This window comes from Ylistrum balloti, unplaced genomic scaffold (assembly GCF_031769215.1).
Source record: "Ylistrum balloti isolate Yb309-2 unplaced genomic scaffold, AGI_CSIRO_Ybal_v1 Utg369796, whole genome shotgun sequence".
NCBI lineage: Eukaryota > Metazoa > Mollusca > Bivalvia > Pectinida > Pectinidae > Ylistrum > Ylistrum balloti.
Genome location: NW_026781976.1, coordinates 606,267 through 750,445, shown reverse-complemented (window position 1 = coordinate 750,445; position 144,179 = coordinate 606,267). Strand labels below are relative to the sequence as shown.

The following is a 144,179-nucleotide window of genomic DNA, read 5'->3' as shown; positions in this document are numbered from 1 at the left end:
TACATGTAATATTTTTCAGGGTTACTTACCGTCATACATGTAACATCTGTCGGTGTTACTTACCGTCATACATGTTATATTTATCAGGGTTACGTACCGTCATACATGTATCGAATATTTGTCAGCGTTACGTACCGTCATACATGTAATATTTGTCAGGGTTACGTACCTTCATGCATGTAATATTTGTCGGGTTACGTAACGTCATACATGTAATATTTTTCAGGGTTACGTACCGTTATACATGTAACGAACATTTGTCGGAGTTACGTACCGTCATACATGTATCGAACATCTGTCGGGGTTACATACCGTCATACATGTAATATTTGTCAGGGTTACGTACCGTCATACTTGTAACGAATATTTGTCAGGGTTACGTACCGTCAAACATGTAATATTTATCAGGGTTACGTACCGTCATACATGTAATGAATATTTATCAGGGATACGTACCGTCATACATGTAATATTTGTCAGCGTTACGTACCGTCATACATGTAATGAACATTTGTCAAGGTAACGTACCGTCATACATGTAATATTTGTAAGGGTTACGTACCGTAATACATGTAATATTTATCAGGGTTACGTACCGTCATACATGTAACGAATATTTATCAGGGTTACGTACCGTCATACATGTAATGAACATTTGTCAGGGTTCGTATCGTCATACATGTAATATTTGTCAGGGTTACGTACCGTCATACATGTTATATTTGTCAGGGTTACGTACCGTCATACATATAATATTTGTCAGGGTTACGTACCGTCATACATGTAATATTTGCCAGGGTTACGTACCGTCATACATGTAATATTTATGAGGGTTACGTACCGTTATACATGTAATATTTGAGGGTTACGTACCGTCATACATGTAATATTTGTCAGGGTTACGTACCGTCATACATGTAATGAACATTTGTCAGGGTTACGTACCATCATACATGTTATATTTGTCAGGGTTACGTACCGTCATACATGTAACGAACATTTGTCAGGATTAAGTACCGTAATACATGTATCGAACATTTGTCAGGGTTACGTACCGTCATACATGTAATGAACATTTGTCAGGGTTACGTACCGTCATACATACTATATTTGTCAGGGTTACGTACCGTCATACATGTAACTAACATTTGTCAGGATTAAGTGCCGTAATACATGTATCGAACATTTGTCAGGGTTAAGTACCGTCATACTTGTATCGAATATTTGTCAGGATTACGTACCGTCATACATACTATATTTGTCAGGGTTACGTACCGTCATACATGTTATATTTATCAGGGTTACGTACCGCCATACATGTTATACTTGTCAGGGTTACGTACCGCCATACATGTAACGATTATTTGTCAGGTTTTCGCCTCGTAGTATATAGAATTTACACTTCAGATAAAATCGAAAGTAAACAGACTGGTTTTGTTTATCGGAAAACTGCTGCAATCATACGGATAGTGCAATACATATCAAACAAACTGGTTATCTGGAACTGTTAAACGATCGATAAATACGGATAGAACAACAGTGTAGATAAGATAGGATCGTTATTTATGTCACATGTTTGGAAGTAAACTTCAATAACCGACAGGCATGTGACGATTTTGTATAGATACATGAATGCTTTTAACTGCTTTCTTGATATGCAATGTCTCCCTGGCCATATCTACTAAGGTCTGAAACGCGTATGAAAATACGGACAAGATCATTACAATTTTGTTGAAATAAATTTTGTATATAGTATATACCTGTACATAATGGTAGAAATTAAGGTATTTCCGGCATAAGAAGGAGGTGTTTTGTTTACAATGGTGTCTTCCATGATCATCCAAGCAGAAGACAGCAAAAGTCTCTGATAATGGCATTGTCCTAATTATACCGCAGCTTGTTTCACTCTCAAGGTGGAATGACAATTCTACTCGTGAATATATATTTTCAAAATAAGAAGTAAGTTTGTTATGTTGAACGTTTTTGGCAAGCTTTCAAACAAATAATTGTTATTAGTATTCGTTAAAATTTCAACTTGATAAATCGACATACCAGAATATTTAACGTTAACTAATGAGGTGTTTGATTTACAAGTTTACAGATGTACACTTATATAGGAGCAATGATCCTGGTACTCGCGGGAGTCAGACAGACATTGCCATCAGGAGAGAAAAGCAAGCCTCCTGACTACCAAACCGTGGCTAGCATTGGCTGTTCCTGGGCATAACAGACCTTTATACCTCGCCATGCCTTAAGGTGAGAAAACATCATTCTGTAGGATTCTCCGTGTAATTATAGTGATAACACCAGTACACAAGTCATGCATGCGGTCTACAGTGTGTGACACCCCCTTAATCAGTTGACCCTCATTAGTGACGTCATCATTTTGATATCTATAAAATGTGACAAGCCATCAGTCTCAATGAATGGAGGTAACACAACATATCAAATGTCACATATTAGCAATTTAAATTATGTAAGGATATTAGATTAGATATGTCAGATTGATTGTTCCTCATGACTGAAGACGATAGTGTAGTGCTTTCAAAACATATGTCCTGCCTATGGCTAATATAGAACATGCGTTTTCCATCCTCATGCTGTGAAACCAAACTAGAAACATACGCCCATCAAGGCACAATTAACAATGAAAAACCCGTAGAGAGACGGCGATATCTATAGTCAATGAGTATTGACGTCATTTGACATTATGTATTTACGTCATGTGACGGTGTATACATGGTTCTGGTGTCATGTGACGCTATATACATAGTACCGACGTCATGTGACGGAATATTGAGGGTACCAACCTCATGTGACGGTATATACAGAGTACCGACGTCATGTGACACTATATACAGGATACCAACGTAATTTGGCGGTTAAATCAAGCAACTGACATCATGTGACGGTATATAAAGTGTACCAACGTCATGTGGCGGTAGATACAGAGTATTGACGTCATGTGGCGGTATATAAAGTGTACCAACGTCATGTGGCGGTATATACAACGTACTGACGTCAAGTTGCAGCAGCTGTATCTAGGACACCAATGTCACGTGACTTTGTATTTTGTACAGATGGAAACATTAAAGCTGTTGGACTGATATTCTACTTCACTTACACACATACACATTGACTACATTAATACGGTGATAAACACGTCTGTATGTAATTTTTTTGGATGAATCATCTCATTGAAAGTCAAATCATAAACATATACTTCCCGGTAAAAGCTCAACTATGTACAGAAAAAAATCCGGATTTGACACCGATTTCAGAAAATACTTTCTACATCAAGCCAATCATAGCTTGACACAACTCACAGCTCACAGAACTGAATCTGTCGCCAACTATCTGACTATTGACCTAGCGTGCGGACATTAGTGACATGTGACATCACCATTTTCGTTTAGGAATAATGATACAGCGAGAGCTGTAAGAATATAAGCTGTATTCGCTTTCTGTGAGAAAAGATAATTGTGGGTTTAAATCTGTTGACTTTTGATCTTAAGCAAAAAATGGTTATGCATATTATAAGGACGCCCTTATACCTGTAGATATTAACATGTAAATTATTCCTATTAGAGATAGTACAGGCAATTTATCACTAAATATAAACAAACCATTTCATGTAGTCGTTATATATAATATGTAAAACGCGTGATGACTCGAAATTATATCAACCCGTCATAGTATATAATAATTTACATGCGCAAGGAAGTAAGGAGTGCCTGTTACGGTGTTTATAACACAGGCAGGCGGGTAGGGTTATACGATCCAAGTACACATCCTAACAATGGGTCAAGTATGGATATGATAATACGAATATGGGCAAAGTTATTCCGGAGGTTTAGAGGCCGAAGAGTCGTAAAGACTTTTCCATTCAATCTATGGTAAATCACCAGTTAAACTTCACGCACTTCAGTCCGAATTGTAGTCCTGATATTACTGATGTTGACGACGAAAATGAGGCCAATGAAAACATAAACATGGCGAGCTTGCTCATTCCATACCAATCAGGAGTACCAAGCAGGTTAGCTGAGAAGTCCTTGTGTTCCTTCAAGGAATTTTGCAAGGTTTATCTGCTTTGAACAAAAAGCTAAATATAACGTAAATGTGAGATATTTAGGTCTCTGCTAGCAGAGTGTAAACATATCATTTAATTAATTAGGTCGTGAAATATTGTAACGAATTAAATAGTGGTTATTTCAGAAAGAATATGAGGGTTAAGATTAAATCGAGATCCGGTATTCCTTATTTGGATGTAACTACCGGATCCCAGGAAGAATTGTCAGTGTATTCATCAGACACGTAGAGAGAGGGTTCCTTAAGGTTAGACCACGGGACATAGGGATTTGTCACAAAGCTGAGGTACTTCTTAGCGCAGGTATAATGTGATATTGAAAAGGCGTGGAATACGTGCTCATTTAAGGAAGTAGAATGAACCGTTTACAAAGCAGGACTTGTACCAGGTAATAGTGACAGGTGACATTATATTAATGAATTATGGATGAAACATTTAACATAGCTTTCTGACTGATCATCAGAGCTTATCTTGACAGAAATACGTTATCAGTATACTTTACTTCTGAGCCCCACCCCCTTCAGTTACCACGCCCCCTAATTTATCGACCAGCTGTGTACAATACAACTATTCAATATTTCCTTTGGCGTAATTTTTAACGTTGCGAGTAAAAATGACAAGTTATGATTGATATTTAATTGTGAAATCACCTATCGAATGGCATAGACGAATGCATGTTAACTATCAATTTACTGCGACCTGGAGGGTTATCGATCAACGAGCAAGTTAATACATCAATATATCGTGACAAAAACTTCCGTAAAAGTATACCCAACAACAGCTTTCGTAAAAAGTATCTGCTACAAAATCCTACTGTAAAAGTAGATACAAAACATTTGCAAGGCGTTCAATAAATGTGTATCCAAATAAATCACACGAGACGTTAGACAGCTCCGCTCTTTAACGGCGTGGACACAGTGGAGGACAGATACACTATTGACGGCGTGGACACGGTGGAGGACAGAAACACCAATGACGAAATGGAGACTACGGAGAAAGCGGAGGACAGTTACACCGATGGCGATGACGACATGGAGACGGCGGAGACTGCGGAGGGCAGAAACTGCAATGACAGCGTGTTGACGGCGGAGGACAGATATACATACCAATGACAGCGTGGAGACGGCGGAGACAACGGAGGACAGTTACAGAAATGGCGGCGTGTTGACGGTCGAGGACAGAAACACCAATGACGGCGTGGTGATGGTTGAGGACAGAATACCAATGACGGCGTGGTGACGGTCGAGGACAGAAACACCAATGACGGCGTGATGACGGTCGAGGACAGAAACACCAATGACGGCGTGGTGACGGTCGAGGACAGAAACACCAATGACGTTGTGGTGATGGTTGAGGACAGAAACACCAATGACGGCGTGGTGATGGTTGAGGACAGAAACATCAATGGCGGCGTGTTGACGGTTGAGGACAGATACACCAATGACGTTGTGGTGATGATTGAGGACAGAAACACCAATGACGGCGTGGTGATGGTTGAGGACAGAAACATCAATGGCGGCGTGTTGACGGTTGAGGACAGATACACTAATGACGTTGTGGTGATGATTAAGGACAGAAACAGCAATGACGGCGTGGTGATGGTTGAGGACAGATACGCCAATGACGGCGTGGAGACGGCGGTGGACAGATATACCAATGGCGGCGCGGTGATGGTTGAGGACAGAAATATCAATGACGGTGTGGTGATGGTTGAGGACAGATACACCAATGACGGCGTGGAGACGGCGGAGGACAGATACACCAATGGTGGCGTGGTGATGATTGAGGACAGAAACATCAATGGCGGCGTGTTGACGGTTGAGAACAGAAACATCAAGGGCGGCGTGTTGACGGTTGAGGACAGAAACGTCAATGGCGGCGTGTTGACGGTTGAGGACAGAAACGTCAATGGCGGCGTGGTGATGGTTGAGGACAGAAACACAAATGACGGCGTGGTGACGGTTGAGGACAGAAACACCAATGACGGCGTGGTGACGGTCGAGGACAGAAACACCAATGACGGCGTGGTGATGGTTGAGGACAGAAACACCAATGACGGCGTGGTGATGGTTGAGGACAGATACGCCAATGACGGCGTGGAGACGGTTGAGAACAGAAACACCAATGACGGCGTGGTGACGGTCGAGGACAGAAACACCAATGACGGCGTGGTGATGATTAAGGACAGAAACAGCAATGACGGCGTGGTGATGGTTGAAGACAGAAACATCAATGGCGGCGTGGTGATGGTTGAGGACAGAAACACCAATGGCGGCGTGGTGATGATTGAGGACAGGAACATCAATGGCGGCGTGTTGACGGTTGAGGACAGATACACCAATGACGTTGTGGTGATGATTGAGGACAGAAACACCAATGACGGCGTGGTGATGGTTGAGGACAGAAACATCAATGGCGGCGTGTTGACGGTTGAGGACAGAAACATCAAGGGCGGCGTGTTGACGGTCGAGGACAGATACACCAATGACGTTGTGGTGATGATTAAGGACAGAAACAGCAATGACACGGCGTGGTGATGGTTGAGGATAGATACGCCAATGACGGCGTGGAGACGGTTGAAGACAGAAACACCAATGACGGCGTGGTGACGGTCGAGGATAGAAACACCAATGACGGCGTGGTGACAGTCGAGGACAGAAACATCAATGGCGGCGTGTTGACGGTTGAGGACAGAAACGTCAATGGCTGCGTGGTGATGGTTGAGGACAGAAACACCAATGACGGCGTGGTGACGGTTGAGGACAGAAACACCAATGACGGCGTGGTGACGGTCGAGGACAGAAACATCAATGGCGGCGTGTTGACGGTTGAGGACAGATACACCAATGGCGGCGCGGTGATGGTTGAGGACAGAAATATCAATGACGGTGTGGTGATGGTTGAGGACAGATACACCAATGACGGCGTGGAGACGGCGGAGGACAGATACACCAATGGTGGCGTGGTGATGATTGAGGACAGAAACATCAATGGCGGCGTGTTGACGGTTGAGAACAGAAACATCAAGGGCGGCGTGTTGACGGTTGAGGACAGAAACGTCAATGGCGGCGTGTTGACGGTTGAGGACAGAAACGTCAATGGCGGCGTGGTGATGGTTGAGGACAGAAACACAAATGACGGCGTGGTGACGGTTGAGGACAGAAACACCAATGACGGCGTGGTGACGGTCGAGGACAGAAACACCAATGACGGCGTGGTGACGGTCGAGGACAGAAACACCAATGACGGCGTGGTGATGGTTGAGGACAGATACGCCAATGACGGCGTGGAGACGGTTGAGAACAGAAACACCAATGACGGCGTGGTGACGGTCGAGGACAGAAACACCAATGACGGCGTGGTGATGATTAAGGACAGAAACAGCAATGACGGCGTGGTGATGGTTGAAGACAGAAACATCAATGGCGGCGTGGTGATGGTTGAGGACAGAAACACCAATGGCGGCGTGGTGATGATTGAGGACAGGAACATCAATGGCGGCGTGTTGACGGTTGAGGACAGATACACCAATGACGTTGTGGTGATGATTGAGGACAGAAACACCAATGACGGCGTGGTGATGGTTGAGGACAGAAACATCAATGGCGGCGTGTTGACGGTTGAGGACAGATACACTAATGACATTGTGGTGATGATTAAGGACAGAAACAGCAATGACGGCGTGGTGATGGTTGAGGACAGATACGCCAATGACGGCGTGGAGACGGCGGTGGACAGATATACCAATGGCGGCGCGGTGATGGTTGAGGACAGAAATATCAATGACGGTGTGGTGATGGTTGAGGACAGATACACCAATGACGGCGTGGAGACGGCGGAGGACAGATACACCAATGGTGGCGTGGTGATGATTGAGGACAGAAACATCAATGGCGGCGTGTTGACGGTTGAGAACAGAAACATCAAGGGCGGCGTGTTGACGGTTGAGGACAGAAACGTCAATGGCGGCGTGTTGACGGTTGAGGACAGAAACGTCAATGGCGGCGTGGTGATGGTTGAGGACAGAAACACAAATGACGGCGTGGTGACGGTTGAGGACAGAAACACCAATGACGGCGTGGTGACGGTCGAGGACAGAAACACCAATGACGGCGTGGTGACGGTCGAGGACAGAAACACCAATGACGGCGTGGTGATGGTTGAGGACAGATACGCCAATGACAGCGTGGAGACGGTTGAGAACAGAAACACCAATGACGGCGTGGTGACGGTCGAGGACAGAAACACCAATGACGGCGTGGTGATGATTAAGGACAGAAACAGCAATGACGGCGTGGTGATGGTTGAAGACAGAAACATCAATGGCGGCGTGGTGATGGTTGAGGACAGAAACACCAATGGCGGCGTGGTGATGATTGAGGACAGGAACATCAATGGCGGCGTGTTGACGGTTGGGGACAGAAATATCAATGACGATGTGGTGACGGTCGAGGACAGAAACATCAATGGCGGCTTGTTGACGGTTGAGGACAGAAACATCAATGGCGGCGTGTTGACGGTTGAGGACAGATACACCAATGACGTTGTGGTGATGATTAAGGACAGAAACACCAATGACGGCGTGGTGATGATTGAGGACAGATACGCCAATGACGGCGTGGAGACGGTTGAGAACAGAAACACCAATGACGGCGTGGTGACGGTCGAGGACAGAAACACCAATGACGGCGTGGTGATGATTAAGGACAGAAACACCAATGACGGCGTGGTGATGGTTGAGGACAGATACGCCAATGACGGCGTGGAGATGGTTGAGGACAGAAACATCAATGACGGCGTGGTGACGGTCGAGGACAAAAACATCAATGGCGGCGTGTTGACGGTTGAGGACAGAAACATCAAGGGCGGCGTGTTGACGGTCGAGGACAGATACACCAATGACGTTGTGGTGATGATTAAGGACAGAAACAGCAATGACGGCGTGGTGATGGTTGAGGATAGATACGCCAATGACGGCGTGGAGACGGTTGAAGACAGAAACACCAATGACGGCGTGGTGACGGTCGAGGATAGAAACACCAATGACGGCGTGGTGACAGTCGAGGACAGAAACATCAATGGCGGCGTGTTGACGGTTGAGGACAGAAACGTCAATGGCTGCGTGGTGATGGTTGAGGACAGAAACACCAATGACGGCGTGGTGACGGTTGAGGACAGAAACACCAATGACGGCGTGGTGACGGTCGAGGACAGAAACATCAATGGCGGCGTGTTGACGGTTGAGGACAGATACACCAATGGCGGCGTGGTGATGATTAACGACAGAAACAGCAATGACGGCGTGGTGATAGTTGAAGACAGAAACATCAATGGCGGCGTGGTGATGATTGTGGACAGATACACCAATGGCGGTGTGGAGAAGGCGGAGGACAGAAACACCAATGACGGTGTGGTGATGGTTGAGGACAGAAACATCAATGGCGGCGTGGTGATGATTGAGGACAGAAACATCAATGGCGGCGTGTTGACGGTTGGGGACAGAAATATCAATGACGATGTGGTGATGGTTCAGGACAGATACACCAATGGCGGCGTGGAGACGGCGGAGGACAGATACACCAATGACGTTGTGGTGATGGTTGAGGACAGAAACACCAATGACGGCGTGGTGACGGTTGAGGACAGATATACCAGTGACGTTGTGGTGATGATTGAGGACAGTAACAGCAATGACGGCGTGGTGATGGTTGAGGTCAGATACACCAATGATGGCGTGGATACGGCGGAGGACAGATATACCAATGGCGGCGTGGTGATGGTTGAGGACAGAAATATCAATGACGGTGTGGTGATGGTTGAAGACAGAAACATAAATGGCGGCGTGGTGATGATTGAGGACAGATACACCAATGGTGGCGTGGTGATGATTAAGGACAGGAACATCAATGGCGGCGTGTTGACGGTTGGGGACAGAAATATCAATGACGATGTGGTGATGGTTGAGGACAGAAACATCAATGGCGGCGTGTTGACGGCGGAGGACAGATACACCAATGACGGCGTGGTGATGATTGAGAACAGAAACATCAATGGCGGCGTGGAGACGGCGGAGGACAGATACACCAATGACGGCGTGGTGATGATTGAGGACAGAAACATCAATGGCGGCGTGGAGACGGCGGAGGACAGATACACCAATGGCAGCGTGGAGACGGCGGACGACAGATACACCAATGACGGTGTGGTGATGGTTGAGGACAGAAACAACAATGATCTAATTACATGAGATGACTTTTGAATAAACTATGAACAGGTGATCGTTAGAGGCGGCAGCTATGGGTTTTAAACCTTGATTGGATGTTTTCTGCAAATAAGAATAATCATGTGATATTGTGGTGCTCTGAACCAATCAACGGGTAACTGATCACAAAGCTGAGATTAGGTAAACCAATATTGTCGAGATCAGAGGTTCTCTACACTTCGAAGAAATTTCAGACGTTTGTAAATTTGTTTTTTATCGTTTAAAGGGATAATTGTAAATGGATAATTATGACGCCTCGAAATACGATAAAGAGAAATAAGCATCCCCGGCTCTTCGAGGGAAATAAATAACAGAAAATGTGTGTAGAAACACTGAAGAACATGGAATACATTTAGAAAGTCTCGTGTAACAACTGTTAGTATCCTATAACAAAAGAAGATTGTGTCGGCAGGAGACTAGTCTCACTCCAGTGTAACTGTGTCACGGGCAGGGCGTGTCTCTAAATGCCGCCGGCCTCGCGAGTAACGAGGAAGCTGTACCGATAGGCATCATCGTACGCCGCTGGCTATTCTGTCGACACACCTCGATCATTTACGCAGCTAAAGCTAGAATGCGCGCATTTAAGGGTCGTACCCTCAAGTGTATACAAGCTGTTTCTGGTACATCGATAACAAACTTTGTTACTCAGGTTATCGCCCACAACCATATCTTTACACGCGAAACAGTAAAGCTACATAAACATGTAAACAGCAATGTTATATCTTTACACGCGATACAGTAAAGCTACATAAACATGTAATCAGCAATGTTATATCTTTACACGCAATACAGTAAAGCTACATAAACATGTAAACAGCAATGTTATATCTTTACACGCGATACAGTAAAGCTACATAAACATGTAAACAGCAATGTTATATCTTTACACGCGATACAGTAAAGCTACATAAACATGTAAACAGCAATGTTATATCTTTACACGCGATACAGTAAAGCTACATAAACATGTAAACAGCAATGTTATATCTTTACACGCGATAAAGTAAACCTACATAAACATGTACACAGCAATGTTATATCTTTACACGCGATACAGTAAAGCTACATAAACATGTAATCAGCAATGTTATATCTTTACACGCGATATAGTAAAGCTACATAAACATGTACACAGCAATGTTATATCTTTACACGCGATACAGTAAAGCTACATAAACATGTAAACAGAAATGTTATATCTTTACACGCGATAAAGTAAAGCTACATAAACATGTAATCAGCATTGTTATATCTTTACACGCGATAAAGTAAAGCTACATAAACATGTACACAGCAATGTTATATCTTTACACGCGATAAAGTAAAGCTACATAAACATGTAAACAGCAATGTTATATCTTTACACGCAATACAGTAAAGCTACATAAACATGTAAACAGCAATGTTATATCTTTACACGCGATACAGTAAAGCTACATAAACATGTAAACAGCAATGTTATATCTTTACACGCGATACAGTAAAGCTACATAAACATGTAAACAGCAATGTTATATCTTTACACGCGATACAGTAAAGCTACATAAACATGTAAACAGCAATGTTATATCTTTACACGCGATAAAGTAAAGCTACATAAACATGTACACAGCAATGTTATATCTTTACACGCGATACAGTAAAGCTACATAAACATGTAATCAGCAATGTTATATCTTTACACGCGATATAGTAAAGCTACATAAACATGTACACAGCAATGTTATATCTTTACACGCGATACAGTAAAGCTACATAAACATGTAAACAGTAATGTTATATCTTTACACGCGATAAAGTAAAGCTACATAAACATGTAATCAGCAATGTTATATCTTTACACGCGATAAAGTAAAGCTACATAAACATGTACACAGCAATGTTATATCTTTACACGCGATAAAGTAAAGCTACATAAACATGTAAACAGCAATGTTATATCTTTACACGCGATACAGTAAAGCTACATAAACATGTAAACAGCAATGTTATATCTTTACACGCGATAAAGTAAAGCTACATAAACATGTAAACAGTAATGTTATATCTTTACACGCGATACAGTAAAGCTACATAAACATGTAATCAGCAATGTTATATCTTTACACGCGATACAGTAAAGCTACATAAACATGTAATCAGCAATGTTATATCTTTACACGCGATAAAGTAAAGCTACATAAACATGTACACAGCAATGTTATATCTTTACACGCGATACAGTAAAGCTACATAAACATGTAATCAGCAATGTTATATCTTTACACGCGATAAAGTAAAGCTACATAAACATGTAAACAGCAATGTTATATCTTTACACGCGATACAGTAAAGCTACATAAACATGTAATCAGCAATGTTATATCTTTACACGCGATACAGTAAAGCTACATAAACATGTAAACAGCAATGTTATATCTTTACACGCGATAAAGTAAAGCTACATAAACATGTAATCAGCAATGTTATATCTTTACACGCGATAAAGTAAAGCTACATAAACATGTAAACAGCAATGTTATATCTTTACACGCGATACAGTAAAGCTACATAAACATGTAATCAGCAATGTTATATCTTTACACGCGAAACAGTAAAGCTACATAAACATGTACACAGCAATGTTATATCTTTACACGCGATACAGTAAAGCTACATAAACATGTAATCAGCAATGTTATATCTTTACACGCGATAAAGTAAAGCTACATAAACATGTAATCAGCAATGTTATATCTTTACACGCGATAAAGTAAAGCTACATAAACATGTAATCAGCAATGTTATATCTTTACACGCGAAACAGTAAAGCTACATAAACATGTAAACAGCAATGTTATATCTTTACACGCGATACAGTAAAGCTACATAAACATGTACACAGCAATGTTATATCTTTACACGCGATAAAGTAAAGCTACATAAACATGTACACAGCAATGTTATATCTTTACACGCGATACAGTAAAGCTACATAAACATGTACACAGCAATGTTATATCTTTACACGCGATACAGTAAAGCTACATAAACATGTACACAGCAATGTTATATCTTTACACGCGAAACAGCAAAGCTACATAAACATGTAATCAGCAATGTTATATCTTTACACGCGATAAAGTAAAGCTACATAAACATGTACACAGCAATGTTATATCTTTACACGCGAAACAGCAAAGCTACATAAACATGTAATCAGCAATGTTATATCTTTACACGCGATAAAGTAAAGCTACATAAACATGTACACAGCAATGTTATATCTTTACACGCGATACAGTAAAGCTACATAAACATGTACACAGCAATGTTATATCTTTACACGCGATACAGTAAAGCTACATAAACATGTACACAGCAATGTTATATCTTTACACGCGATAAAGTAAAGCTACATAAACATGTAATCAGCAATGTTATATCTTTACACGCGAAACAGTAAAGCTACATAAACATGTACACAGCAATGTTATATCTTTACACGCGATAAAGTAAAGCTACATAAACATGTACACAGCAATGTTATATCTTTACACGCGATACAGTAAAGCTACATAAACATGTAATCAGCAATGTTATATCTTTACACGCGATAAAGTAAAGCTACATAAACATGTAAACAGCAATGTTATATCTTTACACGCGATACAGTAAAGCTACATAAACATGTAATCAGCAATGTTATATCTTTACACGCGATACAGTAAAGCTACATAAACATGTAAACAGCAATGTTATATCTTTACACGCGATAAAGTAAAGCTACATAAACATGTAATCAGCAATGTTATATCTTTACACGCGATAATGTAAAGCTACATAAACATGTACACAGCAATGTTATATCTTTACACGCGATACAGTAAAGCTACATAAACATGTAATCAGCAATGTTATATCTTTACACGCGAAACAGTAAAGCTACATAAACATGTACACAGCAATGTTATATCTTTACACGCGATACAGTAAAGCTACATAAACATGTACACAGCAATGTTATATCTTTACACGCGATACAGTAAAGCTACATAAACATGTAAACAGTAATGTTATATCTTTACACGCGATAAAGTAAAGCTACATAAACATGTAATCAGCAATGTTATATCTTTACACGCGATAAAGTAAAGCTACATAAACATGTACACAGCAATGTTATATCTTTACACGCGATACAGTAAAGCTACATAAACATGTACACAGCAATGTTATATCTTTACACGCGATAAAGTAAAGCTACATAAACATGTACACAGCAATGTTATATCTTTACACGCGATAAAGTAAAGCTACATAAACATGTAAACAGTAATGTTATATCTTTACACGCGATACAGTAAAGCTACATAAACATGTAATCAGCAATGTTATATCTTTACACGCGATACAGTAAAGCTACATAAACATGTAATCAGCAATGTTATATCTTTACACGCGATAAAGTAAAGCTACATAAACATGTACACAGCAATGTTATATCTTTACACGCGAAACAGTAAAGCTACATAAACATGTAAACAGCAATGTTATATCTTTACACGCGATACAGTAAAGCTACATAAACATGTAAACAGCAATGTTATATCTTTACACGCGAAACAGCAAAGTCACATAAACATAACCTTGTAGAAAGTAAAGTTATATCATTACTAGCGAAACAGCAAATCTACATACACATAAATATCTTTACACGTGACATAGCAAAGCTACCCATGTATAAACAAAGTTTGTTAACAATGTTATCACTAGCAACTATTTTTATAATATTTATACACTTGTAAAAATTAAGTTATATCTTTACACCTGATATAAGATGTAAAAGAACAGAAATATCTGCACATGTAGCATAGTAAAGCTACACACGTCTACACGTGTAAATGTAAAGCTTAATCTGCACACCTGACACTGAAAAGCTATAAATGTTTACATGTGTTTTATCTGTATACGTGAAACAGTAAAGCTACCTATGTATGTTGATTTTAAAGTAAATATATATTTTTTCACATGATATAATAAAGTTAGGTATCTATACACGTGTAAGATAAAGTTTTATCTAAACACGTGTATGATAAAGTTATATCTAAACACGTGTAAGATAAAGTTTTATCTAAACACGTGTATGATAAAGTTATATCTTACCATGTGGTAGATTAACGTTACATATGTAGACACATGTTATACCTGTACTCGCAACATAGTAAAGCTACATATGTATTGTGCACGTGAGAAAAGTGAAGTTATAGCTATACAGGTGCTGTAGTAAAGCTGTGCATGTACACACCTGTAAAAGTAATGTCATACCTGTGCTGTGCAAGTGATATAGTAAAGCTTCAAATGTATACACGTGTAAAAGTAAAGTTATACATATATATACGTGATCGAGTAAAGCTACAAATGTTTACACGTGTAAAAGGCAAGTTATATATATATACGTGAACGAGTAAAGCTACAAAAAGTATACACGTGTAAAAGTAAAGTTATATATATATACGTGATTGAGTAAAGCTACAAATGTATACAAGTTTAAAAGTAAAGTTTTATATAAGTGATTGAGTAAAGCTACAAATGTATACACGTGTAAAAGGCAAGTTATATATAAGTGATCGAGTAAAGCTACAAATGTATACACGTGTAAAAGTAAAATTATATATATATACGTGATCGAGTAAAGCTACAAATGTTTACACGTGTAAAAGTAAAGTTTTATATAAGTGATCGAGTAAAGCAACGAATGAATACACGTGTAAAAGTGTACAATTAATATTGTAAAATTACCTGTGTATGCACATGGTTAAGAATTTATGTCTATACACGTAACAGAGTAAAGCTGTACATGCATTCACGTGTGAAATTCAAGCCATAAATTAAAAAATTACCTCAGCTGGTACATTTTAAATTTAGAAATATTTTTATCCACTTATCTATATTTTTAAACATATATATATTGGTGACAGACTCGTTCTTTCTATTTCAAAGCGGACGGACCTCTCTATAGTGATTCTCTGATATCACTCTATCAGTGACATCAAGATCCCCATAGAAGTGAGTTTGTTATATTCAGTCCCGATTCTAAAGTTATGTAATAGTCAATTACAGACATATATGAGCAACACCGAATCAACTAGGTGTGTACAGATCCAAAATAAAGTTATAATGTACAAACAATATTAAAACCACATATGTATACTAGCAATACTAAGTAGAGTTACATATATAAAAGTAGATTTCCTTAACGTACATCTATTTGAACACGTGCAATGTACAAAATTAAACTATCTACATAATTTGGAGACTGGAACCAGGATTAAAATGTACCCTTGTTTCTGTTATATTTTATCTTATAACTTAAAAAAAATCAAACGCGCGTATTTTACATGTACACATGGTGAAATCACAGCACAGGGGAAATAACTCCCGTTAGTTTGACATTTGGTTTGACTGCCGGATTTTTTTTTTTTTTTTCTTGTAGCTCAATAAAAAAAATTATAAAGAAAACTAAAAATGTACCGAAGTGTTTTACGGAATCATAATTCAAAAACAAATTCGACGAAGCTATAATAAAATATGAAGAAAAGAGATTTACATGGACACTCCTGAAAAAGTACAAGGAGAGTAAGACCAGGTGTTCCGGTAGAGCGGCTTCTTCATCTACGATACCCGCCATGTAGATATTGATCATTCAAAGTAAGTAGTGTTATGTTCACTAATGAGAACACAGTAAGCAACAACGGAATCATCTGATATGCGACCAACAATAAAATGCATCAAGCTTCATGTCATTAAGACAAAATATTTCTCGATGAGATCACTATGACGACCTAAAAACTTCCTCATAATCTTCATCAACCTGAAACTCACAGGACCCTGTACTGTGAGTGTGTCAGTTGCCAACATCTTGCACAAAAATCGTGATACTGGGAACAAATCATAATACCGATTAAACTGCAACATGGAAACAACATAGGTTGGTGCTGTTGTGTCCTTGGTTTCCAATTATGGTTGGGATATATACGCTATCTAAATCATCATCAATACCTGAAAGTGAAATCGAGGGACACCACAAGGTTTTTGTGGTCTGAATTTCTTAGCTATGTGATAAATTCGGCTTCGTATATATAAACCAACAGAGGGGCACAGTTAGGTTCCATACATGTAGGTATGGCAATATTCTGTTGGAAGATCTTACCACCAAACTCAAAGAAGATATTGTCAACCAGGAATTATAGTATGTAAATAGCTGAAATAACCCAGTAGTAGTAACCTTTTCAAACGAATCTGTTCTAAACTGCTCTATTCGGAAGACAACGGGAAATGCTGTGGTAATAAAAAGCCTCGTATTTATTTATTTAGCAGGTTTTACGCCCACTATTACGGCCTTTCAGCGGACGAGGCCTCATATTTTGCGGATAACAGGGAATGCTGATGATAGAAAAATTTCGACTCTATGCTTGAGTTGTTCAGCAGAAAAAAAACTTGTTTTGTGCAATTAACTCAATGGGATAAATACTTTAGAATACAAAATCACATGTGATAAAACTTGTAAAGCAATTTTTTGATATACCAGTGGTATTCAACTTCAGGTTTCAATATTTCTAAAACATAACCCTGAAATATATATGCTAATATTTGTCTGTGTTTAGGTTTCAATCCTATGTCTTCGCCGAGGTGCGAGTGTGGAGTATAAATGCACGTGCACACATCCGTTTCGCGCCATCTTCATAAAAACGACGAGAAATTTGGTGTAGTCGGTTGTAATTCTCTTGTAATTCAAACGCGAAGAAATGGCGGACTCCGATTCATCACCGAAGAAAGTCGTCAAACCAAAGGCGCCATCCCAACACCCAACCTTTCTATCTATGGCCGTGGAAGCCGTGACGACCCTAAAAGACGCCAAGGGCGTTTCTGTTCCCGCCATTCGTAACTTTATCACGGAGAAATACAGAACTGTGGACCTGGGAACCTTGCGTTTCCGATTGAAACAAGCACTTACCAAGGCACTGGAAAAAGAGACTTTAGTGAAAACAAAGGCAACAACAGAGAAACCCCTGTTAATGAGTAGGTTTAAACTCAACAAAGAGAAACTGCTTGCTTTGGAGAAAGCCAAAGCTAAAAAAGAGAAAGCGAAGGAGAAGACCGAAAAATCAACGAAGAAAGCCACAACAAAGAAGACAAAATCTACAGAGAGTCCAAAAAAGAAAACAAAAACGACAAAGGCGAATGTTTCTCCAAAGAAAGCTGTTAAGGTCAAGAAAGTCCCAAAGACTCCAGAGAAAAAGGTCAAACCAAAGGCAAAGGCTGTCGTAAAATCTGCAGTAAAAAAGGTATGTAGGTCCCGTCTTCAGTTGTAACCGCCGACAATTAAAATCCGCGGGTAACTAAAATTAAGCATTATCGCAGACTCTAATTTCGGCCGGTTGGTGACCGAATGGAGCCTGCCATTGTTGGCGAGATTTAGTGATCTAGATTGGACCAATATACGTCAGTCCCATACCAAAGTGACACGAATTGTTTCCATATGAATGAAGTATAGTGATATGGAAATTTTTACTTAAAAAACCAACATAATACCATTTCAATAAGGAAGCAACTATTTCATAATTTGTGAAAGTGGATCTCCTGAAAAAATTTTTGAAGGCCAAAAATGACAGTTTTTCAGTAAAATTAGGGAAGCAATCAATTGAATTCCTCGTTAATAGATAATCTTTTGATTGCCAAATACAAGATGGTCGTCCTTTGGCCATGTTGGGTTTTTTTTCTGATTAATCCCAAAATCAGGACAAATGGGAACCCTACAAAGAAACGTGAAAGATATAACTGACACTAATTTTTAACATTAAAGAGGACTGCCTATCGGCAAATTCGTACTCCTAATCATGACTAAATAAAATATGTACAACTAGGGATCAAGAGTTTGCATAGGAAATTTAAGATCCAATCAACTTTTTGGGCATATCATGGGCAAAAAGAAACAACTTGTGCATATAACGACTCTTTATACTTATTAAAATATGTATCCATCCATATGTTGAAAGCTTTCTCATTGGTCAATCTATGCTAATCAATTATAGATTAGAGGCAAAGTACAGAAGTTACAATGGAAGGGAAACAACCCATTTCAACACTATCTTCTCAACCTCAAAGGGAGATAATCTTGATATTTGTACCAAAAAAATCATTGTTCATTTCAAAATATTTTTTTCAGTTACTATGGTGGCTAATAGTTGTGAATTCTTATTTCACCTGTTGTATATGTATTTTAAAAGTGTAAAATGAAAACAATAACTTTATATTCTCTTACTATATTCCAAGAAATTGATACTTTCATTGTTGAAATCCAAAATGTTGGTCTGTCAGCCATTTTGTTTTTCTGATCAGTCGCAAAATTTAAAGGGCAAAACTAGGGACGAAGGGGCTCCTACATATGAATTTGAATGATCTATTCAGTACCTCAAGGAATAGTGTAACAAGAATTGCTTACGGACACAACTCTTCCAAAAGTTGCTTATTCTACATGCTGATTAAGAAGTGTAGTGAAAATGCCTTAAACTTTGAAAGAAATTTGATAAATGAAATCTTCAGACAATACTAAAAACAAATGGCAGCAACCCTACTAAAAAGTCCATTCATCAGTAAATCTTTGCAGATATTTCAATATTAGTGTTGGAAACGGGATTTCATGTCTTATGCACATATTTTGATGATTTCAGGCCATAAAAACACCAAAGAAAACTACAAAGAAATCTGCCAGTGGAAAAGTGAAAGGCAAATAGACATCACCGGAGAACATATTGGACTGTGATAGTGGCAAACTGACATTGATAAAATTTAACTGTTCATGGCATGGATAACATTTTTTAACAATTTAAATTTTAGCGCTATAAAAGATGTGCTGTTTTGTGAAAATCTGATAATACCTAACTTTTTAATAAAATGTTTTTAACAGGAGATTGTTGTTCGTGAAGTCTGTTAAAACCACTACACTGGAATCAAAATTTTTGCCTTCCAATAGTTTGAATCTTTGCATTGTATTTAATGTCTAGGTGGCATATTTAAGAATAAAAGGTTTTTTCTTTGAAGGAGCTGTAAAAATTTCAAGCGCCATACAAGTGTTTTTGGAAGGGCAAATGGCAACCATTCTAATCCAAGCATTTGGATTTGTTCAGACTGGGCACTTGGCTAGAAATTTGACACTAGTTAGCCTACCACTGGTCCAGGACATAGGATTGAAACTAACGAGAAATCTCTTTTAATGATGGCAAAATGACCGTTGGTGTACTTCAATATTCCTAACTTGTATGTCTGCTACATAGTTGTCTCAGCTGCAAGACAGAAGCAATGCTACATGCACCTGAAGCAAAACAGTGTTGGGTGTGTATACTGCAGGCCCTGTATAGGTAGGCAGACATTGCTATATATACATGTCCATTTCACATACAGGAGGAAAAATATTGTCAAACTGAATACCTAGAAATGTCAATGACTTCTATTGTAAAAGCAAAATTTCGTGTTATGATAAAGCTTGCTAAGTTTGAGAGGAACGCCAGTCAAGAGTGCTGAAAAGAACAAACTCAAAATCCAAGATGGCAGTCTGTCAATGCATAAAAATGAACAAATTTAAATCTGAAAAATGATGTAATTGTTAATTTCTCCGAGAGAAAAAAATGAAAATTGTTTTAAGGACAGACAAATGAAGGTTTAATTGAACAGCTCCCCCTTCTGATCACATAGACTTAAAATAACCTTCACAAATCAAATCCAAAATGCCATCCATGAAAATAGTCTACCACATTTAAAAGGAATAAATAGAAAAAGGTCTCTTCTGTATAATGAAAATAAATCTTTAAGAAAAAACCTACAAGCTGCTTAAATTCAGGAAGTAAATCTTTAGGATAAAAATGGTGGGACAGATGAATGGACAAGACGATATAAGACATCCTGTCAAAATTCTTGATTGGTACGTAAATATCAAAGTGTTTACTGCAGGATGTTTGCATCACATTGTCTTTCTTTTTAAAATGGGGCAAAGCCACAATTGGCCAGGTTGCAGGATGAGTGCGAAGTTATATATCATGTTCAAATGTTCAATGTTCAAAATAAGGCAATTTAAACTTCACAATCTCCTTGTAGGTTAGAAACATGCACACAAATTGTAAAATACAACAAAGACATCGACAATCAGCTAGGTGTTTTATTTTGTTTGTCTCTGAGTTGTCTATACAACTTAATTGCCTTGTTTCGTTCACTGTCCATAGTGTGTTGCTGTGAAAGGGACATTTGTTTTCGTTTTAGTGTCTGACCAACTTCACGTGATGACAGTATGCTTCTTCCCAAGCCCTCTCTTGCATTGCCAGCAATAATCTCCTTCAGAAGTAGAGATTTCTTACCAGGCTAGAACATAAAGTAACATGACTTTACAAATGACATACTGTTCATTTAAAGACAATACTATTTATACATATATGAAACATGATTTGGGTAACAAATAAGATGCATGTACACCCACAGGGTTTACCTGTGGGACAGTGATTTAAAAAGTCTGGGAGGATAAAACAAATTTGGGAGGACGGACAAGTATGATTTCTGTATGCTTGAGTTTTGAAAAATATCATTTGATCTTTCAATGACACATGACAATATCACATTTCAAATGTAACAATTTACTTTTCATCATTTTCCATATATCCTTAAATGCACAAACAATCATCAAATTGTAACTGAAACAGATTCTTTCCTCTCCCAAAAGCTTTATGCACAAAATTTATGTCTTCCAATCTACAAATTTTCCTAGCACTTTTTGGTGAAAGAGATGAAAATTACCAACCCTAGGAATAGCATCCTTGGACCCAGGTGCTTTTTTTGGTTTAATCTTCAAGGTGGGTGGTGCCATAGCAACCTCTCCAAATCGTACTTTATCTGTAAATAACACAAACAAATTGACAGGGTTATTGTACATGGTTACATTTAATGGATACAATAAGGTGATACATTTGGGGGACAATCCCTCCCTTTACCCCAAATAATATGAACAATAAAAGAAATGAAGTGTTGTACATTAAATCAATCTGACAATTTACAATATTACTATGCATTGCACAGAATTAGAGAACAACTTCATCCAAGACTTAACGACAAATAGTAGAAGGTTACAGGTCAGCCATTTCCCTCTCAATCAGTATCAAAACTGAAAAATGCACAACTAAGTTCCACCAGGAACCTACAATCAATCACTACTTCTGTATTATCATAAATAACTTTGTTAGAGTCTAATAAAGACTACCTCCTTCCATACTTTTATACAACCATCCAAACCCTGGACCACAGAAAAGTAACATGTTTGAGAAAGATCCATCAAGCACTGCTTAAGAAATGGAGATATTAAACAAAATTTACTAGCAAATGAATGCATGATGAACCGAGAACTAAGAGCACAGCCCAACCAGTAGAGAGAAGGAGGAGGTCTTTATATACCATACAAATAATTACCATTGAGATATGAGAAATCCCCTTTTTTCTCCATCTGGTGTTCCAGTTTCTTTTCTTTCTTATGAGTTTTCTTTTCCTTCAGTCTCCTGAAATGAAAACAGCACAACTATTTTCCAATTTACCTTTCTCACCACATTAGAATGAAAGAGGAATGAAATTCATGATATTGATAAAGCAAAGGAATACACATCCATAAGAATAGCCTGTAATTCAAACTTTTGGGGTTGCTTATCCTCCTAGGTCCTACAAATTAAATCAAGAAAAGGAATACACATCCATAAGAATAGCCTGTATTTCAAAATTTGGGGGTTGCTTATCCTCCTAGGTCCTACAAATTAAATCTGATTCAGATTTTATTTATCTGTTTGACATACTAATGTATTTCTTAAGAGGTCATTATACAAAAATGGGTTTTTCCATTTTTTTCTGTACAGAGCATGACTTACATTTTTTTAGCACTATTCATCTTTTTCTTCTTTTTCGTTATGTTTCCATTCTCAAGTTCTTCAAAGTCGACCTGAAACACATCACAATATTTATTTTCTCAAGTTCTTCAAAGTCGACCTGAAACACATCACAATATTAATTTTCTCAAAATCCTAAAAGTTTACCTAAAACACAGCACAATATTAATTTTCTAAAGATCCTCAAAGTTTACTCAAATCAATGCAAGGTATTTATTTTTTATCCTCAAAGTCGACCTGAAACATAGCACAATACTAGCATTCTATCCTCAATGTCGATCTAAAACTTTACATGATATTAATTTCCTATCCTCAAAGTTGACCTAAATCATTTCCACTGTGCTTTGGATAATTTCTTTTTGTTTTGTTGAAATCTTAATGTTCTGATTACTGATGTTATATGACCAATTCATTGTTAATGCAATGTAATGGAGAGGAGTGGAGGGGAAGGGAAAGGGGGAAAAAGATTCAAAATGGGGAAAAAAATAATAAATAATGAAAATGGTTGATACTAAGATCTTTCTAGGGTTTACCTGATATTTGTCTGACAACTGTGATGTCAAAATAACTGCCTTTGTTTCTCTATCAACTCTTGCCATGAACTTTCCCTCACTTTCATTTCTATGTTGAATAAATCTTGGTGCTGGCATCATAGGCTTTGTCATGCCTTTTTCTGCATGGTCGTCATCTGAAATAAAATGGAATGTTAGAAAAAGTCATAAAGAATGTCTCACACATTAAGTCTCTTCAATAACCAATCAGTCACCAGGTACAACATCGAAATTTAAAAATTGCATTGGTGAATGCAACTTTATATATCTACCACATGAAAAGACAACGTGACATGCTTAGCTAAGGAGTTTGCATGTTAATGGAAATCTATATGTTCAACAACATATACTTATATATGTTGTTCTCTCTAATAATGGAAGGTCTATGGAGGATTCTGAAAGTGCTACTTGCTATTAATGGTAGTTCTAAATACAGGACATAGTAAAAAAGATCTGATTATTGACAGGTGGTACATTCTACGTACATATATTACACAACAGAACAGTAAAATCAATGAGAGAGATCCCAGAGTGATCTTGATGCCCACCATTGTTTGAGCTGTATTTGACTGTAAAATCTTAAATGATTTCCCTTCCTTTTTTTTGCCATTCATTATATAAAATTTGAAAATTCTTTGAAGAAATTGGGATAATAATCTTTAATGTCAAATTAAAAATGACATGACAATCAGTGCCATTTTTTTTCTGATCAATCCTGAAATTTAAAGGGCACAACTAAGGACCAAGGGAAACCTATAAATGAGATCTGATAATAAGAGACCCAAGAGCCTGAACCATCCTTCGAGTCACAATACTTCTTGTAACATTTCATAGAAATGATTTTGTTTAAAAAAGTAAGAGAACTTTAACTACATTGTATACATAATGCAAATGTCTTTGAAGTTTCAATCAATTGGACCCATTTTTGGCCCTGCCTATCAGTCCCTGGGGGTCAGCTGTGGTCAGTATGTGAATCTCATCAAACTGTCAGCTTATAATAATAATTCAAACTAATTTGAACTATTTCTACAAGAAAATAAACAAATTATGCTCAAAAATGTAATTTTCCTATGTTAACTGTAGTAAATTTTACCCCTCCTCAGGGAAAAAATGTGAAGCCCTGGGAACATGAAATTTACAATTTTGGTAAAGCACCATAAGAAATGTCCATATCTAGATGCTGAGGAGAAGATTTTCAAAACTTCAGTCAATTTGACTCATTTTTGGCCTCGCTCCTCAGTCCCTGGGGTTAGCTGAGGTCAATATGTGCATCTCATCAAACTGTCCTCTTAAACTTATAATTCTAACCATATCTGAACTATTTCCAATGGTAATGAACAAATAGTTTTTAAAAATGTAACATTCCTACCCGGTATATAAACAATTGTAAACTTTACCCCCTTCTCAGTGGGAAATATGAGACCCTGGGATCATGAAGTTTATAATACTGGTAAATCATCTGAAAGCCTTTCCAGTAATAAAGAGTATTTGATTCTACACTACCTGGGATTTGAGAAGATGTTTGAAGTTTCAATAAATTTGACCATTTTTGGCCCTGCTCCTCAGGCCCCTGGGGGTTAGGGACCACATCATTTAAAATTTTGGTGTGCCTTTAGCTATCAAAGGCTTTTGTAAAATTTCATTGAAATCTGTTCATGAGTTTTCAAGAAGAAGTCTAAAATGTTAAGTTTACAATGCACAATGCATGACACTGGACAAAAGGGGATTGCAATAGGTCACCATGAGACTTTGTCTCAGATGACCTAAAATCCATCCAGTCCTTCCCAAGAAAGAGTGATAACAATTTTCATAATCAAAATATAAGATCTTTCAGCTACTTTGTTTTCCAGATCAGCCCCAAAATCAAACAGGTACAATGGGGGACAAAAAAGAAAGCTGTATATAAAATTTGGGAAAAATCTATCAAATTTATGACTGTCAAAAAATTGTATGGTAGCCTATGGGTCATCTTCGTTTTTTACCAAATCAGTCTGAAAATGGCCTAAGGACAATTTGACTGACCACTAACCACGGAGGGAGGGCTTTTTGAACAGCCTGCCACCTAATGATGGTGGGCTAAAAATGCATTACTTTTCTGTTTTTTAAACCTATTTCTTCGGTTCACTTTCTTCTCTGGAAAACTTCCTTTATGATCTATGAAATATTGTAGCTTCCTCGGTATTTCTTGTTCCTCTTCATTTTTAGGAGGCTTGTTTGCCGTTTTGTCTTGCCTAAAGCTGAAATAAATTAAAATGGCATAATATACATGTGCTAAAGGCAGTAAAACAAATAATTTAGCTGTTTGCATCTCCTACATATGAGACTGCAGATAGGCTTTGAAATTCTGACAGTAAACAGCTGCAGATAAACTGAGATACACATGCATACCTTATAAAAAGTAAAGACATCACTGTATAATATATTTGTAGATATATCACAGATTTCGATATTTAAAAATATCAGTTATTTTACATAGACCTCTTTCAAATGCACATCATGTATACAATTTGGAAATTATGTGATTGGAGCTCTGTAATTAAAAAACAGTTCTTTGTTTTTCCAGTGTTTGTCTAATTCATTTTTAAATTTGTTAATATTACTTGCTGAAATTACATGTTCAGGTAATTTATTCCAAATGGTTACCGATCTTAATTGAAAAAAAGTTTTTCCTTAGCATGGTTGAAGAACTCTTTGGATATATTGTTCTTGAGTTAACTCGAGGACTATGTCGTTGAGCAGCGTTATCCCATAACATTACTGAACTGCAGCATTCCTGATTGTATACTTCGTTAATAGTTTTGTAAAGTTCTATCAAATCTCCTCTTACTCTTCTGAAGGCTAATGTTGGTAGATTTAGTTTCTCCAGTATCTGGCTGTAGCTGAGGTTACTCATGCCTGGGAGGTTCTCAGTTGCCCTTCTTTGTATTCCCTCTGTCTTATTGGTGTGCTTTATTTGATATGGTGCCCATACGGGGCTCGCATAATCTATTTGTGAGGCATTGGCATAAAGGAATAAAAGACCTATGATCCATAAACTGGAAAGTTCTCCTAAGAAAAACAAACATGGAGCTAGCATTTTAAACTTTATCACTTATGTGATTATCAAAGGATAAATAGGTATCAATTATAACACTAATATCTTTCCCCTGGGTTACTGTCTGTGTGTCCAATTGAGGTGACATGTTGAGCAGAAGGTTTCCTGTCCTTGAGCAGTCTCATTACCCAATCTCATGTGTTTGCATTTGTCCAGGTACATTTCAAGGAGCCATGTGTGTAATATACTTATTAGGTGGTTGTGTGAAACAGTATCAAACGCCTTTTTGTATCCATATATATATACACAATCAATATACTGCCCTTTATCTAAAACCTCTGTCTATCTAATATTCTAAAGGTTGCAAGGGTGTTGATTTCCCATATAAGAAGCTATACTGCATGGTTGAAAAATAATTGTTGTTTTTCATGAACTTGTAGATGTGTTTTCTTATATCTGTTGCAGGATTTTGCTTATGACCAATGTTAAGCTAACAAGACAGCAGTTTCCAGTAGTTCTGAATCAATCTCTTCTTTTACAGTCTAGTCTGTCATTTCTTCATTAACCTCTTTTCGATACAAGCAAGGTGTGACTTCCTCCTCCCCTTCCTTCACAAAAACATTACTGAAAAACTTACAAAGTACATCTGCTTTATCTTTATCAACTGTGGTTTTTGGTGAATTTTCATCTTCTGGGTTTGAGTAGAGATCTCCAGTATTTGCTGTTGTTGTTGATTTTGATTTTATATAGTTCCAGATTGCTTTAGGGTCTGTTTTGGCTTTTTTAGCAATATTACATTAATACTGTTTCCTGAGTTTACGAGTAAGTTTCCTTACTTTATTTCTGAACTTATTATTCTCATTCCTTGTTGCTACATTCTTACTTTTTATTGCCTTCTTAGATAATGAGTGTTTTTTGTATGGCTTTCTTTGTCGTTTCATCCATGGGAAAGCTGTACTTATTGTTTCTTCCTATTGCAAAGATCTTTGTTGGCACATGATTTTCTACTTCTTTTAGTATACGCCTGAAGTTGATCCAGATGTACATGCTGTTCGGTGAATATGATGAGATATTGAAATACCTGCACCGTTTTTGAGTTTGCATACTAATGTGGTGAAGCTGACAGACAACAAGAATATACATAATATCGTGGTGTGATTGTGGGTTTTCTATATCCACTGTAAGACGATCCTAAATCGGCGGGGGTTGGAGGGAGAATGATCTGGTTTTAGTTAACAATTAAAATTGTAGGGATTTGTCAAATACGTTACCTCTTTCTGTCACCTTCAAGTGACGGGTCGAACGGTAACACCTTCTTATGTTTTCTGCTTTTCTGTGGTTTACCAATTTTACCCATGTTTACCCTAAAGGCGAATTAAAACATAGCCGTGCACGTTGTTTATAAATATTTTCCCACTTCCTGTGAATTACGTACCAGCACAATAATGATGACGTAGTTCACACTTCCTGTTTTGCTCAAGAGCATTTCCAGTGAATAACATATGCAAGTACTCGGAAACAGAAATGATGTAAAGCTTTTTAGTGGTGAGTTTTTCACTAATTGGATAACATACAGTTGTACATGTACACTATGTTTGTACATAAATATATGATCAACATGTACGTAATACTTTACTTTAGTGCAAACTTTTCTGTAGAAACAAACTCCGAATGATACCAGTTGTCGAATACTAATACCAATCACATTAATACATTTAGTCCTATGAGTTCGAACAATCTCAACTCCTGAACATGATAAACAGCGCAAACAAACGAGCTGTGAACGAACATTCAAACAGTTTAAACATAGGCAGTCCTCACTAAGCACAGCAGTAATTGATAGTGGTGTAATGATAGGTCGACATCGATGCGATAGCTTTGCTCTTGATAGCAATAAGTTGATAGTAAAATTTCAAGTTAGTAGCTATCGCGATGGTTTGTTCAACTATTCATTGTCAACAATCGTTTCGATAACTAAACAGAAACGATACTTGAAAGCAAGATTTTCACGGAGTTACTGCCAAAAGGCTGCAAGCCTTCATTTATTTATGAACACGTCATTGGGACCTCAATCCGATTAGCACTAAAAACAGGAACAGCACAATCACCAATTTAGAATGGAAACAGAATTTTAATCACAAGTTGTTACATTGATGATCTTCAATAAGTGGTACATCAAATTAAATCTACAAACTACATTTCCATCAAAACATATCAGAGCATACATGAATTTCTGAATTCAAATGCTTGAAAAGAGGCAATAAAAATACACAAAACTGTATGAAATATATTTATTTAACAGGTTTTACATCCACTATTGTGGCCTTTTGGCCTTTCATTGGACAAATAAAATATGATGAATCTTCTTGGCCCTCTCTGTGTTACATGAGTGGGTAGATGGGGAAAAGCAAAGAAACAGCACATGTGGATGTTTGTCACAAAATGAGCTGACACAACACAGGAAAGAAACCCAGACATGTCTGGTCATTGATGACCACTAATGTAAAAATAATGACCAACAAGTATAGCACTCCCCAAACAAACACACCCACCATTGACTGTTGATATAGATATAGGAAGACAAGCAGACTTTGGCTGTGAACAAATATTTTGAGACACAAAATTGTTTACTCTTTAACCCACCATCATCAGATGATTTTGGTGTGGTTGGAATACAAATTGGCCAATAGACAGCCATCTTGGATTCATTAATTAAGTTTGTTATCAGTTTTTCTTGAAAGTCCTGGATCTCTCTCAAATTTCATATGTATGTTTCCCTTGGTCCCTTATTGTGTCTATTTGATTCTGGGACATATCAGAAAAACAAAATGACTGGCAGGTGGACATCTTGGATTTTTACATTGAAAGATTGTTATGGCTATTTAGTGAGAAGAAGTACTGGATGTATCTTTCTTAAATTTCATATGTAGGGTTCCTCTCAGTCCCTCATTTTGCCTATTTGATTTTCGGACTGATGAAAAAAAACCAAATGGCTGACAGGCGGCAATCTTGGATTTTGCCTAATAAAGTTTGTTATTGACATTTTCTATGGGACCTTTTATTTGTCAATATTTTCACCTGGAAAATTGTTATATGACTTGTATTTACCTTTTACACAACTTCTCTTGCATTGGTTGAATTCTAGATTGATAGCAATTTATTTCAAATAACTTTAATAATGATATCCTATTTTATATGTCTCATATTTCAGTTTTCATCTTTCAGCATACCATCATCAAGATAGAAGACTTTGCTATAGACAACATGGAAATGAGTCAAGCATCACTTCATACAAGGGAGTAGATGTATAACAGGGGTAAGTAATTGTTTTAATGACCATTAGTTTAGAAATAGAAAAGAAGTATGTAATTATGGAGACTGTTTTGACTGTTGTTTGGCGGGACATATTATACAAATGTACAATGGATTATAAGTATGGTGCATAAAAAAAGGAACCTGGAAGCTGCAATTCAACTTATATTGATTTTTCGCTAAAGCAATGGCCTCAAATACTTTATTACTGAAAGCCCAACTAGCTAAATTCAGTATTGTGCATTAGATTTCATTGTAACTTGGCACAGTGAAAGTATGTTGTATGTCGACATATTTAGGATTGGGATTTTAATTTAAGACATTGTAATTAGAAAAAGAATGGTCATTTGCAGTTTTAAATAACCATTGTTTATATATCAACTGTATCTCTTTCTGAAGGAACTTATCAATATCATTATGATGATTCTATTTTATATTTAAGTCTGCTTTAAATACATGTACATACCAGGTAAGTGCAAATGTCTATGCTAGACTTCAGGTTTTTTCTGGTGTTAGGAAGGCATCTAGAAATGTGTAAACTGATAGAAACTATATTTTCCCCAGGTTTAAGTATGATGTACATTTCATGTATTCTTCTGTTGCCCTAAGATCTATATTTGATATACTTCAGAATAATAAAAAATGATTCAAATCAACATTTGTAGATGTAACACATGTATTAAAAATCTGTCCCTTCTTTATCCAGGTAAGGTGTAGAAGCTATGAATCTTCAAGTACTCAAGAACCCTTCTGGAAGAGCATTACATACTTACCTGAAACATCATTTCAGGCCACTGTATACATCAAATATTGATAAAGCAGTGCATGTTTGTTGTAAGTCTGGTCCAGACTCTTTAGTCTGTCATTCTGTTAAAAAATCTGCTGTTCTGTCATCCATTTGTGGATGTAGTGATAACTTGAAAGGGCAGCATTACAGTACAACCAATGGGATGGGACCACACAGTGAACCTGACGAGGTGGATCCCATACTCAAAACTGCGACCATCTCTGACACAAAACTGTCAAATTTCACAGAGATTGTTCCAGGGAAGGGCCCTCCACCAGAACCTCCCGTCGACTGCTGCATGAGTGGCTGTGCTAACTGTGTGTGGATCACATATGCAGAGGAACTAAAGAATTATTACTGTGATGGAAAAGAAAGGGCACTGCATGAGATTGAACAAATTGACAACCCATCCCTGAAAGCTTTTATCAAATTAGAACTAAGTCTTTTATGACAAACCTTTTAATGATATAGATTTTAAAGTCTACACAGAACATGGAGAATGTGACTGAACACTGGGTGTGAGATCTTCTCTGAACAAAGTACATAATTAGTGGTATTTGCAACAATTTCAATTATCTGTGATAAACATTATTAAGAAAAGATGATAATAACATCTAAACTGGACTACTTAAAGATGATAGCACCTTTATGTCACAGTGACTTGCCTGAGGTCAGAGGTCAGACAAATTTTCATTCGATTTAACCTTTTAAAGGTTGAATGATGGCATTCTGAGGACCCCTGTGCCACCCTGATAAAGTGTACAATGTTGTTTCCTTTCATCCAGAAAAGATACATGATATATCTTAATAAAACATGAATTATATATGTCTGCACTGCCAAAGGACAACCTGCAGGTCAATGTAATTATCTCACTTTCACCTTCAGCTGGAAGTCAAAAAATAAGTTGAAGCGAATTAAAAGACAGTTGTGACAGTCAGTGTAAGCAAATCTCTTGCTTTATCTGTAATGAGCAAGTTTGACCTTTTAGCATTATGAATACATATTACCTAGATACAAAACCATTTTGTGATGGCATGCATGCATTATGTGTTTTATTTAATTTATCTTGTTTGACTTTTATTTAAATGAATTTAAAACAATATTGTTGTGTTTAATGTTTAGTCACTGATATAATGTTTTAATAAGGCTGTTACCTAGTGTAAAGTTCATAGTTTAAAGTTAATGGCATTTTTTCAGTATTTTCAGTTTTAAAAGATATAATTTTTTAATGTAAAGATTTCATTTTAAGTCTGGGGATGTGATCATATTCCTAAATAAAAGATTAAAAGATTTAGGACTACTTCCTAATGTCAAACTTCATGCCAGGGAGTCGTGTTGTGTGTTGCATCTTAAATGTGACAACAAACAATTTTTAAATTCATTTCTTTGTGATATTGTAATAGAAGTTCTTGTAAGAAAACCAGAAGAAGAGGTGAAGAAAATGTTCCAAAATAACCTCTGTGTCCCATTTCTAATCTATGTATATGGTTCATTCTGAGTGTTGATACTACATCTTTTTCAAATAAGGGAACAGGAACACTCTGATCCCAGAAAGCTATGAGAAATAAGTGTCTATGACGATTGTGATGGACATGATCACTTCCTCTTTTAAAATTCATAGAAGAAGGACAACTCTTAGTAGACGATAACAGAGTTATCTCCAATGGAATATTCTTGTGATCACTTTACCTTTGTTTGTTTACTGTTATCAAAATTCAATAAAAATGACAAACTTACTTCAGGTTTTATTTTCTTTTGTTTTGAAAATGCTTTCGGGCAGACATAACATGAAAGAGAATATAATAAGGACGGTTTGTATTAAATATACTTTGTTCTGTGATATAGTATATTCCAGGTAATACTGTTGTAATTTATATTCTATAATATACTATACCTGATGTCTTACACTTGTTGTGTTACACCTGTTTATTACACCTGTTGTATTACACTCGTTGTATAACACCTGTTGTATAACACATGTATAAAACACCTGGTGTATTTCACCTGGTGTATTACACCTGTTGTATTATACCTGTTGTATAACACATGATGTATAACACCTGGTGTATTACACCTGTTGTATTATACCTGTTGTATTACACCTGTTGTATTATACCTGTTGTATTACATCTGTTGTATTATACCTGTTGTATTACACCTGTTGTATTATACCTGTTGTATTACACCTGTTGTATTACACCTGTTGTATAAAACATGTGTATTACACCTGTTGTATTACACCTGTTGTATTATACCTGTTGTATTACACCTGTTCTATTATACCTGTTGTTTTACACCTGTTGTATTATACCTGTTGTATAGTACCTGATGTATTACACCTGTTGTATGACACATAATGTATAACACATGATGTATTACACCTGTTGTATTATACCTGTTGTATAGTACCTGATGTATTACACCTGTTATATTACACCTGTTGTATTATACCTGATGTATTACACCAGTTGTATAATACCTGTTGTGTTACACCTGTTGTATTATATCTGTTTTATTACACCTGTTGTGTTACACCTGATCTATTACACCTGTTGTATTACACCTGTTGTGTTACATCTGTTTTATTACACCTGTTGTATTATACCTGTTGTATTACACATGATGTATTACACGTGATGTATTACACCTGTTGTATTACACCTGTTGTATAAAACCTGTGTATTACACCTGTTGTATTACACCTGTTGTATTATACCTGTTATATTACACCTGTTGTATTATACCTGTTATGTTACACTTGATGTATTACACCTGTTGTGTTACACCTGTTGTGTTACACCTGTTGTATTTTACCTGTTGTATTACACCTGTTGTATAATACCTGTGTATTACACCTGTTGTATAAAACCTGTGTATTACACCTGTTGTATTATACCTGTTGTATTACACCTGTTGTATTATACCTATTGTTTTACACCTGATGTATTATACCTGTTGTATTACACCTGTTGTATGACACATGATGTATGACACATGATGTATTACACCTGTTGTGTTACACCTGTTGTATTACACCTATTGTATTATACCTGTTGTATTACACCTGTTGTATTACACCTGTTGTGTTACACCTGATGTATTACACCTGTTGTATTACACCTGTTGTATTATACCTGTTGTATGACACATGATGTATGACACATGATGTATTACACCTGTTGTATTATACCTGTTGTGTTACACCTGATGTATTACACCTGTTGTATTACACCTGTTGTGTTACACCTGATGTATTACACCTGTTGTATTACACCTGTTGTATTATACCTGTTGTATGACACATGATGTATAACACATGATGTATTACACCTGTTGTGTTACACCTGTTGTATAACACCTGTTGTATAGTACCTGATGTATATGACACCTGTTGTATTACACCAGTTGTATTATACCTGATGTATTATACCTGTTGTATTACACCAGTTATAAAATACCTGTTGTGTTACACCTGTTGTATTACATCTGTTGTATTAAACCTGTTGTGTTACACCTGATCTATAACACCTGTTGTATTACACCTGTTGTATTACACCTGTTGTGTTACATCTGTTTTATTACACCTGTTGTATTATACCTGTTGTATTACACCTGATGTATTACACCTGTTGTGTTACACCTGTTGTATTAAACCTGTTGTGTTACACCTGTTGTATAGTACCTGATGTATTACACCTGTTGTGTTACACCTGTTCTATTACACCTGTTGTATAGTACCTGATGTATTACACCTGTTGTATTATACCTGTTGTGTTACACCTGATGTATTACACCTGTTGTATTATACCTGTTGTATTATACCTGTTGTATTACACCTGTTGTATTACACCTGTTGTATTATACCTGTTGTATTACACCTGTTGTGTTACACCTGTTGTATTATACCTGTTGTGTTACACCTTTTGTGTTACACCTGTTGTATAGTACCTGATGTATTACACCTGTTGTGTTACACCTGTTGTATTACACCTGTTGTATAGTACCTGATGTATTACACCTGTTGTATTATACCTGTTGTGTTACACCTGATGTATTACACCTGTTGTGTTACACCTGTTGTGTTACACCTGTTGTATTATACCTGTTGTATTTTACCTGTTGTATTACACCTGTTGTATAATACCTGTGTATTACACCTGTTGTATTACACCTGTTGTATAAAACATGTGTATTACACCTGATGTATTACACCTGTTGTATGACACATGATGTATAACACATGATGTATTACATCTGTTGTGTTACACCTGTTGTATTACACCTGTTGTATTACACCTGTTGTATGACACATGATGTATAACACATGATGTATTACACCTGTTGTGTTACACCTGTTGTATTACACCTGTTGTATTATACCTGTTGTATAGTACCTGATGTATTACACCTGTTGTATTATACCTGATGTATTATGCCTGTTGTGTTACACCTGTTGTATTATATCTGTTTTATTACACCTGTTGTGTTACACCTGATCTATTACACCTGTTGTATTACACCTGTTGTGTTACATCTGTTTTATTACACCTGTTGTATTATACCTGTTGTGTTACACCTGTTTTGTTACACCTGTTGTATAGTACCTGATGTATTACACCTGTTGTGTTACACCTGTTGTATTACACCTGTTGTATAGTACCTGATGTATTACACCTGTTGTATTATACCTGTTGTGTTACACCTGTTGTATTACACCTGTTGTATAGTACCTGATGTATTACACCTGTTGTATTATACCTGTTGTGTTACACCTGATGTATTACACCTGTTGTGTTACACCTGTTGTATTATACCTGTTGTATTTTACATGTTGTATTACACCTGTTGTATAATACCTGTGTATTACACCTGTTGTATTACACCTGTTGTATAAAACCTGTGTATTACACCTGCTATATTACACATGTTGTATTATACCTGTTGTATTACACCTGTTGTATTATACCTGTTGTGTTACACCTGATGTATTACACCTGTTGTGTTACACCTGTTGTATTATACCTGTTGTATTTTACCTGTTGTATTACACCTGTTGTATAATACCTGTGTATTACACCTGTTGTATTACACCTGTTGTATAAAACCTGTGTATTACACCTGCTGTATTACACATGTTGTATTATACCTGTTGTATTACACCTGTTGTATTATACCTGTTGTATTACATCTGTTGTATTATACCTGTTGTATTACACCTGTTGTATTATACCTGTTGTATTACACCTGTTGTATTACACCTGTTGTATAAAACATGTGTATTACACCTGTTGTATTACACCTGTTGTATTATACCTGTTGTATTACACCTGTTGTATTATACCTGTTGTTTTACACCTGTTGTATTATACCTGTTGTATTACACTTGTTGTATTATACCTGTTGTATTATACCTGTTGTATTACACCTGTTGTATTACACTGGTTGTATAACACCTGATGTATTACACCTGTTGTATTACACCTGTTGTATTACACCTGTTGTATTATACCTGTTGTATCACACCTGTTGTAGAGTACCTGATGTATTACACCTGTTGTGTTACACCTGTTGTATTATACCTGTTGTATTACACCGGTTGTATAACACCTGGTGTATTACATGTTTCTGGGATCTTTTTGTGAAGTTTACAGACTTTTTCCATAAACAACCCCTCCCCTTTCCTTATGGCCCTTCTTACAGAATAATATCATACTTTTACAAGATCCATCAATGTATTGTATTGCATCAATTGATAGAAATGATAATCTGGGTCAGAATCATGAAGTACCACACGTTTAACAATGTCCAGTTTTGAATTGTGTTGTACTATAAAAAAACACCAAATAATTCTGTCTGCAGTCAGTTCTTGTCCTTTCTCTAGTAGACAAGAGAGAAAGAATATATTATATCTGTAGGCCAATCCTGTCCTCTCTATAATAGACAACAGAGAATCTATTATATCTGTAGGCCAATCCTGTCCTCTCCATAATAGACAACAGAGAATCTATTATATCTGTAGGCCAATCCTGTCCTCTCCATAATAGACAACAGAGAATCTGTTATATCTGTAGGCCAATCCTGTCCTCTCCATAATAGACAACAGAGAATCTGTTATATCTGTAGGCCAATCCTGTCCTCTCTATAATAGACAACAGAGAATCTGTTATATCTGTAGGCCAATCCTGTCCTTTCCATAATAGACAACAGAGAATCTGTTATATCTGTAGGCCAATCCTGTCCTCTCCATAATAGACAACAGAGAATCTATTATATCTGTAGGCCAATCCTGTCCTCTCCATAATAGACAACAGAGAATCTATTATATGTGTAGGCCAATCCTGTCCTCTCTATAATAGACAACAGAGAATCTATTATATCTGTAGGCCAATCCTGTCCTCTCTATAATAGACAACAGAGAATCTGTTATATCTGTAGGCCAATCCTGTCCTCTCCATAATAGACAACAGAGAATATATTATATCTGTAGGCCATTCCTGTCCTCTCCATAATAGACAACAGAGAATCTATTATATCTGTAGGCCAATCCTTGCCTCTCCATAATAGACAACAGAGAATATATTATATCTGTAGGCCATTCCTGTCCTCTCCATAATAGACAACAGAGAATCTATTATATGTGTAGGCCAATCCTGTCCTCTCCATAATAGACAACAGAGAATCTATTGTATCTGTAGGCCAATCCTGTCCTCTCCATAATAGACAACAGAGAATCTATTGTATCTGTAGGCCAATCCTGTCCTCTCCATAATAGACAACAGAGAATCTATTATATCTGTAGGCCAATCCTGCCATCTCCATAATAGACAACAGAGAATCTGTTATATATGTAGGCCAATCCTGTCCTCTCCATAATAGACAACAGAGAATCTGTTATATCTGTAGGCCAATCCTGTCCTCTCTATAATAGACAACAGAGAATCTATTATATGTGTAGGCCAATCCTGTCCTCTCCATAATAGACAACAGAGAATCTGTTATATCTGTAGGCCAATCCTGTCCTCTCCATAATAGACAACAGAGAATCTGTTATATCTGTAGGCCAATCCTGTCCTCTCCATAATAGACAACAGAGAATCTGTTATATCTGTAGGCCAATCCTGTCCTCTCCATTATAGACAACAGAGAATATATTATATCTGTAGGCCATTCCTGTCCTCTCCATAATAGACAACAGAGAATCTAATATCTCTGTAGTCCGATTTTGTTTTCTTCATAATAGACAACAGAGAAAACACCTATTATGTTTGTAAGCCAATGTCCTCTTGATAACAAATGCAAATAACAAATTCGTTTTCCGAGTAATCAAGTTTCTTACCGTTTAACGATGTCACACTTTCATCAGATGGTGAGCTGTTCAAATCGCCCTTCTTCCAAGTGGTCTGGACTATGTCCGTTTGTTCACAAACAATTTTTGTCATAGCTACTCTCTTGAGGAGTAATGGTTGATTTTACTTATGTAGGTCCCTAGTTGTGGCCATTAAATTGTGAGACTGACGGGGGAAATAAAATGGCCTATGGTTGAAGGTTGTTTTTGAGAAGAGCTGGAAAGATTTTTCTCAAACTTCATGGGTAGGTTCTCCTTGGTCACCCACTAATTGTGCCAGTTCATTTTTGAGTTTGATTGCAAAAACAAAATGACCGACAGGCCACCGTGAATTTTGGCAGTTGAAGTTTGTTATTCATGTTTCTTACATGAAAGGACTTTTCTGAAACATCACGTTTAGGTTCCCCATGGTCCCTAGTTGTGCCAGTTCGTTTATGATTTTGACGAAGAAAACATTTCTCACGTGGATGTGTAGGTTTTCCTGTATCACTTTTTGTTCCCCGTTCAATTTTGAGTTTGATTGAGAAAACAAAATGGCCGATAGGCAGCCATCTTGGATATTGATGATTTATGTTTGTTATCTCTATCTCTCGTGAAGTACCAGGAAGGATGTTTCTGATACTTGATGTACAGGTCCTGTTTTAAAAGGAACTAACTGTTAGTGCTGAAATCATTATTTCTGCTAGATCGTCTAGCGTTTAAGTAGAATGATTTTCCTAATATCAAGTTTATAGTGATTTAGAAGTAATTTTTCATAAATCTAGTTTTCGAATTTCACAAAAGAAACAAAGCAAGATAACATTTTAAAACGATAATTTAAGAGTAAATCTAACAGATCAGAAAATAATGTCTGTAAATTAAATTGGATAAAAAATACCTTGGGAAATGCACTATCTTTGGCATAGATGTTCGTGGGCAGAGACAACGTGCAAAAAGATGTTCGTGGGCAGAGACAACGTGCAAAGTAATGGATACTCTTACATAAGGTTTAAACAGATCCAAAGATACAGGTTCTTGTCAAATAAGGACATATACAGAATATTGTTTACTTAGATGTATTTATAACTCGTCATTTGACTTAAGTATGATTTGAGCAAGTCATAATCTATATACGTACTGCTTTACGTAACATGTTCGTGTTGAACCGGACACCGTCACCTGCGTAACCACCTCTTTATGTCATCTCATTCTATTCCAAATATGTAGCTATTTTTAAAAAGTGGTATAAAAATCAATTTCATCAAGTAGAATATTTTTGTAGTAGCAATCTTTATTTAGTAACACCAGGTGTCTATATATACCATTCAATACGAAGTCGTTGTGGAGCTATTTCTGTTTTATTTTGGACTATAACTACACGATCGATAGAAAACGTAAATACGTACGTCACGCTCACAATGTGAGGCGCTCCGGTAGTAGTGGAGAAAAAAGGAAGGTGCACGATTCCTTTGTTACATAAGTCACAACGTGTAATGATAACAATAAGGTATACAAGATAAAGGAAATGCATTACACAAAGAGACATATCATGGTTTTGAAACCTAATTTTCTAATTTTAGAGGTAATCAAATTCACATCCCCCACCCTGCTATTTTAGTCACGTCTCTATGCTTTAGCTGACCATTCCATGATTCGACTGTGCCCGTAATTGATTTCACTCCGTCATATCAGATGAGGATTTCCAGATATATACTTAATGTTGTCGTTCATCTGTTGATAATGTCAATATAAACGATGAAATATTTTTTGAATATATACGGACGGAAAAAGAAACTGTGCATTTCGACTGATTGGTTTTTGAATTCACACTCAAAATAATACATATATATTACATTTCTTATCAAATCCTCTTTACGATACATTACCTTCAACATGACCAAGTAAATGGGGAAATCGGTTAATCAGGATGGAAAGTTATAAATGCAGAAATGAAAGTCGATACAAATCCAATTTCACAAGTTTGATACTACATGTATTTATGTCCGTCTTTCGCGATGACTCATGTCAATGATCAAATATCACTTTAATGCTTATATTCAGGCATAAATCGGAATGGACCTGTAAATATTGATAAAGACCTCGAAAGCGATGTATTTCCAAGCCGTTAGACAATTCTATGTGATTTACCTCTGAGTCTTTAGAAAGTCCAAAGTCATGTACTTCCAAGCCGTTAGAAATTCAAAAGTGGCGTAATGCCGAGCCGTTAGAAAGACCAAAGTGATGTACATTCAAGCCTTCGGAAAGACCAAAGTGATGTACTTCCGAGCTGTTGTAAAAGACCAAAGTGATGTACTTCCGAGCTGTTGGAAAAGACCAAAGTGATGTACTTCCGAGCTGTTTGAAAAGACCAAAGGGATGTACTTCCGAGCCGTTCGAAGGTTCAATGCGATGTTATGCCGAACCGTTCGGGGATCCAAAGTGATATACACACAGTATCGTTAACACATAGTATCGTTAAACATCAGTATCACTATACATCAGTATCGTTATACATCAGTATCATTATACATTATTATGCATCATTATACATCATTATACACCAGCATCATTATACATCATTATACATCAGTATCGTTATACATCAGTATCACTATACATCATTATACATCAATATACATCAGTATCGTTATACATCGTTATACATCAGTATCATTATACATCGTTATACATCAGTATCGTTATACATCAGTATCATTATACATCAGTATCATTATACATCAGTATCATTATACATCATTATACATCAGTATCATTATACATCGTTATACATCAGTATCGTTATACATCATTATACATCAGTATCATTATACATCATTATACATAAGTATCATTATACATCAGTATCATTATACATCATTATACATCAGTATCGTTATACATCATTATACATAAGTATCGTTATACATCATTATACATAAGTATCATTATACATCAGTATCATTATACATCAGTATCGTTATACATCAGTATCGTTATACATCATTATACATAAGTATCATTATACATCAGTATCATTATACATCAGTATCATTATACATCAGTATCATTATACATCATACATCAGTATCGTTATACATCATTATACATCAGTATCATTATACATAAGTATCGTTATACATCAGTATCATTATACATCAGTATCATTATACATCAGTATCGTTATACATCAGTATCGTTATACATCAGTATCATTATACATCATTATACATCAGTATCATTATACATCAGTATCATTATACATCAGTATCATTATACATCAGTATCGTTATACATCAGTATCGTTATACATCAGTATCATTATACATCATTATACATCAGTATCGTTATACATCATTATACATAAGTATCATTATACATCAGTATCATTATACATCAATATCAGTATACATCATTTTACATCAGTATCGTTATACATCAGTATCGTTATACATCAGTATCGTTATACATCATTATACATCAGTATCGTTATACATCATTATACATAAGTATCATTATACATCAGTATCATTATACATCAGTATCATTATACATCAGTATCATTATACATCAGTATCGTTATACATCATTATACATAAGTATCATTATACATCAGTACATTATACATCAGTATCATTATACATCAGTATCGTTATACATCAGTATCGTTATACATCAGTATCATTATACATCATTATACATCAGTATCGTTATACATCAGTATCATTATACATCATTATATATCAGTATCGTTATACATCAGTATCATTATACATCAGTATCGTTATACATCGTTATACATCAATATACATCAGTATCGTTATACATCAGTATCATTATACATCAGTATCATTATACATCAGTATCGTTATACATCAGTATCGTTATACATCAGTATCATTATACATAAGTATCATTATACATCAGTATCATTATACATCATTATACATCAGTATCGTTATACATCAGTATCACTATACATCAGTATCGTTATACATCAGTATCATTATACATAAGTATCATTATACATCAGTATCATTATACATCAGTATCATTATACATCAGTATCGTTATACATCAGTATCGTTATACATCAGTATCATTATACATCAGTATCATTCATTATACATCAGTATCATTATACATCAGTATCGTTATACATCATATCATTATACATCACATACATCAGTATCATTATACATCAGTATCGTATCGTTATACATCAGTATCGTTATACATCAGTATCATTATACATCATTATACATCAGTATCATTATACATCAGTATCATTATACATCAGTATCATTATACATCAGTATCGTTATACATCAGTATCATTATCCATCAGTATCATTATACATCATTATCATTATACATCAGTATCGTTATACATCATTATACATCAATATACATCAGTATCGTTATACATCAGTATCATTATACATCAGTATCGTTATACATCAGTATCATTATCCATCAGTATCATTATACATCATTATACATCAATATACATCAGTATCGTTATACATCAGTATCATTATACATCAGTATCGTTATACATCAGTATCATTATCCATCAGTATCATTATACATCATTATACATCAATATACATCAGTATCGTTATACATCAGTATCATTATACATCAGTATCGTTATACATCAGTATCATTATACATTAGTATCATTATACATCAGTATCGTTATACATCAGTATCGTTATACATCATTATCATTATCAGTATCATTATACATCAGTATCATTATCAGTATCATTATACATCATTATCGTTATACATCAGTATCGTTATACATCAGTATCATTATACATCAGTATCATTATCAGTATCATTATACATCAGTATCGTTATACATCGTTATACATCATTATACATCAGTATCATTATACATCAGTATCATTATACATCATTATACATCAGTATCATTATACATCAGTATCATTATACATCAGTATCGTTATACATCAGTATCGTTATACATCAGTATCATTATACATCATTATCATTATACATCAGTATCGTTATACATCATTATACATCAATATACATCAGTATCGTTATACATCAGTATCATTATACATCAGTATCGTTATACATCAGTATCATTATCCATCAGTATCATTATACATCATTATACATCAATATACATCAGTATCGTTATACATCAGTATCATTATACAACAGTATCATTATACATCAGTACCATTATACATTATTATGCATCATTATACATCATTATACACCAGCATCATTATACATCATTATACATAAGTATCGTTATACATCATTATACATAAGTATCATTATACATCAGTATCATTATACATCAGTATCGTTATACATCAGTATCGTTATACATCATTATCATTATCAGTATCATTATACATCAGTATCATTATACATCAGTATCGTTATACATCAGTATCATTATACATCAGTATCATTATCAGTATCATTATACATCAGTATCGTTATACATCGTTATACATCATTATACATCAGTATCATTATACATCAGTATCATTATATACATCAGTATCAGTATACATCATTATACATCAGTATCATATACATCATTATACATCAGTATCATTATACATCATTATCATTATACATCAATATCAGTATACATCATTATACATCATTATACATCAGTATCATTATACATCATTATCATTATACATCAATATCAGTATACATCATTATACATCATTATACATTATCGTTATACATCAGTATCATTATACATCAGTATCATTATACATCATTATCATTATACATCAATATCAGTATACATCATTATACATCATTATACATCAGTATCGTTATACATCAGTATAATTATACATCAGTATCATTATACATCAGTATCGTTATACATCATTATACATCAGTATCATTATACATCATTAAACATCAGTATCAGTATACATCATTATCGTTATACATCAGTATCATTATACATCAGTATCATTATACATCATTATCATTATACATCAATATCAGTATACATCATTATACATCATTATACATCAGTATCATTATACATCATTATCATTATACATCAATATCAGTATACATCATTATACATCATTATCATTATACATCAGTATCGTTATACATCATTATACATCAGTATCATTATACATCATTATACATCAGTATCATTATACATCATTATACATCAGTATCATTATACATCATTAAACATCAGTATCAGTATACATCATTATCGTTATACATCAGTATCATTATACATCAGTATCATTATACATCATTATCATTATACATCAATATCAGTATACATCATTATACATCATTATACATCAGTATCGGTATCATTATACATCAGTATCATTATACATCAGTATTGTTATACATCATTATACATCAGTATCATTATACATCATTATACATCAGTATCATTATATATCATTATACATCAGTATCGTTATAAATCAGTATCATTATACATCAGTATCATTATACATCATTATACATCAGTATTGTTATACATCATTATACATCAGTATCATTATACATCATTATACATCAGTATCATTATATATCATTATACATCATTATCATTATACATCAGTTATACATCGTTATACATCATTATACATCAGTATCATTATACATCAGTATCATTATACATCATTATACATCAGTATTATTATACATCATTATACATCAGTATCAGTATACATCATTATACATCAGTATCATTATACATCAGTATCATTATACATCAGTATCGTTATACATCATTATACATCAGTATCATTATACATCAGTATCGTTATACATCATTATCATTATACATCAATATCAGTATACATCATTATACATCATTATACATCATTATACATCAGTATCATTATACATCAGTATCATTATACATCAGTATCATTATACATCAGTATCGTTATACATCAGTATCATTATACATCAGTATCGTTCTACATCATTATACATCAGTATCATTATACATCAGTATCGTTATACATCAGTATCATTATACATCAGTATCATTATACATCATTATACATCAATATCAGTATACATCATTATACATCATTATACATCAATATACATCAGTATCGTTATACATCAGTATCATTATACATCAGTATCATTATACATCATTATACATCAATATACATCAGTATCGTTATACATCAGTATCATTATACATCATTATACATCAGTATCATTATACATCAGTATCGTTATACATCGTTATACATCATTATACATCAATATCATTATACATAAGTATCATTATACATCAGTATCATTATACATCATTATACATCAGTATCATTATACATCATTATACATCAGTATCAGTATACATCATTATACATCAGTATCATTATACATCAGTATCATTATACATCATTATCATTATACATCAATATCAGTATACATCATTATACATCCGTATCATTATACATCAGTATCATTATACATCATTATACATCAGTATCAGTATACATCATTATACATCAGTATCATTATACATCAGTATCATTATACATCATTATCATTATACATCGATATCAGTATACATCATTATACATCATTATACATCATTATACATCAGTATCGTTATACATCAGTATCATTATACATCAGTATCATTATACATCAGTATCGTTATACATCATTATACATCAGTATCATTATAAATCATTATACATCAGTATCATTATACATCATTATACATCAGTATCATTATAAATCATTATACATCAGTATCATTATACATAAGTATAGTTATACATCAGTATCGTTATACATCATTATCATTATACATCATTATCATTTTAAACATCAATATCAGTTATACATCATTATACATCATTATACATCAGTATCATTATACATCAGTATCATTATACACCATTATCATTATACATCAATATCAGTATACATCATTATACATCATTATCATTATACATCATTATACATCAGTATCATTATACATCAGTATCGTTATACATCAGTATCATTACACATCATTATACATCAATATCAGTATACATCATTATACATCATTATACATCAGTATCATTATACATCAGTATCGTTTCCACAAAGTATCATTCACACACAGTATCGTTATACTCCCGTGTGGTTTATCGTATCATATGATAATTTCATAGCCTCCCGAAATAGCCAGAGATTTCCTTTATTTCACAATGCAGTCCTGACCGTCCCCTTCATGAAGTACTTGATAGTGAAACCAATTTTGTTTAGTCATGACGTTTCAGATAATATCGGAAAGTCATCATTTCCTGAACGTAAAGTAAGACATTGTTTATCGTTGGCCAATGTCATCTTGTTATTAGTCATCGCTGGGAGTCCTATATCATGTAATTTGTCCTAGTCATGCGCTGAGTACGGTTGATTCCTAGAAAGTAAATATACGACGAATCTTAGAATCTATTCTGTCTCAGACCTTTCAATAAATAGTACACAAGCCTTTCCTTGGAATCTGATAGTGTTATTTAAATCACTTAAAGATTGTAAATAGTTGGATAGCCGATAAACACAATCTTTATAACAGTGTAGTAAGAAAAAAACGCTTAACATCATACTAAAATACCATCAAATGTCGTCAAGTGACCTGCCATTATATAGTACCGATTATCAGTAATCTTCAGAGCAACACTGGCTTTACAACCAGTACTTGTACTCCTTTTCTAGAGCCTCATCTCGCAATCTGTGGTCAGCTGTGGTCAACCCCCCCCCCACCCACCCTTCCAACCCCCCTCACGACTTCCGCCCCTCCACCATCTTCCACATCCCTGTGCTGACAATTTGTCACTTTTTCCAAACGATTAATTTCACACTCCGTTATTATATAAAGTTTTACAACTCATTTGTATACAAGTACATATTCTCACGTTGTATATGGGACATCATTAAGGATTTTCCTAAATAAGTGACATCATACACAAACGCACTGAATGAATTTGCGTCTCTGACTGGTAATTATTATAATGTATATTCGCTGTCCTGGCGGGAAATGAAAATAAAAAAAACTAATAAAAAATGGTGAAGATTACTGTACATTAGCATTGCCTGACGGTAACCGGTATCGTCCTGTATCTACATGCTGTATCACACGCCCACGCCAGTGAACATCACCTCATCCTCTAAGGCCAGTAAGATGTAATTTATTTCAATCAGACTAGAATCAGTTAAATGATTTTTTTCTTAACCTACCATGCTATTAGGGTCTGAGATACATCGATCAATGCTGAGCTATGAGCAGATCGGAAATCTTTGAAGTAAAGCTGACCACAAAGGAATTAGCTCAGAATGATTACAGAAAAGGTGTATTCACCTTCTTAAGTTGAGCCAGTGGGTTTTAAACATTATTTTCTTGTGTGACATGTGACTATAGATATTATATAGATGAGATCACTGTACACTGTCTATTAAACAGTATCACGTGTATAATTCTATCGTGGAATTTTCCCGGATTCCGAGATAAAACTTCCTTGTAGTATTCAAGGTGCGGGTGTATCGGAGTATAACATTCATGGAATATAACGAAATTAGACCCGAAATCACAAAATACGTGAAATACTTGCAGTGTCAATATAGGAACAAATGCGAGGCTCATTTGCTGCAGGCATACCTACAAAATGCATGTACCTACCCAAGATTTTCAGAAAATCATTTGGAGATAAAATATCGATGTCAAATATATAAATATAGAAAAAATGAACTTCAAAAGTCATCCAATTAAATTTATTATCTACTATCGTGTCTCTCTCTGAAATGATTAAAGAAACCAGACAGTAAAGATATAGGGCTATACTTATTGACTGACTTCCAACTTCCTCCGAAAACTTGTCACACAGAATACACGAGAATGCTCGATTTCATCAAATATACCTATCACACAGAATACATCATTCTCTATAACATACTATACACCTGTCACAAAGAATACATCATTCTCTATTACATACTACAAACCTGTCACACAGAATACATCATTCTCTATTACATACTACAAACCTGTCACACAGAATACATCATTCTCTATAACATACTACAAACCTGTCACACAGAATACATCATTCTCATATTACATACTACAAACCTGTCACACAGAATACATCATTTCTTATAACATTATACATTTCTGACACGTAGAATGCATCATATCCTATCCCATCATATCTACCTGTCACCATATCCTACACTGTATTACACGATACATACCTTTAAAATAGATTACACCGTATCCTATCCCATCATATCTACCTGTCACCATATCCTACACTGTATTACACGATACATACCTTTAAAATAAATATCCCATCATATCTACCTGTCACCATATCCTACACTGTATTACACGTATCCCATCATATCTACCTGTCACCTACACTGTATTACACGATACATACCTTTAAAATAGATTACACCGTATCCTATCCCATCATATCTACCTGTCACCATATCCTACACTGTATTACACGATACATACCTTTAAAATAGATTACACCGTATCCTATCCCATCATATCTACCTGTCACCATATCCTACACTGTATTACACGATACATACCTTTAAAATAGATTACACCGTATCCTATCCCATCATATCTACCTGTCACCATATCCTACACTGTATTACACGATACATACCTTTAAAATAGATTACACCGTATCCTATCCCATACACGATCCTATCCCATCACACCATATCCTACACTGTATTACACGATACATTCCTTTAAAATAGATTACATCGTATCTTATCCCATCATATCTACCTGTCACCATATCCTACACTGTATTACACGATACATACCTTTGAAATAGATTACACCGTATCCTATCCCATCATATCTACCTGTCACCATATCCTACACTGTATTACACGATACATACCTTTAAAATAGATTACACCGTATCCTATCACCATCATATCTACCTGTCCTGTCACCTACACTGTATTACACGATACATACCTGTATTACACGATACATACCTTTAAAATAGATTACACTGTATTACGTATCCTATCCCATCATATCTACCTGTCACCATATCCTACACTGTATTACACGATACATACCTTTGAAATAGATTACACCGTATCCTATCCCATCATATCTACCTGTCACCATATCCTACAATGTATTACACGATACATACCTTTAAAATAGATTACACCGTATCCTATCCCATCATATCTACCTGTCACCATATCATACACTGCATTACACGATACATTCCTTTAAAATAGAATACGCCATATCCTAGCACAAAAAATGTATATCAAACATAAAAACCATGTCTTGCTTTTACGTACCTACAATTTGAACAAAATACACACATTGCAGTTACAACCAACATTATGTATAAAGTATCTGACAAATTGTTATTTGATGTAAACTTGGAACTGTGCATTTTTGATACTGAAGACGTTTAAGTTGACATCTAGAAGTGATATCTAGAAATTATATTATCGTTCGATTGGTCATTCTATACGTCATCAAAATCTGTGTTGGAACTCCCAACTCTTAAAGTGTATTTTAAATGTGATAACTTAGATGTAAATCAATCCATGATGTAATTTGCAGTATAATTGAAGAACGGTCGAATTTTGGAATCACCCCACCATCTGTGTCATCAGGTATTGCTACAGATGCTGTATATAAGAATGGACTTTGTTTGTGACGTAGATCTACTTGTGGTTTGTATTGCGTCCCAGATTTTTATTGTGACAATGTGTCCTAATCGATCGATAGCTACACGTGTATATGGGGCCAGAACCTTGGCTGTACTTCCTCCTCGTCAGAATAGGTCCAAAGTACGTAGCAGCAGTCCACCAACAACACCACATATTTCTGACTATGTTAGAAAAGACAAACTTTAACTTTCTGAATACAGTTGTGGCCATTCCTTTGTCGGGCTATTTAAACTTAATGGGTTGGGCCTAGACTATGAAGAAATCAAAGGGTGTGAAATGTACTTACATGTATCCATGACATTTACCTTATCAAAACAAAACTCCAGAAAATTGTTTTCTTTTTTTTTTCGAAATGTCAATTTAATTGGTACAAGTACGTAAATTAGTCTTGGAGCACAAACTGTTTTAAAATGTCCATAATAAAATGTTGTACGTTCTAATTATGTACCAGTTCGACAAACTAGTTAATTATAAATATATTATTAATATAGATCTACCTTGTGTAAGTGTATGTATATATATATATATATATATAAATTATCACGAATCATCTTCTTTCGTTTTTGTACTGTTGTGGCGCCTGTGTTTTGGTTCACCTAGTGCACGGTTCCTATTGAGAAATGTATATGCTCACGAGAAAGTACAGTCAGGGTTGGTTGGATTTCTTAGTATCCTATGTCAGATCACACCGTACATTCGGAAGTATTCAATTTTGCTTCAACAGTCAGATTCTAAGTAAGAGACACTAGAAAGCGTGGGTTGTTTGTTACATAAGTCTATCGCTGTGTACCGATTACAGCGCCCCCTGAACGAAACTACGCAATAAATGATTGCCTTTGTTTACCTACGCTAACACAGCGGCCATTGTATATGCTGGTTACTGTCCCCGTAGTGATTCAGTTAGACCCGTGTCCCCAAATAAACTCTCCACTAGCCTATCTGAGTCCACGGGTAGTGTTTACTGGGTACCCATGGGATTGACAAGTCTTTGTGGTGTGATTGTTGTGAAACCCTGCTGCTGATTCATCAGAATATGGCGGGGCCATTCGGTTCGTGCTGAGTCATCACATTGCACTGCGTCACAATATCGAACAGAAACGAAGTCCACAGGCGCAAAATACGCAACGAGCCGAGAACTGCCGAGTCGCATTTTTACTACGTAGAAACAGATCTACAAGTTTTCACACGGACTTCGAATCTAGAAGTTGGAGATTATTTCAGTGAATTATTCTAAGGAATACGTTTAAAACATCTGTGAAGTCTGTTTTGAGATAAATTCAAGAAAATGAGTAAAAAGGTGAGTATGATTCGTATGTCGGTCACCACGCTGTTGTACTACAAGTCCATGGCGTGCTAGCTTTGTTTACGTTTTTGTTGACATTCACAAATCCTGTTTGTATGTTTTAATTGAGCATTTCTGTACCAATTATCTCCACCAATCAGTTATTATTTGATGGTTTTTCATCGATTTGATACCTTATACCCGTATTTCTGGTGTTAGAGGCTTTGTTTACGTGTTGAGAATTTGCTGACCTGAACCCATTGTACAGTAGTTAGTCCACGTGACGCTTTTGTGAGCTTTCTGCGCAGAAAGAGTTTTCTCGAAACAGAATAAAAACGTGGCCATTTTCATAATATTGAACAAATACACACATAAACAACATTATGAATTATTTAATCATAAGAAAATTCATTTGTTCATCTTCCAATTTTTGAGAAAATATTTCGATATGAAGACTATTCTCAAATCCAGTAAGCGTCTATCAAGCATTACCGAATGTTTCCCTCCAAAATCAACTGATATTTTTTGTTTATTAAAAATTTTGAGTTTTTGTTATACTTCCACCAGATTTGTTATACTTTTTAAAATGTGAATTGATAAATTTCCATCACGCTGGCCTGTTAGTGTTACGTAAGATAAAAATATTCATTTGACAATTCCTAAAATGGTAAGCGTTTTAATCATTTTAAAAAATGAAAACGAAAAATTTATCAAGATTGAGATCAATTTTGACTTTTTAAGTGCACAAGTGTGTTTTGTATATATTTGCTATTTTGAGAGAGTGAGATACTGCTATTGTTTCAAAAAATCAATATTTATAATTTGTCACTCAGTGGTATTCAGATGAATTTTATTTCAAACTTTTTTGTTTATTTTTTTTACGATGGAATATTTTTTGGTTACATATGTTGAAATGATATTGGATGAAATCGATTTAAAGAGATGCGTTTAAAAGGAGAAGCTGGAGAAGAAACCTGTTTGATCATCAGTTCCGACACAAAAATCAATCAATATTATGAGCTTTTTTCACTGGCTGGTGTTGTCTTATTCATCTGTATGACTCACACAGCCGTTCCATTTTCGGATTGTATACTGTGGCTGGGCCGAGTCTCCGGGGAAGAGACGTAATACATTATTACAATGTGTGAAGGAATCGGTACACCTCCTGGAGATCGAAAACAATAGCTCTACTGTTGAATTGTCACTGAACAGGTGCTATTTATTCTGAACCTGTTTAACACCATGTTACTGGAATATTCTTAAATAAATAAAATGTAATGATTTCTTCGAAGCTAGCTGAGATTTTTAATCAGATAAATCTAGATAATGAAAATGAAGATAAAAAAATTAAATGAACAAAAAACAAATTAAATTCACAAAGAAAAAAAATACAATGTAGGGGTCTGCCATGCGTTTTGATATAATGATTGTTATTTTCTGCTGCCGAATCTTTCTACAGCATGAAAATACAGCAGTTGTTGAATTATGTTAATTTCTTTGTCTTCCACCAACATGAATAATTATAAAAGATGCAGTTTATCAATCACTCCTGTATCACACACGCTAACGAACTGCTGGAATGTTAGAACGTTTTATTCACAGACAGATATGTCGAGAAATATTTGTACATTGTCCCATGATCAGCAGTATTTTGTACCGATCGATTTTTGAGTGCCGCGTGTATAAATATATCTACCTTGTTTAGCAGATTCCTGTGACATTGCGGAGGTATATAAGAGTGTAAATAACCCTTGCAGATTAAGGTCAACGGTCTGTGTTATGTTGGCATCTCTCCCACGGCGCGAGGAAAACTATGTATCGACAGTATTAAAAATAACATATGAAGCTAGTAGATACAGGTAAACATAAGGTCTAATTATAGACATGATTTAAATGGAACTCGGGTGAACGCAGTGTTTATTGTTGTTATGAAATAATGGTTACCAACCACGCTAGAATCGCAGGAGGGTCGTAGGCAGTGACAACAGGAACACATTCTAGTGAGAAGAACCTGCCCAGTAACGGTTGCTATCATCAGCTGATATTGGGCATCATCCAAAATTACCAAGCACCTGTGTAGTTTAGATCTGCGTATTTGGCAGCCGCACGTATTTACGTCGAGTCAATTCATAAAACTGCGCAATTCGTTCTCAGCCATCATATGTACGTTTCTGATAAATCACTAAATTTGAAATATGAAAATGATATAGACGATTTAAACCGTACGTTTCAATCTTTTTAATATGTGTTTCGTTTGATAGATTGACGTATCTATAAGGACAGGAACTTTGTTTAGACTCTGCGGTAGATAAACACGTCGAGTCGTCGATTTAGTTTTTTGCCCATCTTGCAAAAAAAAAGAGAACATTTAAAATTCAAATGTTTAAAAATTCGAGCATGATCTTGTTTAAGTATGAGAATGTGAATTAAGGGGACGGTGTTTGTGCAATCCTTGTTTGACATGTAAAATAAATCACTTGGAATTCCCGGAATTTGTTTACGTCCTAATGGGCCGATTCTACGTGTTGTTGAGTTACTATTAATAAATCCTGTTATACAATGAAAAGGCAAGGTGAAAGATGAATCACATCAACGCGGTTTTTCCATCAAGCATATCCCAAGAAAAGACGATAAAATACTGCAATTACTACAGATAGGAGATTGCGTCAGTCAGGTGATCTACCATGATGTGATATAACCTGTAACTGTGTATTATATACTGGTTCAGACTCGCTCTGGTCACCAGGAAGTTGACATTTCCTCTGTGCTTGGGCAAGATTAAAATGTTTTACTAACGTTTTAGATATTTATTAAGCTTACCGAATATTTATATTGTACGTGTCATTGTTGATATTTGAAGCACAACAAACGGGTACCCGGAAGTCACGTTTGTTTGAAGTAATACAATAGGATGTGTCTCGTTATACTGCTTATGATTGTGCATTAATTAACGAGGGAACCGAAAATAAGATTGACTGGAGCCCTTTTTCCAAATAAATTAAATAAAAAATATTGTGCTTTTGTTAAGGTAGACTAAGACTAGGTATGAATGTGGCGACACGTGCTCGTTGTCACACTGAGACGTCAAACATTTCTCAGACAAAGAAATAGCAACAACACACGAAAGTAAATAATATATAAACACACAAGCCTTAAAATATTATTTCTTGATTTCATTTTTTGTCACATACCTACCCCTTCGCCGTTCAATATAGCGGAGACAAGGTTCCCATAACGTCATAATGAATCACTGTGACGTCACCAAATAAATTAATTTAGAATTAGAATATTGCCTATTCGAATTCGGTATAATTGTGATAAAATGATACATGATGAACATAATCATAAATGCGAGATTCCATTTTGTATGGGATTTATAAAACGAACCTTCGACTCATTTTTGAACGCTTTAGATAGCATTACGAGCACTCAAATCGGCCTTTCATTCATCCATGAAATGAGTTTAGACTTCCAACATTAGCCTTGGTTATATTTCGCTATTCAATTACTTAACTTTTCATATTTTTCAATTTTAGATTTTCATGTCGCTGGTGAAGTCAGAGAGCGAGCGGGCAAACAGAGTGCCAGTAGTGGTGTCCCATAACTCGCAATTAACCGATGACGAACTGGTGGCCATGACGGTCAAGGAGCTGAATCGAATACTGAAGGGCATGCCTCGAGAGGAGGTAGTGAAGCTCAAACAGCGGAGACGAACACTTAAGAATCGTGGTTACGCCGCAAATTGTCGGGAGAAGAGGTTATCACAGAAAGAAGAACTAGAGTACGAGAAGGACCATCTCCGGGCAGAAGTCCACAGATTGAGGAGGGAAAATGAAGGCGTCAAAACAGAACTTGGGTCACTCAAGGACAAATATGATGCTCTCCAGAGGTTTGCCGAAGCTAACCGCATCAAAGTGTTATCACCCCCGCTCATGTTCAGTCCCCCTCCTCATCACCATCACATGGACTCCATGATGGTGAAGTCAGAACCATCTCAGGCGTAGCTTCTGCTATGTTGAACTTGGTTTTCTGTGTGTACGTAAACGTGTTGGATTTATTTATTTGTAAACCTATGTTTTGAACGTTTGACTTTCTACATTGTGTAGTGATAAATGGTGTCCGTCTGTGTGTATATATGTTATCAGTGGAGATATTCGCTCAGTGTTTGGCAGGACTGGACTGATACACACAGTGTGTTCAATATGCATGTAACATTAGATCGGTAATGCCGAGGTTTAATCCTTTGTCAAGTGTCAGGACAGGAAGTGGACAGTTATCAACACAAACCTTATATTAATCAGAGAAAAAAATTAGTACTCCAATCAGCTGGAAATGTGCACGGGATTAAAGTTTGGGTATTACTGACAAGTCAATGAAATTCTCGTGCATCAGTGGTCTGTTTACTTGGCAAAGGTTTACATTTCTCAAAGTTAACGAAAAAATGATCAGAGATGCTAAAATAAAAGGCGAACGGTGCTGTAGAGTAGAAGATTTTTATACGACATTAACTGGTCATATCATGAAGCAGATTTTATATTTTGATACCTATTGCGTGTTCATCTTTTAACGATGGTTGTGTATTTGAATGTTTTGATGTCGAGGGGCGTGGTCAGACATGGTAAACTTGACCACGCCCATTCGTCAACATTTCTAAAACATCAGACAATGCAGTTCCAGCTGTTTGTATCATATTTCATCTCCATAGGAACACGTTTGTTTGTAAAAAATGTCACCCACATCATTAATGATTAGTGTTGATTTCTTAGGATTTGTAAAATGTCGAGACATGAAAGGGAAATCCAGTCCATTTGTCCACATCGAATGTCTATTTTTATGACAAAATGTATATATGATCATCATTCCATCAAACTGTATTTCCGTAGATATGTATTCTAATATGTCGGCTGTTAATATGATAGGTTCATCATAACACTTTCATTTATAAAACTTGGTAATCGATTGTGTTTTTCTGAAAAAAAAGTTTTGAAACCAAATGCCTGTACAAGTTCGCCAAAAGGTATTTTTTTATTTGAAAATTTTCTCTGGAAACAATTTATTTACATTGGCAACAGTTGATATTTGCCATAGAACACAATACTTTTTTCTCTGGCAGGAAGCTCTGAATAGTTCCATTATCTTACTGTCTTACAATTTGCATATTCTTGCCAAAAACGATTAGTACTTGATGGGATTGACATCTGTCCTCCATACAAAGACATGTATTTTGCATTTTGTTAATATCTGATATCTAGGTCTGAATAACTCTGTTACCTGATGTGTTCTCTTTTAGAATATTACTGAAACTGGGCAGATTCCTGTCATTGTGGGGCGATATTGTATAGAAATTGTGTTAATAACTGCATGGCAAAAATGGGCGTGTCCTCATTGACACACGGGTTTTTACTTTTGCCGGATATGAACATTCCAGTCAAAACAAACGTGTATGTTGTCAGTATTGTTTATCTTATGGAAATAGTGTGAAAATACCTGACAAGAAAGAAAGGTTATAGACAAGCTTGTTTCAAGAGAAGTTGTAGTGAACCTGATAGCCCTGTGTCACCACTATTTCCCATATCTGGTTGTTATATCTGATGCCAAATTTATGTTGATTTTTTCTTGGTTTGGTCACTTCGTTATCGTAATGAATTCATTTCAAGACATATACCCCCTTATCATTCCTGTCCTGTTTCGTTTGCGTGGGTCTTACGACAAAAAGCCTTTGCTACACAATGCGCTGCCTAACAGGATGCCAAAACATGCAACACAAATCGCTAACCAGTGTGAATCATCAGAGCCTGTGTCTGCCACTGCAGGCTGACGGACAGACTGGGATTACCCCGGCACTATGACGATGTTGGAGATTACCAATGACCGTATCACTATCTCTATAGTAGTATTCCTTCGCTGACGACAGGTCCATTTATCTGTTTTCAAACACATTTATTATTGTTTTAAATTACATTTTTTGCCGTCCATTTTTTCATTACTATTTAGTTTATGATACTAACACAATTTAGTTACTAACAAACCCCTCGTTATGTTTCGGGCACAACATTAAATTGCATGTTGGTACAGTTTGAGTTGGAATGGCGACTGTCTGCTGTAAGCCCATTGTTGAGCGTGGTGATATTGATTTTGGCGGTGGATGACGTCAGACTTGTATGACGGATGGGAGTGTACAGTGGTTAAAAGGAGAGAACATCGGAATGTACTACTACATACCATACCTACAAATATTTCACGCATGGTCGCATACATGAATCGTCTGACAGGTAAACTTCTGGGCGTATACACGGAACAGGTCGGTCTACCGATACAGCTGAATCAGCCATTCCAAAATATACATAATACAATCGAGCTTTTGTGACAAATTTGTCCGCTCAGCGAAAAAAAACATAATCTTAACGACGATATGGAAACGGTGACAGATTTAGATGAGAGATGACCTCGGTATGTAAATGTGAAACATCACGTTTTTGTAACGGTGGCATACTGAATGCAGACTTAGGTCTAGTTCATCTAATTGGGAACGAGTAACGAAACAATCGTGTCACCTGTTTATCACTTCATTCGTTTACATAGTGCTCCAATTTACCTAGATTAATTGAAAAGTTATAGACGTCTCAGAAAATATCTTTTTTGAGTACGGCTTTTTGCTAATTTGACTGGTCGAGGCAGATGTTAAATAAAGTACACAAAAGTTACAATGATCGATTTTAGGTTCAGCGAGAAGACCGATAAACTTAGATGACGAGACGAGAGTTATATGGGAAGACAGAAGAGTTAGATGACGAAACAGGATAATTAGATGACGAGACAGGAGAGTTAGATGACGAGACAGAAGAGTTAGATGACGAGACAGGAGAGTTCGATGACGATACAGGATAATTAGATGACGAGACAGGAGAGTTAGATGACGATACAGGATAATTAGATGACGAGACAGGAGAGTTAGATGCAGAGACTGGTGTGTTCGATGATGAGACCTTTGAGTTGGATGACAAGACTGATATGTTCGATGATGAGTTAGATGACAAGACCGTTTGAGTCCGATGACACCGATGTTTGAGGGATACTTTGTTACAGGATTCAGTGTGTTGGCAGACATTCCATTAGATTTTATGATTGTTTTTGACACGTTGATTTTTTCTCTTAAGAATGAATTATACGGGATTGTTTCCAAGAAACTTGTTATTATTTGAGTATAGTGCTTATATTATCGTAGTACATAAGATATATATATATGTATGTAGGCGTGTTTGTTATGTTTATCACGCTGTATATAACGTTCTTGATTTACGGTATCCGAGGACACTTTAGCTTGACCTATCCAGTGTAAGAATGATGTCAGCAGACGAAATCTCGTTCGGGTAATGTTAGTTGGTCTTTGAGTGATAACTGGATATTCCCTTTTACATGTTATTTTGATTTTAATTGTTGTTGATTGTAGAAAGTTCGTACATACAAATTATATACCTTCATCCCACATACCCAGTGAGTACCTTGGACAGGTGTTTGGACTCGTTATATCCTGGTCTTAAACATCTTGCTGTTAATTACACAATTTTTCAACTCTGAGTGATTGTACTTACGAGTCTGATAACTTATTTGTATAAACGTTTCCAAATTTGTTGAAATCCAAACACTTTTCTGGTTGGCCCTTGACTACTAAAATTCTGGCAAAGTTTCGACAAGGAAACCCAGGATTGGTGGGGCATCCAAGCACCGACAAACAAAGTTGTGTCAAGGTACTGATTGATAAACTGAAGTAACTGGTGACGAGTATGTTTATTTATACTCGTGCTGGTGACGAATATATAGATATATATATATACTCGTGCTGGTGACGAGTATATATTTATGTATACTCGTGCTGGTGACGAGTATATATATACTCGTGCTGGTGACGGGTATATATTTATGTATACTCGTGCTGGTGACGGGTATATATTTATTGATATACTTGTGCTGGTGACGAGTATATATTAATTTGACTTGTATGATACAATGTGAAGTGAACGGAGTGAATGGTGCAATAGACTTGTTTGTCGACAGAGTGGTGGTTTTTTCTCGAGGCAGCTCCTGTTTATTATTTTATCATGTTTTGACAGACAAGCTTGATTAGTGCTGTGTATGTTCAGATGATGGTTCGGTACTGTATCATTACAAAATGTTTTTCTTTTGCGTTTTTTTAATTATGTGATATTATTTATATATGTAAATATCCTAGACGTAGATATGTATTTGTCAAAACTTTTCCGTTTTTATAGAGTTTTATGCAAACGTTTCTATTCTGACTCGAATCAACTTAACTCGAACGACTTGTCAGAAAACGTGATCCTTTATTTAGAATTATGAGTAAGTTTAATAACGAGAAACAGAACAAACGAAATGCGTATAGTTACATACAAATACGTTCTATATAGACATTTAAAATTCATAACGTGTTTTTATTTGAAGAGTTAACACGTTCGAGAGAAGGCTGATGAGAGTGTGATAGTATGACAAGGTATACAGGAACTCTGTTAAACTGATCATACGATATCCCCAGGTAAATCAGTAATAACAGGTACACATAAGACTTGTTAGAAGCTAGTTTATAAGCCTTTTGATTCCAATAATAACAGTCGACAGAAGTCATGGGACGTTGAAGTAACGGGTGTATCGACGAAGGCAACAAAACTAGCAATGTTTGTGTTTCCGATTCAACTTCGAGATTCATTTCCACTGGCCTCTTAAAGAGTATTGATGTAAATAAGCTTAGTCTCTCTACCATACTGATTCATCACGTCATTGCGTCTGAGACTCTGGGATCATAGCATGGACGTGCGCGTCCTTTAGGAGAGAATGTAATTTATGTCTGTGTGTAAAAGATATAGAGTCCTCTTCATTTCCACATTATTCATTGTACCATTTTCATTAAATAAAGTTTGAAAACTAATTACAATTCCTGTTTTGTTTCCTGAATGATGATGACTTACGAAGATTGTCATTGATGTCGCACTGACGCGTCGCTCGTCTGTTAAAACTGAAAAACAAGACATACTGTCGAGAATAATCCGGAAAGTACACACGTTCATTTGAAACAATGATTAATCGGTAACTTGATATACATCTACTTAAGTCTATAACAGTTCATCTAATCAGGACACAGACAATATCCAACTATGCCTACCAAACTATAAGTCAACCTACATTGCTGAATTGCCAAAAAAGTCATCTCGGTACAAAGTGTGTCGATGAGATTGATGAGTTTTGACATAATATTCGTGGGACTTTATTTTGACTGATGTATGATATGTAATATTTGTGTGTCTTATTTTGACTGGTGATGATGTATGACATGTAATATTTGTGTGACTTTATTTTGACTGGTGATGATGTATGACATATAATATTTGTGTGACTTTATTTTGACTGGTGATGATGTATGACATGTAATATTTGTGTGACTTTATTTTGACTGGTGATGATGTATGACATGTAATATTTGTGTGACTTTATTTTGACTGGTGATGATGTATATTTGTGTGACATAATATGTATGACATGTAATATTTGTGTGACTTTATTTTGACTGGTGATGATGTATGACATGTAATATTTGTGTGACTTTTATTTTGACTGGTGATGATGTATGACATGTAATATTTGTGTGACTTTATTTTGACTGGTGATGATGAATGACATATAATATTCGTGGGACTTTATTTTGACTGGTGGTGATGTATGACATGTAATATTTGTGTGTGTTTATTTTGACTGGTGATGATGTATGGCCTGTATATTTGTGTGTGTTTATTTTGACTGATGTACTTTATTTTGACTGGTGATGATGTATGACATGTAATATTTGTGTGACTTTATTTTTACTGGTGACGATGTATGACATGTAATATTTGTGTGACGTTATTTTGACTGATGTAGGATATGTAATATTCGTGTGACTTTATTTTGACCGGTGATGATGTATGACATGTAATATTTGTGTGACTTTATTTTGACTGATGTAGGATATGTAATATTTGTGTGACTTTTATTTTGACTGGTGATGATGTATGACATGTAATATTTGTGTGACTTTATTTTGACTGGTGATGATGTATGACATGTAATATTTGTGTGACTTTATTTTGACTGGTGATGATGTATGACATATAATATTTGTGTGTGTTTATTTTGACTGATGTATGATATGTAATATTTGTGTGACGTCATTTTGACTGATGTAGGATATGTAATATTTGTGTGTCTTTATTTTGACTGGTGATGGTGTATGACATATAATATTTGTGTGACTTTATTTTGACTGGTGATGATGTATGACATGTAATATTTGTGTGACTTTATTTTGACTGGTGATGATGTATGACATGTAATATTTGTGTGACTTTATTTTGACTGGTGATGATGTATGACATGTAATATTTGTGTGACTTTATTTTGACTGGTGATGATGTATGACATAATATTCGTGGGATTTTATTTTGACTGGTGATGATGTATGACATGTAATATTTGTGTGACTTTTATTTTGACTGGTGATGATGTATGACATGTAATATTTGTGTGACTTTATTTTGACTGGTGATGATGTATGACATATAATATTCGTGGGACTTTATTTTGACTGGTGGTGATTTATGACATGTAATATTTGTGTGTGTTTATTTTGACTGGTGATGATGTATGGCCTGTATATTTGTGTGACTTTATTTTGACTGGTGATGATGTATGACATGTAATATTTGTGTGACTTTATTTTGACTGGTGACGATGTATGACATGTAATATTTGTGTGACGTTATTTTGACTGATGTAGGATATGTAATATTTGTGTGACTTTATTTTGACCGGTGATGATGTATGACATGTAATATTTGTGTGACTTTATTTTGACTGATGTAGGATATGTAATATTTGTGTGACTTTTATTTTGACTGATGTAGGATATGTAATATTTGTGTGACTTTTATTTTGACTGGTGATGATGTATGACATGTAATATTTGTGTGACTTTATTTTGACTGGTGATGATATATGACATGTAATATTTGTGTGACTTTATTTTGACTGGTGATGATGTATGACATATAATATTTGTGTGTGTTTATTTTGACTGATGTATGATATGTAATATTTGTGTGACGTCATTTTGACTGATGTAGGATATGTAATATTTGTGTGTCTTTATTTTGACTGGTGATGATGTATGACGTGTAATTTTTGTGTGACTTTATTTTGACTGATGTAGGATATGTAATATTTGTGTGTCTTTATTTTGACTGGTGATGATGTATGACATGTAATATTTGTGTGTGTTTATTTTGACTGATGTAGGAAATTTAATATTTGTGTGTCTTTATTTTGACTGATGATGATGTATGACATGTAATATGTGTGTGACTTTATTTTGACTGATGTAGGATATGTAATATTTGTGTGACGTTATTTTGACTGGTGATGATGTATGACATGTAATATTTGTGTGTCTTTATTTTGACTGATAATGATGTATGCCATATAATATTTGTGTGACTTTATTTTGACTGGTGATGATGTATGACATGTAATATTTGTGTGGCTTTATTTTGACTGGTGATGATGTATGACATGTAATATTTGTGTGGCGTTATTTTGACTGATGTATGACATGTAATATTTGTGTGACGTTATTTTGACTGATGTAGGATATGTAATATTTGTGTGACTTTATTTTGACTGGTGATGATGTATGACATGTAATATTTGTGTGTCTTTATTTTGACCGGTGATGATGTATGACATGGAATATTTGTGTGTCTTTATTTTGACTGGTGATGATGTATGACCTGTAATATTCACGTGACTATTTTGACAACAAAAATCACACGCGTTTGAACAGCACATTTTAATACACATTGAAAATTACATAAGGTATAGCCCTGTAATCAGTTACACTGCACACAACTATTTCGCCATTGTAAGACTCGACAGTGATGCTAAGGCCTAAATTCTGAAGCCTCGGCGATTAAAGAGAACCAAAACTGATAGAAAGAAATGTCGTAATCTCGATGGGGAGGCGTGTTAACTCCTTAATTCTATAAATTTTAATTTCTCTTTCGTCTGATAATTTCTGGAGAATATCAAATGTGCATTTTCTAAATAATGCCACTATTCTAATGAGTTCAAGCGTGACATACTGGTTACGTCAAACGTCGGGGACTTAAAAATCATCAACAGTGTCTATCACCTGATATCTCGAATCACACAAGAGAACAAGACCTTTTTAAAATGTAACAAAAATTAGCATAAGATACGGTAGAGCCAAATGGTTAAATAAACTTCATCATATAGCTGTCCTTTTTGGAGTCAGCAGTGATGATGGGGTCTTCAAATTTTAAACTTTGGAGGTGGTTGGAGAAAATTCAAAGCGATCGACAAAAAATAAATAAAAAAAAAAAAACAAGAAAATCGAAGTAATTGACGGTAGAATAATAAATTGATATATGGAATGTTTTGATGGAAACATTTTTTAGGATGGATATCCGATGTTGCTTAAAATCCTCATCCATTCTATACGACGCTGAAGTTTTATCAGTATGATACTTAGAATAGTAACAGAAAGTGATGGCGTCGTTGATGAACTAGTGTCAGCGATAAAAAACTTTTTCAAGACTATCTTTATCTTCTGACACCAATACGAATATGACGTGTTCATATGTATGTATGAATGTGTCAGAAACAGGTTCAGAAACGATGGTACTGGCCTCCTAGGCTTCAAAAATCAGATTCTTGGCAACATTGACGAGGCCAAGAAGGATGAAACAGCTGTTTGACGTAGCTTGATTCACTGTTTAGCTCTACTCTATTTAGTTCTAAATTTGTACTGAAAGTTTCTGTCGACTTATGTTTTTAACTATCCTTTGTAATGTCAAAATGTGTATGACGCCGCTCTGTGAACTAATACAGAATTGATATAGACGATTGCCGATCGCACGTTTCCTTTTATAATAAAATTGAGACTGAGGATAAAAAAGCCTTGTCTTTAGTCTTTAGTCCCTGATGTATTGCACTGCATTCTATGTCCGAATTCTTACTCTGCACAATATACACACATACAAAATGATCATTTTTTGACTGAATACTGTACAACCTATTTATATCTTATCTGTTAAGTCCCAGCTTGACTTAGAACTTCTGTTTGATTCACAGAGATTCGAAAGGACGAAAAAAAAAATAAAAAGTAAAACAAATGAAGCTATTTTATTTATGATCTCGCTTATATTCTTAAAGTGCAATCCCTTACGTTTTTATACAGACCTTTAGTGGCGGCCCATATAGATATTGATAACGAAACCTTAACACGTGTTTACACATGTGTCGTTTTGTTCATTGGCTTGCACTTGTACTCTGAAGTACACAACCCGATTTATGCTGGAACATGTATCATACGTCCCTGGTGTATGTTTGAAATCTGTATGCTGGGCAAACAAGAAAAATAAGGGAAATTCTATATCGATATATCAAATAACATTAGCGATTAAGTCATACTAGTTCAGAGGTGTCCTATAAAAAGACTGAGACCACAGGAGTATTAGGTGTTAGTTTACTGGTATAGTGATACATGGTCAGTAGAATAGTAGGATACAGTAAGTGTATTAGGTTGTTGGAAACTATGGAGAAGTTTAATGGCTGTCAAAGTGATCTTGGTAAGAAATACTCGATGTTTGATGCTCGTCAGTTTGCCTTATAATTTCGGACTTGTTTACCTTGTTCTCATTTGAAAAACGTTACATTACTGACGTGAATTGAACAAGGTTTACATGGCGGGTGTCGTCGATGAAGCAGAAGATGTTTACTCTTTCGGAATACCTGGTCTTATTCACCTCGCACCTTTTCCGGAGTCTCCGTGTAAATGTTTCGTTTGTTCAGATTTTGCTCTTGTTATGTTGTATTTGAGTTTGGATAATTATTATGTTGACATGTTGCTATTTTCTATGTTGTTCTAGGTCAGTAACTACTTACATTATCTACACATACATTTATTCTATTTGTTCAATATAACAAAAAGGATTAGACACAAGTTATCACAACTTAGAAACCCTTTCTCCCAAAAACTACATATCACACAGATCTAATATATCTTCAACAGGATACACTTAAATCAAATTTGATTTGCTACATGTGTATATTTTAGGAGAGAAGAGATGAAAACAGAATAAAAATTGACTAAAGCTCGTACACAAGCAAGGAAGTGTTGACATCAGAACCGATCACGAACTGAAAAATGCTTGCATTTTGCTCATCTAACGGGTTTTCAGAACATTAAATGTGACATTACAATAAAGAGAAATGCTATCATATAAAATGTCACGCTGCCTTTTATATAATATACAAAAAAGTAATGCACAACTCTCATAACAACATTAACATGCTGGATCATTAATAATATTAACTCTGAACAAATCATATTTTAAGCTACTGCAAGCATGTAAAGCGTTCAATTTTCTATTTCCAACGTAATAATGAAGAGGTAATAAATCAGGATTGTATTGAATTATTTAAAGCAATTGATGGATTGCTGTTATCTGACACTGATTTATAAATTATTCCATAATCTAACAAAAATGGCATGAAAGATTCATAAGTGTTGGACAATCGAATATTAAGGACAGAATAATTTTCATTATTTCTAACGTTGTATATATTACATTATGCGACACATGGAGGAAAGAGATTGCGCCTAAATGTGTATGTCTTCAAACAAAATTCAAATTTTCATTTCCAAAAGAAAGATGCATAAGTGGCGCATCGTTGGAAATTGTTATGAACACTATTTCGTTTTTCCATTGTGGATTAAATTTAGTTTGGCAGTCTTTCGCTATTTATTAAGTTTCTGTTAGTCACTATTTTAAGATATTTGAATATCTACACAAGATCATGACAAATACACCAAGGAAGTATCATCAGCAAATGAACGTGAAGTACTGGTTAAATTATCAACAATATCATTTACATATATTAAAAACAGAAGTGACCCCCTACACACTTCCTTGTAGAACATCTGCATTGTAAATTCTTGATCAGAATACACATTATTGACCAGCACTTGTTGTTGCCGTCCTGACATGTGATTTCTCGACTCATTTAAAAAACTACCTCCAATGCCATATGATTCCAATTTGAAGATTAAACCTTTATGTCATACACGGTGAAAGGTTTTCGATATATCACTAAACATTAGATAGATGTGTGTTTATTCTTCAAGGGAACAACATTCACTGTGATCTCAATCAATTGATGCACTGTAGAACGAGGTAACAGAAAACCAGGTTGCTCCCTAATAAAGAGTTATCAAGGAAGTAATTATAGATATACTTAAATACAACTATTTCGAAAAAGCAATAATAATTAGTTGATAATTGACATCACTTACATATAAACCTTAGACAGCATGTATGATATTGTATACATTTTACAATACCGTACACAGATTGCACTTCGTGGATATTTCAAATTATCATCAATATTTTTAAATTCTTGATAAAAATTCTTCTGGAAGAATATTTTGTTTTAGTCAGAGATATCCTGGCTGTAATCGAAGGTATACCACAGTTCATAGATTTTATAGGACACTTTACTGGTTGATGGCTATACGGGAGGTGTGATCTCCATGGGAAAACATGAACTTTCATCGTCTTATATGAACTAAGATATGTTCAAAGTTTATATGCCTTGTGGTTCCGTTATTGTTTACCTTGTGGTCATTTGGGAACGTGACATTACTTACTTGGATTGACCAAGCTTTATATCGCGAGGGGCGTCGATGAAACAGAAGACGCTTTTCCTTCCAGAACACCACGTCTTATTTTTCTTGTTCATTTTTCAGGGTTGTCTTTTATTGTTTCCTTTGTTAAGATCTTATCCTCGTAATTTGCTTGCATTTCCTTATTGTTTTTTAAATAGCTGTTCATGCTGGGTTAATAATTGTGTCGTGCTGTCCTAAATTACCTTCATGTTACACCTGTGTAGTAGTACCACCTGTCGCACGTCTAGCAGATAAATATGGAATATTCTTCACATAGCTCGCACCAACTCACACCAAAGCATTGATACCTAAAAGTGTAGACGACAGGCCGAGCTAATGTGAATTAGGTTCAAACCAGGGAAAAGCTATGTTAAAAAGTATGTAATACACACGAAAACCAAGCGAATTAAAAGAAAAAAAACTAGAACTAAGACAGGAGGGAATATTGGGAACACAAAAAGTCAAGCTTATGGGACTAGGAGCTGTAGGTGAACAAGAGGAAAGTTTAAAAATTTGAAATACACCTGACCCGAAGAGCTCAGATACAGTTGATGTAAGTGTGTGATTGTATGAGAGTATGAAATTATGTAATTGAAAACCTTGAGTTTTTTTTAATATATGTGTGTCATGTTGTACGAAAAAGGCTTTGGATAAAGTGTATAATTTGTGTCAAACCCTGTTGCAACAACAACAAAAAACTGTTTAAATCAAATTAAATCAAGACTTTAGGTGAATTGTGCCAAGTACTACAATTCCCAAATATTAAGTCACTACTGTCGCGTTAGGCATCGAGGTCAAACATAGGATTATCAGTGTTATTGTTCGTGCGCAATACAGGACAGTAACATCAAACCCCAGTACATCTATTTCTAGACCGACAGTATATCATAACTCGGCAACGACACAAAGGAACTGTCTACTGCCAAAACTTTGAACATGTACCGAATATCCAAGGCCAGCACGATCTCTGTGGAACTGGCCATACCACGCGTCACGAGACAAAGGCTTCAGTATACTGTAGTCTAGTTTGGCTACCGGTTCGTGGTCAGGGTATGTACCAAGAAAGGGCAGGATGACAGGAAAGCTTGGCTTCCGGCCGAACGCTGTCTCTTATGTGGCATGTTAAGGTGGGAATATGGTCCATTGAACAGCTTTCTGTTTACAGTGAAACAAAAATACGAAACGTCTGTCAATTACAGGAGACAGCGTACCAAGCAGTTGGAGTGATTTGGTCAGAAACAGTTATACCTAATTCACAAATAATTCGTTCAATATCTGACACCTTTTGATACTGACACTGTCAGCAGCAAACATTCATGAGATATCATTATAAAGAAAAAAAAGTATATATTAATCTAATAGCTTGATACAGCTGTACATCCCACGCTTTGTAAGTGAACTATCTGACCTATGACGGGTCTCTGAGACAATGGCTCTGTGCCCGTAATAGACCACGATACTATCACATATACACGTTTTGTTGTCGGATCTTATTTCTATTTTGATTTAGTCTGTCTTGTCTTTTTAAGCCATACAGGACGAGTGACGACGAATAATAACGTATCTGGGTTATCTAAACTGTGTGCCAGTATGTAACGTGTAGGGGTTCCCATGGGTGCCAGCGCGGACCTTAACAGTGTCATGGTCTAGATTGATATCAACTGATTACCGTAAGAGTCGTGATTAAGATATATAACACAGACCAGTGTCGTAACTGACTCGCTTCTCATAGTCCACAGTATTGGAGACGAATCCGTGTGACAAATAGACTAATATTTCGCCGTTTTCAGATCATGACTTCATCAATTCATTATTGAACAAGAAGAATATTACGTTTAGCTACATATCTAGTGATGTATACCTTACAAATGTTTAACAAGGTAGCTAGTGATGAATACCCTACAAATGTTCAACAAGGTAGCGAGTGATGTATACCTTACAAATGTTTAAAAAGGTAGCTAGTGATGTATACCTTACAAATGTTTAACAAGGTAGCTAGTGATGAATACCTTACAAATGTTTAACAAGGTAGCGAGTGATGTATACCTTACAAATACCTTACAAATGTTAGACAAAGTAGCGAGTTATGAATACCTTACAAATGTTTAACAAGGTAGCGAGTGATGTATACTTTACAAATGTTTAACAAGGTAGCGAGTGATGTATACCTTACAAATGTTTAACAAGGTAGCTAGTGATGAATACCTTACAAATGTTTAACAAGGTAGCGAGTGATGTATACCTTACAAATGTTTAAAAAGGTAGCTAGTGATGTATACCTTACAAATGTTTAACAAGGTAGCTAGTGATGAATACCTTACAAATGTTTAACAAGGTAGCGAGTGATGTATACCTTACAAATGTTTAACAAGGTAGCGAGTGATGTATACCTTACAAATGTTAGACAAGGTAGCGAGTGATGAATACCTTACAAATGTTTAACAAGGTAGCGAGTGGTGAATACCTTACAAATGTTTAACAAGGTAGCGAGTGGTGAATACCTTACAAATGTTTAACAAGGTAGCGAGTGATGAATACCTTACAAATGTTTAACAAGGTAGCGAGTGGTGAATACCTTACAAATGTTTAACAAGGTAGCGAGTGGTGAATACCTTACAAATGTTTAACAAGGTAGCGAGTGATGTATACCTTACATATGTTTAACAAGGTAGCGAGTGATGAATACCATACATATGTTTAGCAAGGTAGCGAGTGATGAATACCATATAAATGTTTAACAAGGTAGCGTTTACCATGGGGCTTGTAATTGATTCGTCAACAGGATGACAGTTATTATATCGAAATTTTTTTCTGCTTATAGTAGTCTTGTGATACTACACTATAGTAATCTAGTAATTGACATGTAAAGCTGAAATTCTATATAAAAAAACCAGTCCTTTAAGGAAGCAGTGTTTGTGAAGTTTGGAATTTCATTATCCCAAGGGAACTCAAGATATTGAGTGGAAACGCATTTTCTATTCATACCTTTGACATTGACCTTTAATATCGAATCGTGTCGGTAGGTAAGCACTGTGTGAATGTTTAATTTATTCGGTCTAAAGGAGTTATAGGACTGTAACCAATATTCTATCATTAGTAACAATGACATTAACCTTTTGATCACACAAGCAATCCCAAGAGGAATTTACAATAAGAAAGCAGTGAGTGAAGTTTGAATTTCAGCGGTCCACATGAATTTAAACAATTGTCTGAAAATTTGACCTTGACCTATAACATTTTGACCCCAAAGCAATCATAAGCATGCGACATTTTGACTTTTTAAAGCATATGGATGAATAACCAATTTTTTAAAAATAAAGTGTTACTAAAACAACAAGAACATACCAACATGTCACGATAGTCATAACCCTAACTCGCTAGAGCCAAATATGAACAAAAGAAGACTCCTGAAAAAATACGTCCTTAAATGAGAACAGGATATACAACAACAGAACCAACAGAAAAAAACTAATGATTAACAAACACGTCCAGCTTCATATCGCATAAAGAAATTAATATTTCTCAATAATTATGACGACTTTCCCATAATTTGCATCAACCTGAATCTTTTGAAACCTTGGGTTACGAGTCTATCCGTCAGCTGACGACTTCTAGCACGAAAATCGTTATAATTGGAGCACGCCTTAAATATTGAAACAACTGCAACAAGTAAACACTATAGGCTGGGGATACAGGAATGCTGCTATCCAAAACTGGAAATTTAACTATAGAGAAATTGAAATTATCACGTTTATCATACATCTTGATGTAAAGCTGTCCATGTTGGTGTAGTTGTAGGAAACGATCGAGAGATGCGACCGAGGTAAAAGAATATGTCGTGTCCTTGGTTTCCAGTTTCTGGTGGATATATACGATGGACGTAGTCAATAAATTTCTTGTTATTTTAAGACAAACTGTCATCAATCTATCTGAAGGTGACATTAAACGACCTTGCAAGATCTTTGTGATCTCTTTTTTGATAAGCTCTTTATTTAGTCTCGTATGAAAAAAAAAATCAGTCAACAGAGGGGCACAGTTGGTTCCTATAGGTAAATGCCAATAGTCTGTTGGAAGATCATACCACCAAACTCGACGAATATGTTATCAACCAAAAACTCAATCATTAAAATAATTCCATGCTCCATTTATTTTTTTCCTTTGATCTGAACGTATTTTTCACGAAGTTTATCGAACAGCTAGACGAGCCAGCAATAACTTTATTTAAATGGATGCTTATGAAGTTTAGGAATCCAGTATAAACGGGGGAGGTCCGTATCTTTACCATTAGTAGACAATCTAAATGACTAAAATACCGAAGTATGATTTGACAATATTTCTTCTTTGGAATTATTGTGTAATGTATAGGTGGGGTTCTCTTCGTTATCAAGCAAGCCTAGCTATTTTTGTTCACACTGTTGGTGCTCGCAATCACTTCACTATTATTTCTCTTACAACTGCTAATTTTATGATTAGTCTGTAATGTCTGCAGACAAGTTATTGAACGACTTATCGGCAGGATTTGTGTGGAATTGTAAAGTGTAGATTCAACATCAGGATCAAGAGAGCCTGTTTTGTTTTCATTTAGATTTCAAACTCAAATTCTTTTCAGAATGATGGGCCAAATGGACTCAACCCAATCAGAAAGATAATCCAACGCAGCATGTTCTCGCTTCACCCATTCCCTGGCATTGTTTTCCTTAAGTATCCTGAAATTCATAAACTAATTACAGGAAGCTGTTTCACGATATCTAGGAACCTATATAAAACGTTCTCGTAGCGTAACAATGCTTAAATCGCCAGTTACTGTAGAACCACTGTTATAAGTACAGGTAGAACAGAAACAAGGTGACAAGGAGAAGTTAACGAAAACATCAGACCTGACACCGAACAAGTGGCAACTATATAGTTATCAAAAATGGTTTGTCCGTTCCGACAGAATGGTCTCCTGGCCAGTGCTACTTTCTCCATAATCATAAAATTAGCAGTTGTAAGAGAAATAATAGTGAAGTGATTGCGAGCACCAACAGTGTGAACAGTTGATAGCACCTTGTGCGGTAAGCTATTAATGGCAAAACCATCTCCCGATTGGGAATCCAAGACGAATATAGAACTTGTGAAACGCTTTATATAGCACTATCTTACCTGCTTTTATTAACAATCGTTATTGTTGATACATGTCACATGTCGAGTAAAATTAGGAGACCTTTAGTTGTAATTAAAGTTTGGGTAAGCTGTACACAGACTCTTTTTCTAGCCAACACATTTCCATGTTTGATTGTTCACCCAAGGTAACATTGTGTTCTCTACAATCACATTGAGACAGATCTACAAATTAAGCCATAATTTACTGGTTAAGGCTGATTCGTTTTTACACCAAAATGGCAAAGTTGCCACTATTATTAAAATACCGGGACTTATCTTTCGGATACAGAAGTCTCCCTTTTTCCGAACAACGTCGGTTTGCTTTTAACAGAAAACGCATATATTATACATTAAGTAATGTATGTTTGTGAAATGCGATTCCTGAAAGGTATAACTGTTTAATTGAATATGACAACCTCGAGTCAGGTTATATTAACACGATACTCTTGAGAGTACTCGAAATGACATAACACAAAACAAAACGATTTCCTTACAACGTTATCAGAATACAAACCATGTTTCTGTGGTGGTGACTTTACGACAAACAACAGTCTTTATGTATTTGTGAATAAGAGATATCCGATTCTAATGTGATACACTTTAAAATACGCTCTCTGATAACTGGCAAATGTTTAATAACACAGACCGAAAATTGTACCGTAAACTATGTATTTTCGTGGTGCTAAATTTTCGTATTTCTCGGATTTTAAAACAAAATGCTATTTCGTGGACACTTTATTTCGTGGAAAATTGTGAATTTATAGAACCTACGTAATCACCGAAAATAAAAACATCACGAAAATGAATGATTTCACAGTATCATATTAGATATTCATCATCTTTAGTCAATGTGTGGTTAGAATTCCTGAACATGGGTGTTATAACGAGAGAGTCACCCATTCTAGACTATTCCTTCTTACTGGCTGTGATTCCATCCATGACGACTTGAACCATACTGTGAAACTGCTCACTACAAGATCTAATTAAAACTATCGATTGTGTTCTTATTGATTAAGATCCTTATGGAAATACACATAAAGTGATTGATGACAACATGACAAATAACATCTCACAATAACATCCACTAGGAAATTAGGATGTATTGCAAAATTTGCCGATAAATCATAAATAAAATAAAACCCTACTGAAATGTTTTATGTTAATTCAGTAAATATTCATGTCACATTGATATGTTAAACTATCCTTTATGTTGATTCATGAAATACTGATGCCACATCAACATGTTCATTAAAATGACACGTCAGACATGAATATAGAATTGGTGAAAGGTTTTTATGTTTAGTTTTTATGTTATATTGTCGTTGTGTGTGTGAAGTAATATGTATAGTTTTATGTTATATTGTCGTTGTGTGTGTGAAGTAATATGTACATGTTTATGTTATATTGTCGTTGTGTGTGTGAAGTAATGTGTACAGTTTTATGTTATATTGACGTTGTGTGTGTGAAGTAATGTGTACAGTTTTATGTTATATTGTCGTTGTGTGTGTGAAGTAATATGTACATGTTTATGTTATATTGTCGTTGTGTGTGTGAAGTAATATGTACATGTTTATGTTATATTGTCGTTGTGTGTGTGAAGTAATATGTACATGTTTATGTTATATTGTCGTTGTGTGTGTGAAGTAATATGTACATGTTTATGTTATATTGTCGTTGTGTGTGTGAAGTAATATGTACATGTTTATGTTATATTGTCGTTGTGTGTGTGAAGTAATATGTACAGTTTTATGTTATATTGTCGTTGTGTGTGTGAAGTAATATGTACAGTTTTATGTTATATTGTCGTTGTGTGTGTGAAGTAATGTGTATAGTTTTATGTTATATTGACGTTGTGTGTGTGAAGTAATATGTACAGTTTTATGTTATATTGTCGTTGTGTGTGTCAAGTAATGTGTATAGTTTTATGTTATATTGTCGTTGTGTGTGTGAAGTAATATGTACATGTTTTATGTTATATTGTCGTTGTGTGTGTGAAGTAATATGTATAGTTTTATGTTATATTGTCGTTGTGTGTGTGAAGTAATGTGTACAGTTTTATGTTATATTGTCGTTGTGTGTGTGAAGTAATATGTACAGTTTTATGTTATATTGTCGTTGTGTGTGTGAAGTAATATGTACATGTTTTATGTTATATTGTCGTTGTGTGTGTGTGAAGTAATATGTACATGTTTTATGTTATATTGTCGTTGTGTGTGTGTGAAGTAATATGTACAGTTTTATGTTATATTGTCGTTGTGTGTGTGAAGTAATATGTACAGTTTTATGTTATATTGTCGTTGTGTGTGTGAAGTAATATGTACATGTTTTATGTTATATTGTCGTTGTATGTGTCAAGTAATATGTATAGTTTTATGTTATATTGTCGTTGTGTGTGTGAAGTATCATATTGAATAAATTATCCTAATAGTTTGTAGATGTATATTACTACCTGGTAAAACAACAGACATTGCACTTTTGATATACATATGTGCTAGTATACTATTAATTTTTATATAATACAACGGTTTGTAGATATAGAACTATTCATCAATATTTCTATCTAATTTTGAGCCGTAGGGCATTTAATATACATGTATTGTTAATTATCATTTGAGCTGTGGGACATTTGACATATCTTTATATATTACTTTGGTTGGTATTACACGAAATGAATGATTACATATTATTTTACGCTGTAGAAGCAGTGTAAAATCACAGGGACTGGTGCCAAAATAAGGCATGAGTCAAAATATATCCAATATTTTCGTCCATCATCAGTGACACAATCGATCAATACCGAACCATTGGCAGTGAATCAACAGTCAGGAATTTTAAATATGCATGTAAAACAGCACAGTAGCCAGAACGAGGCACGATTTCGTCTATCTGTTAAAATAGTTAGAAAATCGAATGCTGATGTCATTCAACTGATTAAGGAACACATGGTGTCCTACATGCTGACCCACTACCATGGGATGGGTTATCACATGCATGTAAGTGTGTTACGTAAGGAGAAAACAATCTAATAAATAAGTCTTTGAGACACACTTATAAATAAATACCTTGAATTATGATAAACGTGAAAAATCTGACGCGGAAAACAACTGGCTTCATGGCTCTACAGTAGGTTTACCTGTTCTCAGACACAAATATCTCAAGTAAAACACGTGGCGGTACTCACGTACAACACGCCGCAGTACTCACATACGTCTGATAGTACTCACATGCGTCTGATAGTACTCACATACATCTGATAGTACTCACATACGTCTGATAGTACTCACATACGTCTGATAGTACTCACATGCGTCTGATAGTACTCACATACTGATAGTACTCACATACGTCTGATAGTACTCACATACATCTGATAGTACTCACATGCGTCTGATAGTACTCACATACATCTGATAGTACTCACATACGTCTGATAGTACTCACATACATCTGATAGTACTCACAAACATCTGATAGTACTCACATACGTCTGATAGTACTCACATGTAACAGATCAAAGTATTCACAAACAACACCTGATAGTAATTTTATACATTAACTTATAGAAAATCGAATACAACATCTGTCAGTACTCACCTACAATACCTAATAATATATACTCACCTACAATACCTAATAATATATACTCACATACAACATCTGACAGTACCCACATACATTACCTAATTTATACTCACATACAACATCTGACAGTACTCACATATATTACTCGAACGAGGTCACATGCAACACCTTATGATAATATATTCCAATACCTGGTAGTACTCGCATACAACATCAGATAGTACTCACATACAACACCTTATAATATTCACCTAATAATATTCACGTACATTGCACAACACTTTGCTATACTCACCTACAACATCTGACAGTACGTTGTACTCGCATACAACAGCTCACAGTACTCACATAGACTACTTAAAAGTACTTACATACAACACATTATAGTACTCACATACAACACATTATAGTACTCACAAACAACACATTATAGTACTCACATCAGTTCTCAATACCTTATCTTACTCATGTACAACAACTGATAGTACTCGCATTCGACACTTAACAAAACTCACATACAATATTTTGAATTACTCATGTACAACAATAGAAAGAACCTGCTAGGACCAACACACAACCCCTTTGGTATATGTAGAGAGTATGTGACACTTTTATCATCTGTGATATAACTGGGTGTTTGAGATATGTGTATCTATAGACACATCAATGTCACCCCATACCTGGACCACCTTGCTAGATATTAATGTGCTAATCTCACGTCGGATAATTTATGAACGCCGACAAAAAAGTACGATTCAGCATTTTACTCAGACTATATTCTGATATACATTATCTAGTGTAAGTTCATTGAGTACGGTATTTCAGCCTGAATAGAAATGCCGAGTAGACGTTTTACTACATTTTAAAAATCTGCTAGCTCAGCAAAATTGGTTGAAACCAAATATACCTGTTGGGGAACAGGTGATTACGTCATCCGTAACAAAGATTTACTTCACATCACAGAGAAAGGTAGTAGCAACACATACATAACGTTATATACAAACCAAAGGATTACTCTTAAAACCAAGCACCCAATAACATTATATAAACCTTGTAAAAAGTTAGGAAATAGTACATTTACTTTACACGATTATTACCATTAACCAATTATTACGGGGATAATGAAGTTATCATAAAACAAGTTAATTATAATTGGTAATTATGAAGTTAATTTTAAAACTAACGAGCTATAACTGGTTATGATTAAGTTATTATAAAATAAACTAATTATAACTGAATTTGATGCAGAATACTTTAAAACAAACTACTTATAACGGGATGTGATGAAGATTACTTCAAAAAAACTAATTATAACTGGTTATGATGAAGTTATTATAAAACAAAATTATCACGACTGGTAAGGATGAAGTTTATTATAAAACAAACTTACTATAACTGGTTATGATCAAGTTATTATAAAACCAACTAAATATAACTGGTTATGATTAAGATTATAAGATTATTTTAAAACAAACTAATTATAATTGGCTATGATGAAGATTATCTTAAAACAATCATTAACCAACTAAATATAACTGGTTATGATGAAGTTATTATAAAACAAACTAATTATAATTGGCTATGATGAAGATTATCTTAAAACAATCATAACTCGTCATGATGAAGTTATTATAAAACAAACTAATTATAACTAGTTATGATGAAGTTATTATAAATTAATATATAATTATAGGTATTTATAGTGAGGTTAGTTTAGGTGTTTACCTTCAAGCTCTCACAAGTTGTCTCCCCTTGTCACTTTTCAGTACCAGTTATTAAGATTTTAGCTTAACATAGACTACTATACTATGTCAATTTCTTTTGCATTTCTCAATGCTTTGTTTCCAAAGTTATAAGCGATCAATGTTAAATTCCATGATGTTCTCATAATCGATAACGGACGTTTCGCAGGAATTTACTTGCAATGCATCAACAAGAAGAGTTATGCCCCCTCCTATCGTAGAAGATAAATAACGGTAGGTATTTCTTAATCAACACGTGCTTGTAATGATATTGTTGGCAACCTCATTCGGGCTTTGATAGTTATCTATGCCCTTCTATGTCCTATTTATCTATGCCCTTCTATGTCCTAGTTATCTATGCCCTTCTATGTCCTAGTTATCTATGCCCTTCTAAGTCCTAGTTATCTATGCCCTTCTATGTCCTAGTTATCTATGTCCTTCTATGTCCTAGTTATCTATGCCCTTCTATGTCCTAGTTATCTATGCCCTTCTATGTCCTAGTTATCTATGCCCTTCTATGTCCTAGTTATCTATGCCCTTCTAAGTCCTAGTTATCTATGCCCTTCTAAGTCCTAGTTATCTATGCCCTTCTATGTCCTAGTTATCTATGCCCTTCTATGTCCTAGTTATCTATGCCATTCTATGTCCTAGTTATCTATGCCCTTCTAAGTCATAGAAAGATGATGCAGTAGTGAGGCACAATTAAATGTCCATCCTCATCAAGGATAGTTTAAGGTATAGGAATGGCACAAACTGTCTGACAAGTCTGTTTAAAGTTGTTTTGTTTGATGCAAATATCTTCAAGTTTTTATAGAATAGAAGAAGGGGAATAAGGTCACAATGTCCTTTTCAGTGTGTAGCCTTTAATAGATTCTCACTCAGGGGCTAGAAAAAATGATACATGTACACAATACAATGTACAACAAAAGTATTAAATAGTTAATTAGGACTACACTACATGTACACAATACAATGTACAACAAAAGTATTAAATAGTTAATTAGGACTACACTACATGTACACAATATAATGTACAACAATAGTATTAAATAGTTAATTAGGACTACACTACATGTACACAATACAATGTACAACAATAATATTAAATACTTAAGAATTTTAACTGTAGTCTTGAAAGTGATAATATAACTTGTTGTTTTAATATTTTTTTCATTATGTTTTCAAAACCTTCTGAAAAAGTCACTTGTAATTGTTCTGTTGAAGTTTTTTCTCTGGAAAAGCAGTTTACAATCAATTTATATTATCTTTTAATTACAAGTCTGTCCCATAGCATCAATACATTTACGTCATGATTTGTCTTAGATGGGAGCTTACAGACAATTACAACTTGATGTTAAAAGTAGCAATAAAAATGTATAATAAAATGGAAACAATTGTTTTAATCGACTGATCAGATTTTCTTGGAGGTGATAAAATATCCTGATAGGGAGAATTACTCCTTGGCAAATACATAACATTCTTTTCCCTTAACTCGTAATATTGAAACTTGCCAGCATAAATAATGAAAAACAGAACAAAAAATCATCCAGTACATTAACTGTGACATGTAACCAGCAAGCATCCCAATCTAAAATACTTGACCAAATAATGGCAAATTGTGAAACCAAGGCCCTAGATAGGCTGGCAAGTCTACATACACACAATACTGTTAAACTAGTAATGTTTCCAGCCACATATATTAATGACTGACAGTCACATATCATATCTTTCACTGTCATTCCCAAAATGGATGAATGGACAGAAATCAGATGGACAAATTGTGTTTTTCGAAGAACATTTTCAAGTTATTATATTACATGGTTCAGTAGTTTATCGGTTGAATCGTCGACAAAATAGTTTTATCAGTGAGAGGGAGGTCATCATTTACTTTCTACAACGACGGATTTTGGCCAGTTTCAGGTGGTACGATAAAATAAACGCTAAAACGCACCAAAGTTTCGTCCCAAATCTTATCATTACCATAAATTAAATAGTACAGTACTTCTATCATCTCTAATTGTTATATACCTATATCTGATTATTGATGTATGTCAAATCTGTGAACCCTCGCGGAATCGACTCGGTCAACCGTCATTCTGGTAAAATATCAATTTATAGGATCATCATTTCAATAAAACTACATTATAAAAATCTATGTATCGAGGTAAGTTATACTTATTGAGTGAAATACTTGTCGCAGAACAGTAATGCCAAGCTTTTTATCATAGTTCACTAGTTAATCAGTTATACTGTCGACAACTAAAGATATAAGCGAGGGTGTGGCCATAATTATCAAAAATGACCGACTGAATTTACTCAAGATTTCTCTTACTTATGATAGTTGGATCAAAATTACAGGCACACAACATATTTTAATTATTAACAAATCATTAAGAGACGATGACAAAATCGCTTTTCCGTCAGCCCTTCAACAATTGAATCATGGTATATCCATGGTCCCGCACTATTAGGCGATTTTTCCAAACATATTTTCAAATCACGTAAAATTTCGCGCAATCAATTACCCAGGTTCGATTGCTTGTCAGTTTGTAACAAACCAAAAATTCGTTAAAAAACCACCCTGATCCTACTGGTTAAAGGTCATTGCAACATACAATTTCATCAACAAACCACCCACAACATAAAACTAGAACCCCCCCCCCACAAATATCATCACCATTATCTTCGCTATAATATTATCATTAAGAACTACCAAGAGATGTCGTTCCTTGCACTCGAGAACAATATTTATTGACTCCCCGTAGGCCTTTAGACTAGTATATCTTACCCCGAATAGTAACTCGTTTATACCAGTGTCCTTTACATCCGTACTATGTCATTAAAACATTTCTCTGTAGGCCCCTAGACTAGTTTATCTTACCCCGAATAGTAACTCGTTTATACCAGTGTCCTTTACACCCGTACTATGTCATTAAAACATTTCTCTGTAGGCCCCTAGACTGGTATATCTTACCCCGAATAGTAACTCGTTTATACCAGTGTCCTTTACACCCGTACTATGTCATTAAAACATTTCTCTGTAGGCCCCTAGACTAGTATATCTTACCCCGGATAGTAATTATTTTATACCAGGTTTATTTACACCAGTACTATGTCATTAAAACATTTCTCTGTAGGCCCCTAGACTAGTATACCTTACCCCGAATAGTAACTCGTTTAAAACAGTGTCCTTTACATCCGTACTTTGTCATTAAAACATTTCTCTGTAGGCCCCTAGACTGGTATATCTTACCCCGGATAGTAACTCGTTTATACCAGTGTCCTTTACACCCGTACTATGTCATTAAAACATTTCTCTGTAGGCCCCTAGACTAGTATATCTTACCCCGGATAGTAACTCGTTTATACCAGTGTCCTTTACATCCGTACTATGTCATTAAAACATTTCTCTGTAGGCCCCTAGACTAGTATATCTTACCCCGGATAGTAATTATTTTATACCAGGTTTATTTACACCAGTACTATGTCATTAAAACATTTCTCTGTAGGCCCCTAGACTAGTATACCTTACCCCGAATAGTAACTCGTTTAAAACAGTGTCCTTTACATCCGTACTTTGTCATTAAAACATTTCTCTGTAGGCCCCTAGACTGGTATACCTTACCCCGAATAGTAACTCGTTTATACCAGTGTCCTTTACACCCGTACTATGTCATTAAAACATTTCTCTGTAGGCCCCTAGACTGGTATACCTTACCCCGAATAGTAACTCGTTTATACCAGTGTCCTTTACATCCGTACTATGCCATTAAAACATTTCTCTGTAGGCCCCTAGAATAGTATACCTTACCCCGAATAGTAACTCGTTTATACCAGTGTCCTTTACACCCGTACTATGTCATTAAAACATTTCTCTGTAGGCCCCTAGACTAGTATATCTTACCCCGGATAGTAACTCGTTTATACCAGTGTCCTTTACATCCGTACTATGTCATTAAAACATTTCTCTGTAGGCCCCTAGACTGGTATACCTTACCCCGGATAGTAACTCGTTTAAAACAGTGTCCTTTACATCCGTACTATGTCATAAAAACATTTCTCTGTAAGCCCCTAGACTAGTATATCTTACCCCGAATAGTAATTGTTTTATACCAGGTTCATTTACATCAGTACTGTATTATTCAACTTTTTCTCTGCTGGTCCCTAGAATACCTGATACCTTACCCCGGATAGGTACTGCATTATAACGGGGTCCTTACAACCGTACTATGTAATCAAATTTTTTCCTGTAGGCCATTAGACTTGTCTGATCGCAATACAAAAGTAACATCATGAGAATATCAGCGAAACAGTAGGAACCCCTATCAGACCCGAGAATCTGTCCGGAATCACTTCCAGACCTTGTTCATGATATAATGAATCTCATACACAAGATGTAAGAGTGGGGTTGGTTGATAAATAAAGCTCCTAGCATTTACCCATCTTTCGGCATTGCTAAATATACCAACTCTGGCCAGCCACTAACGATCATACTTCGTACTATCTCTCCAGAGTGCCGCTATTCGTCAGCTCTCGTCGATTTCGACTCCGTGTGTAGTTACAGAGGCTGAGAGAGTCCAGGTTCACATTCCCGTCCGGTCGGGTCTTTATAGCAGTTGCTTCACCTAAGCAGGTTAGTATCACTCTTAGATAAAAAACATGTCGCCCAAAAATCTCTGTTCCGATGGTCCCTTCGCTCCTCTATTCTCAGATCGTATCTGTGATTAAAGCGAGTGAAGGTCGCACGCGCATTTGTCCGAGATTCATTGTCGACAATTTATGCCGAGATAAGATCTGTTTCATGGCCCAGTAACCCTCCCACTATTTAACATCCCATCCACACAGGCCCGTATCATTAACAGTAACTATGTGTTAAATCGCCTTCAATTAACATAAACACATTGTCTATAACATCTGTTTATAACAACTTTAACCATTGTCCCACTATCACCTTTTCATTCCTTTATAGTTTATTTGCGTGTTGTCGGACTGAAATCTGATTCAGTATTTTACCAGTAATATTTTGGCATACTGTATATTAATACAAGTGTAATTCTTATGCATTTTTTCTCAAGAATTTTCATGTACTTTTTCCGTCATTCTGTGGATTTTAAGCTAGATTTACACGTTTTGTTTTCATAGGTTACATAGCGTCAACTTAAATTAAGCTTGTTATTCTTCTGTTGGTGCATTTGGAGAAGAGTTATAGAATGAATGTATACTGGTAAACAAATTGAAAACTACATTCTTTAAGAGAAAATTTTATTCATCCTAATTTAGTTGCATTCTTAGGTATTTGTTACGACTATACAAGCTCTAACGTTTAGTTTCAACTTTCATTGTTTCTACATAAAACTACCTGTGTATGCATGTGTGCGGAATGAGTGTGGCTTGTAATTTTAGAGAAAGCATTTTACTGTGAAAACATACAAACTTCCAGCTGAGCTAAATTGGGCGCCGTCAGATGAGGTAAGATACAGGGAGAGTCTGCCATCGACTTGGCACTTACCGTCTGGTACGCATAGGTAAAACTTATTTCTAATATAATCGCTTGCCTGAAGGTTGTTGCAGTAGGTAACAGAGATATGTTTCCCTGCAACTTGTAGGCATAGGTAGCATTCCATTATTTCTGCCTCCCTAACGCCCGTGTGTGTGTGTGCCTCTGCAAGTGAAATTTGTACTTTTTTTTGAAGGATGGCTATTAGGAACTGACCGACCATAGAAGATGAGGGTGAAGCTGTTTCGGGATTCGTTCGATACCCCCTGGGGATTCCGTCTACAGGGCGGTAGGGACCTGAACCAGCCCCTTGTAGTACAGAGGGTAAGTGAAGGTGTGCTGTGAGTGTATGTTTCTGTGTTAGCGGACTCAGGCACTTCGCCTTATATAGGCTACACGTGCGGCCGCGTGCGTGATCTTCTATCGTTAGGAAGTAACTGACGAAATATGTTTGGGTGATTGTCAATTATCATTTACCATGCTAAAATAAGTGTCAGGCATTCCCCAGCCTCATTTCCATCTTCCGGGTCCATCTTTTCCACCACCTTCCGGTAGGGTAAGTACTACTTTCTGTATGGAAAAACTCACATGTGATATTTTCAGTTCTATTTATAACTTTCACCACTGCAAACTCGACCTTTTCAAGTATTTCAATGTCAAGTTTGCTGAGCCGAGGTTTTCGTCTATATTAGCTTTAAGTGCCTGTGTCTATATTACGAAAACAGCAAGCTGTTTCAAATTAGTTGTTGATTTGATGTGAAGTTGTTCAAAGTTAGTGTAATATAGATACCGGGTGATTGTTCCACTTGTCCGGAGAAATAAATCGTGTCAAAGATTGTGACCGGATTTAAAAGAAAATGAAATGCGCATGGGTATGACATTTTCACGACAATAATTTACAATATCATTGAGGTACCCACGGCAATAAGTTACTGTATCATTGAGGTCTCCGCTTCATTTAAATACAAATTATTTATGGTGCAAATTACAGGCACAAATCAAAATATATCAGTTTCTGTTCTTTTACCTCTATCGATCATGAACATAGATACTTCTTTTTCTTCGTGGTTTATGTTCAGCTTCAAATGGTCTGCAGTTCTTCCTGTTCAACAGACTAAAGAGTAAACACTAATTTCATTGGTAAGGTGATAGGGGGTGGGGTGGGGGGTTTTATTCTGGGTTCTGAAAGAGTTAATCTCAACACTGTGTGTTTTTGCTGGTTTTACGGTAATTAGCTAACAGGCTGGAATCAATTGTATACACAAGATACCTGTCATTTCGGCATATTCTATGCATAAGAACAGCTGTATACCATTTGTACATCGCCTATCACGAATTCCCCATCCCCTCTCCCTAGATGTGGTGAAGTAACAGGGTATTGTATACGCCGACACGCCAGTCATCTATAAATAAACACTCACCCCATCGAGATTCTTCAATAATGGAATTCCTTTTATTCAATGGTGTTTCATATTAGTGAAGAAATAGATTTGTTTGAAGTGATCCTAATTATGGTAGTTGGGTTTGAGATGATTGAACAATAGGTACAGTCTGTGATGATTGTGTGATGGTTATTAGGATAGTAGAGTCTGGGATGATTGTGTGATGGTTATTAGGATAGTAGAGTCTGGGATGATAGTGTGATGGTTATTAGGACAGTAGAGTCTGAGATTATTGTGTGATGGTTATTAGGACAGTAGAGTCTGGGATGATTGTGTGATGGTTATTAGGACAGTAGAGTCTGAGATTATTGTGTGATGGTTATTAGGGCAGTAGAGTCTGAGATTATTGTGTGATGGTTATTAGGACAGTAGAGTCTGGGATGATTGTGTGATGGTTATTAGGATAGTACAGTCTGTGATGATTGTGTGATGGTTATTAGGATAGTACAGTCTGGGATGATTGTGTGATGGTTATTAGGATAGTACAGTCTGTGATGATTGTGTGATGGTTATTAGGATAGTAGAGTCTGGGATGATTGTGTGATGGTTATTAGGATAGTAGAGTCTGGGATGATTGTGTGATGGTTATTAGGACAGTAGAGTCTGTGATGATTGTGTGATGGTTATAAGGACAGTAGAGTCTGGGATGATTGTGTGATGGTTATTAGGATAGTAGAGTCTGGGATGATTGTGTGATGGTTATTAGGATAGTACAGTCTGGGATGATTGTGTGATGGTTATTAGGATAGTACAGTCTGTGATGATTGTGTGATGGTTATTAGGATAGTAGAGTCTGGGATGATTGTGTGATGGTTATTAGGATAGTACAGTCTGTGATGATTGTGTGATGGTTATTAGGATAGTAGAGTCTGGGATGATTGTGTGATGGTTATTAGGATAGTAGTCTGTGATGATTGTGTGATGGTTATGATTGTGTGATGGTTGATGGTTATTAGGATAGTAGAGTCTGGGATGATTGTGTGATGGTTATTAGGATATGATTGTGTGATGGTTATTAGGATATGATTGTGTGATGGTTATTAGGATAGTAGAGTCTGATTGTGTGATGGTTATTGTGTGATGGTTATTGTGTGAGGTTATAGTAGTAGTCTGGGATGTGTGATTGTGTGATGGTTATGTGAGGTTAGTACAGTCTGTGATGATTGTGTGATTGTTATTAGGATAGTAGAGTCTGGGATGATTGTGTGATGGTTATTAGGATAGTAGATCTTATATGATAGTGTGATGGTTATTAGGATAGTAGAGTCTGGGATGATTGTGTGATGGTTATTAGGATAGTAGAGTCTGGGATGATTGTGTGATGGTTATTAGGATAGTACAGTCTGTGATGATTGTGTGATGGTTATTAGGATAGTAGGGTCTGGGATGATTGTGTGATGGTTATTAGGATAGTAGAGTCTGGGATGATTGTGTGATGGTTATTAGGATAGTAGAGTCTGGAATGATTGTGTGATGGTTATTAGGATAGTAGAGTCTGGGATGATTGTGTGATGGTTATTAGGATAGTAGAGTCTGGAATGATTGTGTGATGGTTATTAGGATAGTAGAGTCTGTGATGATTGTGTGATGGTTATTAGGATAGTACAGTCTGTGATGATTGTGTGATGGTTATTAGGATAGTAGAGTCTGGGATGATTGTGTGATGGTTATTAGGATAGTAGAGTCTGTGATGATTGTGTGATGGTTATTAGGATAGTAGAGTCTGGGATGATTGTGTGATGGTTATTAGGATAGTACAGTCTGTGATGATTGTGTGATGGTTATTAGGATAGTAGAGTCTGTGATGATTGTGTGATGGTTATTAGGTCAGTAGAGTCTGGATGATTGTGTGATGGTTATTAGGATTGTGTGTGTGATGGTTATTAGGATAGTATTAGGATCTGGTCTGATGATTGTGTGATGGTTATTAGGATAGTAGAGTCTGGGATGATTGTGTGATGGTTATTAGGATAGTACAGTCTGTGATGATTGTGTGATGGTTATTAGGATAGTAGAGTCTGGGATGATTGTGTGATGGTTATTAGGATAGTAGAGTCTGGGATGATTGTGTGATGGTTATTAGATCTTAGTATTAGGATAGTAGAGTCTGTGATGATTGTGTGATGGTTATTAGGATAGTAGAGTCTGGGATGATTGTGTGATGGTTATTAGGATAGTAGAGTCTGGGATGATTGTGTGATGGTTATTAGGATAGTAGAGTCTGGGATGATTGTGTGATGGTTATTAGGATAGTAGAGTCTGGGATGATTGTGTGATGGTTATTAGGATAGTAGAGTCTGGGATGATTGTGTGATGGTTATTAGGATAGTGATTGTGTGATGGTTATTAGGATAGTAGAGTCTGGGATGATTGTGTGATGGTTATTAGGATAGTAGAGTCTGGGATGATTGTGTGATGGTTATTAGGATAGTAGAGTCTGGGATGATTGTGTGATGGTTATTAGGATAGTAGAGTCTGGGATGATTGTGTGATGGTTATTAGGATAGTAGAGTCTGGGATGATTGTGTGATGGTTATTAGGATAGTAGAGTCTGGGATGATTGTGTGATGGTTATTAGGATAGTACAGTCTGGGATGATTGTGTGATGGTTATTAGGATAGTAGAGTCTGGGATGATTGTGTGATGGTTATTAGGATAGCAGGGGCTGTGATGATTGTGTGATGGTTATTAGGATAGTAGAGTCTGGGATGTGTGATTGTGTGATGGTTATTAGGATAGTAGAGTCTGGGATGATTGTGTGATGGTTATTAGGATAGTAGTGATTGTGTGATGGTTATTAGGATCTGGGATGATTGTGTGATGGTTATTAGGATGATTGTTGTGTGATGGTTATTAGGATAGTAGAGTCTGGGATGATTGTGTGATGGTTATTAGGTCAGTACAGTCTGGAATGATTGTGTGATGGTTATTAGGATAGTACAGTCTGGAATGATTGTGTGATGGTTATTAGGATAGTAGAGTCTGGGATGATTGTGTGATGGTTATTAGGATAGTAGAGTCTGGGATGATTGTGTGATGGTTATTAGGATAGCAGGGGCTGTGATGATTGTGTGATGGTTATTAGGATAGTAGAGTCTGGGATGATTGTGTGATGTTTATAAGGACAGTACAGTCTGTGATGATTGTGTGATGGTTATTAGGATAGTAGTCTGTGAGTGTGATGGTTATAAGGATGATTGTGTGATGGTTATTAGGATAGTAGAGTCTGGGATGATTGTGTGATGGTTATTAGGATAGTAGAGTCTGGGATGATTGTGTGATGGTTATTAGGATAGTAGAGTCTGTGATGATTGTGTGATGGTTATTAGGATAGTGTGATGGTTATTAGGATAGTAGAGTCTGGGATGATTGTGTGATGGTTATTAGGTCAGTAGAGTCTGGGATGATTGTGTGATGGTTATTAGGACAGTAGAGTCTGGGATGATTGTGTGATGGTTATTAGGATAGTAGAGTCTGGGATGATTGTGTGATGGTTATTAGGATAGTAGAGTCTGGGATGATTGTGTGATGGTTATTAGGATAGTAGAGTCTGGGATGATTGTGTGATGGTTATAAGGACAGTAGGGTCTGGGATGATTGTGTGATGGTTATTAGGACAGTAGAGTCTGGGATGATTGTGTGATGGTTATAAGGACAGTAGAGTCTGGGATGATTGTGTGATGGTTATTAGGTCAGTAGAGTCTGGGATGATTGTGTGATGGTTATTAGGATAGTAGAGTCTGGGATGATTGTGTGATGGTTATTAGGATAGTAGAGTCTGGGATGATTGTGTGATGGTTATTAGGATAGTAGAGTCTGGGATGATTGTGTGACTGTTATTTGAGATGACGGTTGCGATAACTGTGTAGTAATTCTTTTGATACTTGATGATAGTGAAATGATCATTATGGTAGGCGAGTGTTCACAATTTCAGTAACTTAGAGATCGATGTTGCTCAAGATGAGTAAGATATCCTCTTGATGAGGAGAGTGTTATTGGGTTGCCGATTTCACGATGTCCTTGGGTGAGCTAGATATTCTCCTACTGACGAGGGTTTTGAGGATATTGTCATGGGGCCAATATTTCCCGGATCGCCAAGACCCTGTGTGTGTGTAAAATATCGGATTAATGAGCGGATGTTGAAGAATGTGCCATGGGGCCACTATTTCCCGGATCGCTAAGGCCAAGGGGTGTGTAAGATATGTTCAGTCACTCAAGCATATCCCTATAATATCACGTGAGCGTGTCCTATTGTTCCCGAACATGTTAAATCAGTCAAGCATCTCACTTTAATTACATGTGAATAGGATCCAAATTATATAAAGATCAGTCAAGAAAATACACATATTTTCACGTCAGTGAAACACAGAGATATGTTCTTATATCAATCCAACGTATCTCCATATTTTCATGTGTGTAAAATTTATAGGTTAGCCAGAAGTAAAGCACGTTCGTATGTCTTTTTTATATATGTTAAAGTCATTCAAGCACATCCCTATAATGGCACGCGCGGTGGACCCCAGATACATCAGTCAAGCACATCCCTGTAATTTACCAGTGAGTTATATTTCATACGCTTTTAATATAAAGCATGGTCGATAAAGCATAACAAGAAAGATTTTTACAGAACACGTGATTTATATAACACGTGCTATCCATGTATATAACACGGAGTACTTATACCAAAAAAACGTGATATCGATGGTACAGAACACGTGGTCTTTGTAACACGTGATTTATAAAACACGTGATTAATATGACGAGTGATTTACAAAACACGTGATTTATATAATACGTGATTTATATAGCACGTGGTCTATGTAAGACGTGATTAATATAACACGTGATTTATATTACAATATGAACACAGCGCCCAGTTCTACCTGATACAATATCGATGTGTAGGGGTTTTGTAAAGTTATTCTCTACAGAAAGTTGTACATTCCAAAGCACTTTTGACTTAACGATGTTTAGATTGAAACATTTCTGTCAGACGAAGTTCTATATTTAAAAGTTCAAAAGAAGTTTATTTATATGCTTCCTAATTGCGTGTGTGATGAAAAATCTATAGTGACAGTATCTTGTTTACAGAGAGGAATTATGCTATCGGGTTATATATATAGACATACCAAAGGTATACTGTTACCGTTCATCAGAAAACTCTACTTTCACTTTGACGTGCAGTGTAAGTGGAGTTGACGTCCTTATCACCTCATTTATCACTTTCCGCAGGCTGCCACTGGTTTTATCTACTTTCTCTTTACTCTGTTATAACATTTTGAATGCAGTTTTTCGTTTATTTATACCGATTTAAAATTCCTTACGCGACAAATGACTATAATTAATATCTTTAATAAGGGACTACCTTGTGGATTAGTATTCCTAGCCACTGGAACTCAGAACAACTGTTGTTCCCATCACGGGCAATGCTGACGTCACTTGTTTCACATGATCCCTTGATATAAGTCACTATCAGCTAGCCAATCAGACCGCTTTCCTGTGTTGACTTTGATAACTTTCCATGGAATAAGAAGGAGTATGTCTAACATGTTATCACCGTTTTAGCTACTTTTGAAGGTGGATTTAGTCCCCCTATCGTTTAAGATGTTGGATAAATCGCCTACTTGCATATCTGGCCCCCGATATACCTGGTTATTTCCAGTTCGTCTCAATCTAAGGCTATAACTCGATTACTGCTCATGATTAATACATTAATAAAAATTCGTCTCTTTTTTTTTACTTCAGCGAACATCGAGTTAAGGCGAAATGGTTAAAATATCTGATGTGTGGTCGAGTTTGTTAGATAATCTGATGAAAATTTGAGTTTGTTAGATAATCTGATGTATGATCGAGTTTGTTATATAATCGAGTGTGGGATCGAATTTGTTAAATATTCTGATGAGAATTTGAGTTTGTTAGATAATCTGACGTGTGGTCGAGTTTGCTAGATAACCTGATACATGGTCAAGTTTGTTAGATAATCAGATGTATGGTCGAGTTTGTTAGATACTATGATGTATGGTCGAGTTTGTTAGATAATCTGACGTGTAGTCGAGTTTGTTAGATAATCTGACGTGTAGTCGAGTTTGTTAGATAATCTGACGTGTAGTCGAGTTTGTTAGATAATCTGACGTGTAGTCGAGTTTGTTAGATAATCAGATGTATGGTCGAGTTTGTTAGATAATCTGACGTGTAGTCGAGTTTGTTAGATAATCTGACGTGTAGTCGAGTTTGTTAGATAATCAGATGTATGGTCGAGTTTGTTAGATAATCAGATGTATGGTCGAGTTTGTTAGATAATCTGACGTGTAGTCGAGTTTGTTAGATAATCTGACGTGTAGTCGAGTTTGTTAGATAATCTGACGTGTAGTCGAGTTTGTTAGATAATCTGACGTGTAGTCGAGTTTGTTAGATAATCTGACGTGTGGTCGAGTTTGTTAGATAATCTGATGTATGGTCGAGTTTGTTAGATAATCTGACGTGTAGTCGAGTTTGTTAGATAATCTGACGTGTAGTCGAGTTTGTTAGATAATCTGACGTGTAGTCGAGTTTGTTAGATAATCTGACGTGTAGTCGAGTTTGTTAGATAATCTGACGTGTAGTCGAGTTTGTTAGATAATCTGACGTGTAGTCGAGTTTGTTAGATAATCTGACGTGTAGTCGAGTTTGTTAGATAATCTGACGTGTAGTCGAGTTTGTTAGATAATCTGACGTGTAGTCGAGTTTGTTAGATAATCTGACGTGTAGTCGAGTTTGTTAGATAATCTGACGTGTAGTCGAGTTTGTTAGATAATCTGATGTATGGTCGAGTTTGTTAGATAATCTGACGTGTAGTCGAGTTTGTTAGATAATCAGATGTATGGTCGAGTTTGTTAGATAATCTGACGTGTAGTCGAGTTTGTTAGATAATCTGACGTGTAGTCGAGTTTGTTAGATAATCTGATGTATGGTCGAGTTTGTCAGATAGTCTTTAATGTATACGAGCTTCTTACATCAACTGAACCTGTTCTTGGGAGTAAAAAATCTGAAAGTGATGAAATACATTTAACATATAGTTTAGTATATATTTTAATCATAGCGGTCAAAGATGTCAGAATCCGGAAACTCGTTACATGTAGAAAGCCTGGTAATCGTATGTACAGAGACCCATTGATACAAGTATTTTAAAACTACTCGAGATTTATGTTATGATAAAACAGTGATTGTAAGATAACCTCGCGTGTTTTGACTAACAGAAGTGCATGGTAAACTCATTCAATCGACGTATTTTCATCCTAACATTCAGGGGATCGATTCAAGTGCATACTTTAAAAATTTCAAATTTGTTTAATAAAGAGGCCTATTTTTCTACCAGGAATGACTCATTAAGCATCTGTAATAACGTTAGTAGGGGTCTAAAAGCGCCACAATCACAACATTGATATCATAACGTATCAACAGAGATAAGGTTTGGGCTAATTAAATAGAGATCACGTGCGAGATACAGGCCAATTAATAGGGATCATCCGTAGAATACAGGCTAACTATACAGATCACGTGTGGGATACAGGCCAATTAACAGGGATCACGCATGGGAAACAGATCATTTATTGAGATCAGGTGTAGGATATAGGCCAATCAATAGGGATCATCTGTAGAATACAGATCATTTAGAAAGATTACTTGTGGGAATTAACCAAGTAATAGTGATCACGTGTGGGATATAGGCACGTAAAGAAAAAAAACACGCGGGAAATAAGCTTAATAAGAGAGAGACGTCATTTGGAAATAAGAGAGATGACGTGTGGAATAAAGGTGAACTAAAAGAGTTTATGATTAGGATAAAGGCCAATTGAAAAAGATATCGCGTGGGTTACAGGCCAATTAAGAAAGAGCACATGAGAGTTACAGCCCAATTAAGAAAGAGCACATGTGAGTTACAGCCCAATTAAGAGATATCACGTGTGAGTTACAGGCCAATTAAGAGAGATCACGTGTGAGTTACAGCCCAATTAAGAGATATCACGTGTGAGTTACAGGCCAATTAAGAGAGATCACGTGTGAGTTACAGGCCAATTAAGAGAGATCACGTGTGAGTTACAGGCCAATTAAGAGAGATCACGTGTGAGTTACAGGCCAATTAAGAGAGATCACGTGTGAGTTACAGGCCAATTAAGAGATATCACGTATGGGATAATGTTCAATTAAGAGATATCGCGTGTTGGATACAGGTCTGTTAAGAGAGACTACGTGTGGATACAGATGACTTAATAGGTATCCCATGTGGAATACAGGCTAATGAACAGGGGTCACAAGGTAATTGAACACTGTATGATGTCCGACTGTTGGATTTTTATTTTGGCCGTGATATGTTGTCATTGATTTTTGTTTTTTGTTTTTGTTTTTAGAATGTCGTACGCCTTAACCGCGTAGATATTGTGTCATACATCTGTTATACATATTTGTACGTTTAATATTACTCATGACCTTCAGAAATGTCTCATAATAATGAGAATGGTGAAGAATGGCCAGGAAAACTGTGGGTGTAATGGTGTATGTAATAGGTAGTGTATAAAGAAGGCATGTACTTTTCATTACAGTAGAAATAAGATAGATAATTATCTGTAATTTACCCCGCAGTAAGTCTGACATCGATATAGCTCTCCTCCTGTTGAAACTCTGCTCTCCCACATAAAACAAGCAACATATGTGTTTATAACAGACAATATAGGATATTGCACTATTACATGTATACACCCTGACATGGGCGGGTCTAGTCTACACACTGTGAATGCTAATATCAATGAACCGATTTATATAATCTCATTAACCAGATAAACTTGATTATATATACCCTGGTAAAAAAAAAGCCCTGTCCAAAATTTAAACGACTGTCAGCATTATTCTTGTTAGTGTAAAATTGCCATCACATCGATGGCCAAAGCTGTAAGGAATTCACAACATTCTCATCTTTGCACCATGATACATTCTATGTGTTTATTTGTACAGAAATATTGCAAAAATCCATCTGATTTACACATCTATCTCTCAGGAGTAGTTGTTCCTGGGGCGTTATATATTGTTTCGAACTTCGTTCTCAATACCTTAAGAATTTTATGAAGTGTGTTATCTTTATCAAGAGAACGACAATAAACTGTGGAAACTGTTTACTGCCACAAGTCGTTGTTTGTTTACAGGCCTGTGATAAACTGCCACAATTCGGTGTTTGGTTACAGACCAGTGGTAAAATGTTTACCGTCACAAGTCGATGTTTGTTTACAGGCCAGTGGTAAACAGCTTAATGCCACAATTCGATGTTTGTTTACAGGCCAGTGGTAAACTGTTTACTGCCACAATTCGATATTTGTTTACAGGCCAGTGGTAAGATGTTTACCGTCACAAGTCGATGTTTGTTTACAGGCCAGTGGTAAACAGCTTACTGCCACAATTCGATATTTGTTTACAGGCCAGTGGTAAACAGCTTACTGCCACAATTCGGTGTTTGGTTACAGTTTACTGCCACAAGTCGATGTTTGTTTACAGGCCTATGGTAAACTGTTTACTGCCACAAGTCGGTGTTTGGTTACAGACCTATGGTAAACTGTTTACTGCCACAAGTCGGTGTTTGTTTACAGGCCTATGGTAAACTGTTTACTGCCACAAGTCGGTGTTTGGTTACAGACCTGTGGTAAACTGTTTACTGCCACAAGTTGGTGTTTGGTTACAGACCTGTGGTAATATGTTTAATGCCACAATTCGGTGTTTGTTTGCTTATATATGTGTGGTATCAAATGTAAATATTGATGATTATTTGATGTCAACTAATAAAGAAGGGTAGTATATGAACCTATTTTGAATAATCTTAGTTCAAGTTACCGCTCTGTATTTCAGAATGTAGTTCTTTATAATTAATATAAAACCATGTACAAAGTGTTTCCTGGTCACATCACCTCTCTGTATTCGATCTTGTATAAGTAGTGCCTATTCCTGCTAATGATAATTTTTGACCTATGAATACTGATTACATATGACCCTCAATGTGTGACTAAGGTCGACAGTGTTTTCAAGACCCCCAATGTGTGGATAAGGTCGCAAGTGTTTTTCTAGACTTCGAATGTGTGACTAAGGTCGCAAGTGTTTTTCTAGACCTCGAATGGGTGACTAAGGTCGCAAGTGTTTTTCTAGACCTCGAATATGTGACTAAGGTCGCAAGTGTTTTTCTAGACCTCGAATATGTGACTAAGGTCGCAAGTGTTTTTCTAGACCTCGAATATGTGACTAAGGTCGCAAGTGTTTTTCTAGACCTCGAATATGTGACTAAGGTCGCAAGTGTTTTTCTAGACCTCGAATGTGTGACTGAGGTCGCCAGTATTTTCTAGACCTCCAATTTGTGGCTAAGGTCGCCAGTATTTTCTAGACCTCCAATATGTGGCTAAGGTCTCCAGTGGCTTCTATGCGTGACCTGATGCAACCTTTGCGCCCTTGGCATAATGCCAATGATACAGACGAACCATCTCGTCAAACCTTCGGATGAACTCTCTTGCAAATACATGGCGTATTTTTTTTTACTTCTCCGCGTTTTAGCACTATTGTTCCTTACAGTACTGGTTGGCTGTATTTCAGGGGAACAATTTAATGTTGTACGAGTCTGGAATCGTTTATGCTTGCAATACTATTTATACAGAATACTCCATCAGTCAATGTATATCTTCATAGATCAGTTTGTCAGTGACTTTCGCTTTCATTTGTCTCTTTATCTCTTAGATTAACTTAAGTTGTTTCGTAATACCAGACATTAATTTGTCGAACTGTATGAGAAGCATTACCCTTGGATAGAACTCGGCATTGGCTTTGGTGTGATATAAAAATAAACACGGCTTTGTGCTTTGAATCCTGCAGTAAAACGCCTTGTTGGACCATCTGGACTCTGCCTCGTTATGATATTCCAACATTAATACGGAACAGCTTAAATGTAAAAGAATGTTATAGAACTAGAAACAAAGTAAACAACAAAACGATCTCCATGGTAACTCTTTTATCTCGTTAATTGTGCCTGATTCATACACCAAAGCAGTGCGTATCGGTCTGTAGCAATCGGAAAATTGACGAACGTTTTTCATGTTTCGATAGTCTAGATGAAGCTTCTTTGTAAATGAGTTCTCCATTATAGAACCGTATAAATGGACAAGTAACATTTTACTTTCTTATAATGTTGAGGACAAGACTTTAACTGGTTTTTATTTTATATCCTTATAAAGTTCGCGTAGATAAAAAATAAAGTTTTCGTACATACAAAAACAATTTGAATAAGATTATTCTAAATCAGGATATACATTTGTATGTTGCGTCATGTGACACATTAAAAATTGGTCCATGTAGAGTAGCCAATTGATGATTGGCAACAAGTACACAGGATGGTTGCTGTTATCTGTATATACCCTGTGTTAAACCATATTGGTTACCAGATCATATTAAGCATAATTATTTACTATTAGATGAAAAACATTTCTGAAATATACACACCGTGAAATCACCAATTTCTTCATGTTTACTGTGTAGGTAGGGTTTGTCGTACTTATCATTGACGTATTGAAATCGTAGAAATATATCGAAATATTCAATGGGATAATAACTGCACAGCCATCAATTGTAATTTAAGTATTGTACGAAATCCTACAAATACCATGTCTGTACGAACTTATTGGGGCTGTCGTTGTTTTGACCTTTTTGATTTTAAGACTGTCCGTTACAATGACGATGTAAAACTGAATACCAAACGATATCCGAGATACAAAATAAATTAAAACATGACAACAAAATTCTACCGTCAATCACAACTCAGCTTGTTTATGAGTAAGAAAATACTTTATTAATGTATCACCAGCCCATCCCCCTGAACAACACCATTGCTATAAAGCTGAAATTTTCTCTATTTTCGCTGACGCTCAGATCGGCGGTGTCGGGTCTGGGATTCTGTGTGCGTACGTACTGGTCTATGATATAATAATCTGGTCTACCACACTGCCGTGCAGTCTATAAATACAACCAATGATAACGAAAGCATTGCCCCCTCGCTGTTGTATGTCGGAACGTCGACATGCACGTGCAATTAAATAGTTTCTGGAGAACTGATTATGAATAGACCAAAAAGAAAGAATTAAAAAGAAGTTATCTGACCGAGGCGGGTTATAGCTTGGAGCTCGGTGTGATACGATAACGGGAATTATACCCGAAAACCGCCGGCAATCTGATGGAATGTAGCAACGTTTGTATAAAAAAGAAAAAAACATCACGATATTTATAATGAAAGGAAAAAGAAAAAGTTGATACGGCTGGTATATGTTAGAGGGAATAAACACAGAAAATCCTGATAGGGGGGAATAAAACCAAACAAAACCACAGTAAAGAAAATTTAAATAAATTGCGATGATAGACACTGTAACATTAGATTTAAACATTCAGATGTCGTGTTTTCCATAATGCTGCTAGTTTATACTGACTTTATCAAAATTACAGACATTGTGTAATATCACCCGCTGTGGTTCACTAACTGAAATACTTTTTGCGAATAAGAAATTTATTGGACCAAATACTCAATAAATATATACACGTATTTTTTTTTTCATTTTTTTAATAAAAACAATACAATTTTATCATCAATATCAGGAAAATAATAGATTTAACAACCGTTGTTCGACTTGTCTGATACGCTATACTTTGCGAATTTCGTGTTGGGTCAGCTGCATCAAGTGTATTTCTTATAAACAATTATTATAGCAAGTCACACATTACCGCTTGTAACACAGATATGTACCTCTGTTCCATAAAACACAGGGAAGTGTTTCTGTCACAAAAGGTGGGCGTTATTCCTGGCATCAATTAATCATTCCAACTGTTGCATAAACATACATATTGTACCGCATGTGGTATAACAATTCACTATGTTTTCATTGGCTGAGAAGATGAACTTTGAGCAAAAGGGTCCTTCACTCACTCACGGAAATGAGAACGCGCGGTAATTAGTTCAACAATGTTTTGTAATATTACGACTTTTGTTAGGATTTCTATCCGGTTTTTTTCTTTGCTTTGAAGATAACAATCCAATTTATTTTAGTATCAATTTGTAATGAGTAACAATATATTTGTGTATTATTGATATAGTCTGTTTTGATTAGCGGCACTTCACTAAAAGTCATATCATATCGTCCCAACTATGTCACCTCCATATCTCCTGTATCTCTTTAGAATTAAAAAATGTACGTCACATCTACATCATATCATTAAACCTTACGTCACATCTACATCATAACACCAAACCTTACGTCACATCTACATCATAACACCAAACGTTACGTCACATTTACATCATAACACCAAAAATGTACGTCACATCTACATCATAACACCAAACGTTACGTCACATTTACATCATAACACCAAAAATGTACGTCACATCTACATCATAACACCAAACCTTACGTCACATCTACATCATATCATTAAACCTTACGTCACATCTACATCATAACACCAAACCTTACGTCACATCTACATCATAACACCAAACGTTACGTCACATTTACATCATAACACCAAAAATGTACGTCACATCTACATCATAACACCAAACCTTACGTCACATCTACATCATAACACCAAAAATGTACGTCACATCTACATCATAGCATCAAAAATGTAGGTCACATCTACATTATAACATCAAAAATGTACGTCACATCTACATCATGACATCAAACCTTACGTCACATCTACATCATAACACCAAAAATGTACGTCACATCTACATCATAACACCAAAAATGTACGTCACATCTACATCATAACACCAAACGTTACGTCACATTTACATCATAACACCAAAAATGTACGTCACATCTACATCATAACACCAAACCTTACGTCACATCTACATCATATCATTAAACCTTACGTCACATCTACATCATAACACCAAACCTTACGTCACATCTACATCATAACACCAAACGTTACGTCACATTTACATCATAACACCAAAAATGTACGTCACATCTACATCATAACACCAAACCTTACGTCACATCTACATCATAACACCAAAAATGTACGTCACATCTACATCATAGCATCAAAAATGTAGGTCACATCTACATCATAACACCAAACGTTACGTCACATTTACATCATAACACCAAAAATGTACGTCACATCTACATCATAACACCAAACCTTACGTCACATCTACATCATATCATTAAACCTTACGTCACATCTACATCATAACACCAAACCTTACGTCACATCTACATCATAACACCAAACGTTACGTCACATTTACATCATAACACCAAAAATGTACGTCACATCTACATCATAACACCAAACCTTACGTCACATCTACATCATAACACCAAAAATGTACGTCACATCTACATCATAGCATCAAAAATGTAGGTCACATCTACATTATAACATCAAAAATGTACGTCACATCTACATCATGACATCAAACCTTACGTCACATCTACATCATAACACCAAAAATGTACGTCACATCTACATCATAACACCAAAAATGTACGTCACATCTACATCATAACATTAAACCTTACGTCACATCTACATCATATCATTAAACCTTACGTCACATCTACATCATAACATCAAAAATGTACGTCACATCTACATCATAACATAAAAAATGTACGTCACATCTACATCATAACACCAAAAATGTACGTCACATCTACATCATAACATTAAACCTTACGTCACATCTACATCATATCATTAAACCTTACGTCACATCTACATCATAACATCAAAAATGTACGTCACATCTACATCATAACATAAAAAATGTACGTCACATCTACATCATAACACCAAAAATGTACGTCACATCTACATCATAACATTAAACCTTACGTCACATCTACATCGTAGCATCAAAAATGTACGTCACATCTACATCATGACATCAAAAAGTACGTCACATCTACACCGGCTAAATTGTTCATTAGATAAATGTGTTATGTATGTTTTGTATTGGTTTAGTATACATGTGTTAGCTCATGTTATTGTATATGTACATACAATATCTTATCAATGAAAAAAACTGACACCGTGTCACTTTATGTACATGTACATGTACTTTTGTCAAAGAAACTACTTCATGGCTGCTACAAACTAATTAGAAGTCGCTGTTTTATCTCTGGATAAGTTTCACGCAAATGTATGCGATATTACGTCACAGAATCTGATACAGAGTGGCACGTGTCTATTTAAAGATGAGAGCGATAAAAATGAAAACGTTTGGAGCAATACCAGATCTGTATCACACAAAATGCGCAGGTTTCATTGTAATGAACCACTGCTGGAGAAAACACTCACTTTGACCAATATTTATATAGTTTATCGTTTGATGTTGGTGATGAGGAACTTGTATGCCTGTTTTTGCAAATATTTGTAAACATGTATTGCTATGATGTGGCTAATTTTGAAATTAAAAAGATATTGCATCTTGAATTAAATATTAGCAGTATATTTAACAACCTGTTGGAACCCCGTCTGGTTATTGGAAGGGAAAGAAGTAAAAATAGGAAAAGAAATGGGAGATAAACACACCGTAGGAGTGATGAGATCATGTTACGGATGTTCATTTTAGGCACCGTCTTGAAAACTTGCCAGTGATGGTAGCGAAAAAACCACTACAAAACTTTCTACATTATAACAACGTAAACGAAATGTAGTTATAGAAGGCAAATTCATTTTACTGCTGACTTTGAGAAACTAGAAGTCAGCGGTCATCAATTGGCTATGTATATCTGTTTGACATAGGTGTACATACTTGCTATATGAGGTGTACAATGTAAGCATGAGTCATAACACATGGGTTGTATGTTTCGCCGGCTGGGAATAGTTTACTATTGTATAATATACCAGGTACGGATATTGAATGTCGATATGTTTACTGTGCAGAGGTAGCATAAAACACTGACGTTTTTATTGAAATAAGCGATATGCTACGTATCAGAGATATGGTTCGAGTATGACACTGATTGGGTAGACTGTATTTTGGTGTTTGTTGGATAAAATAGATAGGGCATTGATTGGTCAGATTGTAAGGTGGTGTTTGCGGGAAAAGATGGGCACTGATTGGTCAGATTGTAATGTGGTGTTTGTTGGATAAGACGGGCACTGATTGGTCAGACTGTTTTGTGGTGTTTGTTGGTTATGATGGGCACTGACTGGTCAGACTGTATTGAGATGTTTGTTGGATAAGACGAGCACTGATTGGTCAGACAGTATTGTGGTGTTTGTTGAATAAGATAGATAGGGCACTGATTGGCCAGACTGTATTTTGGTGTTTGTTGGATAAGAAGGGCACTGATTGGTCAGACTGTATGGAGATGTTTGTTGGATAAGATGAGCACTGATTGGTCAGACAGTATTGTGGTGTTTGTTGGATAAGAAGGGCACTGATTGGTCAGACTGTATTGAGATGTTTGTTGGATAAGAAGGGCACTGATTGGCCAAACAGTATTGTGGTGTTTGTTGAATAAGATAGATAGGGCACTGATTGGCAAGACTGTATTTTGGTGTTTGTTGGATAAGAAGGGCACTGATTGGTCAGACTGTTTTGTGGTGTTTGTTGGTTATGATGGGCACTGACTGGTCAGACTGTATTGAGATGTTTGTTGGATAAGACGAGCACTGATTGGTCAGACAGTATTGTGGTGTTTGTTGAATAAGATAGATAGGGCACTGATTGGCCAGACTGTATTTTGGTGTTTGTTGGATAAGAAGGGCACTGATTGGTCAGACAGTATTGTGGTGTTTGTTGGATAAGATGAGCACTAATTGGTCAGACAGTATTGTGGTGTTTGTTGGATAAGATGAGCACTGATTGGTCAGACTGTATTGAGATGTTTGTTGGATAAGATGAGCACTGATTGGTCAGACTGTCATGTTTGATTTTGTTTGATTCCTCGTTCATGAATTTATCCTTTTTCAGTAGCGACATACCAGCTTCTTATGCTCACGACGTGAGCTCCCGAAGGACCAGCTCCCGTCTAGTCACAGATTTCCAGTAACAATGTAGACATGCTCATTATGCCTTTGATGGTTTTGTGTCAAAACCTCCGCTTACACGTAAAGGCAAAAACGGTTTACTTCTGGGTATTTCCTATGATTGATGTTGATCATCCTTTTGGTTTGGTTAACACAATTTCTCGCATGTATTTACGAATAAATGTACACTGGAATAAATTTAGAAAGTCACTTTTTTTAGACGGGTTTACTGGTATGAAGTGAAAAACCTGAAAATGGTATGCTATGTAAAATATATACTCGAAAAGTTTCATAGAAAAAGAGACATTTTTGTTAAAATATAGCCGAATCGGTCGTTTACCCTTTTCTGTTCAAGTTATCTGGTGCTCTTTTCAGTAAAGTAAATGGAGTTTATATCGCACATAATCTAAAAAAATACCAACAACATTCAAAACACACACACAGAATATGTCTGTTACTGTGCCTGCCAGCCATTATCAACATTTGTAATGTTATAGCACCATTAAAACTAAGTATGAACTGCACTGCCCTTCTTCTGCATGCTCTGTACTAGTCTGAACTCGCAGTTGGTTGGGCCAAAAAACAGTTTTACTCAAAGAGCTGTTTTGGCAATTACAGGGCCCAAGATAACAATAGATAGGCCAAGTCTTTGATAGTCACTGACTGTACAGGTAACATCAAAATATTTACTTCCTAGATGAGGAAAACACAAAGGTTTTTCTCAAGGTCATAACAGACATTACTTAACAGCAGAATCTATTGATGAACAACAAGAAGCGTCAATAACCCTTCAGGTAGATATTGGCAGCTCAGTAATGACAAGATGCGAAGTCTTACGGAAAACGGAGGATTGTAATAGATCATCGTCCACACATCACAGTGACGTACGGTTTATGTATACAAACATTGGAATAATGGTACTCACGTGTTTAGTATCTAACATGAAACCAATCAAGTGTCATAGTTTATTAGGATCGGTCATAATAGACAGATGAAGACTTGTAGTATAGTACATACCAGCATGGCAACTGTTGGAAGTACATTCCGCTGTACCTGTTTTTGTGTTACAATTTCCTGTGGTGGATAGCCTTTAAAGGTGAAGGTTATACAACAGCACACCTGCGAAAAGCACCTCGAGATATATGGGTTAGGTAATTGACACAGTTATGCCTACATCTCTCTATAGTCGTGTCCTTCTAACACATTTTGATGAGGTTTGGTACCAAAAGTGTGAATATCCAGACGGAATGTTGGGATTAATTGTCCCAAAAAGAGTTACAGAAACAGAAGATACGTTAACCCAAAGTAATACTATAATCAATCTGATCGAGTTGAATATTTATAAGAGCATTACATAAGTTAGTGATTTCAAGGCGTGGAATTACTACATTTTAAACCATATAGTTATAAACGATATGATTATAAACGATTTGATTATAAACGATATGATTATAAACGATTTGATTATAAACGATATAATTACAAACGATATGATTATAAACGATATAATCTAAAGGATATTATTATATTGTTCATTGATGTACATGGTCCGCCATTATAACATGTTTATAAGGATCCTCACTTTCATGAATGGCACTCTAACCAATAAATGAATGGAATATTACAGGTTATTGACATGCGTCAGGGAAGGGGGATAGTTTACACATACGGTGTACATTTCACTACATCACGGTAGGAGTTTCCATTGTTATGTAAACCAGGACTTGGCGGTATTCATTACTGAACAACTCTACAGACACTTTATTGGGTTACCTGTTGATGAATAGTGTTCGGTTGGTGATGTAGTTTGGCTGATTGGAGACACGTGTAACTTACCAACACAGGATAGTGACTTACATAGTTCTGCCAAACTCAATACACTACATATCCTGATTTCTGTAATGTTATTCCATAGCCTTTCTTAATGTACACTGTACATTATACTGACATCTGATGCAGCTGGCAGCTTATTGTCATTTGGTACCGGAAACAACAAATGTTATTTGCATTAACGATGTTTTAATTCCCTTCTCTAGCTACAATCCATTAAAATAACATATTTTCACAGCATATGGTACGAGTTTTATGTGTTTTAGATTAGTAAATTTTTCAATTTTTCATTTTTTTATTTTGTTAATAAGTAGTTCTGTGTTTGATGAATATCTTGTGATATTCAAGAGGTTCTTGTTGTTTTCGGCCGAAATCAACTACATGTAATAGAAAATTATGGGGTTTTTTTTCTCTCCTATAAACAGCCTGTTTTACACACTCAACCCCAGACTTGTATAAATATGTAACATGCTGTTGTTTACAATATTTCTTCCGGACGTGTAAACGGTTCCCTAGATCTTTCGCCCTGACCTCCTGTCTTGACGGATATAAACATTATGGAACCTGAAACGACTTTCAGGGCTGACATGCTTTAAGTTAAAGGAGAGCTAAACACGATCTGTATCTGTTTAATGAATAAACGAAGGTACCAGTACACACACCATGTTCTTGACAATCAAAAGCAGTCGGTAAATGTTCGTCGATCTTATCGTAAGTCTTTAAGAAATATTTTGGAAATACCTCTATCAACATTGAGATGTGTATTGATTACCCAGGGTTCCCTAGAAGCATACCATTTGTCTATAAAATTGTGTAAAATGACGAAGTTGTAGCAGGTGTGATGCTGGATATTGGGAGGATTGGGAGGTCTTGCTGACGTTCGCGATCTTTGTTGGGATTTAATGTGTAAATCTATTAGAGAATGACTTTACGCTACGAGAGTTACAAGACAAGAGAGGTAATTAACGGCTTGCATATTTTATTGGTGAGAATTTTGAATTTCTATGGAAGTGAAATGAAATTTGAAATGCATCTGTGACTAATTGATAGTTTAACTACGGATTCCTGTGATCACTCTGAAATGTGAAAGAGTCTTGTGTGTGTATGAACGTGTGTATATTTAGAGAAAAGTAGAAGCAGTTCGTTATCAAACATAACATGAGGACACTTTTATGGTTCCTATATCAAAGTGATTAATGACAAAGAAACTTAACGTAACACTAACCATAACTTTGGCATTTTCATGAAAGTCAGAACAAAATTGTTCTCCTCAACACAAAAATTCCGACGCTTTATGTACATGTAAATGAAAGGAACCAGGACCTCCTCTTGGTCTTATAGCTGGAACAATACACTAACACGCGCCAAGTTTTATTTCAGGTAAGATAAAAGTATGCAGGTTCATTTGTAATACTGATAAGTCAGGATGAAACCCCTACGCCCTCTGCTAACGGTCAACATCAGATATTGTAATGTCGACTTGTTGCCGGAAGATAGTTACAGAAACCGAGCTATTTCCTCGCTTGTATTTAGGAAAGCGTCCAAACCATATCACATCTAGTTTCGTATGAGTGTGTAGAGACAGATTACTGTCAGGTTGAGTTTTTCGTGTTTGTTGGTATGTGATTTAACGACAACGTCGTGTATTCACTTCCGGTAGCCTTTGTAGTGGTAGTCAGTTCCGTCTATGCTGGGTTCAGGTGATGGCCAATATCCGGGTCTTCCCCTGCAGGAGAAGCAGTGAACCCATTCTAAAGATTAGGGTAAGTCGTACTTATCTATCCGGGAAATCAGTGGTAAGCGCTAATATTAGTGATGCTATTTTAGGAACGAAGAGAAAACAATGCATTTAGTCTGCCATGATAATTGTACGATATAAACATATTTTATAATAGTGTAAAATTGTACAATAACGGTATTTATTCCGTTTGAAATTCATAGGATTTTTTTTCAGGGAATCACAAAAATACCGACATGATGAACCTCAATAATTTTGTTGTTTCCTTTTTTGATAATTATTTTATTTTCGAACACAAATTTCAGGTGAACTTTGTTTCAGTCGTTTGTTGTCTGCTGGGAAAACCTGAAGTTGTATGATTAGGAAAGTAACATCAACCCAGAATAACCTTGGTTTGTTAGTAAGACAGGTTGGATCAGGAAATGCTTTTTCTAGCACTGACTTATGTTACAATTCACACATAACTACAGGAATTCTTTGCTATCTTCACAAAGAATTGTTGTAATTAGTTGGATGAATAGATAAATCCATCAACATAAGCCATTTACGTTAACAAGTATTTCTTTTTCTTGTGTACATAAACATGCTGTGTTCTTACGTCAAAATACACCAAGGCATCAACTGAAAATAGAAACTTTCCGGTTTAGATGAAAGAATAGCTAAAGTCACCTTCAGAGGCGCGGAAAATGTTTTATTCTAGTGTCGATAATTCACGCGGGGTTTGTACCGAGGTCCAGTGAGCGGTGTACCTAAAGAGGTGTCGGTGTACACATGTTCCCGGTACATCACCTATCACCTACGCCACTAATTACATACGCATTGGAACGCTATATCTTGTCTCTACCATCAACGTGGTAAGGACTAGTGTGTTATTCTTCTACATCAGGAGCTTACCTCGATCTTTTTCTACAACAAAACAGGAACAGCTTTCATCCAAGCTGTACAATTAGTGAGATTTTTCCATTTCTAGATTTAAAAAATCCCTGCTTTCCAAATTAATCATGTTGACATGTCACAGTTTTATTCTGTATTCTAGGGTTTATTCACGATTTTCGTTCAAAATGTCGACAACTAGCAGGTATACTCTTAACACTTGGTCCGAGAGATGTAGGTTTATATCACAGGGAGTTTCATGGTCATCAAAATTGTTTCAGCGGAAAATATATTGTTTCTTAATGTGTTACTCGTCAGTATGTCTGATGATACTGTTTTGTTTTAATTTCTCTTTATAAGATTTTATTGACATAAAGACAAACATCATCAATTGTTATTGACCTGGTCCTCTGTTGAGAATGTAACATTACTTGCTCATGGCCAAGATTTACTTGGTAAGGGTTGTCGATGACGCAGAAGACGCTTACCCTTTCGGAACATCTTGACGTATTCTCACTTTTCGGGGTTTCCCCTAGTTTAACCTGCTCTCCGTTGGCTTTAACATGGATGCTGTATCATAGCAATTGTAATTAATCGTAAAGACTATACTTAATTCCCAATCGCTCCGTTTTAACTGAAGAATATTGCAGTGACACTCATACTCCCAGAAATATGAAATTACTTTATAAACTTAGGTTTATGTAATTTATTAAACTTGTTCCTTTTCTACAAACAAGCTTCAATTTGTTGTCCGAAATATTAACAAAGAATCATTTATACATTTTAAATGATCGATAGATGAAGTATATATATATAATTATATAATATATAATGACCTTTCTCAAATACATGTATCAATCAGTGATAAGTATATACACTTCTCCGTTTGTACAGGGTTCAGAACATCACAAGAAACACTATAGACTAGATTGATTGCTGGCTCTGGCAGTTACTCAACCAAGTCATCACCCGAGCTTGTAACTGTCACTCTTAGTACTATTAAATCAACAGTTATAGCCGTATTATAGCTAGGAATACTCTAGATGTAGAGTTACTGGAATGTCGATTTTCAAAAAAATCAAACATCTTTGGATCAATATCTAAATATGTACTGCTGTATATCATTACTTATCATACATACCTTAGTTCTCAGCTTTATGAGAGTTTATCGCTTATGTTAAGTGACAGGAATATTGTTGGTGAAATATGTGAAAACAATCATTTCACGTTAAAATGATTGCACAACTGACCTTAACTGAGTTTATAGTGATATAGCTCATACCCACGAACAGAATACTGGGATCGCTTAGTGTTTTAGCTTTTCAAAAGGAGCTCTAGATTATGCGAAAAGAGGCTTCGTCAAACCCTTCAATATCACCGTCAGACAGATTTAAAATAGATAGTCTTTAGTCTGGATACTTATCGATGATATTGATCGGAATAACCTTTACTTGTAACTAGTTCAGGACAATAATCTCTGTTTAACTTCAATTGAGTCAGAATGGGCGATGCTTGCTACTAGACTTGTGGTGAATTTCCTTGTCTAACCTTAAAATATAGTGGACTACTTTGTGTTTACACGTGTTTACTTCCAATATCTTGTTTTTTTCAGTGCCGATAGCGGTTGTATGAATTGATGATGTAATCTATGTACAGATTGTCATCGTCAGGACCTCATTGTGTATAACTATATTTATGTGATCAAACTCAATACTATGACGGGTATTATTTTCTCAGTGTCACTTTAAAACGTTATTTTTACTTTGTGTTAGCTAGATTTTAGTGTGTCTTCGAAGTCAGACAAATACTGTCTTAGTCCATCTGGTGTTAAGCTTTCGTGTGTCTTCGACGTCAAACAAAAATTGTCTTAGTCCATCTGGTGTTAAGCTTTCGTGTGTCTTCGACGTCAAACAAATACTGTCTTAGTCCATCTGGTGTTAAGCTTTCGTGTGTCTTCGACGTCAAACAAATACTGTCTTCGTCCATCTGGTGTTAAGCTTTCGTGTGTCTTCGACGTCAAACAAATACTGTCTTAGTCCATCTGGTGTTAAGCTTTCGTGTGTCTTCGACGTCAAACAAATACTGTCTTCGTCCATCTGGTGTTAAGCTTTCGTGTGTATTCGACGTCAAACAAAAATTGTCTTAGTCCATCTGGTGTTAAGCTTTCGTGTGTCTTCGACGTCAAACAAAAATTGTCTTAGTCCATCTGGTGTTAAGCTTTCGTGTGTCTTCGACGTCAAACAAATACTGTCTTAGTCCATCTGTTATTAAGCTTTCGTGTGTCTTCGACGTCAAACAAATACTGTCTTAGTCCATCTGGTGTTAAGCTTTCGTGTGTCTTCGACGTCAAACAAAAATTGTCTTAGTCCATCTGGTGTTAAGCTTTCGTGTGTCTTCGACGTCAAACAAAAATTGTCTTAGTCCATCTGGTGTTAAGCTTTCGTGTGTCTTCGACGTCAAACAAATACTGTCTTAGTCCATCTGGTGTTAAGCTTTCGTGTGTCTTCGACGTCAAACAAATACTGTCTTAGTCCATTTGGTGTTAAGCTTTCGTGTGTCTTCGACGTCAAACAAAAATTGTCTTAGTCCATCTGGTGTTAAGCTTTCGTGTGTCTTCGAAGTCAAACAAAAATTGTCTTAGTCCATCTGGTGTTAAGCTTTCGTGTGTCTTCGACGTCAAACAAATACTGTCTTAGTCCATCTGGTGTTAAGCTTTCGTGTGTCTTCAAAGTCAAACAAAAATTGTCTTAGTCCATCTGGTGTTAAGCTTTCGTGTGTCTTCGACGTCAAACAAATACTGTCTTAGTCCATCTGGTGTTAAGCTTTCGTGTGTCTTCAAAGTCAAACAAATACTGTCTTAGTCCATCTAGTGATAAGCCAGAAGTCTTGAGTATCATCAAAACCTACTTTGAAAGTGTTCTTAAAGTTTCCTCTAGGTTAAGTACAGGTTAAATGTACACTGCTGTCTCCCTTTAGTGGGTACATGTTACAGACAGTCACACCTTGATAGATGTTGAGATGTAAGGTGTTGAAGGAGATGTTGAGATGTAAGGTGTTGGAGGAGATGTTGAGATGTAAGGTGTTGGAGGAGATGTTGAGATATAAGGTGTTGGAGGAGATGTTGAGATGTAAGGTGTTGGAGGAGATGTTGAGATGTTAGTTGTTGGAGGAGATGTTGAGATGTAAGGTGTTGGAGGAGATGTTGAGATATAAGGTGTTGGAGGAGATGTTGAGATGTAAGGTGTTGGAGGAAATGTTGAGATGTAAGGTGTTGGAGATGTTGAGATGTAAGGTGTTGGAGGAAATGTTGAGAAGTAAGGTGTTGGAGATGTTGAGATGTTAGTTGTTGGAGATGTTGAGATGTAAGGTGTTGGAGGACATGTTGCGATGTAAGGTGTTGGAGGAGATGTTGAGATGTAAGGTGTTGGAGATGTTGAGATGTAAGGTGTTGGAGGAGATGTTGAGATATAAGGTGTTGGAGGAGATGTTGAGATGTTAGGTGTTGGAGGAGATGTTGAGATGTTAGGTGTTGGAGGAGATGTTGAGATGTAAGTTGTTGGAGGAGATGTTGAGATGTAAGGTGTTGGAGGATATGTGGAGATGTAAGGTGTTGGAGGACATGTTGCGATGTAAGGTGTTGGAGGAGATGTTGAGATGTAAGGTGTTGGAGGAGATGTTGAGATGTAAGGTGTTGGAGGAAATGTTGAGATGTAAGGTGTTGGAGGATATGTGGAGATGTAAGGTGTTGGAGGAGATGTTGAGATGTAAGGTGTTGGAGGAGATGTTGAGATGTTAGTTGTTGGAGGAGATGTTGAGATGTAAGGTGTTGGAGGAGATGTTGAGATATAAGGTGTTGGAGGAGATGTTGAGATGTAAGGTGTTGGAGGAAATGTTGAGATGTAAGGTGTTGGAGATGTTGAGATGTAAGGTGTTGGAGGAAATGTTGAGAAGTAAGGTGTTGGAGATGTTGAGATGTTAGTTGTTGGAGATGTTGAAATGTAAGGTGTTGGAGGAAATGTTGAGATGTAAGGTGTTGGAGGAGATGTTGAGATGTAAGGTGTTGGAGGAGATGTTGAGATGTAAGGTGTTGGAGGAGATGTTGAGATGTTAGTTGTTGGAGATGTTGAGATGTAAGGTGTTGGAGATGTTGAGATGTTAGTTGTTGGAGATGTTGAGATGTAAGGTGTTGGAGGAAATGTTGAGATGTAAGGTGTTGGAGGATATGTGGAGATGTAAGGTGTTGAAGGAGATGTTGAGATATAAGGTGTTGGAGAAGATGTTGAGATGTTAGGTGTTAGCGATGTCGAGATGTGAAGTTTTAGAGATATTGAGATGTAAGGTGTTGGAGTACAATGTCATACAACCCGGTCTGATTCCTCGTCATAGAGGTAGACAGTAGTGACACTACGTGAAGGTGAATGGTCTACAAACGACCTCAAACTGTGTGTAATTATAAAAACATAAACCGGTATGGTTCGGAACGGTGCAATAGGTATGTTGTACGGCCTACACCAGCAGTGCGCGTGGGTGAGAGTGTGCTTGATTCCCCTTCTCGTCCTTCGTACCCCCTCCCACATAACCAGAACTCAAGAGTTGGGCAATTATCAGGAGACAGGCATTCCATCAGAACCTGGTGCTGTGTACTCAAAATAAACACCAGTCAGGAATGTTTCCTTCTCAGAGTATTGTGTGTATAGCGAAAAGGTACCAGGACCAACACATACACCATAGACTATGTATATATTATACCAACACATACACCATAGACCGTGTATATATTATACCACGTCCAGCACATACACCATAGACTGTATATATATTATACCAACACATACACCATAGACTGTGTAGATATTATACCACGACCAACAGATACACCATAGACTGTGTATATATCATACCAACACATACACCATAGACTGTGTATATATTATACCAACACATACACCATAGACTGTGTAGATATTATACCACGACCAACAGATACACCATAGACTGTGTATATATTATACCAACACATACACCATAGACTGTGTATATATCATACCAACACATACACCATAGACTGTGTAGATATTATACCACGACCAACACATACACCATAGACTGTGTATATATCATACCAACACATACACCATAGACTGTGTATATATCATACCAACACATACACCATAGACTGTGTATATATTATACCACGACCAACACATACATCATAGACTGTGTATATACTATACCACGACCAACACATACACCATAGACTGTGTATATATTATACCACGACCAACACATACACCACAGACTGTGTATATATCATACCAACACATACACCATAGACTGTGTATATATCATACCAACACATACACCATAGACTGTGTATATACTATACCACGACCAACACATACACCATAGACTGTGTATATATTATACCAACACATACACCATAGACTGTGTATATATTATACCACGACCAACACATACACCATAGACTGTGTATATATTATACCAACACATACACCATAGACTGTGTATATATTATACCACGACCAACACATACACCATAGACTGTGTAGATATTATACCACGACCAACAGATACACCATAGACTGTGTATATATCATACCAACACATACATCATAGACTGTGTATATACTATACCACGACCAACACATACACCACAGACTGTGTATATCTTATACCACTACCAACACATACACCATAGACTGTGTATATATTATACCAACAGATACACCATAGACTGTGTAGATATTATACCACGACCAACACATACACCATAGACTGTGTAGATATTATACCACGACCAACAGATACACCATAAACGGTGTATATATTATACCAACACATACACCATAGACTGTGTAGATATTATACCACGACCAACAGATACTACATAGACTGTGTATATATCATACCAACACATACACCATAGACTGTGTATATACTATACCACGACCAACACATACACCATAGACTGTGTATATATTATACCAACACATACACCATAGACTGTGTATATATTATACCACGACCAACACATACACCATAGACTGTGTATATATTATACCACGACCAACACATACACCATAGACTGTGTATTTATTATACCAACACATACACCATAGACTGTGTAGATATTATACCACGACCAACAGATACACCATAGACTGTGTATATATCATACCAACACATACATCATATACTGTGTATATACTATACCACGACCAACACATACACCACAGACTGTGTATATCTTATACCACTACCAACACATACACCATAGACTGTGTATATATTATACCAACAGATACACCATAGACTGTGTAGATATTATACCACGACCAACACATACACCATAGACTGTGTAGATATTATACCACGACCAACAGATACACCATAAACGGTGTATATATTATACCAACACATACACCATAGACTGTGTAGATATTATACCACGACCAACAGATACTACATAGACTGTGTATATATCATACCAACACATACATCATAGACTGTATATATTATACCACGACCAACACATACACTACAGAATGTGTATATATTATACCAACACATACACCATAGACTGTGTATACATTATACCACGACCAACACATACACTACAGAATGTGTATATATTATACCAACACATACACCATAGACTGTGTATACATTATACCACGACCAACACATACACTACAGAATGTGTATATATTATACCAACACATACACCATAGACTGTGTATATATTACACCACGACCAACACATACACTTCAGACTGTGTATGTATTATACCACGACCAACACATACTACATAGACCGTGTGTATATTATACCACGACCAACAGATACACCATAGACTGTGTATATATAATACCAACACATACACCATAGACTGTGTATATATTACACCACGACCAACACATACACTTCAGACTGTGTATGTATTATACCACGACCAACACATACTACATAGACCGTGTGTATATTATACCACGACCAACAGATACACCATAGACTGTGTATATATAATACCAACACATACACCATAGACTGTGTATATATTATACCACGACCAACACATACACCACAGACTGTGTATGTATTATACCACGACCAACACATACACCATAGACTGTGTATATATTATACCACGACCAACACATACACTACCGACTGTGTATATATTATACCACGACCAACACATATACCATAGACTGTGTATCTATTATACCAACACATACACCATAGACTGTGTATATATATATAATACCAACGCATACACCATAGACTGTGTATATATTATACCACGACCAACACATACACCATAGACCGTGTGTATATTATACCACGACCAACACATACACCATAGACTGTGTATATATATATAATACCAACGCATACACCATAGACTGTGTATATATTATACCACGACCAACACATACACCATAGACCATGTGTATATTATACCACGACCAACACACACACCATAGAATGTGTATATATAATACCAACACATACACCATAGACCATGTATATATTATACCAACACATACACCATAGACTGTGTATATATTATACCACGACCAACACATACACCATAGACTGTGTATATATTATACCACGACCAACACATACACCATAGACCGTGTGTATATTATACCACGACCAACACATACACCACAGACTGTGTATGTATTATACCACGACCAACACATACACTTCAGACTGTGTATATATTATACCAACACATACACCATAGACTGTGTATATATTATACCACGACCAACACATACACCATAGACTGTGTATACATTATACCACGACCAACACATACACTACAGACTGTGTATGTATTATACCACGACCAACACATACACTTCAGACTGTGTATATATTATACCAACACATACACCATAGACCATGTATATATTATACCACGACCAACACATACACCATAGACTGTGTATATATTATACCACGACCAACACATACACCACAGACTGTGTATGTATTATACCACGACCAACACATACTACATAGACTGTGTATATATTATACCACGACCAACACATACACTACCGACTGTGTATATATTATACCACGACCAACACATATACCATAGACTGTGTATATATTATACCAACACATACACCATAGACTGTGTATATATTATACCACTACCAACACATACTACATAGACAGTGTATATATAATACCACGACCAACACATACACCATAGACTGTGTACATATTATATCACTACCAACACATACTACATAGACTGTGTAGATATTATACCACTACCAATACATACACCATAGACCGTGTGTATATTATACCACGACCAACACATACACCATAGACCGTGTGTATATTATACCACGACCAACACATACACCATAGACTGTGTATATATAATACCAACACATACACCATAGACCGTTTATATATTATACCACGACCAACACATACACCATAGACTGTGTATATATAATACCAACACATACACCATAGACCGTGTATATATATGTAATGTACATTACATTTACACCATAGACTATGTATATATTATACCACGACCAACACATACTACATAGACTGTGTATCTATTATACCAACACATACACCACAGACTGTGTATGTATTATACCACGACCAACACATACACCACAGACTATATATTATACCACGACCAACACATACACCATAGACTGTGTATATATTATACCACGACCAACACATACACTACAGAATGTGTATATATTATACCAACACATACACCATAGACTGTGTATATATTATACCACGACCAACACATACACCACAGACTGTGTATGTATTATACCACGACCAACACATACTACATAGACTGTGTATATATTATACCACGACCAACACATACACTACCGACTGTGTATATATTATACCACGACCAACACATATACCATAGACTGTGTATATATTATACCAACACATACACCATAGACTGTGTATATATTATACCACTACCAACACATACTACATAGACAGTGTATATATAATACCACGACCAACACATACACCATAGACTGTGTATATATTATACCACTACCAACACATACGTCATAGACTGTGTATATATTATACCAACACATACACCACAGACTGTGTATATATTATACCACGACCAACACATACACCACAGAATGTGTATATATTATACCACGACCAACACATACACCATAGACTGTGTATATATTATACCACGACCAACACATACACCACAGAATGTGTATATATTATACCACGACCAACACATACACCACAGACTGTGTATATATTATACCACGACCAACACATACACCACAGAATGTGTATATATTATACCACGACCAACACATACACCACAGACTGTGTATATATTATACCACGACCAACACATACACCACAGAATGTGTATATATTATACCACGACCAACACATACACCACAGACTGTGTATATATTATACCACGACCAACACATACACTGTAAAATGGGTATGTAGTGCGGTTTCCCAGGTCAACCTTGAGTGGATGGTAATACCGAAAGCTGCAGTTTCAATGAGATGCACTTTAAAGATATTCACATTATTTTATGCAACTTCCTCCCTCCATTTTTAATTTTATATATCAAAGCTTGTTTAGTCAATTGTAATGGCAGTTTCAACCAGATCCAGTGAGATTTGCTTTTCTGCTTTAATCGTGATCGACTACTCCCGATAGAAATATACATTTTTGTACTAATGTTACCAAACCCAGTAAAAGAACAGGTGATGTTTGTGTGTGGGACAGTTACAATGCTCCTCGGACGAGATACGTTAGGAAGATACGTGCTGGAGATATAACTCTCCTATACACAAGATATCCGTGACTGTACAGAGGAACAGATTATCTCATCTTACATAGGTTTTCATGTAAACGCCCATTGTGATATTGTGATGTATTAAGTACTAGATAGGTACTAGGAAGTTCGACAGTAGGATCTGCTATAACGTTTACTGAAACGTCCACATATAACATCTATCCTCCGTTGGTATGATCGAAATTCATAGTTTGTCTCTCACTTTGTTGTGATGGTATCTAACGTTAATAACGGTTATTGGTTTGTAGATTCATTACACTATAACAACTTCAAAGTGAAGAAAACGTGAAACTCGTGGTATATGATGAAGAAAACAATAAATTTGTTTCATTTACCGATATCAATTCAACAGTGCAAAAGAACCAATCATTTCAAGTGTTACAAAACATTCATATATAAATCAGAATATATGTCTCAGCAACATAAACATTCATAAACAAACTCGGAGTCTTGGACGGAGGGGAGAAAACTTGGACAGAGACGTGAAACCAAATATTTGGAACGATACTGGAAAAAATAAACCAGACGTCAAGGAAAAAGCAGAAAAAAAACATATTTTTTCCAGAAAGTTACGATTACTCTATCTTTTATGTTTTTCTTTTTGTTTCTTTCAGGTTTTTTCGAACACTCCCGCAGAGGGAGAACTTCAGCGAGGAGATATTTTTCTCGAGATAAACGGGAGAGACGCAGAAGGATTTACACACAAACAGGCTTTAGACCAGATCAAGTTTGGCGGAGGGCAAATCGAACTCTTGATAGAAAGGTATGAGGGGAGTGGGTACCGCACATACAGATGTACATAGAAGACGGGAAGTGGGTGTAGCTTCTACATATCACAAATGATCATTATTGATGGAAGATATTGTAAATTTTATCCAGGTCTCTAGCATCTCTAGCAAAAATACCAAAGTGTTAACAAAAGCTTAATACAAACTCATTATCGATAGAACAGGGGCAAACCATTAACAAATGATAGATATACGAAGCGGTCATCGGAAATGTATATTGAGAACCACTTGTTCCGGGGTGTAGATTCTGTCGGGTTCTCAAATGGCAAAAAGGTTAACAACAACGGAACCACAAGACATAATAATGAGCAGCTGCTACACGTTAACACCACCGAGTGGGGATACATGATTGTGACTATACAGAAATGGGAAAAATCATAGGGAAATCAAAATCCCTACTCTTGTCAAACATGCTAGTGTAACGCTGTTTCTTTTGGTTTCGAGGTAGGAAAGTAAAGTTTCAAAATAAGCTTCGTTTATTTACAGTAAAGACGAGGCAGTAAGAGACAGTACTGATGCCTAGCGACTAGCATACCATGTTGTTTAACAAAACTTTGTCCTATGTTTTGTACAAATGTAATATGATACTTTATGATATTTAGATTAAAGTATGGTTTAACTGTTTACAACATCGGTGCTTAGACCAATTAAATGTATGATGAATTATGAACGGTTTGAACGTTATGTCATATCCACTGTTTGTTTGTTAAATCGTACAGACCGGCTACACCAAACATCAACCCTCTTCATCCTCAAAGTCCAACACGAGCTCCATCTAACCTCCCGGCTGTCTTACCTGGTGCGGTAAGTTTTACGAACAGTAAGGCCGCTTTAACCGACTGTTTAATCACACGAACACACTGATATACAGAAACAAATTATTTGCTGCTTAAATACTAGAGAAGTTTTTAATCTTGGGTAACTTTTTATCGATATTTCTAATTCTAGTTATTTCTAGTTCTTAAATAATTATCAAATTTATTTCGACCGTCGTTGAAAAATACGAATCAGTGATGGTGTAACCCGACTTTAGATATAAATGAAATTGCGTTGATCTCCACAGATCCAGATTCCTATAAAGAAGCGACCAGACCCGGTATACGCAGCCCCCAGCATGCCACCACCACAGAACACATCCGGGCACCAGCCTAAAAAAATAACACTCAACCAGTTCGGAGGCGGTACCACTAATTATGGTTCCAGCTACGGTAAGCCCTCGGTGAAAACCGGGTGGTCCCCGCAATCACCCCCTTCCTCCCAACAACAGTATTCCCCTCATCCCAATATGATGGTGCGTGTCCAGGATAGTCTTGATAGTGCTCTGTCACCCAAGTCTTTCTCCTCGTACCAGCAGCCCGTTCAACACCAAGCTCCTCCTCCAATGCGCCAGTTCAGTGCCGGGCCATCCTTTCCCACTCAAGCTGTGTCTGCGGCACAGGCAGAACTGCAGGACCAACAGCCCAGTTATATCCGGTCAAGTGACCCTGTGCCCGAGGAGGATTACACGTATATCCCTGTATCACAAAGGAAGCAGACATTTAATTCTAAACCTGCACCACCACAGCGTAAGTAATTCCTCCATAATTATAAATCGTTGATCGTATCGTTTTTAAACTTTTAAAAAAGTTGCAAACATTAACAGGTATGCCTAACGATGATTCCAATTTAAACTTAAATAAAACACTCACCTGAGTCTTCAAAAAAATGTGAGATCACTTACCTAATGTCTCTTGATTTCCCGGTGTAATCAAGCTAACTGACACACATTTCCTGTTACTTTCTGTAAACTGCCATTTTCTGCGCCGTCCTGTGTCGTAACGACTAGGGTGTGTCTTGTTCTGTCACGTGATGGCCCTGCTCGCCTGTAGTGTACTCATCCCTTGCTATTGGTAATCTCCCATCCTTCCAGATATCACCCTTTTGAATCCTAATTGCTAGTGTGGTTTGTGGTTTGATGCTTGTGGGATTTTATCTAGGTACTTTAAAATCATACCTTATGTATCATTGTATTGTAAATATGATAATTATCATTAAACACAATCATTTGGACACAACAGAGGACATGCGTTATAATAACGGCAACAACGAGTTCCAAGAGGTTGCTGAGGAGGAGGAAGATAATTATCCAACAGCTCCAGTTTGGGAACGACGAAAAATGTTTGGTCAAGCAGCACCGGCTAAGAAAGGTGACCAATTAGATTAGCACAAGGCAGCCTGCAGTAATCGTCTATGTCCCAAAGACATGTTGTAGTGCTTCTGGCATAGGAATTAATGCTAACACGGTCGTAACTTGAAGAATGAGAGAAAGAACATTGTAAAAATAGATATAGAAGTTGAGGAAAATGGCTTCAATGCAAATTTGTATATCATAATTGAAAATCATTTCAACTTTAACGTCGCGCTGATGACCAATCAGTTTTAATACTCTTTCTTCATGATTATGAATACTTATTATATTGATGTTTACACGTGAAGAACACACAGAGTTGTAACTATACTAAGAAGGTAGTATTTATGATTTATTTTGTAGTTCCTTAACAGATGTAGATATACACGTTAAACACATAGGACGTTGTATAGGTGCAAAGTAACAGAACTAGAGTGACGTGGAAGATCAATTCTAGACAATCCAAAATGTGATCAAAACAGGACTTCGACGCTGACGCACCAGAAAGCAATTAAAAAAGTACAATTCATTTTTAACAAAGTGGAGAGCAATTTTAAAAGTAAAGTCCAATGTTAACGAAGCGGTAAGTAATTTAAACCATAGATTTCAATGTTATAGAAATGGAGATTAATTTTTAAAAAGTAGAATTCGAATTTAACGAAGCGGAGAGTAATTGAAAATGTAGAATTCAATGTTAACGAAGAATAAACGCTTAGTTATGCAGTGTTAGGTATTGTATGTTTGAGTGCTGTATACGTCATCACTTACTGAGTACTTGATTCATAAGTAACCCAGTATAGGTAAGCATAGATCCGCCATCATGAAACTTTTTTGGTAATCGTCAAGGTGCCTGCCATGTTCACACAATCAACAGATAATGTTCACAACTGTGATGTAGATCAGTTGATAAGTGATCCTGTACCTGATCACAGTGTCTATAAAATCTACTTACACGAATACTTGTGTTGTAGAACATTTCATCGATATGATATCCTATGTATAGTACATACTGTCAAAGTAGTCGAGCGCATGCCTACACATCTCACACGTGCACTGTTGATCATTAACACGTGCATGCTTTTCTGTAGCTAGTACTTATATTTGTGCGTTACTTTTTTACGTTAATATTGATGCACAGTATTAATACTGTTCATGTGTCCGTGTTATTGATCTTTGTAAGATAGATGTCTGATTAACGATATTATGTTCTATTTGTTATCAAAATGATAAACAACAGAGAAAATGTCATCGATATGTTTACGTTGCAGTATTTGTCCATTGTTTTACTGATTAACATAAGAGATAGTCCTCAATTATCGTTGTTACGTTTTGAATCGTTATGTCTAGGTATTAAATCCGATGAATTATCGGTGGTCAAGGTCAAAGGTCAAAGTCACACTATTACTCTGGAGGTTATCAAAATTTAAACAGTATTTCTATAAAAGCTTATTAGTAGGAATTCCATTTTCACGTTAAGTCAGTCATCAGTCAAACTCAAAGTGTCTAATGCTATATTTGGCCACATTTGAAATAGAAATAGAAAGGACTGTGAAAAAAACACGTGAATGACACCTTTCAACACAAAATGTATAGAATTAGATACAATACAATGAGTAAAACTGCAACATATTTATCAAAATGTGTATAAAAGTGATTTTGTTGTAATTAGAATTTCCAAATATATATTAAGGTAATCACATAACCCAATACTAAACTAGAGTAATGCTTATCTAGAGATTCACAAAGTAATGCAACGTTCTCAAAGAAAGTATGGGAAGTAACAGCTAAGCATTCAGCAATACTAATGATCTTAATGAAAAAAGTCGATATTCCTATCAGTGAAGAATGGAATGATGCTGATAAACACTATTTATGCGGTGTGATCTGAAGAAACTCACCACTTTACATGTATGAAATATGTTATCATAAATGTTTGTAAAATTTGGAAAACGTTGTCTTGAATTAAGTAACGTTACATACATATTCACTAAATTCATTAAATACTTCATACAGGTTTATAGGAAATGTTTTTGTATGCTCCTTGATGTTATTTGTACATTTTCTGGAAACCTTTTTAATTTTGTGTTTTTATCCAAAATTTCATCGATTTGTAGTAAATTGTGATTCTTATTGTAGCCGATGGATAGATGTAAGTACCCATTCATTTCATTTTTTTCTTGGAATTAACTTTGAACTGTTGTAAGATTGATTCTTTTCGTGTATTCCAGCTACCCCTAAGGGTCGAAAGGGGCCGAAGCCGTTTAAACCTCAGTCACAGGACGCTGTTGCTTTTGGAGTGGATTATACCAAGGTCAGTAAGCAGCCCGAGCCCCCGAGGTTCCAGCCCGCGGCCCCACCACCACCGCCGCCACCAGTTCAGTCGAAACCGGTAAACTATAGCGGTGACACCACGGATGGATATGATAAGGCACCTGCATGGTCTAGCTCGTTGAGATCCTCCAACGTCATCAAACCTTGGGAACTGGAACAACAGGAGAGCTTCATGCCTTCTCAGAACACACCCCAGCGAGGAGCCCCGCCCTCCGTCAGCCCCAAACCGACGTCGCCAAGACCCCCTCCACAGGCTCCGGTCCAGAGGCAGCTCTCCGTCAGGTCGGTGGTTAACGGCGCGCCCCACGGTGACGGTGGTGATACCAGGGTGGTTCACTTACAGTACAATTCTCCCATGGGCTTGTATTCCGGGGCCAATATAAAGGACACATATAAAGGTCAAACACAAGGTCGATATCCGTAAGTTAACGAGGTGGAGACTAGCCGCCAAGGCATGCCACCATACCTGTAGCGGCGGCACCACATAGTGCATCAAGTCCATGATAGTAGCCACGCTCACAAATCCCTTATAAACACAACCAGACGTTGTTGAGAGTTGACGGTTTTGTGTTTATGTAAGAAGGACTTTTGGAAAAGAAAGTCTTTGTAGTTTATTGCGCATGTGCATTGAGCTCTTTAGATATGAAATAAGATTTACACAAAATGGAATGAGACGCATAAGACCAGAGTCTTATGGATGGAATATATTGTGCATATAGTAATACCAGCATTTAATTAATTTTGTTATTTCTAGCAAAAGTATACATCAGATATTCACATAGTATAACATTTCTCACGTGCATGTGAATACTGAAATTACGAGATAATCGCTTGCGCAACTTGTATTATGAATGAAGAATTAGCCAGGGTATTACTAAGAAGAATTGTTACAATGTGTCAGCTTTCCTTCATCGCGTTAACTTATGGTATCCGAACATATAAAGCTGATAAAGACGACACACTCGATAGATAACTGAAGTCATGTATGTGTGATTTCTAATAAAAATAAAACAGCAAGGTGTTTTGGCATGAAAAAGTAGAATTAATCTAAACACATTGGTTGGCTATCATGGACTGATGGTGTGGAAGTGAGACGTCACGCAGGACCCTGCAACGGTAGAGTAGATTCTGACTAGTATCCGTCTTAACAGCATGTCCACACCCTTGTCCACTACCACGTGTGTACCTGTGTCTGTTAGGTGTACTGGCATGTTCCCAATCGGTAGGGATGGAGGACATCTCTGCATGATGTATCCCCTATGATAAGGGTGGTGGAGGCAGGATAAATCCCATATTTATATCACGCGCTTTTTTTTGGGGGGGGGGGGGTGAGGGGGGGGGGCGGTTAGCGTACCTGCCCATATGAATTGTTACCTCTATTTCGATTTCCTTCAAATCACCAAATCAGAGCCTTGGCACCACTGACGAGGCCTCTAGGGATGGAACATAAGAAGGTGTTTTACTCTTGTGAGTCTTTTGTACAATCTTTGTTACCTCCCTTTGATAAGTAGATAGCATTTAGAATTATCATTTAAAGTTTGCTGAAAGTTTGTGCATTTAAGTTGAAATCATTGTGTTTTGTTTGCGGTGTTAGATTAGACTCCGAGTGGTAGTTCTGCTTCATTAAGGGATGGTTTTTGTCGGCTAATCCAGCTGTGTTTGTGTATCGTATTAATTATAAATTGTAAACGAATAAAAGAGGAAACGAAGTATTGTTTGATTAAAGAAGGGAAGCGAGGTAACTCTATTTAGGAGACCAGCAATTCAACGGGAACATGCCAGAAATCTGATTCTCAAATCGGCGTAGGTTTAATTCCTGGTTAAAAAGTGGGTCCAGTTAGTTTTAATGTATTAAATCATACCTCTGTGTAGCTATCGGTCCCTCCCATGGTATATGACACGCCCATTAATGAATAAAATGGACAAGAATGCATATCATTTGCATTAATATTAACAGGTGTGTTTCCGATCATCAGTAAGTATAGGATCGGCATATTACTGCATTGTGTAGTAGGTAATATATATTTACAATGTATGAAGGAAACGTGCCACTGAAACAATGTATTTACCATAATACGTAATTTGATAAGAATCACTCAAGTTGAAATATTATTCAACCAACTGTGATTATGAAATCTTTAATTTATAAAAAAAAAAAATGAAAATTGCTAAACGAATTTCGAAAAAGCAAATACAAAACGACGTGTTTATACATATACCCCACAAATAACTTATATTTATGTTTTTAAATTAATGTTGATTTGTGAAATAAAACATATTTTTATGCTTGCAATTAGGATGTCCTCCACTGCAACGTCCACCGGGCCCGCCCCCGCCACCACCAAAACTGGAGAACGTGACTGGAGTGAGTCGCACGTGTACCGGATGTTGCACGCTCAGAAAGAGCCACCAGCATCGCATTCGGCGCCCATGGTGAACACCAAGCCCCCACCACCTCCGATGTCCTACAAGCCCGTAGCACCTCCACCTCCACAAAAGCAGTACCAACAACAAGCCCCGCAGAACAACTACGCCTTCGACGATAGCTTCGGGACGTCGGACTTCTAAGTGAGGATTGTGTTGGCAGCATGCTATCCTCAAGGCCACTTCCGGTGCTGCAACTTAACTATTAGAGGTTCTCGGCCAATGTTATAATGAGAAGAGGCGGTGACATGTGAAGTATTCATAAGCATTTTGTAAATTATAAAGACCATCCTTGTCCAAGCTACCTTGGCCCATTGCTTTGAAGCGAAACATTTCTCATTATACTTGGATTCATGCAAAGCTTTGAGTTTTGAGGTGTGTAGTGACATATCCGGTCTATTTAGAGAAAACAACGTTCTTCCGGGAACTTGTTATTTTGACAAATCGACATGGTGCTGATTGAAGTGTCTAGATAATGAAGTTATAATTACAATGAATTCCTTCGTGTTGTGGATCGAAACAAGAAATATGGTCTATGTTCATCCACCATACAAAGGGCAATGTCTTCCACAGAACGGGAAGACTATTAGATAATGAAGTAGAAACTTCGGGAAATCAATCAATTTTAATGAGATTTCGATAACATTGGTATTTATATAATTGTTATACCGTTTGGTCGGACTTGAAGAAAATGTGCAATATCATATTTATTATACATGTTTTGTGTGACGACTAGTTACACGCTTCCTGTGATTGTACTTTAAGTGTACTTATTTATATTAGAAAAATTGACTTAGATGTTCACAGACTTATGTTAGGATGTAACGATGAAATATAGTTGGCGGCCCATTGGCTTACTAACAGACGGTCATGTGATGAGATTGGACATAGGAATCGCTTTTGTGTGCTATTGTAGTATTTTCCTCCTTCCTGGAATGTTTATATACAAGTTTATGCCATAAAATAAGATTGTGCAATAAATATTTTATTTGTAAATGTGACACATTAACAGATCTTTTACACTTTTAATTTATGTTTATATCGAGATGCAAAAGGGATATATCATACACGGCAAATATTGATGAGCTAAGACGTATATAAAATAAAGTGGTCTATCATAGTCCACACGTTGTCTGTGTTTTATCACGCACCAAATCTTCACAGTTATCACTGTCAGATACCACTGACAGTGACAGCTCGGGACCTGTGTGATACCGACTGTCAGATAACACTGACAGTGACAGCTCGGGACCTTGTTAGTGTGATACCGACTGTCAGATAACACTGACAGTGACAGCTCGGGACCTTGTTAGTGTGATACCGACTGTCAGATACCACTGACAGTGACAGCTCGGGACCTTGTTAGTGTGATACCGGCTGTCAGATACCACTGACAGTGACAGCTCGGGACCTTGTTAGTGTGATACCGGCTGTCAGATACCACTGACAGTGACAGCTCGGGCCTTGTTAGTGTGATACCGGCTGTCAGATACCACTGACAGTGACAGCTCGGGACCTTGTTAGTGTGATACCAACTGTCAGATACCACTGACAGTGACAGCTCGGGACCTTGTTAGTGTGAGACCGACTGTCAGATACCATTGAGAGTGACAGCTCGGGACCTTGTTAGTATGATACCGGCTGTCAGATAACATTGACAGTGACAGCTCGGGACCTTGTTAGTGTGATACCGGCTGTCAGATAACAGTGACAGCTCGGGACCTTGTTAGTGTGATACCGGCTGTCAGATAACATTGACAGTGACAGCTCGGGACCTTGTTAGTGTGATACCGGCTGTCAGATAACATTGACAGTGACAGCTCGGGACCTTGTTAGTGTGATACCGACTGTCAGATACCACTGACAGTGACAGCTCGGGACCTGTGTGATATCGACTGTCAGATACCACTGAGAGTGACAGCTCGGGATCTTGTTAGTGTGATACCGGCTGTCAGATACCACTGACAGTGACAGCTCGGGACCTTGTTAGTGTGATACCGACTGTCAGATACCATTGAGAGTGACAGCTCGGGACCTTGTTAGTGTGATACCGGCTGTCAGATACCACTGACAGTGACAGCTCGGGACCTTGTTAGTGTGATACCGGCTGTCAGATACCACTGACAGTGACAGCTCGGGCCTTGTTAGTGTGATACCGGCTGTCAGATACCACTGACAGTGACAGCTCGGGACCTTGTTAGTGTGATACCAACTGTCAGATACCACTGACAGTGACAGCTCGGGACCTTGTTAGTGTGAGACCGACTGTCAGATACCATTGAGAGTGACAGCTCGGGACCTTGTTAGTATGATACCGGCTGTCAGATAACATTGACAGTGACAGCTCGGGACCTTGTTAGTGTGATACCGGCTGTCAGATAACAGTGACAGCTCGGGACCTTGTTAGTGTGATACCGGCTGTCAGATAACATTGACAGTGACAGCTCGGGACCTTGTTAGTGTGATACCGGCTGTCAGATAACATTGACAGTGACAGCTCGGGACCTTGTTAGTGTGATACCGACTGTCAGATACCACTGACAGTGACAGCTCGGGACCTGTGTGATACCGACTGTCAGATACCACTGAGAGTGACAGCTCGGGATCTTGTTAGTGTGATACCGGCTGTCAGATACCACTGACAGTGACAGCTCGGGACCTTGTTAGTGTGATACCGACTGTCAGATACCATTGACAGTGACAGCTCGGGACCTTGTTAGTGTGATACCGGCTGTCAGATACCACTGACAGTGACAGCTCGGGACCTTGTTAGTGTGATACCGACTGTCAGATACCACTGACAGTGACAGCTCGGGACCTTGTTAGTGTGATACCGACTGTCAGATACCATTGAGAGTGACAGCTCGGGACCTTGTTAGTGTGATACCGGCTGTCAGATAACATTGACAGTGACAGCTCGGGACCTTGTTAGTGTGATACCGACTGTCAGATACCATTGAGAGTGACAGCTCGGGACCTTGTTAGTGTGATACCGGCTGTCAGATAACATTGACAGTGACAGCTCGGGACCTTGTTAGTGTGATACCGACTCTCAGATACCACTGACAGTGACAGCTCGGGACCTTGTTAGTGTGATACCGACTGTCAGATACCATTGAGAGTGACAGCTCGGGACTTGTTAGTGTGATACCAACTGTTAGAGAGAAATGATTGACACCATGAATGCGATCGATGTTGAAAGAAATAACAACAAATGGTTACGTTTTCTATAAAATGTAATTATAACAGGAATCACAGATATTTAGTAAATCACAGTGTGTCAGGAAAATATTGTATAGTTTAAACAAAAAACGTCAGACATAGAAACGAGACGAGACACGCAAGTGTGTGTACGAGAGGATCACTAGGCACACAACCGAAAGACAACTAAATCACCTAGAATATTCTTGATTTAAATATCAATGGAAGTCTTAGTCGATGAAAACAATCCAACACTAAACACTATTCCTTCACCGACATGTCGTTTTCGTGACTTTGAGTATACGGACCTGGTTAACTTAAAACATATCTACGTTACTTATCCTAAGTTCAAATTTCTTCTGTTTACCTCAAGTGGATTCTAAAGTATATTCAGCGTCTATTATGGTAGAATTAATCAAAAGACAGAATTTTATCATTATATAAGGATCAAATGTTAAAGTCAAACGCTGCTCATATTTCCTTCTAGAGCAATTCGACAAAGTGTGTTTAAAAATAATTCACCTGTCTGACTCCACCCCAAACCCAACCTTCCTTCTGTTTTCCGTGTTCGTCTTACTTCTCAGAGAATACAGAAACGATGGACGAACAACGTTAAAAAAATAGACCGAAAACATCCTACACGTCTACAGTAAAAGTGTATGAAAAACAGTACCAGGCAATATATGATGACTTCTGTCAATTGTACATTTAATTAAGCTTGGAAAGGATGATAATGATAAATTGTCAGTATCTGCTCTTTAATATCTAAATTACTCTCCTAACCCCCCCCCCCCCACGCCCCACCCCTTCCCCGGCGACGTGCCAAAGATTGCTACGGTTGAAGATTTGCAAAGTTCCTGATAGGTTGCCCCTGCCACTCGTTCATATAATCAATGTCCCTGGCATACATGTGGGCGGTAGTATCTCTTTTTACCACATCTGTAAACAACAACATGAAAAAAAATCAGGTGTCGAACACAAATGTAACGTATGACATAATAGGTCACTTTTCAATGGATCTGCAACATAAATGCGATATTTTACACAATCTGCCTGTCTTTGCTAGATCTGTAACACAAATACAATATTTTATACAATCTATTTGTCTTTGCTAGATCTTCAACACAAAACGTGAACTTGTCCATAATCTACATATATCTCTTTTCACTTGATCTGCAATACACAATCTATCATTCTGGATCAGCACCACACTTTAGAAGATAATGTGACCTGAATACTTACGGGTGGTAGGAATCGTTCCGACAGTGTATGGAGAAAGTACTTTCCGTGTATACAGAGTACATCCAGTCGTCGCCATGTTTTCAATAAAGCTCTCCACTACTTCTGACACAGCATTAATACTGACAGCGTTTCTGACGTAGATAACCACAAGGGTGACGTCATGGTTGTACATCATCACTGTCTGAAAGAAATAAGAATCAAAAGGTCACAATAATTTAGGCCAAAAATGGAAACCAATAGTGGGGAAATGGACTTGTAGAATAGATTGTAGTGTTCCTGAACTTGTAGAATAGATTGTAGTGTTCCTTAACTTGTAGAATAGATTGTAGTGTTCCTTAACTTGTAGAATAGATTGTAGTGTTCCTGAACTTGTAGAATAGACTATAGTGTCGCTGAGCTTGTAGAATAAATTGTAGTGTTCCTGAACTTGTAGAATAGATTGTAGTGTTCCTGAACTTGTAGAATAGACTATAGTGTCGCTGAACTTGTAGAATAAATTGTAGTGTTCCTGAACTTGTAGAATAGACTAAAGTGTCGCTGAGCTTGTAGAATAAATTGTAGTGTTCCTGAACTGTAGAATAGACTATAGTGTCGCTGAGCTTGTAGAATAAATTGTAGTGTTCCTGAACTTGTAGAATAGACTATAGTGTCGCTGAACTTGTAGAATAAATTGTAGTGTTCCTGAACTTGTAGAATAGATTGCAGTGTTCCTGAACTTGTAGAATAGATTGTAGTGTTCCTGAACTTGTAGAATAGATTGTAGTGTTCCTGGACTTGTATAATAGATTGCAGTGTTCCTGGACTTGTAGAATAGATTGTAGTGTCCCTGAACTTGTAGAATAGATTGTAGTGTCCCTGAACTTGTAGAATAGATTGTAGTGTTCCTGAACTTGAAGAATAGATTGTAGTGTTCCTGAACTTGTAGAATAGATTGTAGTGTTCCTGAACTTGTAGAATAGATTGTAGTGTTCCTGAACTTGTAGAATAGATTGTAATGTTCCTGAACTTGTAGAATAGATTGTAGTGTTCCTGAACTTGTAGAATAGATTGTAGTGTCCCTGAACTTGTAGAATAGATTGTAGTGTTCCTGAACTTGTAGAATAGATTGTAGTGTTCCTGAACTTGTAGAATAGATTGTAGTGTCCCTGAACTTGTAGAATAGATTGTAGTGTTCCTGAACTTGTAGAATAGATTGTAGTGTTTCTGAACTTGTAGAATAGATTGTAGTGTTCCTGAACTTGTAGAATAGATTGTAGTGTTCCTGAACTTGTATAATAGATTGTAGTGTTCCTGAACTTGTATAATAGATTGTAGTGTTCCTGAGCTTGTAGAATAGATTGTAGTGTTCCTGAACTTGTAGAATAGATTGTAGTGTCCCTGAACTTGTAGAATAGATTGTAGTGTTCCTGAACTTGTAGAATAGATTGTAGTGTTCCTGAACTTGTATAATAGATTGTAGTGTTCCTGAACTTGTAGAATAGATTGTAGTGTTCCTGAACTTGTAGAATAGATTGTAGTGTTCCTGGACTTGTATAATAGATTGTAGTGTTCCTGGACTTGTAGAATAGATTGTAGTGTCCCTGAACTTGTAGAATAGATTGTAGTGTTCCTGAACTTGTAGAATAGATTGTAGTGTTCCTGAACTTGTAGAATAGATTGTAGTGTTCCTGAACTTGTAGAATAGATTGTAATGTTCCTGAACTTGTAGAATAGATTGTAGTGTTCCTGGACTTGTAGAATAGATTGTAGTGTCCCTGAACTTGTAGAATAGATTGTAGTGTTCCTGAGCTTGTAGAATAGATTGTAGTGTTCCTGAACTTGTAGAATAGATTGTAGTGTTCCTGAGCTTGTATAATAGATTGTAGTGTTCCTGAACTTGTAGAATAGATTGTAATGTTCCTGAACTTGTAGAATAGATTGTAGTGTTCCTGAACTTGTAGAATAGATTGTAGTGTTCCTGAACTTGTAGAATAGAATGTAGTGTTCCTGTTCTTGTAGAATAGAATGTAGTGACCCCGAACTTGTAGAATAGATTGTAGTGACCCCGAACTTGTAGAATAGATGATTATCGGTTGCGTTGTTGTTTACATTGTTCTCATTTGAGAACGTGACATTACTTTCTTCGCTTTAAATTTCGGTCAATAAGCACCTGGAATGGGACCTCCATGGCCTTCATGTCAACCTCATCTTCGACCCAGAATGTGACCTGGCCCTTGGCGTTGATGGCGTAAGTCTCTTCCAGGATGGACATGAGAGGGGACGGGTTCTCCTCTTTGGAATACAGTTCCTCACTTGGAGCCTTTTGTGGGTTAGGGCGGTACACGCGGTACCCGTGTGGGGCTAAGTTCAAGACAAGATATCATAGTTAAAGTAATGTATAGGGGTCGTTAATAGAGAATCAAATCAAACTCTCCGAAATAACTACTGTACACGTCGAGTTTGTTATATGCAATTTCAACAAAAGCTTGGAGAATTTTTTTCCTGGCAGTCACGTAACGTTTTCTCTCTTGTATTCTATCTTTCGCAGTTTATTCCATGTTAAACAATAGTGAAAAATGAAATTAAAAAATAGCTACCTTTACAATAAACCGATGCGTGTAGTATGTTAATACATTTTTATGTTATTGTGAATACGCCTTACCAAGCTTAGCGTAGGCGGGGGCTTTATGTATACAGTGATGACCAGGTAGAAAGCAGGCGAGCTCTTTGCTCCATCGCTTATCGCGTGAGAAGAAGTTCGTCACATTATGCTCGTCGTTCAACATCGGGTATGGAATCCAGTGTACCATATTACTGCAGTGCATGTGCTTCCTCTCGTAAATCGACCCTAAAACAGAACAGGCGCTTACTATTATTGTCATTTGTAGTGTCCGATATGTATTCACGACCTATGTGGTAAAATTTCGAAACAATAAAGACAGGCCTGAATTCAATAAAAATGAATTTGTATCATAATTTACCAGTTAAAGGACCTCCAGGACCTAGATTTGAGGTATCTAGAGCTATCACTATACCGAGATGTTATAAAGTGGTTGGAGCGAAGAAGACACAATAACCTAGGTCGTTGGAGCGAAGAAGACACAAGGACCTAGGTGGATGGAGCGAAGAAGACACAAGAACCTAGGTGGTTGGAGCGAAGAAGACACAAGGACCTAGGTGGTTGGAGCAAAGAAGACACAAGGACCTAGGTGGTTGGAGCGAAGAAGACACAAGAACCTAGGTGGTTGGAGCGAAGATGACATAAGAACCTAGTGGTTGGAGCGAAGAAGACACAACGAGCCTGTCGCGAAGTGTTCCAGTAGCATATTTTAATGTCCTTTGTTTAGACAGTAACAATGCTACATCGTCGTCACGTCGACAAATAACGATGTCGATTATTTGATAATCAGGAGTTTATGTGTGCCATTTACAGTGTTAAAGTTAAAGGAAGATCACCGACATAATCTCTTCATGTCCATTATGACATTCACCGATCCTCACTTTATCCATAAAGAGGATTTATCTTTTTTCGTCATCAAAGCCTTGAAAGGCGGTTTATCATGGTTTTCCCCTATGATAATTAGATTATCTCCCCCTTAGGCACATTTCCTGTCCCTGAATTTTAACATTAAAATCTGGCAACAATTTAAAGAGTTCATAATGTAACGACATTGTTCCAAACTGATAGAAATGAATTGACGAGATACATACTCTATACGAATTATCTTGTTACTTATCATAAACACGACAAAAATATAACTTACACCGTGTGTGCTTCCACCTAACTATGGCCAATATAGCATTCAACATATTGTCTAATGCTACGACCATAAATAGTGACCTGATCTTAGAGGAAGAGACTCTGCTATGACAATCGCGATACGAAAGCAGAAGATGCTGAAAAAAACTAATTGAAATTTACCTTCCAAACATGTGCCACAGTCGGTGAAGCAACCTTTCACGGCGTCATGCAGTTCCGAGGAGGGTTCGTGATAGATGTGATGGCGGTTGATGTCCGCCCACACCAGTTCCGCCTCGGAGTTCCTGTTGGAAACTGTTGATAGACAGAAGCTGGTGCTGTCATCCGGTGTACAGACATCAGGGGTGGCAGACCGTTTCCGTCTACGATTTATGACTTCCGGTAACTGGTACTGGTATGTTGGTGATTGTTTGAGAGGAATAACGGCGAGGTTGCATGCTTCTTCGGGATCATCTGGGTCGACTATTCGTCCCTCTGTAAATAGATAAAACCACGTATCCCATCAACTGACTACCATTTCTGTTAAGGTAATATAACAAAGAATTTTGAAAGTAATTTTCAATAAAACAATCCAGATCCTCACATTTTGTTTCCCACAATGTATTCAGTTATGTAATCTGATTAGTTGAAAGGTAAAACCTGTCACTGTAATAGTTTCAGAAAGTAAAAAAGGTTGTTTAGACTAAAACTCCCTGCTATTATATCACTTTGTTGTTTCAAGAGCTTACCAATGGCTGCTGTAAGTAGTGTTTCCAGGAAGTTATCGTAATCAATTATGTCCATGCCTGGGTATGGTATTAGAGAGTCGGATTGCACCCAAACCTCAAACAAGTCACGCATATCGACGAACACACTATCCTCGTACAGGCCGAGCCCTATCGCCTCATTTTCGAGGTTGAAAAGCGGTCCACACACCTTGACGATTTCCTCCAACAGAAATGCCGGCGTGTAAGTCGAAGATGTGTTTTCAGCAAACTTTAACTGCATGGCCAAGCCAAGAGTGTGAGTGTTGTAACGGTCGTCTGTCGCCTGACTAAAGAGAGACACCTGCTCCGGGTCGGCTATGTAGCCTCGGATGATCACTAGGTCGATTACTTCCCCTGCGATGTAAAAGAAGCTCATCACATGAAACTTGTAGGCGGTTTGATTGAGAATTCATATAAAAAAATGTATTGTATTTGTCTAAATCTTGAATAGATTTTTTACTAACTTTTAATGAAACAGCGCTTGCTATTTCATCGTCAAAGTTGCAGTCAATTTACACTTGTCAATATTGACTGTCGCCACTTTTGACTTACCGACAGTATTAGCACGGTTCAGCTGGATAAGTAGCTTAGAATAACACTTGGGAATGCTGGGATGTAACCGGAAGTACTGGTAGTTGTCATCTGACGACATAAACTGGGACAGGAAAGTGTTTTCCTCCAATTCTACATGACCCTTAAATACAGAAGATTTTCATTCAACAACCATGTCCCAAGGGACATAGAAAATACATGGTCAGTGTCTTGAAATATAAGCTGTATTTTGGCGAAGGTAAAGAAAGGCAATTTTGTCATTCTGTCCCGAGCTTATATTTGAAGACACTAACTATGTACATGTATTCTATTTATCCTACAACATTGATTGAAAATTAGACCATTGAAACTGTGTTTTACTTACATTGACGTTTTGCCTGATATAGCATCGGATATAGCAGTGATTTTATGAATTTTCGTAGATCAACATGTTCATTTCAACATGTAAAATCGCTTCTTTGAACAACTATTTATATTTCTAAACATAATCTATAGGTAAATTCAGAGAGCAATTCTTTCGAATTACCGCACGTGCTAAAACACAGCTGTTTTCCGTCACTGCCGAATACAGCAAAAATACATGTGGCAGTGCCAGTTGCAGGATAAAAAGCTTCAAACGGAATATAGAAATATGGTAACATAAATAGTATTCCTTACGATTGTAAATAAGAAAGTAACAAAGATTCCATACCCGCCCTTTTCCGTAGAGCAAAGGATAGTTTTCCTTATCCTCATCTGTAAATTCAGCCGGGAACTCGTAGGCGGCAGCCATGGCAGTTGGTGGTTCTACAGCGATGAAGGTTGCCAGCTGGAAAGCGACGGTTTTTGCTGTTGTCCCACTCATCTTCTTTACTGCTATCTCTAGTTTGTCACCTAAAACGGTTAATAAAAGTCATAAGGCCATCAACAACCAGACAAGTAGATAACAAATTAATGTGTAGGTATTTAGAAAACCACACAACGAGGATTAATTACAGACATACCTTGATGTGATATGAAGTCCGCTCCTGCACAAATGGCGAAGTGACTGACTTCTTCCAGGTTGGTGGGCGTATTTGCCGTAACGAGTTGGACGACCACCGCTCGTCCCTCTGTGTGCAGACGACTGTAGGTAACATCACCACTGGTAGCATCAGCGTACGGTTCATCCCAAGCCTTCACGATCTTCAGCGTATCTGTATAGACCGTGTCAATATAAATAGTCGATCTAGTTATAGTGATTCTGTGGAGTACACTACAAATATTCTATTTCTGTGTAACAAAGATACCTGTACGTGTAACATACGTATCAAGAGTTTTAAAAAAGGCAATGTCATAGTCTTGTCGGCGATTACATACATCTAAAAAGAGGTTAAGAAATTTGATTTAATAATAACTCACTTACATATACATTACTCTACATTATCTATAAAGAAAAAGGAAATAGGAACCGTTCAGAGGAGAGAGAGAGAGAGAGAGAGAAAGAGGGGGGGGGGGAGGGGGGAGCAATCCACATTATTTTTCTGTTGTTAATAACAGCAGACTTTCATTCTCACCTGTAGACGTCAAGTTATATCGAACAAACTTCTGTAGAGTGTTGATGATCTTGTGCATCCGGTAACTCATTGTCCTGGCTGCACACCTGTAACAATTACGGTGGTCATAAGAATAACCATTCATCTGTTTAACAGTACCTGGCGTTGATTTATTGCCATTACTATATTTAAAAGTTCGTTCAGATATTTAACTTTTCGACTTTATTTACCGGCTCCTATCAGTGTAAGTAGTGGTGTGGAACAGTCCATAGACAAATTCCTGAAGACATAGTATTAATAAGAGTATATACCTATGGCCAGTCCCTTTACGATACATACCGCTGAGAAAGAGCATTTCCCACAATGGCTGCCCGACAGTCAACACAAGGCTGGCCCACAAACCCGCACCAAGCCGACGTTCTCTCGTGATTGACGAACTCAACGTTTGTTCCCATGTACTGTGATAACCTACCAAATATAAATGTACAAGTTCTTACGGACATGCAATCTCTCCATGTTCGCCGATCCGTCACTTATGGCACTAAAAGAAATTAGACAGCAACCTTGGTTTCTTTGAAGTCGTTGAAGTCTAGAGCTGCTGGCGCGTTGCTACTAGAATGATGTCATTGCTCTTTATTAAAACTAAAAATCTTTTTTAAAATATATAGTCATACCTGAGCTTAGGGTAAAACTAACGTACCTGTTGAAATCTGCAGTGTTCTCTCTGAGGATGGGGACGTCAGGATCGCCTACTACGCTCCCGGCGTCCGTGGCCCAAGAGGGAAACATCTCACCATTAGGTACACTGGAGAAGGAGCTGCAATCCTTTGGAACAACTTCCGGTTCTGGTGTAGGACAGACGTGAAAACAATCGTTAAAGGATTAGTTGTGAGTGATATTCACTGGTGTATCTATGGGGACATTGTATTTATCTTACAAAAGCTAACATTAAGATCTATACTACATATATGTACTGTAGGCCGATAATGTTTTCCCGCCCAGGACAAATCGAGACTGGACCCACCGAACATCGTATGTGTGGAGGGAAGCGCTATAACACATACTACACAAGTAAACATATGACGTTCCTATATTGCTGTAACATTTCCCCTCTTTCCGTGATTTACCATGTGTTATGGTAACCCCTACATCGCCGTGCCGCTTGCCTCCTCAACTTTCAGTGTGACGAATAGGTATTACAGAGGTTTTACTGTCTGATGTCCCTACAATGCCGTACCGATTGCCTCCCCTAGTTTTGTCACGAACAGGTGATACTACAAAATGTGAGCTTTATTTTCCGATATTCCTACGCTGCCGTACCGATTGCCTCCCCTAGTTTTGTCACGAACAGGTGATACTACAAAATGTGAGCTTTATTTTCCGATATTCCTACGCTACTGTACCGATTGCCTCCCCTAGTTTTGTCACGAACAGGTGATACCACAAAATGTGAGTTTTATTTTCTGATATTACTACGCTACTGTACCGATTGCCTCCCCTAGTTTTGTCATGGCGTAAGTATGGAAGGTGGCGCTTGTCATGCCGCCAGTGTACCCATCCACCGAGAACTGCGGGGTTGTATCAAGGCTTCCTGTCATAAAAATGTGGACAGAGTCCATCATCAGCACCACACCGACGTCGCGTTGAATCACCTTCAATAGAAACAGAGTCCTGTTAAATTTCCACAACCCTGTAAAGACTTCTCGAGTGTCCCGATACTGACACATGCTAATCAGAGCATAATTTTTTTATCACTAATTTAACATTTAATGGCTCTGCATTTTATACTTAAGACAGAATCCTCCCTCCTCCCCTCAATTCGTACAAATTTAGATCTTTTGGACCTCTGATAAGCTGCACCAAATAAGTGAACTAAACATATACAAGAAGACAACTTCTGTCTGTTCGAGTTTTTATGCCTGAGGGTTTGTAATATCACTTGTACATTTAATAGTTATTACATTCAGCATTAGAACACCCGAGAGGTGCGCAATCTGCCAAACGCAAGTCGGTATACATAGACATTTACCGAGAACAGAAAGGAACATGTTTTGATGGCATTATTGGCAATTTCACGGATATCTCCTAAAACCCCTGGTCGAAACTTTAGCGTGGCACCGGTGCCACTTCTGGCGTAAAGGTCCTGTATCTTGGTACTTCCTAGTACATCCGAATTCGTCTTAAACGCTGATACAATGTTCGCCTGAAACATTAGATGAATCGGACATGTTCATGAATATTCAGTGCCAAGCCTAAGGACATACAGATCTAAACAAAGAAGCAAAACACACATCAATTGAATTAACCAATCGCGTATTTGTAGCGCCGATATATAAGCAAGATAAACCTGACCTAGAACTACCTACTCTTAAGTCTTGTTTCCTAAGACTGGTCAACGTCGCCTGTAGACATGTGATAAACGTTGGATGCGCACGGAAGTAGAGGGCGCTATCGGACCGGAAGTGTTGAACCAGAACATTTAGGGAGAGTGGCTTTTGATCTATATCAGAGTCTGATAAGAACAAGTAGGAACCTGAGGAGAAATGAAAAAATAAACAATATTACAAAGTTATATCTCGCACCAATATATACAATCCTTATACCACACAGGGTGGTCGGATAGTGTAGTGATGACCCACTCTCCTTTCACCTAAGCGTCCAGGGTTTGATTTCCGGAACGGATGTGAAAAGACCTGGGGCCATCTTCCCGACCGCATGGGTTTCCTCCAGGTACTCCGGTTTCCTTCCACAGTATGACCCTCTCACGCTTCTATCCTAGCCAACAAGAGTGAGCTGATATATGTTGGAAAAACTTGTTTCGCAGTTGTTGTAAAATGAATCAACTTTAATTTTAATAACCTGTATCTTTCCATGAGACAATGACCAACCAAGTTAAATCCATCACATCAATAACTATACATTGAGTTTTCGTCGAGAAGATTTACTTACCTGTGTCTTTGGGGTCTATATAATTGCTCGCATCGGTCACTGTTGTGGGGTCTATAGCGGTGAAACCCTCCCCAGATTCAAACTCGATTGCTGAAACAGAGAACGATAAAACAGAATATAGGTGGGTGCCGTTCTATCGTCACAATAGGTCACTGAAACAATAGGTTATCAAGCATAATCATCCAACCGAGTCTTTCTCTGATTACGTCATCGGTTTTACTAATTCAATCACTTTCGTTTTTGTTGAATAAAGCATCTGCCTGTCAGTTTAGTCTTGGCTGGATGATTTGACAATCGATCTACTGCTGACAAGACGTAATTTTGGTGGTGATTTAAAGATTGGTTGTGACAAGATAATGGGAAAATATGCTTAGATGTGACTAGATGATGAGACAAAATCAAAACACCTGGTTGTGACTAAATGATAGGACAACATACTTTGTTCTGACAAGATGATGGGATAATATGGTTGGATGTGACTAGATTCTGGGACAACATACTTTGTTGTGACTAGATGATGGGACAATATGCTTGGTTGTGACTAGATGATGGGACAATATGCTTGATTGTGACAAGATGATGGGACAATATGCTTGGTTGTGACAGGATTCTGGGACAATATGCTTGGTCGTGACAAGATGATGGGACAACATACTTTGTTGTGACTAGATGATGGGACAATATGCTTGATTGTGACTAGATGATGGGACAATATGCTTGGTTGTGACAAGATGATGGGACAATATACTTTGTTGTGACTAGATGATGGGACAATATGCTTGGTTGTGACTAGATGATGGGACAATATGCTTGGTTGTGACAAGATGATGGGACAATATGCTTGGTTGTGACAAGATGATGTGACAATATGCTTGGTTGTGACAAGATGATGTGACAATATGCTTGGTTGTGACTAGATGATGTGACAATATGCTTGGTTGTGACAAGATGATGAGACAAAATCAAAACACGTTGTTGTGGCTAAATGATAGGACAGTATGCTTGGTTTTTGCTAGATGGTTTAACTCTAAATAGATTGCATGTAATTATATATATATATCATATGTTTGAGACAAGTCAAGAAGTGATTTGCGCAATTCGAAACCTTTAACAGTGATTAGGTGAATATGTATATAGGTTCAGGGTAGGTAATACTAGTTGCCTTGGATATAAAATACACTGTTATTCCGAGTAAGATCAGAAGGGTATCGCGTCACAGCCTACATGTTAGAAGTTATAAGCAATGGAAGGGTGACAGAACCAATCTCATTACAACAACACACTACAATACAAAGCGAATACGTCGATTTAAATGAGAGAGTTTACCGTTGGTTGACCGAGAAATGTAGGCCTCAGAATTTAATCAATCAATGCATAATTTATTCACTATCCCGGATGTAGGCGATGAAGCGTAACGTCCCTTTTTATTTATACATCCAGAACGGACGTCCTAGCATGTTAAATTACGTTCTACGTGTGCAGATAGATGTGGTTTAGGCTTGAATGGGATACCCGCTAAGTAATTTACGTGGTATCTCATAACATTGCCGGACAGGTGTCCTTACCGCGGGAGTTATTGGGTTCCGGTTGATTTACCACAAACAACAATTAGATATGATATTCCAATAACAATCAATAATCAAGAGCTTTATTAAATACAAATTCGTTATTGATGATACCATATCAAGAAAAACTACAATATATAATCGCCTAACTGATGGCAGTATGCAGAGTAAAGTTATTGCCTAACTGATGACAGTATGCCGAGTAAAGTTATTGCCTAACTGATGACAGTATGCAAAGTAAAGTTATTGCCTAACAGATGACAGTATGCCGAGTAAAGTTATTGCCTAACTGATGACAGTATGCCGAGTAAAGTTATTGCCTAACTGATGAAAGTATGCCGAGTAAAGTTATTGCCTAACTGATGACAGTATGCCGAGTAAAGTTATTGCCTAACTGATGAAAGTATGCCGAGAAAAGTTATTGCCTAACTGATGACAGTATGCCGAGTAAAGTTATTGCCTAACTGATGACAGTATGCCGAGTAAAGTCATTGCCTAACTGTTGACAGTATGCCGAGTAAAGTCATTGCCTAACTGATGACAGTATGCCGAGTAAAGTCATTGCCTAACTGTTGACAGTATGATGAGTGAGAATTGCATCTTGCCAATTAAAAATTATTGTCGACTTAAAACTGCAGTGAGAATTCAGATGAACCTGTTATTTTTGTTACCATCAATTCAGATTACAAAAGACAAGTATTTATAATTTAATCTCAGCATTATTGTTCATATCAGGGAATTCGTATCGTCAAAACAAAAAAAAATACATGATATTCTTTTCAAGTATTTTTTAAAGTGAAATCATGATTGAGTAGAACCAGGAAGTATTTTGGTAACAGTTCACAAAGAATCCTTTGTTGACAAGTCATATAGATATTTATCGTCTATGTAATCCACTGTGGTTGTAAAGCAATCACATATGTTTAAAAACTAAACTGGTGTTTGTAAACAAATATTGAAATATCAGTAACAGATTTTGAAAACATTTCCATATATTTCACAACCAATAGTAATTTGCCTGGTGAAGATGACATTGTATGATCGAAACATCACAAATATTCTTTCCTTTTTCAAGATACAATGTAACCCAAACATGTGTCTACTTTCATACAGTACACACATCTAAATCTCACAAATATGTGTCTAAGGCAGTACACGCATCTAAATCTCACAAACATGTGTTTACTTTCTTGAAGTACACCATACAGAACACACATGTAACTCTCATGAACATGTGTCTACTTTCACATAAAACAAATATTGAAATCCAACAAATATATGTTGACTTACACACAGTAAACACATCGAGTTATCTTTGATAAACACACTAGGGAATATACATATTTCTTGTGTTTTGAATTTCACAGAACAAAGATTATCTTGGATCAATGGTAACGACATTCCAATTTAAGTACTATATTCCCAATACAGTGCTTGCATTCCTTGTAGATTATTTATATTTCTCAAGTCATACTTTAAATATAATTGATCACATACATGGACACCTTAAATGGTTATAAAGATACACACATATTCCCGTGATAGCTAAACACGGATAATGACGTCACAGATCAGAACATACAAAGACACCTTATATAGTTATAAAGACACACACATATTCCCTTAATAACTATACACAGAAAATGACGTTACAGAACATACATAGACACCTTACATGGTTATAAACACACACACATATTCCCGTTATAACTAAACACGGAGAATGATGTTACAGAACATACTTAGACACCTTACATGGTTATAAAGACACACACATATTCCCGAGATAACTAAACATGGAGAATGATGTTACAGAACATACTTAGACACCTTACATGGTTATAAAGACACACACATATTCCCGTTATAACTAAACACGGAGAATGACGTTACAGAACATACATAGACACCTTACATGGTTATAAAGACACACACATATTCCCGTTATAACTAAACACGGAGAATGACGTTACAGAACATAAATAGACACCTTACATGGTTATAAAGACACACACACATATTCCCGAGATAACTAAACACGGAGAATGACGTTACAGAACATACTTAGACACCTTACATGGTTATAAAGACACACACATATTCCCGCTATAACTAACACGGAGAATGACGTTACAGAACATAAATAGACACCTTACATGGTTATAAAGACACACACACATATTCCCGTTATAACTAAACACGGAGAATGACGTTACAGAACATACTTAGACACCTTACATGGTTATAAACACACACACATATTCCCGTTATAACTAAACACGGAGAATGACGTTACAGAACATACATAGACACCTTACATGGTTATAAACACACACACATATTCCCGTTATAACTAAACACGGAGAATGACGTTACAGAACATAAATAGACACCTTACATGGTTATAAAGACACACACACATATTCCCGAGATAACTAAACACGGAGAATGACGTTACAGAACATACTTAGACACCTTACATGGTTATAAAGACACACACATATTCCCGCTATAACTAACACGGAGAATGACGTTACAGAACATAAATAGACACCTTACATGGTTATAAAGACACACACACATATTCCCGTTATAACTAAACACGGAGAATGACGTTACAGAACATACTTAGACACCTTACATGGTTATAAAGACACACACATATTCCCGTTATAATCACAAGGTTAGTGATACATTAATATAAGATTGATCGCTTTTAGTTATATGTGTAAAATCAAATTTTTAACATGAACACATAAATAGATCACACTACTGTTGGAGGTATGACAATACAACGGTATAGACAAGTGTCTAGCATGTGTACTTAAATCAAAATAAAGTCAAATTAAAGGTTTGTTATTGTATAGACCTGTGTTTTCAGTACTATACACAGACATAAAGGTATGATAATTATCTCTGTCTTTTGACATGCCGTTATTGTTTAAATCCTTTCAATAATTAGCATGGGTCTTATAAACGACTTACTTTGACAGTGTATCCCACGGTTAAAAAGTCCTAACGTCATCATCAACAACAGCACCATGTTGATGTCCATCTTTGGGGGACTATTCTAGTCTATAACAAACCACCACATTACTGTGTCAGCGTAACATCCTGGTTGGCGTCACGCACGACCTGTTGTCAATAACATTCAAGTATACGCCAATTGACGTGTTGAGACCTGGTATACATACAGGTAGATATACAACTGCCTGTCAATATGTAGATTGTTAAAAGGTATAATTTCGGGGACAAAGATTTACTACTCGACAATCGAACGCAATTGAACGGTTTTAAACGGTTATCAGAAAAGGTTGGTTTTACAAGGGAAAACCACGATATTGTTCATACAAACCTTGAATTATCGTTATATTGATAAAGAACAATACCTAGGATGTTATAGAATGAGGTAACGGTTCACTGTTTGATCAGACCATGTCTTTATTATGACCCAAGATTAATATGTTTACCGATAACATTTTTAATCATATGTGATAGGTCTGTGATTTTTTTCAGCACCGTTACTTTTATAAACATGAATATACGTAGCCATCTTGAGTACAACCGATCGCTTTACTCGCCTCGGCTCGTGGGGATGGCTTTTTTTGTCAAACAGTGGAGTGTGAACGGCTCTTAGTTGGAACCAAAGCTGGGGCAGAGTGATTTTCATCATTCCTTCCCATTACATTCACACAATATTTATCAATTTAAAGAAAAACCTTTTACATGGCATTATACGCCGTTTGATACGCTAGCAAAGGAGAGTTTTTAATCATTGAAGTATTGCCTGAGTTTAAAGCAAAGGATTCGATATTTTAAAAAAAACTTCTAATCTTCAGTTATTGGAAACAACTACAAACACATTTTCCTTCGTGAGCATCCACGTGTAACTTCCATACACATTTATCAATGTAAAAGGTAGTGAGTTCACTTCAGACAAGTGTTAAACCCCTTAATTCGAAATCTCAAAACTAACGTTCTACGTTGTCGAAGGTACATTTCTTGGTTAATAACAAAAGAAATCCCAACATGAACATGTAATACTATTTGTAATCTACAAATCAGATAACGCCGATAGACATGGTATCAGGCTTCAGAGACAGTACCACTACAGTCAAACCTAGGTATAAAGGGCCTGTATCTCTTGTTATCTGAACTAGTCCGGAAGTTGATTTTTTCCGCTACCATGAAATTGTAGTGGCCTCCTGCAATTTTCTCTAAAAACTGAAAGAGTGAAAAATGAGTTGTAAGTCACTGATTAACTTACATAATTCACAAAAAAGTGTCCCCATTTTAGACGGCCATAGACGCGTATAAAATACCAAAGCACCTATTACTGTATGCTGAAATAATAAACCTTGTTGTGTGCTGGGTTTATCCGCTCGTGAACAGCCAGGGTTATTTTGAGGCGCTGACCAACATACACATTGTAGTAGCTTTTTTGCTACCTTACTGAACAACATTCGGGAGGCACTTCGCATAAAATTCATAGAAAAAGAAATTAGAATAAAGTGTTTTGTTAGGTTCACAACCACGTAGCCACAGATCAGTCGCTGTAGCCGAAGTGAATACCACTTGTTTGAGGCAACGACAGAAATATCTGTACGTGTTGGATAAGATGACTAACCTCGCTGAGTCAATAGAATATATGCTGAACAGAATAAAATCTCACCAGCAAAGGCAAGTTAGGAAATCATGCTGGTTCGATTAGTTATTATATCAAACCTTTGTCCAAGCTCCCTTTGTCAGTCACTTCACGACTTCTTGCACGATAATCGTGATATTGGACACTAGCCCTTGAACATCGGATTAACTGTGACATGTAAATACCATAGGTTAAAGATGCAGAAATGGAAAATTCACAATAGGGAAATGGTAATCATCACGTTTATCATAAAGCTTGATGGAAAGCTGCCCATGCTGGTTTCGTTGTGGATGGTGGATATGCACGATGGACGTAGTCAATGAATTTCTTGTTATTTAAGACAAAGAAAGAAAGCTGAACGGCGTTAACATTGGTGCATGGTCGTGACTAGTA

General features: G+C 36.6%; 6 protein-coding genes across 6 annotated transcripts; 4 read left to right on the top strand and 2 right to left on the bottom strand.

Annotated features, from left to right (window-relative positions):
* The first annotated feature begins 18,136 nt into the window (after positions 1 to 18,136).
* On the top strand, positions 18,137 to 20,125 carry LOC132544408 (histone H1.1, embryonic-like). Its single transcript, XM_060207999.1, has 2 exons — positions 18,137 to 18,676; positions 20,063 to 20,125. Exons 1-2 carry the CDS (start codon positions 18,137 to 18,139, stop codon positions 20,123 to 20,125), a joined length of 603 nt encoding a protein of 200 aa, XP_060063982.1.
* A 1,404-nt stretch (positions 20,126 to 21,529) lies between these two features.
* Positions 21,530 to 28,278, bottom strand: LOC132544407 (coiled-coil domain-containing protein 137-like). Its single transcript, XM_060207998.1, has 7 exons — positions 28,159 to 28,278; positions 25,945 to 26,090; positions 23,836 to 23,990; positions 23,285 to 23,355; positions 22,839 to 22,924; positions 22,177 to 22,268; positions 21,530 to 21,743 (listed from the first exon to the last, which is right to left on the bottom strand). The coding sequence occupies exons 1-7, from the start codon at positions 28,242 to 28,244 to the stop codon at positions 21,531 to 21,533; spliced, it is 849 nt and encodes a 282-aa protein (XP_060063981.1). The 5' UTR covers positions 28,245 to 28,278; the 3' UTR covers position 21,530.
* Positions 28,279 to 28,363: 85 nt separating this feature from the next.
* On the top strand, positions 28,364 to 32,723 carry LOC132544409 (uncharacterized). Its single transcript, XM_060208000.1, has 3 exons — positions 28,364 to 28,432; positions 30,113 to 30,203; positions 30,906 to 32,723. Exon 3 carries the CDS (start codon positions 30,922 to 30,924, stop codon positions 31,435 to 31,437), a length of 516 nt encoding a protein of 171 aa, XP_060063983.1. The 5' UTR covers positions 28,364 to 28,432; positions 30,113 to 30,203; positions 30,906 to 30,921; the 3' UTR covers positions 31,438 to 32,723.
* Positions 32,724 to 51,144: 18,421 nt separating this feature from the next.
* On the top strand, positions 51,145 to 60,276 carry LOC132544410 (transcription factor MafK-like). The gene is made up of 2 exons (XM_060208001.1): positions 51,145 to 51,350; positions 54,872 to 60,276. Exons 1-2 carry the CDS (start codon positions 51,339 to 51,341, stop codon positions 55,337 to 55,339), a joined length of 480 nt encoding a protein of 159 aa, XP_060063984.1. The 5' UTR covers positions 51,145 to 51,338; the 3' UTR covers positions 55,340 to 60,276.
* A 21,795-nt stretch (positions 60,277 to 82,071) lies between these two features.
* On the top strand, positions 82,072 to 124,756 carry LOC132544392 (uncharacterized). Its single transcript, XM_060207976.1, has 8 exons — positions 82,072 to 82,224; positions 83,285 to 83,412; positions 116,538 to 116,686; positions 117,431 to 117,515; positions 117,775 to 118,276; positions 118,769 to 118,897; positions 121,107 to 121,491; positions 123,507 to 124,756. The coding sequence occupies exons 2-8, from the start codon at positions 83,317 to 83,319 to the stop codon at positions 123,775 to 123,777; spliced, it is 1,617 nt and encodes a 538-aa protein (XP_060063959.1). The 5' UTR covers positions 82,072 to 82,224; positions 83,285 to 83,316; the 3' UTR covers positions 123,778 to 124,756.
* Positions 124,757 to 127,666: 2,910 nt separating this feature from the next.
* On the bottom strand, positions 127,667 to 142,196 carry LOC132544391 (uncharacterized). Its single transcript, XM_060207975.1, has 17 exons — positions 142,127 to 142,196; positions 137,577 to 137,666; positions 136,994 to 137,160; positions 136,657 to 136,830; positions 136,114 to 136,279; positions 135,328 to 135,472; positions 134,967 to 135,095; positions 134,649 to 134,734; positions 134,097 to 134,288; positions 133,805 to 133,986; positions 133,114 to 133,255; positions 132,544 to 132,909; positions 131,978 to 132,289; positions 130,718 to 130,903; positions 130,226 to 130,416; positions 128,077 to 128,257; positions 127,667 to 127,773 (listed from the first exon to the last, which is right to left on the bottom strand). The coding sequence occupies exons 1-17, from the start codon at positions 142,194 to 142,196 to the stop codon at positions 127,667 to 127,669; spliced, it is 2,886 nt and encodes a 961-aa protein (XP_060063958.1).
* Positions 142,197 to 144,179: the final 1,983 nt, after the last annotated feature.

What these genes read in the sequence shown, in the direction of transcription:
- LOC132544408 (XM_060207999.1), top strand. Translation starts at nt 18,137, where the DNA reads ATGGCGGACTCCGATTCATCACCGAAGAAAGTCGTCAAACCAAAGGCG. An exon ending in TAAAATCTGCAGTAAAAAAG is followed by an intron (nt 18,677 to 20,062) that starts GTATGTAGGTCC and finishes TGATGATTTCAG; the next exon opens with GCCATAAAAACACCAAAGAA.
- LOC132544407 (XM_060207998.1), bottom strand. Translation starts at nt 28,244, where the DNA reads ATGGGTAAAATTGGTAAACCACAGAAAAGCAGAAAACATAAGAAGGTG. An exon ending in GGATTTCTCATATCTCAATG is followed by an intron (nt 22,269 to 22,838) that starts GTAATTATTTGT and finishes TGTTATTTACAG; the next exon opens with ATAAAGTACGATTTGGAGAG. An exon ending in CCAAGGATGCTATTCCTAGG is followed by an intron (nt 21,744 to 22,176) that starts GTTGGTAATTTT and finishes TTTATGTTCTAG; the next exon opens with CCTGGTAAGAAATCTCTACT.
- LOC132544409 (XM_060208000.1), top strand. Translation starts at nt 30,922, where the DNA reads ATGAATCTTCAAGTACTCAAGAACCCTTCTGGAAGAGCATTACATACT.
- LOC132544392 (XM_060207976.1), top strand. Translation starts at nt 83,317, where the DNA reads ATGAGGGTGAAGCTGTTTCGGGATTCGTTCGATACCCCCTGGGGATTC. An exon ending in AGCCCCTTGTAGTACAGAGG is followed by an intron (nt 83,413 to 116,537) that starts GTAAGTGAAGGT and finishes TGTTTCTTTCAG; the next exon opens with GTTTTTTCGAACACTCCCGC. An exon ending in AGCAGCACCGGCTAAGAAAG is followed by an intron (nt 118,898 to 121,106) that starts GTGACCAATTAG and finishes CGTGTATTCCAG; the next exon opens with CTACCCCTAAGGGTCGAAAG.
- LOC132544391 (XM_060207975.1), bottom strand. Translation starts at nt 142,196, where the DNA reads ATGGACATCAACATGGTGCTGTTGTTGATGATGACGTTAGGACTTTTT. An exon ending in ACTACTTACAGCAGCCATTG is followed by an intron (nt 132,290 to 132,543) that starts GTAAGCTCTTGA and finishes ATCTATTTACAG; the next exon opens with AGGGACGAATAGTCGACCCA. An exon ending in CGGAACGATTCCTACCACCC is followed by an intron (nt 127,774 to 128,076) that starts GTAAGTATTCAG and finishes TGTTGTTTACAG; the next exon opens with ATGTGGTAAAAAGAGATACT.